The 144179-nt window shown below is 37.8% G+C and overlaps 3 protein-coding genes across 12 annotated transcripts; 2 read left to right on the plus strand and 1 right to left on the minus strand.

Annotated features, from left to right (window-relative positions):
• Positions 1–4581: 4581 nt before the first annotated feature.
• LARP7 (La ribonucleoprotein 7, transcriptional regulator) lies at positions 4582–24103 on the minus strand. Of its 7 annotated transcripts, none has more exons than XM_082728751.1 (14): positions 23873–24100; positions 22471–22590; positions 17529–17729; positions 16991–17091; positions 16806–16889; positions 16525–16689; positions 16337–16430; positions 15901–16257; positions 15669–15813; positions 13884–14032; positions 12932–13050; positions 9602–9761; positions 9284–9375; positions 4582–5182 (listed from the first exon to the last, which is right to left on the minus strand). In XM_082728751.1, the coding sequence occupies exons 3-14, from the start codon at positions 17725–17727 to the stop codon at positions 5102–5104; spliced, it is 1746 nt and encodes a 581-aa protein (XP_082584877.1). In that variant the 5' UTR covers positions 17728–17729; positions 22471–22590; positions 23873–24100; the 3' UTR covers positions 4582–5101. The 7 variants fall into 7 exon arrangements, with proteins under 7 accessions (XP_082584877.1, XP_082584880.1, XP_082584876.1 ...); XM_082728754.1 differs by having other exon boundaries at positions 15901–16254; positions 23873–24059; XM_082728750.1 differs by lacking the exon at positions 22471–22590 and having other exon boundaries at positions 23873–24103.
• On the plus strand, positions 24053–105810 carry ZGRF1 (zinc finger GRF-type containing 1). Of its 4 annotated transcripts, XM_082728744.1 has the most exons (30): positions 24206–24474; positions 27575–27664; positions 30064–30144; positions 36499–36558; positions 38125–38310; positions 38650–40912; positions 47505–47578; positions 51607–51657; positions 55358–55438; positions 57200–57385; positions 59328–59430; positions 59526–59623; positions 61022–61145; positions 64373–65028; positions 65926–66064; positions 66767–66951; positions 68070–68266; positions 70010–70149; positions 75165–75308; positions 77585–77699; positions 78932–79194; positions 81301–81460; positions 86029–86106; positions 86370–86517; positions 90386–90513; positions 93654–93777; positions 103870–104046; positions 104185–104319; positions 105011–105272; positions 105445–105810. In XM_082728744.1, the coding sequence occupies exons 2-30, from the start codon at positions 27644–27646 to the stop codon at positions 105600–105602; spliced, it is 6537 nt and encodes a 2178-aa protein (XP_082584870.1). In that variant the 5' UTR covers positions 24206–24474; positions 27575–27643; the 3' UTR covers positions 105603–105810. The 4 variants fall into 4 exon arrangements, with proteins under 4 accessions (XP_082584871.1, XP_082584872.1, XP_082584873.1 ...); XM_082728745.1 differs by lacking the exon at positions 57200–57385 and having other exon boundaries at positions 24053–24240; XM_082728746.1 differs by lacking the exon at positions 57200–57385 and having other exon boundaries at positions 24075–24240; positions 64373–64425.
• Positions 105811–133072: 27262 nt separating this feature from the next.
• Positions 133073–135663, plus strand: NEUROG2 (neurogenin 2). Its single transcript, XM_082727462.1, has 2 exons — positions 133073–133455; positions 133832–135663. Exon 2 carries the CDS (start codon positions 133833–133835, stop codon positions 134649–134651), a length of 819 nt encoding a protein of 272 aa, XP_082583588.1. The 5' UTR covers positions 133073–133455; position 133832; the 3' UTR covers positions 134652–135663.
• Positions 135664–144179: the final 8516 nt, after the last annotated feature.

Raw genomic sequence — 144179 nt, forward strand, 5'->3', positions numbered from 1 at the left:
AATATATATATATATATATATATATATATATATATATTCTCAGTTGATTCTTTCAGTAACAGTGAGTCAGTGTTAGTTGTTACTGTAAATACCATTGTTGATTTCGGTTGCACTGTGGTTCCACTAAGTCAGTGCTATCCAACTGACTATGTGAACCACACAAGTAATTTCAATTTTTCTATTAGCCACATTAAAGGTAAAATAAAAAAACGCAAGTGAAATTAATTTTAATACTATATTTTAACCCAATAAATAAAAAATATTATTTCAACATGCTATTCAGTATGAAAGCATTATCATTATTTTTCAGTAAGCTCTATGCCTGGGGCATCTGGCTGGCTCAGTGGTAGCACATGAGACTCTTGAGTCTCATGAGTTCAAGCCCCATGTTATGTATAGAGCTTTTTTTTTTTTTTAAATATTTTATTTATTTATTTTGTCAGAAAGAGAAAGGGCGAAAGCACACAAGGAGGCAGAGGTAGGCGGAGGTGGAGAGAGAGGCAGGCTCCCTGCTGAGCAAAGAGCCTGACGGATGCTGGATCCCAGGACCCTGGGATCATGACCTGAGCGGAAGGCAGCGGCTTTTTTTTTTTTTTTTAAAGTAAACTCTACGCCCAATGTGGGGCTTCAGCTCATGACACCAAGATCAAGAGACACATGTTCTACAGACAAAGCCAGCCAAGAGCTCCCAAAACACAACTGGAAAAAAAAAAGATATATTTATTTTAGAGACAGTGTATGCATGCACACATGGCGGGGCAGGGGCTGAGGGAGAGAGTAGAGAGAATCTCAAGCAGGCTGTCTGCTGAGTATGGAGCCCAACGCAGGGTTTGATCTCATGACCCCGATCATGACCTGAGCTGAAATCAAGAGCCAGATGCTCAACCAACTGAGCCACCAAGGTCCCCAAGACACTTTTAAGACCAAGCCCTGGTTAGGCAAGATAAAGCAATTCTAAAACCTTTCAGTAGTTAGAATATAGTTATGATTATAGCTTTAAGCATCGTTACAGAAGTTTTTCCTATAATGGTTGCAAAATCACAGGGTGATAGACAACATTTAGAAATCCCTGTTTTAATTCCTGTCCTCGAAGTACTTCTTTCAATGACAACCTAGTCTGTAAATACAAATCATGTCTCCAGGTTTGAATGATCTCAGACCTGGACTACTGTGGTAATCTACATGAATGTTAGCTTTTTGTTTTGTCACGCATGGTGTGCGGACTGTATGAATGACAAGCTTGATTGTGATATCTTTAAATAAGTCAATAGACACATGGGGAATAAGTAAAAATGATAATGTGGACTCTTTCCTAGTGTAACTCCTTCTTATTTTTTATCCTAATTGCTTGTTATATTTTAAACTTCCCAAGGTATTTAAAAAAATAAATAAATGTGTGATTTATTTTTTAAAGAAAGGTATTACTTGAATTCAGGTTGTATTTGGCTGCAAACAAACTCACTTGTGTTAATTCAAAATTGATTCCTATTAATATGTCAATCTTCTGGGCATCAGAGAATAAGAAATGAAGACAGGACTCATAGGCCCCAGACTGGGAAATAATTTTCTATTAAAAGCAAATTAAAAGATATGGCTCTGTAAAAATATAAATATTTACATAACGACTGTATTATAAACCAAGTTGAAAGGCAAGTGTTTGAATGTTAGAAAATATTCACAAGGATATGTTAACTTAAAAAGTTTGGCAGAGGGTGCCTGGGTGTGTCAGTGGGTTAAGCCACTGCCTTCAGCTCAGGTCATGATCTCAAAGTCCTGGGATCAAGTCCCGTATAGGGCTCTCTGCTCAGCAGGGAGCCTGCTTCCCTCTCTCTCTACCTGCCTCTCTGCCTACTTGTGATCTCTGTCAAATAAATAAAATCTTTAAAAAAAAAAAAAAGTTTGGCGGTAAGTTATTAAGAAAAAATTATCCATCCTATAAAATCTATGAGAAGCAATTTGCTAAGTATATATATATATATATATATATATATATATATATATATATAAAATATATATATTTATATTTAACATGCATGTGAAAATTATTCAGTCTCAGAGTGATCAGGGAAATGAATATGAAGGCAGCAATGAGATACATTTTCACCTCTCAGAACAGCAAAAAAGAAAGACTTAAAAAAAAAAAAAGACAGATTAGAACCTGTATTCTTCTCTTAAGTAAATTCTACACCCAACATGGGACTCCAACTCCCGACCCTGAAGTCACGAGCTGCATGTCCTACTGATTGAATCAGCCTGGCATCCCACATTCTGTATTAATGAGTCTAGGGGCACCTGGCTGGCTCAGGCAGCTGAGTGTCTGCCTTAAGCTCAGGTCATGATCCCAGAGTCCTGGGATTAAGTCCCACATCAGGTAACTTTTTTTTTTTTTTTTTTAAATTTTAATTTTAAGTAGGCTCCATACCCAATGTGGGGCTTGAACTCATATGACTATGAAATTAAGAGTCATATGCTCTATGAACTGAGCCAGCCAGGTGCCTTAAAAAAGATACCTGCCCCAGCAATTCCTATTCCAGAAATCTATCCTACAGATACACTCACACACATTAACAAAGGAGGACATGATATTCACTGCAGCATTGCTCTTAGTAGTAAAAAAGAGGAGACAACTACAAGTTCACAGAAATCATGGTATGTAAACTACAGTCTATCACTACCATAAGATACAAAACATTGGCTGGAATGAATAAAATAAGGAATAAAGGAAGGCAGGCAGGAGGGCCAGGAAGAGAGGAGGTATAGTAGTTAAATGTGTGGTCTTTAGAGTAAGAGAAACTGAGCTTAAATCTCAGACTAGCTATGTATTACAACCTTTGATAAGTGCTTTAGTTTCAACAACTAGTAACAACAGACAATGGCCAACAAGCTAGCGGTACTGATTTAATGCAAGGTGATTAAATAAAATTAAGTTTTGCAGTTAATAAAGCAAAAGAAGTTAAATGCACAAAGACAGGGACCTAAGCAGGCACTTAAAAAAAGAAATGTGAATAGGAGAATCATCAAGTATAGAAAGAAAAGTATTCCTCATGCAAGGGAATCATAACATCCGCCCTTGGGGAACACCTGAAACATACATTCAGTTCAACTCAACTAAGCAGTATCTATTACGCAATTAATATGTGCTATGTGTTAGATAAAAAGGAAATTAACTTACCCAAAAGACCAAAGGTTCACAAAAACCTTGGAAGGTCATTCAAAACTGTGACTTCCATTTCAAGAACTATCCCAGGTCACTTGGGGCTCCTTGTCAAATCATTTACATTGTATCCTAATTACCTTGGCTTGTCTGTCTTTCCCAACTGTATACTCCTCAAGGGCAGAGTACCCTACCTTTTCGTTTTCTCTCTAAAGTCTACAGTGTCAGTGTCTAATATGTAGTAGGGGCTACATAAATATTCCTTTAATTAAATGAATTAAAGAATAAACAAAAATAAACAAACAAATGGAGTATCTCCTTCACCTTTTCTGTTTGTCCTAAGGACTTACCTAACGAAGTATGTAACTTTACTTATTTTTGTTTACTGTCTCTATCTACTGTTCGACTATAATGCCCATGCATGAAAATTTATCTGATCTGCTTCACTAGTATCTCCCAAGTGCTAAACCTGGCCAAAGATAGTTGCTGAATGAGCACTTATATTGTTTTAAAAACTGCCATGGGGAAAATTTCTGAAATTTTGACAACCTTTCCAAAGTCATCTAAAGAGAGTCCTCACTGATCTCAACTTAATCCTTGAAACAGACATCTAACTTCTGATTATTCTGAAACATCTGAAGCATATTTGGTCATAATCCTCATAGTAAGCTTTAGCAACTATTTACAGATCTTTCTTTTCCTCCATTAGACTGTGTCGTTAGATTTCCTTCATGAAGAAAAAAAGGAGTCAGTGGCAACTTGCTAGAATCTTTACTCGTAATAAGCTATTGTCACCCTTACTTTTGAGGCAGCCAATCTTCTCAAATCCTTGGCCCATAGAAATAGTTTCCTGACTTTTTGTCTTCCACAATGCATAGAAAGGGCACCAAAATTAGGCCTACTTCTGGACAAAGCTGATGGAACTACAAACGGTTTATAGCCCAAGGAAATACACACCTTGACTGTCTAGAGTATGTTTTTGATATTCTTTTTGTTTTTTTAAGATTTTATTTATTTATTTGACAGACAGAGATCACAAGTAGGCAGAGAGGCAGGCAGAGAGAGAGAGGGAGGAAGCAGGCTCCCTGCTGAGCAGAGAGCCCCATGCGGGGCTCAATCCCAGCACCCTGAGACCATGACCTGAGCCTAAGGCAGAGGCTTTAACCCACTGAGCCACCCAGGTGCCCCTGTTTTTGATATTCTGATAAGGGATTAAGGTGCCAGTCATGAAAGGCCCCGTAGGTTCAGTTCTAAGAAGGACTTAAATATGCTAGGTCTGAGATTTTTCTGAATAAAATGATAGAGAGTTCCGTTACGCTTAAGGCTGATTCTTAGAAGATTTCTTCCTCGCCGTGTTCACAGTATCTGGTATTTTGGTTAGAGAAAATCAAATGTTTAACTTCATTTATGAGAAACAAACTCAATACTTTTAAAGGTTAACATTTTAATTGGAAACAGTTGATATGGCCCATTCAGTGGAAGCTCAGATAAGGAAAGTACAATAAACAGAATGAAATATCACACATAAGTTTCTGTATAAATCAACATGAAAAAATATTTGAAAAGGAAAAAGCAAACTACAAAATAAGAAGTACAGTGCATCCACTGTCAAATATTTTTTCTAAACTATGTAGTAATATTTTTGCAAATATTATTGTTTTTGTAATATAAAAACAAAATTAATATTAATGTTCAAAACATATTTACTGAATCACTTTGAGGTTGATTTGTATAAATAATTTCAGCAAATAAAATGTTTAATGAAAAACTGTGGTATACAATGTACTTGTCCAAAGAAAAAGTCTTGTAAGTTAAAGAACAAAGGTGTTTCTTCTAATTAACATAGGATTCAGAAAAACACTATTTATTACTACCAAAATAAAATGGATTTACTACGAAAAGTTCAAGTATCCAATGAAATCTCAAGAGGTGATCCAAAACTGTTTCTCAGTCATATTCAGAAAACCTAATATGTTTACTTGCTTGTTGAGTCTTCACAAGTCTAATCTTTTCAGCTTTGGTGATTAACTGTGGAGAAAGAAATTAGAAATTATAAGGTATTGGATACACAAAACAAAAAGATAATTATGAGTAAAAAAAGTTTCACAACTATCAGTTTGAATAAAATTGTTTTAAAAGAGAGAAAGGTAGACAAATGAGATAAATTAAGCTTAGCCCAAATCAATTACAGAGAGAACTGTTTAGGATTGTGGTTTATTAAGTATGATAGATTTTAAATCTTAGAATTACTAAAACATTCCCACTTCCCTTCCACATCACTGAGAATTAAAGCCTCTGCCTTAGGCTCAGGTTATGGTCTCAGGGTACTGGGATTGAGCCCTCCATCAGGCTCTCTGTTCGGCATGAAGCCTGCTTCCTCCTCTCTCTGCCTGCCTCTCTGCCAACTTGTGATCTCTGTCAAATAAATAAATAAATTCTTAAAAACAAACAAACAAAAAATCCCCAAACAAAACAAAACAAACAAACAAAAAACCCCCCAAAACCCAGCCACTCCATGCTGGCAAATTTTAAGCTTTTAGGCCTGGAGGAAAAGAAGGCTCAGAGAAGCCTGTCTAAAGTTTGGTCAGAAAGAGAGTCTTTGGGGCACCTGGCTGGCTGGCTCTGTGGGTTAAAGCCTCTGCCTTTGGCTCAGGTTATGATCCCAGGGTCCTGGGATGGAGCTCCACATCTGGTTGCCTGCTCAGCAGGGAGCCTGCTCCCCATCCGCCCTGCCTCTCTGCCTACTTGTGAACTCTGTCAAATAAATAAAAATCTTTTTAAAAAAGTACTTATTATTATACCCTTACATAAATACTTTAATATTTTATTTTCATTTTTAAAATTTTTAAAGAAGGTTTTATTATTTATTTATTTGAGAGAGCGCGCACGCACACATGCACATGAGAGCATGAGAGAGGGGAGGTTCAGAGGGAGAAGCAGACTCCCTGCTGAGCAGGGAGCCCATGCAGGACTTGCTCAGGGACTCCAGGATCATGACCTGAGCTAAAGGCAGTCCCTTAACCAACTGAGTCACCGAGGCACCCAACAAAAGATTTTACTTTTAAGCAATTTCTCCAATCTTAAAAAAAAATACAGATTCTAGTTAAGTACTCACTAGAGTTTCATTCAAGTGTTTGGTGACTGCGGCCACTGGCAGAGAGTCACTTTAATTTATTTAATTTTTTAGCTGATTAAACTAAGAGCCTATTCATCTGAGAAGTGAGTCAAAATATAAGTTATTTATAACTCTGCTCACAGATATAGTGAATTCTGTCTTTACCTGCTGAATATCTAACCACCAATAATTTGTACAGAAAAGAGCTTGGTGATAAAAACATTTCAAATATGCTTTACAAGATAAAGACAAATGAAAAAGATTCACTCTGTCTCCGGTAGCTGTTATCTAATTTTACTAATGTGCTCAGAGTGATAGGAAAGGCTACAAAGGCTTGGTTTAGCAAGAATGAGTGAGACCCTATCTGGCACATATTTCCTTCATCTTAGTGATCTTTTGTGAGAACCCACATTTGATTTTTACATGAAAAATACCATATGTAAAAACTAACTTCTTCCTTCACCTACTCCTGTTTTTGTCTTTTAATTTTGTATAAACTGATTGGGGCTTAGGAAACTGTCCCCAGTCTCCCCTGCATCATAAGCTGAAAATTAAGAAGCCAAATTTATTACCATTGCTGTTCTTTAATTCTATTTTGTACCAAGTAATGTAACATTACTGTATGCACAGTAATGTAAAGCTGTCATATGAGAAAAGTACTAATGTCATACTTTTGGTTGGCTGCTAAATTTTTTTCTAAATATTTATCTTCCTTTAATAAGGTGCTTACTCCCAGTATTCTTCCTTCTCTTCAAGGCTTCTGCAGTTTCTGCTGCCTGTGCATGGAAAGCTATGCCTTTGAAGTCTCCTGCTTGCTTGTTCTACTTTCCTAAGGTTTGTGTTCATGTCACTTTCAAGAATTTCCCAGACAACCTCACCTGATGGAAAGCTATCTCATGATACCCTTCGATTATTCTACACAGCACCTGTCATCACCTGACCTAAACTGGTCATATGCAAAGTTCATGAAACCAGGCATTTTGCTACTGTTGGCTCTATCTCCAGTTCCTAGAAGAGTGGGCAAAAAAAATGAGCAATCAAAAAATATTAATTAAATGAATTATCAAAAAAGTCAACTGACATACTAATTGCTTCCTCTGAAAAGTCCTGTACAATACACACTTTGTGTAGTACCTTATTTTCAAGTTGTGATAGAAGCCAACTAGCTACTTTCATAGTTTCAACTAGGATCCTGTACTATTTATGAAACAAATCATGCTAAGAAAAAGCTTGGTGGTACAACAGATAAATGAGATCAGAAAACAACTTTCCAAATGAGTAACAGAGCTACACATTATGTTCCAACACAATTTATAAAACTCCCTAGTCAGTGTTTATTTCCTTGCCTTGAATTAAGTTTATGAAGGTCAGATCTCTCAAGGAAACCAAATGACTAATTACTACTTTTAAAAACATATACAACTTAAATGAAACTTCACACCAATTAGAAGGATAACTATTATTTAACAAAGTGATTTCATTTTAGTTGTGAGCTCTGGATCAATGATTTGAACATTTAAATAATTTCAAGCAGGCTTTGAAATTAACACCTCATAGACCTGAAAGAGTCTCTGGGGCTGGGTGTGGGGGGTGTGAGAGAGACAAGGCCTTCCCATCTCTCAGTAAATTCAGTCTGTATTCATGCAAACAGAATTAACAAAGACCATTAGGAAACCTCCCCCCTAATAATCTTATATTCCAGTGAATCCTAGGCAATGCAACGCTGATGAAAAAGGACTAGATTTTTATATACTAAAACAAACAGAATTAGAATCCCAAATCAACAAACCTAAAATACAGGAAGGATGATGGTAAGTGCTAATGATTCATAGAAGAATGCGAAACTTTTCATATTTTTATCTCATCATAGGCATTTTAAAATTTTGGTAATAGTTATTAGTTTTTATGTGTCTTAATTTGTCCTAAGTACTTACAGATGTACTAATCTTTACACATTAATAATTTCTTTTATTTATTTGTTTTTAAAAATATTTTATTTCTTTATTTGTCAGAGAAAGAGCGAGAGAGGTAGAGTGTGTGCACACACGCATTCACAAGCAGGCAGAGGCAGAGAGAGAAGCAGGCTCCCCACTCAGCGAAAAGCCTTATGTAGGACTTGTAGCCTTATGATCCCACTGGGATCATGACCTGAGCTGAAGGCAGCACCTTCACGGACTAAGCCACCCAGGCATTCGCTAATAATTTGTTTTAAAAGAATAAACCTTACAGCTCACAAGCAACAGTAGTATGAAAAATAACTGTCATTTAAAGCAAAATTACTGATAGTTTTGCTTCAAATTATTTAATGTATTTAAATTTGCTTCACTTCTTGAGTATTCTAGAGAAAAATGAATAAAGCTTATCATTGCTATAGCAAACCTTAGGCATAAAGTTTCCCAATATTATCTGTGGAGGATCATAACTTTATAAACTACACTCTTGGGCCTCCTGTGCGGCTCAGTGGGTTAAAGCCTCTGCCTTCAGCTCAGGTCATGATCCGGGTCCTGGTATAGAGCCCCACATCAGGATCTCTGCTCAAAGGGGAGCCTGCTTCCCCCCTCCCTCTCTGACTACCTGTGATCTCTGTCTATCAAATATATATATATGAAATCTTTAATAACCCCCCCCCGCCAAAACCAAACACTCTCAAATACATCGTGTTTTACCATTAAGACAATCTTTAAATAATAATTTACAATTAAACTACAAAACACAGCAGCTAGAAATATTGTTTAAATTAAATTGCCACCACTGTTAGAATAAAGAAAGGAAAACAAGAAGAATCTAAATTATGTACCCTTATGGGTAAAATAACTCTAATTTATGTATTTCAAAGTCCAGAAAAACAAGTATTCTCTCACAATCTAAAATGCAGTAAATATCATATAAATCATTATTGTGTCTAGCAAAACCAAAGTTATTTTAAGGCTACACTTTCAGAGAACATTCAACTGAATGTTGAAGTTAGGTTACCGAAAAATGACAATGACAACAAAAACCGAAAAATGAATTACCTTCTCAGTGCCTCTTTTCTTTTCACGAGGCTGATTAAGTTTTGCCTGCCTATCTACCAAAATCTTCTGCCAATACCTTTGCTCATGGTCACCTTAAAAACAAACAAACACAATTATCACTTATACATATGAAGAAACATATTCAAGTCATTAATCACATTTCAGTAAAAAAAACTGTAGTTGTCTGATTATATTTAATACCACTTTATGCAAATTAGAATATGAAAATTAAACCAATTTTCCAAGAAAACTATGAAAATAGAATACAATCACCCTTCAGTAAGAATTACTTAAAAAGAAGAATCTATGAGTTTTTACCAGAAAGGATCTCAAGGTTCCAGCAGTGTTTCTTTTTAATTTCTGTATATGCGTTTATTACAGCTTGAGCATCCTCAGGAGTTTTAAATCTAGCATGGCACTCTGTATCCCCTTCTAGCAAATCAACATAAACAACTTCTGAGATTGCTTCCAATGTATCCTGCATTAAAATTTAGAAAGACTTTAAATAAATAATAAAATAAAGACTTTAAATAAATAATAAAAATGTTTCACAATAATCCTAAAATTATTCCCATGGTTGTGCCAGAATGTATGTAGTTTATAAGTCAGCCATATACAATTTAAAATGAGTAACTATCCTACATTAAACATTTCTTCTAAAATACATACAAATATTTTCTTTTAATGATTTTTTATTTTTAACGAATCTCTACTCCTCATATGGGGCTTGGACTCAAATTCCTAAGATCAACAGTCGTACACTCCACTGAATGAGCCAGCCAGGCACCGTAAAACACATGGATACTCTTAAAAACTGATCTGAACAAAAGTGGGAACTCTAATCATAACTTTCTTTTAATTAACCACAATCCTAAAATATTAACTAGAATGGGAACACTCCATAAGGACAACATATTTCTAGAGCAGAGTATCAAGTAATTTCTGCCAATCCCCAAACAAAAAAAAAGGTTGCAAATCTTGGTGTAGTTACAATAATGAATAGAATCAAAAACCAAAAAATCCACAATGGATTGGTGGACAAGGTGTTTACACTCATCTGTACAAAATCACTCATGACCTAAAATGTATGAAATAAACATTCAACTTTTTCGAATTCACGAAAAAAAACTTCCCTGGGAACCTACAAAAATCCTAGGTTCCGGAGCAGATCTATGGTAATATAGCTCAAAAGTTCATACTTTCTGATGAAATACCAAACAGGTCTCCTCTGAACTAGTAGTCAGGCAGCAAGGAATAGTTCTATCTATAATGCCTGCTGTGAGGGCAAATTAACAAGATTCCTGCATTTCTAATCATTTTTTCCCCAGCATGTTCTGAGGTGTAAACAATGCAATTATGCAGGAATGTTACATAAGTCTTCATTCATCAACTTCCATTCAGAAAGCTAACGAAATTACTGGAGGTTCCCAGCTTAAATAAAAGTGTTTTACCCATCTGGATTCCTTTCCTATTGACTCAAATTTCAAGCCACAAGGAATTTAGATTACTTTCATATATTGGTTTTTAAAGTCTGAATTACAGAAAAACCGGAGTAATATGTGAAAATATTATTTGATCATAAAATTAGAAAAGTTAGTTAATAATAAAGAATAAGCAGTAAAAACCTACAAAGCCAGGAACTAAGTCTTAACTCATCCCTACTATTAGCATACTGCCCATCAAAATAGGCACATAATAAATGATTGCTAATTTAATGAAAAAATAAGATAACCGAAGAGAAATATACTTGCCAATTCTTCCCATTTCTCTATATACTCTAGTACTCAATTTAAACAGAACACAAGACAAATAACTGGTATCAAGTTGATGAAATCTGAATGTGTTAAATGGTAATAGTAAGTTTTGTAACTGATTTATCAGATAGATTACTATAATTCAAAAGGTATTTATGATATACACATTATAACTTTGGCTAATCTCTGGACTAAAAACCCTTCTTTAAAAGACAAATTAGACTGGTAATCACAAGGGCAAGTCAGACAGCAATAACCACCATGTAACTCAGTTTTTGTTCCAGGAAAATAAAAGCAACTGCTAACCTGTTTTTATGATTTTGATGATAATAAATGAAGAATGTTTGATATACTTACTATTTAGATAATAGAAAAATTTTTGATGAATATAAAGTCTATGACAATTATTCCAAATAGCAAACTTTGCCTAATTTTACTTTTAAATCTTTTGCAACTTAACTAGCCACAGCATCATTTACATCCTCAATTTTTAAGCCTTCTGACCTGAAATTCTATATTGCTACCATACTCTGAAATTCAAGTTGGTAATACCAACTTGGGATTTGCCAAATACCTCATCAATATTGTAAACAGAAACTAAATTTATGTGTTAGTGATAAGGATGTTACAGGATAGAAACAGGATTCCAGATAAAGAGTGTTTACAAGATAATTACAGTGAGCAACCTCATTTATGCAAGTTAAAAACTGTGACTAGTAAGAGTCTATGTAAAATGTAAACATACTACACGATGATGCATGGCAGTGTAACAATTTCAAATATATCTGCTATGCCAAAGGACATTTTACACAGAATTTGTCAATAAGAAAAAAATATTGTGTTGGTACAGAAAGGCTTTCAAAAATAAAATACAAGCTTTGCGCAGTGGCAGTATCATAGCCAATGAGGTTTATCCAAGTCGCGATTATTGCTCATTCAAAAATAAAGTACAGAAGTAAAAAAAGACTGCAGAGCAGTAGATATAATAATTTGTAAATTACATAAAACATTGCATACGTATGCAAAATTTTTGTAGCTTTTCAATATATTTTAACTCTCCTGTAACTGTTTCACATTTTTAAAACAGCCCAGACTGAAAGTAATAACAACATTAAAAAAAATAAAATTAACAAACGTTCTTTTCTCCAGAAAAATTCTGCATTTCTCCCAGGAAAAAATTTCAATTTCCAAGAAGACTAATAGACAAAAAGAGTTTATGTTAAGTTAAAAATAAGCATGTTTATAACTCTTTTATATGAAAATAGTTCTGACTTTTTTTAGATCACAAAATCTTTCAGAACCTACTGAAAGCTAAGAGCTCCAATGAAAACAAACTACAAACTCTCTAGTTTGCTTCAAAAATCAAATAATAGCAGATGATTAAAAGTTAAAATAATTTCAGATGAACTGTAATGTTGAACAAATCTTTAAAAGGTTTGGCAGGAAGTATTTTCTAAAACCCCTTTTCTCTGAAAACAAACAATGTCCCCTAAAGAAATAATATTATGACAGCATCTTACTATTTTTATTCTTAAAAGAATATTAAGAACTTAAAAAGTTATAATGTCTACAGTAAGGATTGCTCATTCAGCTATACAATAATCAACCATTAAGGGCACCAAGAAAAATAAGCACAAAGTGCAGTTCTATAGAAGGATGTTTCAACTTTACTCATTGCAAATCTAATCCATTGAAGAATTTCAATTTCAGACTTCAGATTTTGCTTCAAGTCAAACACAAGAGTTACTGTGGAATCAAATCCTCCAAGTATTATTCCACATAGGAATATATTCTATTTTGATTTGCTTTGTTTTCTATAATGCAAAACATTTTCACAGGGGTACATTTTAAAGAGGAAAGAACAACAACTACCCTTGACACACAAAAGCATTACCCTGACTTGTTTCCTGCCAGGTAGAGGCTCAGTGCTAACGATCTTCACAATCACGCCACTCACAAACTGTGGTCCTGCTGCATTAACCTTTTCCTGAGGACAACCCTCTTCACTGTTTGCTGTTGATTTGAAAAGGAAAGACCAGAAATAAGCCTCTTACACTTAATTTAATACTTAGTATGCCCACTTGAAAACAACAATGATTTCTTAGGCTGATTTAAATAATTTAAATTTACTTAATTTAAATTTAACTGTAAAGTAATTAGGGTAATTGCCATACTGCTTATTGCAGACTACCACGAAATAAAATACCAAAACTTTTATCACTCTAATTGCAAAGTGCTTTTAGAGGAACACTTGTAAAACCTTAAACAAACAAAAAACCCCGCCCCCTTTCCCTTACCTGAATAAAGTACTTTACTTAATAAAGAAATAAAAAGAGAACACATAAAATAATCTATAAACATTATGATTAAAATGTGAAAATTTGTATTTTCAACTTATAAGAATTCAAACTATATCTTAATATATTAGGATAAAATTACAGATGAGAAATTACAATTATTGCTGTTACAAACTAGCCCAATTCATAAACTAGTTACTCATTACTAAATCTGATTAAGAATGCAAATTTAAATCATTAAGAAAGATTTTTAGTCATCTCTACACCCAATGTAGGTCTCAAACACATGATCCTGAGATCAAGAGTGGCATGATCTTGTGGGCCAGCCAGGGGCCCCAAAAAACCAGATTTTATAACAACCACTTCAAATATTCTTATGAAAAGCTTAAACAGCACATTTGGACACAACAAATCAGTAATTGTTCTAATAATTACCACTGCATTTTTAAGTTTTAAAAGATTAAGATTTAGCCTATAATAAATCAGAATTAGTATGTTAGTATATAAATACAATATAATGCTACAAAAACTATCATAGTGCTTGTTTACTTTTTTCATTTTTTATCTCAGATGTAGTAGGTACTCCGTTTATTTCCATTTTTGACTCCAACTTTATCTGGGATATTGTTTTTTTTAAGGAAGCCATGCTGGCCTTTTGCAGTGCTAAATACTCTTTTTTCAAATCCATCCATTCGCTCCTGTAATGAAAAGAATGTACTTTTGAAGTAGTGAACAGAGATGAGCAAATAAAAATATCTAAATATATATTCAGTGTCTTGTAACCACTCCTAACTTTTCCTTCTTTAAAACACATAACATTCAAATTACTTCTTGAGTTCCAAGTGATCCAGGAAATATGAAAAGGGGAGTTTTCCCTGATCCAACATTCAGATTAAATGTTTTAAATTTGGCAATTTTAATTCTTGACTATGCTTCCAATGTTTTTATTTATGAAAATAAAAGCTTTGAATTAATTAAACAACAACAATTTGTCATCTCTGAGGGAATAATGGCTGATTATAATTTAAAGAGTATTTGTTAAACTGGTTCCAATTTGAGAGATAACAATCCTTAGTATTTACTTGAATCAAAAGGAATTTCTAAGAAGAAAAAAACACCCCATGGAAGCATTTTATTTATTTACATACATTTAACATGTAGATGTTTCTTCAAACAGCTAGAGCTCCTCCAGATAGAAACACAATGCCTCTCCAAGGCTCCACAGGAGCACTCATTGTTACTCTAATCTATGCCATCAAACAAGCAGATAGGGGATTTTTTTTTTTTTTTAAAAAGAGGAGGATATCTGGTGGTAATGGTCTTAGCAGTTATTATTGACATCTGTATACTTCAAAAAAAAAAAAAAAAAAAAAAGTATCCAGACCCACCCAGGATCATACATTCCCTGAGAGCTGATACATTAGAATAACAAAAACCTCTTGTAATGATTCTCCGAGATAAAAAGGCAAAAGGAATTCAGCAGTTAAGAATAGTATAAATACAAGTGCCTGAAGTCCTTGCCTTTTAACCTTCAAGAGGATAGTTGCGGCCAGAGTACAAGCCTGGAAAACTAGGAAACACTTTCCTCTCAAAGGTATAGTACTTTACATTTTTTTTTCTCTTGGCTTTCATTCCCTCATTGAATTGGACTCCCTTTAACTTTAACATGGAAATACTTTCTTTTATTTTTAAAATAGTAAGTGCTTCCATGTTTTAGTAGAAGTGAACCCAAATTATGCCTCCGAATGTAATACGGCAAACTGGTTAATTTTATATGAGTCCAAGGGGATTCCCCTCTGCTTTAACATGGGGGTACCTGCTGTGTAAAACAAAAAGTAAGTGCTTCCATGTTTCAGTGGAGGTGTCTCCAAACGGACATAATTTTAAAACCTTACTTTACAGGTTCAGGATTCACATTTTTTTCAAGACCGGGCTCCCCACCACTTAAACGTGGATGTACTTGCTTTGAAACTAAAAAAGTAAGTGCTTCCATGTTTTAGTGATGGTAAGTCTTACTTTTGCATTTTTTGTATTTAGGGAAAACTTCATGGACTTGCCTATCTGTGGGTATATTTAAACTGTTTAAGTCTGTTAAGGAATGCCCTCTACTTTAACATGGAGGCACTTGCTGTGACATGGTAAAAATAAGTGCTTCCATGTTTTAGTGTGGTGGTTCCTTTTTAATCCTCAATTGCGTTGAATCTATAATCTGCAGATCTTGGCTACATGCCATGACTGTTGCTAATATGCAACTCTGTTAAATACAAATTGGAATTGCACTTTAGCAATGGTGATGGAGAGCGTCAATTTTCAACAGAACTGTAATCTCCTTACTTTGAAAGGACTCTTAATGGTATAACCTCTTCTCCCATTTTGTGCCTCTCTTTATGTTTCTTCTTATGCTTCCTTTTTGCTTTTAAAAGGGATCCATCTTTCACATCTCCGGTATCCTTCTCCTCTTCAGTAGAGACTTCCAAGTCTTAAAATAGAAAATAAACATAGACATAAGTAAGTTTAAGAAAACAACTTTTCCTTTTGGTCATTTACACCTTATGGCTTCTGGTACCTTTGTTCTCTTTGGAAGTTTCTGTATCTTTTTTAATGTTGTCTTTCTGATTTGTTTTCTTTACTTTTGGTTTGGGAGTTGGGTATTCTGCTTCAGAGTTACTTCTCTTCCTCTTCCCTGTTCTGACTACAGGTAAGCCGGAAACTTCCTGTCTTTCCTGTCTTTCCCGTTTTTTCTTTTTTTTTGAGGGCGGCTTTTGAGGTTCAGTTGTCTCTACTTCTGATCCCTCAGACGTTGTCCTAGATCTTTTCATTTTACTGTCACTCTCCTTAGTTGTGTCCATATTTGACTCTTTGGTCTGCATATTGTCTTCCTTCTTAATTCGGCCTTTCTTCTTCTTCTTCTTTTTCTTTTCTTCTGTAATAATATTATCATTACTTAATTACTTAATAATATCATTACGTTTACCTAATTATTAATGTTTAAACTTAATTACCTGATCCACTAAGCTCAGGAATAGGCTTATTTTTTACTGTCTTAGGAAATATACCCGGTTTTCTTGGTGCTTCTTCTGGTGGGTTGTTAAGAAACTGAAAAAATCAATACATTAAAGCCTTTTAATTTTGTTACTATTTAAAACAATTGCTAATTTTTTTGCCTTTCTTTTTTAGGTTCTGGACCTACCTCAATAGCTTTTGCTGCTTGTTCTTTTGTTTCAAATTCCACAAAGGCAAATCCCTTTGGATCTCCAGTAGATTTATAATGTGGTATGCTTATATAAACAACATTGCCACATTTCCCAAATACTCTTTCAATCCAGCTGTGATTAACATTTTTGGGAAGTAATTCCTGTTGTAAATTAGAAGCAATATTACATACAAATACTGTCTCGAGGTCAATAAATTTTTTCACTCCTAATAAAAAATGTTTGTCATTTGTGATCTCTAGCTTTGAGCTTTTCTTACCACATACACTGTCCGTTCATCCTCGTCCTTTGGTCTTTCACCCAGTGGCTTTTTTCTCCTTATTCTGGTGCCTTCTAAGTCCAGCTTTGAAATTGAGTATATGAGGTTAATAATAAACTAATTTATTGGTAAATTAAGTTTTAACAATTTTTAACTTACCTCTACAATAGATGAACAATTCTTACCTCTACAACAGATGAACTTTTTAGTGCTCTGGCTATTAACTTTCCATCTGTGGTCAATTTTTTCATTTTGTTGAAAGACACGAGGAGTGATATGTCAACATCTAACAAGTGAATTGTAAATATAAATAAATACTAAACTGGGGGTAAAATGTATTTATGTAGTCAAAACTGCCTTTATGATTAAAAATTTATATTTATATATTTATATTATAATTTAAAAGTTTTTTGAATTGCTCTCCATAAAATGCTTTGTATGAATTAAACTTAGGGATGAATTAAACACCGAGTAACTTCTTAGCCCAGTGTTGGGCTCAAATCTTGACCTAGCAGTGTCAGTTGCTATACCTGAGCTTGCCAAAAGCTCCGTCACAAAAATTTAACTGAGCTTCTTTTCACGTGTACATTTCCACGGTTTTTATGTACTCTACCCCTAAATGATATGTGGTACTACCATACTATGTACTATTTAACTGACATAGTTCATATTTTGTACATTGTCTTACGTTCCACTGTATATAGTGAAGGCAAGTAAACTTACAACCATCTCTGGACTTCTCTATTTGCTCTCGAAGAAATCTATCCTTGTGAAGATTTGCATCTCCAAACCAGAAGTCTACTTGCTTAGCAATATCTGCAAGCACTTGCTTAACTCGTGACCTTTTCTTTTTTTCTACTTCTTTTTTCTTTTCAGTACTTTCTTCCATTGATTTCTCTTGATTTCCACTTTCAGTTTCCATTCCTGTTAATTGAAAAGAAAAAGGCCAATATTTAAATCTCACGTGATAATTCAGGTTGGTATTTAAATTGCCCGAGGGCTCAACGAAGTTGGCTGGCTGAGGACAAAATCTGGGGTAACACAAAATTTTTCAGTGGCCTAGTGGTTTTTAAATTTTGATCAAATTTAGTCTCTTACCTATTTGCTTTTCATTGCCCTTTGTTTTTACTTTTAAAATTTTTAACCTCCTACATAAATCCTAGCTTTACTTTTTAATGCACTTTATCTCTGCAAACTCAAAGGTGTTTTAAATACAGTATTCAGGGGCCCCTGGGTGGCTCAGTCCCTAAGCCCATGAGCAGTGGGAGGGGCGGAGGGAGTAGCTTGCTTCCCACTTAGCAAAAAGCATCAAGACCTAAAAGCCACCTACAAGCTCCAAGGTTTTATTTAAGTAAACTCAAAGTGCGCCTTGCATTTACAACAACCCCAAGATAAGTCCCACGCTCTACTGAGGCAGCCAGGTGCCCTTAACTTCATTTCTGTTAACTAGAAACAATTCAAATGGTAAGCTAGAGGACTGGCTTTTTCTTTTCCATGGAACCTTCCCTTTCCAATGTTTTATTTCCTGGACAGCAATTCCCAAGCCCTTCCTTCCTTAACCTTGCATGCCTCTTTGTTCCCTCAGCTCCAGCGATAATGGTGTTTGGCTTTTCCTAAAATTTGGCTTGCCAATCTTCAACTGAGAGCCTTCTGGATTTGCTGTTTTCACTTACGCCTAAATAACATGGCTTACTCCCCCACTGGCTGACGTCTTATTCAGGTGTCCCCTCCGTGAAGTCTCCTACCATAGTCATATTTAAAACTGCAAATTTCCAGACAAATTTGCCTTCTTTTTTTCCCATTGCACTTATTAGACAGTTTTATTCTTTTTCCTTCCTAGAATTTAGTATTAATGAAATCAGGCTTCTGTTCTGTTTATGATGCATTGCCATTCCAGGGCACAGAAGAGTCGCTCAAAAATTTATTGAATAATTGTGTCATCTTCATTGCATTGCTAGAGCAAAAATAAGCAAATGAGCAAAGCCTTAACATAGGGCATGGGATGGTGCGGGCCTGTCTGAAAAAAACACCTAAACATGGTTTTCCCATACTATATTTCCCAGGCTCCCGTGATATGGTATTCTTGGACACAGGAGAGTTAAGATGTACAGGGAGTTTTTCTCCGACTCTTCTGTTGCACCCCGGTGGGAGCCACTCTTAGGTGGTATGAAGGCCTTGGACCTATGCAACAAGAATGACACTGGAGATAGGTGGGAAACAGGGGCTAAGGCTTTTACATATCAAGGTGACCTAAAATACTTGGGTCCTTATCACACATGCTGTGATAGGTAAGGGGGGGAAAAGTAGATGTAGATTAATTGCGGAGTTTGGTTAAGTGCTGGGTCTGGGACTCCAGATGACATGAAGATGCCGTCCCTATTATCCCTTCTGCCTTTTTTTTTCTTTTTAAACATTTTATTTGTCACATTCATCAAGGAGAGAGAGAGGGTGCGCACACACAAAAGCAGGGAGAATGGGCAGGCAGAGGGAGAAGCAGCCTCTCAGCTGAGCAAGGAGCCTGATAGGGAACTTGATTCCAGGACTCTGGGATCATGACCGGAGCAGAAGGCCCTCCCTGGACCCACTGAACCACCCAGGGGTTCTAATATCAAAGCCTATTTGTATCTGTTCACCCTGTCAGTCAGAATCAGTTACTCCAGCAGCAACCCTGCAGAGATTAACAGAAAATGTTTCAAAGCGACATCCAGTTAAGAGAGTACAAAGCCATTAAGGCATTTTACTTCAAAACTTCAACTAAACATGCAGTGTCACCAAAACCAACCAAAGAGTATTTTGGCACTTTAAAAACAGGCTGCAGTAGATTAACTAAGTGCCAATTTTGAAAATATGCAAGTAAAGACACATTTATTGAGATGCATATAAAATGGAGCTACTCGTCTGAATTAATCACTCAAAAAAACAATTAGGTGTCATTTAGTGCTGCATAACCACATTCCTCACCCCATATTCTCCCTTTAACCCATCCTGTCAGGCTTTCCTTTCTAACATTTCTAGGGAAACTAAAAACAGTGATCTCCACTGACTACTGGACCTCTCAGCAGCAACTGCAGTTAAACTCTCTCCAGTGAAGACATTTTCATTTGGCTTCCAGGAGAGTTCCCCTCCTTCTCAATTTCCTTTTCTGGACCATTCTACTTTGCTCTACCCTTATAAGCTCCCCACAATTGCATTCAGTCCTGGGCTCCCTTCTTAACTCCACAAATATCTTTTCTGAGAGTCTCCGGCTTTAAGCTTCTCAGCTACATGCTGATGTTTCATGAACCTGTATTTCCCAGTGCTGACTTCTCCCATTAGCTCCCCCCATTCCAATACTCAATTGTCCATTTGACATCTCCACTTATTTACCTTAAGTATTTCTTTTATAAGAAAATGACAAAATTGAACCCTCAAATTTAACAAACCTCTTTTTCCCTTGTTGTCCCATCTCAGAACACAACCAATCACAATATTGCTGAGCCCAAAATTCTGAAATCCTTTTCCTCATACGCCACAACAAATCCAGGAGCACTTTTGTTAGCTCTGCCTTTATAAAATCTATTCTGAATAAGAATATTTTTTATTTCTTTTATTACAACCTCTTGGTCCACACTATTATTGTGTCTTGCCTGAACTACTGCAAGAACAGTGTAACTTGTGCTTGTGTCTACTCTTCTTCCATTATCATCAAATCTCCAGAAAGTAGTCAGAATAATCATTAAATATGTAAACCAGGGCATGTCAATCCCTGGGACAAAATCCTTCAAAGATTTCTTATCATACTCAAAATCCAAGTCCTTACTCTGGTCTATTGGGCACTATTCCATCTGGCCTTACAATTCTTCCCAACAGGCTCACTCTAACTATGATATACTATTCCTTAAACATGCTAAGGCCATTCCCATTTCAAGGCCTTCATTCTCGCAGTTCTCTTTACCCTCTCGGCTACATCTGTAGGGATTACTTCTCTGTTCATTCAGGTCTCCATAAATGTCATTTTCTCAAAGAGGCCTTTCTTTCACTCAATCTAAAACATTTCTGCCCTGACAATCTTAACTCTACCCATTCCTGTCACCACTTTGTATCCTACCTGTAATTATAATTTTACTGTCTAACACACTAGAATGCAAAAACCACGAAGGCAAGTACTTTAGCTTGATCCACAACCAAAACATTTGCTAAATAATGTATTTAAAAGGATCTCATACAGCAAAGTGTTATGCATTTCAAGTTTTTTTTTTTTTTGAGATTTTATATCTTCATTTGGGAGAGAGAAAGAGTGCACAAGTAGGGGGGAGGGGCAGAGAGAGAAGCAGATTCCCTGCTGAGCCCTTGGCTCCACTTGGGGTTTGTTCCCAGATGGAGGTTCACGACCTGAGCAGAAGGCTGACCATCTGAGCCACCTAGGCACCCTAGCATTTCAAGTTCTTTCGAAAGACGTAGGTTTATAAATAAAATAAAATGGAAGCTACAAATTATCAATACAGCAAGATCCAGTGCTAACTTTTCCTTTTACAAAAACTCCAAATCATAAAGGACAGACTACCAGCTTTCCAATTCCTTTCCTTGTTAGAACCGCCATCTAAGGAAATAGAGGATGGAACTGCAGAAGTGCAGAAAGTAAAAATTTTCCTGAAATCAGTTTTTTCATCATTCTCATCTCAGAGACTTTCCTTCATAGCCTCAGCTAAGGATTATTTTTGTGACTTGGAAAATTAAGTTCTAAAACTCTTGCCTCGTGTACCTAACATGTTTGCAATTTGTGATTTTAAGAAATATATTCTGTAGATAATCAAATATACCTCCATACATATATAAGAGGAAGATACTGATTAACACAAAGCAACAAGATATAGCACAATTTAACTTTCCAATGCAAAGGCTGTGGGGGGTGGGGAAGTCAGGAAGTTAACTTTTGTTAGTAAAGATTCTCTAAGTCTACTTTCTCACACACTTGATAAAATGTAACATTATTACCATTTTATCATTTATCAATCTGTCACTAAGTCCTACCAATTCAACTTCTGGAATGGCTTTTATCTCCTTCCAGTATTTTCCACAACTGTCACTGTAATATGGGAATAGTTTTTAAACATTTCTAGAGGTCGTTTATCCTTCTCATAAGCTATGTAACTTGTCTAAAACACAGATCTAATTTTATGATTTTAATGTTAAAACTTTCAAGATTAAAAATTCCTCAGCGCCTATTTATAACATAATATGTAAGTCTAAAAAACAGATCAAGGACATCTAACTGGCTTTTAAACAGGGGCCTTATTTATTTTCTAAAGATCTTATTTATTTATTTGACAGAGAGCTCACAAGTAGGAAGAGCAGCAGGCGGTGGGGAGAAGCAGGCTCCCGGGCTCCCCGCTGAGCAGAGAGACCAAAGCCAGCCCTATCCTAGGACCTGAGCCACCCAGGCGCCCCTAAACAGGGGCTTTAAAGAAATAATAAAAGTACTGTGTAAAAATGCCAGTTACTAGTTACTTTACATATAGTTTTAAATCCTCACAATTACAATTAGGTGGTGTCTTCTAACTTTTTTTTTTTTTTTTTTTAACAGAGACTTAAAGATTAAGTGAACTGGACAAAACTAGCTGAGTTAAAAACAAGCTCAGGTAAGCAAATAAACTCTGGTAAGTTTGACTCCCTCATATTTGCCTACCTTTTAGTAGAACCTTTTACAGCCTGTCATGATGCATTCTATGTTCTGACTCAGATATTCTCAACCTAAAGTCCATGGAATTTTGGGTGAGTTTCAAACATTCCTGTGAATTCTGTGAAACTGTTAAAAGATAAATTTTAAACAAAGGCATTTAAATATAAATTGATTTAAAATGAATACATGTCAGATATTTTATTTAAGTAATTAATCATGGAACTAGTTTAAGTGTTGCAAACTAGTTTGGGGAGGGGGCACTTAGCTTGCTCAGTCAGTAGAACATGAGACTCAGTCCCAGGGCAGTGAGTTCAAGACCCAAAATGGGTGTGAGGCCTAGTTAAAATAAATAATTAATAATTTAAAAAATATTCCATTAAAAAACTATCAAGAACACTGAAAGAAATTCGTTAATAGGTGCAAAACTGGCTAGAGCAATAACTGCAAAATTAATTAATTTCAAGACTACTTTCCATTATAATCATTTCCCACAACTTACACAAATGTAAAGTAACTCAAAGACAATGAAAGAGATAAGCTGAAAGAGTGAGCTAGACAAGATATCCAGTATCTCGTGTTTTGGCCGTTTCAAGGTGTTTCACAATTTCCCAACAAAATTACATGTATAATGTCTTGACATGTGTATGCACCTTCCTGGGAAGCTCATCCACAGCCTTCATCATTTTTAGAGGAAATGATGTGTCAAAAACGTTAAGTCATTGTTCTAGTCATGGCTGACTAGAACGGTACCAGAACACCCTTGCCTGTATGCCTTTGCTTTTTTGAAGGTCTTGTCTTACTTGCCTTAAAAACCTCTATTCAATTTTCAAGGCCCACGTGAAGTGGCATCTTACATGGAGCTTTCCACCACGTCTCCCCTAATTTGTCTCCTTATCCATTTTCCCTCAGGCACATTTTTTGGGGCGCTCAGTACACTCCACTTGACACTTAAAATTTGTTAGCTCCCTTCCGTACCTGGATTTTCGATTCTCTGATGACAAAAACTAGAATCCTGAAAAAGAAAATGACTAACTGTAGAACAAGTCCTCACATTCGCTATCTTTTGGCCGCCAAGGCTCAGATCAACGAAGGCAATTTCACCCTGGCCTGCGGCCGACCTGGGCACCCATCCTTTCCCAAAGGGGCCGCCAAAAGCCGGGCGGGCCCCCAATCTCCCATCGCCGGACAATACGCGCCCCCAACCTCTGAAAACTGGAATTACAAGGGCTGCCAAAGGACTTCTGCGCGTGCGCATAGAGAACTAGGCCAAGCAAACTGATGGGTTTGTGGGAGGGGACGAAGTAAAAGGGACGAAAGATGATAAAATGAACTGGGTTAGAAAGGACTCAGAGGAACTGAAACCTCAGTCAACCCTTGGGACACTATCTACGGTCTACCTGAAACTTACTCGGTTCAATTCCCCAAATACGGGGCCGGTGATTCCGTCCTTCACCTTTGTCGCCTCCAGATGCTTATAGTCCTGATTTCCGCGTCATAGGGTGAGCGACACCGTTCTCCGGCACGCCTAGGAAAAGACCAGCACGGAGACTGTGCGTCCGTCGTTTACGTCACAGGCGTGAGCTGGCGCAGAGGGCGGTGCGTCGGATTACCCGGCTGACCAAATAGGCTGGCAGACAGTGAAAAGTTTTGATTGGCGGTTTAAAAACGCCGGTTCTGGTGGGCGGGCTGAGAGGTGGGTCCTGATCTGGTGTGGTCCCCGCTTGATGACGTCACGGACTTTCGCCGGGGAAATTCGAAAGTGGATTTTATGGACAGGTGAAGTCAGTTGTTTCCCCCGGGTGAGGGTGGCTAGGGAAAGGGATTTGAGCGAGAGGTGGCGTCGCAATTTAGGGCAAAAGGTTGAAAGAATCTATTCCGCCAGAAGCGGACCGTTGCTGGTGCTATATGGAACCAGGTTTGGATAGTGGCAGTCACAGCCTGCTTGGAATCTCTGTTAAATTGTGCCCTCGTCTTTACCGCTTTCCCCAGCCTCTGCTTTGCAGTTCCAGCGTAAGTGTAAAGACCAGAGAGGGTTTTGGTTTTTGCATTTAGGACTGACAGAGGATTAAGTCTCTGTGCCTTTTGGTTACATATTATCATGGTAATTATTTCGGCAAATGAAATGTGGGCTTGTCTTATTTTGGATGAATGGCTACTTAACAGGATCTTGGATTGGAGACTCTGGAACTTTTAAATCTATGAACCGTTTAGAGATTCTAAAGGTCCTGCTTGTTCCCAAACAAAAAGACCAAAAACATCTCATAGTTAAAAGGAGGAATGACTCATATATTATTGAGAACACCGAATTTTATATATGAATGTATAAAGCAACGTAAGGACGTATGGGAATATTTATGTTGGGGGGGATATGTGTGCGTGTTTGTGGTTATATAATTACCAGAGCATCTGAGGTCTCCATACTGCCTTAAAAACTTTGTACATTAAACTTTTACATGTTGGAGGTGGGTCAGCAACACTTGATGTGGCTAGATGAAGACGTTCAGAAAATTTTTTTATATTTGCACTTCACTTAAATACGTCATTTGTTAGCTAATGCCGTATTTCCTAGTTGATGTAAAAAAAGGGCGGGGGGCTGTTGACTCTACTTCGAATGTAGGAATTAGGCCTCTTCTAAATATTTAAAAATGAAGTTAGCCTTTTTTTAAAAGCTTGTCTTTGTTTTGTTATAATCTAATTTACCACTTACGAGGGTATTGATCTTCACAGTCCCTTTTAAATTGTAAGTCCTGAAGTATTAACTCTAATTTAGGAAAACAATGGGGAATTTATCTTGCAGTTCCTAAATAGATTATAAGTAAACTTAAATTAGTAAACACTGGATTACTCATCTGTATTTTGTGGTGATAATATTTACTCTTCAGGATTCTGAGAGTGACAAATATGTATATAATATAGTCCAATTTTTGCCTGACATGCTAGGTACTCAATAAATAGTCCTGTCATATTTGTGAGTTGGAGCACCAGAATTTAGACTACTTAGTTTTAAAAATTTCTCATTCATCTTCTTCTTTTTTTTTTAAAAAGAAAACTCTATGCCCTCCATGGAGCTTGAACTCATGGCCTGGAAATCAAGAGTTGCATGCTCTGGCGACTGAGCCAGCCAGGGGCCTCTAGGCTACTTAGTTTGAATTCTGAATCTGCCATTTACTTATTTTGTGTTCTTGAGCAAATTACTTACTATTATGTACCTAAGTTTCCTTTCTTATAAAATAAATGTAAAAAATAGTATCTATACCATAAAATTGTGAGCATTTAAAGCATGTTAAGTGTCCAGCATAAAGTTACATTGAATAAGTGATAACTCTTATTAAAGAGATCTCATATCAATAACTGCCACATGCCAAGCACTGTACACCTTGTAATCTCATACAGATGTAAAATGTCCAACACATTCAGTATTGGGAGCAAGTTGCTCTAAAAGCAGTAGTGAATGATGTATTTTGCTGGACCTCTGTTATTTTCTTGGCATTCATTAGGCATTTAGCAATTCCTTTGGGCTTGAGTAGAGGGATATGGGAGTTTTATCTCTGGAAGGCAGTGCCTCTCTCTGTAGGCCTGTGTCCTGTCCTGTGAACTATGTTATGGGTCAAGTATTCATCTCTCATTTGCCTAATCCTTTATCTCTCCTATCTCAGCAACCAGTGTAATCTTTGTAAAACACAAGTCATTATGTAATCTTATTCTTAAAACTGTACCCTTTGCACTTTTATAGAATAAAGGTTATACAGCTCAGCATAGCATAGAAGTTCCTCTGACTCCGATTATTGCTCATTTTTTTCAGTCTTCTCTCTCACTGTTCACTGTCTTAAATAGACCCCTTAATTGTACTGAGTTCCTTGGTCATGCCTTGCTCTGTCTTTTACAGGCCCTTGTATATATTAATTCTTGTTTGGAAATACATTCCTGGCATCTTCTTTCAGTTATGGTTATTTCAGCTTATAGCTTAAATATTTATGTTCTTCCAGAAACCTTATTTGATGCCGTAGACCCAGTTGGGTGCCCCTCCTGTGCTTATTTCTGACATGTTTTATTGTAATTACTTTTTATCAACCTGCTGTCCTGGAAATTCCTTGGTTAGAAATAGTATTTGTTCATTTTAATACCTCAACCCAACAATGTCTGGCAAATACTAAAGCAAGTACTAAATAAATACATGTAATTTATAAATAATATGTGTGTGGTTTATCTTATATGTATGAAGAGGGAATTGAATCCAGAATTGCAAATAATAGTTTTATTTAATCATCCTAGGTCTTTAGCCCTCTGTTCTCAAACTTGAGCATATATCCCTATCACCTGCAGGCATGTTAAAGCGAAGCACTGGGTCCAACCTCAGACCTTCTGATTTAAAAGTTCAAGGATAAGACCCAGGAACTTGAATTTCTAACTACTTACCAGGTGATGCTGATGCTGTTGGTTCAGGGATCATACCTTTGGAACCACTCCTTTAGAAAAAAAGATTTTTTCTTTGACATCTCTATTTACTTCTTCAATTCACCATCAGTTATTTTAGATTTTCAAATTTGCCCACAGTAACAGTTTTATCCAGTAGCATAGGATAAATACAGTCCTTATTGTAGTGATAGTGAAAAGATTATTCCTTACAGAGGAAATTTGTGTATTAGGTCCTGGATACTGTGATTTCTTGACTTTAAGATATAAAATTTGTGTATTAGGTCCTGGATACTTTGATTTTCTTGACTTTAAGCTATAAAAGGGAACATTAAGAACACAAGGGGGCCATCTTGTGGTGGCCATAGCAATTCAGAAAATGGAAAGCTGAAGCTCTGTATAAGAAACTCAAATGTGGGGGAAGAGGGATCATTTTCTGATCCATGTTGTGGCACTTGGAAAAAAAACTTAGCATACTACTAATTATTTTATACATTTTACTTGGCTGTCTTTTTACTTGGAAAATTCTTTTTCCACTAGGTGGGATCACTCTTTTATTATGTAATTGGTATCAGATGATTTGGTAATCACATAGTCTTAGAACTCTTAGATTTCTGTGTCAAGAGTTTGTGGGAAACAGTTGGATTTGATACTCTTTTCATCGGGGTTGAATATTCTTTGTCTATTTTCATTTTAGGTTGTATAAATAATTGAATAAGCACCATTATTTTTTGGACCTGACTGGTGTATAATTTCAGAAGAAATAATGGAAAACCAGGAATTTATTGTGAGTCTTACAGTTTTCACTATTTCCTTTTTTCTTTTTTTTTTAAGTCCCCTATTTTAAAAATTTTTTAAGATTTTATTTTCAAGTAATCTCTATACCCAGTGTGGCTTGAACTCACAACCCTGAGATTAAGAGTTGCATACTCCACTGACTGAGCCCCCCAGGCAGGCTCCCCACAATTTCCTTTTTTCTTTCTTCCTTCCACATTTCACAGATGTCTTGCTGGGGTTGACAGGTTTAACAAAAAACAAAAACCCCAAAACCTAAAAGCAGGACACTTAGGTAAATTTGAATATCAGAAAAACAGTGAATAATTTTTTTGGTATAAGTATGTATTTCTCAAATATAGCCCTCGATTTTTCTGGCAATTTTATCTCTTGCCTACTACTCACGTTAGTTATATAAAAATTCTTGTAAGCTCTTCGTTGTGATCAGGAAATAATTTCTTCTGAAGAAGTGCCATGCCTCTTCTATCTATATCAGTGATTCCTTTTTTTAGAGATTTTTATTTATTTATTTGACAGACAGAAACCACAAGTAGGCAGAAAGGCAGGTAGAAAGAGGAGGAAGCAGGCTCCCTGCCAAGCAGAGCCCGATGGAATCATGACCTGAGCCGAAGGCAGAGGCTTTAACCCACTAAGCCACCCAGGCACCCCTAGATCAGTGAATCTTGTTTTTGAATGTTACTAATTTTTAAATATTTTTAAAAAAGATTTTATTTATTTATTTGACAGAGATTACAAGTAGGCAGAGAGGCAGGCAGAGAGAGAGGAAGGGAAGCAGGCTCTCTGCTAAGCAGAGAGCCTGATGTGGTGCTCCATCCCAGGACCCTGGGGTCATGACCTGAGCCGAAGGCAGAGGCTTAACCCACTGAGCCACCCAGACGCCCCTAGATCAGTGATTCTTAAACTGTTTGGTCTTAGGATGCTATTAAACCTCTTAACAATTATTGAGGAGGGGCGTCTGGGTAGCTCAGTGCTTCCTCCTCTCTCTGCCTGCTTCTCTGCCTACTTGTGATCTCTGTCAAATAAATAAATAAAATCTTTAAAAAAAAATTATTGAGGGGATGCCTGGGTGGCTCAGTTGGTTGGGCAGCTGCCTTCGGCTCAGGTCATGATCCCAGCGTCCTGGGATTGAGTCCCACATTGGGCTCCTTGCTCGGCAGGGAGCCTGCTTCTCCCTCTGCCTCTGCCTTGCACTCTGCCTGTGGTCGCACGCGCTCTCTCTCTCTAACAAATAAATAAATAAAGTCTTTAAAAAAAAAATTATGGAGGAGCCCAGAGAGTTTCTGATTATGGGGCTTATACCTATTGCTGTCTCTCATATGAGAACTTGTAACAGACATTTTATTTTATTTTATTTTATTTTTTAAAGATTTTATTTATTTATTTGACAGACAGAGATCACAAGTAGGCAGACAGGCAGGCAGAGAGAGAAAAGAGGAAGTAGGCTCCCTGGTGAGCAAAGAGCCCAATGCGGGGCTCGATCATAGGACCCTCGGATCACGACCTGAGCCAAAGGTAGAGGCTTTAACTCACTGAGCCACTCAGGCGCCCCTGTAACAGACATTTTAAAAATATTTATTAATTCGTTAAAAAAAAAAAACCATTACATTTAATATAAATTACTTTTTAAAAATGGAAATAGGTATATTTTCCAAAACAACAACAGAAAAAAACACGTTGAAAAGAGTAGCATTAAAAAAAAAAAAAAAAAAGAAAAGAGTAGCATTGCTATACATTTTTTTTGCAAGTCCTCTTAGCATTTGATTTAATAGACCGCTAGATTCTCAGATCTGCCTCTGCATTTAGTCTGAAAATGAATTTCGCAGCATTATACATACATAACCCTGGGAGACCACTATGCATGTCTGAAGAAATAAGAGTGAAAAGGCAAATAACATCACGGAAGCAGTTTTGATTTCAAGAACCTTGAAAAAGTCTTGGGAACCTCTAAGAATCTCTGGACTACATTTTGAGCATAGATCATGACTTCTGTGTAACCCAACAAATTTTTTCCTTGCCACTGACAACTGAAAAGCTCAAAATGATTTTTGTTGTTCAGTTAACTTTTCAGTTTTCTCTTTAGATTTTACTTCTTTCAACCCTGCCTTGCCTTTTACTACCTAGTTTTTTTAAGATTGATTTTTAAAAAAAAAATTAAAATAACCATAAACTCTATGCCCAGTATGGAGCTTGAACTCAAAACCCTGAGATCCAAGTCACATGCTTTACCAACTGATTGGGGCAGGATCCTTAATGTTTTGTTTTTATCGTTATGGTATCTTTTACTTCAATAAAGGATGTCTAAATATTTTTTATATGTAGGAAGGGTATAAGAATATGCAACATTAAATGCATGTAAGTAGAAACCATTTCTTTTGTCCTTTTGGAAATAAGGTACTGTATACTCATCAAAAGATGAAGAAGTCAAAAGTATGGCAAGATGGAATTCTGAGGATCACTCACTTAGGAAACAAAGTAAGTACAAAGCAGTTGACTGAAAAGCTAGATTCTTGCCTTTTGATTGAATATTAAGAAGACTCTGTAGATGGTAAAATGTTGGCTATGTCCATAAGCTGATATGGTATGAAAACAGAAGTTGTCCAATAATTGCCACATTACAGTGATTAATTTGTTAAAATTAAAATTTGTAAAAGTTCAGTAAATAGTATTTACTTTGTTTTGATTTTTAAAATTTGAAATGGATTTTTTGTAAAGTTTTTAGGTATTTTGAAACATTTTTATCTTTGCAGAAAATAAGAGTTTAATGGTACAAAAAACCTTTTAAAATATATTTCAAACACTGTAATGCTCAGAGTGAGATGGTACATATAGAGTTTGACACACTGTTTTAGGAAAGCTGCCAATTTCCAAAAATTTTGTAGAGTTCTTCTATTTTCACATTTTCTTTGAATCTTACTTTGGTTATGATATGATCCTGTCAGTCTTTTTTTTTTTTTTTTTTTTTAAAGATTTTATTTATTTATTTGAAAGACGGAGATCACAAGTAGGCAGAGAGGCAGGCAGAGAGAGAGAGAGAGGGAAGCAGGCTTCCTGCGGAGCAGGGAGCCCGATGCGGGGCTCGATCCCAGGACCCTGAGATCATGACCCGAGCCAAAGGCAGCAGCCCAAACCACTGAGCCACCCAGGCGCCCCTGATCCTGTCAGTCTTGAGAGAATTATTTACCTGGGTGATCTTTCACTTTACTATATATAGTGATCCTTCTTTATGTGCTTTTTTTCTCATCCCAAGTATCTCCATCTGCCAAATTGTAATTTTCTCTCACTAGTTCTTATGACCTTATGCAACACTCTTGCCTGTTCCATTCGTCATAATAATTCTTTGACTTCTGTGACACCACATTTTCCTGAGGTTGCTTACTGATATCTAAGTATTTTTTGTGGGCTCATTCTCTTCTCCAACTTTGAAGTTTTCTTTAGAACTCAGCCATATATGTACTTACACAGAAATATATAAAGAAATGTAAATCTTTCTTTTTTAATCTTTTCTTTTTAAAGATTTTATTTTTTATTTTTTATTTTTTTTTGAGAGAGAGTGAGAGACAGCACGAGGTTGGGGAGTAGACAGAGGGAGAAGCAGACCCCCAACTGAGCAGGAGCCTGGTCTATCCCAGGACCCTCGGATCATGATCTGAGCCAAACACAAATGCTTAACTCACTGAGCCACTCAGATCCCCAAATCTGTGTGTGTGTGTGCATGAAGAGAAAGGGAAAAAAGAAATTTATTCTAGGGAATTGGGTTATGTGATTGTGGAGGCTAACAAGTGCCAAGATCTGTGGTTGGTAAGATGGAGACCCAACAAAGCCAATTGTGTAGTTTCAGTATAAATGATGGGAGGTTTGAGACCCAGGAAGAGGCAGTGTTTCTGATTGAATCAAAAGGCAGAATACTTATGTCCCAGCTTAGGGACAGTCAGGCAGGAGTTTTCTCTTACTTAGTCTTAGACTGATTGGATAAGGCCCACCCACTTAGGGAGAGCAATCTGCTCCATTTACTTATTATTTTTATTGAGGTATAATTGACATTTAACATAATATTAGTTTCAAGTATACAACATAATGACTTGATATTTGTATACATTGCAGAATGATCCCAGTAGGTGTAGTCACCATCTGTCACCATACATAGTTAACAATATTTTTTTCTTTTATTTTTTGTAATAAGGACTTTTAAGATGTACTCTTAGCAACTTTTAAATATGCAATGCAATGGGGCGCCTGGATGGCTCAGTCAGTTGAACAGCTCCCTTTGGCTTGGGTCATGATCCCAGGGTCCTGGGATTGAGTCCTGCGTTGGGCTCCCTGCTCAGTAGGGAGGCCACTTCTCCATCTTCCTCTGCCTGCTCCTCCCCCTAGTTGTGCATGCTGTCTTTCTGTCAAATAAATAAGTAAAATCTTTAAAAAAATATGCAATACAGTATTATTATGGTCATCAGGCTATATATTGTTTATTTTATAACTAGAGTTTTGTATCTTTTGACTCCCTTCATCTATTTAGCAACGCCCCCAGTGCCACTCTCCCCCAGATTGATTTTTTAAAAAAGCTTAAATTGTCATCTGCCAGACATGCTATAAATGTGTCAACTTAGTCTACATAACTCCACTTTTAGAGTACTATTTTTGTATATATTTTACTGAGGTTGAAACTGAGACACAGAAAGATAAAGTAGTTTGTCCATAGATCTCACAGCTAGAGAGTGGAGGAGTCATAATTAACCCTAGCCTTTTTGGCTCCAGAGCCCATATCCTAACCAGTCTATTATAGTTTCTCTTAATACTAAAGAATTGAAAGAACAACTTTATTAGCCCTACTCCTCAGCAGATACAGATCTCCATATTCTTGTTTATTTATTTATTTATTTATTTATATTTTATTTTATTTTATTTTATTTAGGGATTCCTGGGTGGCTTAGGTCATGATCCTAGTGTCCTGTGATCAAGCCTGGTGTTGGGCTTCTTGCTCATCAGGAAGCCTGCTTCTCCCTTTGCCTCTTTTGCCACTGCCCTTACCCCTGCTCATGCTTGCACTCTCTCTCAGACAAATAAGTAAATAAAAATTTTTAAATAATTAAATCTTATTTAAATTCAATTAATTGACATAGTGTATTATTAGTTTCAGAGGTAGAGTTCAGTGATTCATCAGTTACATATAACACCCAGTGCTCATTACATCACGTGCCCTCCTTAATGCCCATCACCCAGTTACCCCATTCTCCCACCTGCCTCCCCTCCAGCAGCCCTCAGTTTTGTTTCCTATAGTCAGGAGTCTTTTGGGGTGCCTGGGTGGCTTAGTTGGTTAAACATCTGCCTTCAGCTCAGGTCATGATCCCAGAACCCTGGGATCAATCCCCATGTCGGGCTGTCAGCTCAGCAGAAAGTCTGCTTCTCCCTCTCCCTCTGCTGTTCCCCCTGCTTGTGCTCTCATTCTCTCTGTCAAATAAATAAACAAAATCTTTTTTTTTTTTTTAAATATTTTATTTATTTATTTGACCCAGAGAGAGAGAGATCACAAGTAGGCAGAGAGGAGGGTGGGGTCGGGGGGAAGCACACTCCTTGCTGAGCTGAATCCCAGGATCCTGAGATCATGACCTGAGCCGAAGGCAGAGGCTTAACCCACTGAGCCACCCAGGAGCCCCTAAATAAATAAAATCTTCAAAAAAAAAAAAGTCTCTTATAGTTTGCCTCTCTCTCTCTCTCTGATTTCATCTTATTTTATTTTTGCCTCCCTTCCCCTGTAATCCTGTGTTTTGTTTCTTAAATTCCACATGAGTTAAATCATATGATAATTGTCTTTCTCTGATGGACTTACTCCATATTCTGTTCTTACTCCATGTATTTATCTCTGTGAAGTTATCAATAGGAGCAGCTTTTCAATGTAGAAAGGCTACTTATTTGTGAATTAACAATTAAAACAGAAAAAGAAAAACTAGTTTTGCTTTAAGACTTCAAGTTCAGTTTACAAATCCGATTAACTTCAGTTTAACTTTCAGTGGGCTCAGCAGGGAGCCCAATGTGGCACTCAATCCCAAGACCCTGGGATCAGGACCTGAGCTGAAGGCAGACACATAGCCAACTGAACCATCCAGGTTCCCCACTAGATACTTTTTAAAAATTATTTTTTATTATTATTATTTTATTTATATGTTTTTTTGAGAGAGTGAAAGAGAGAGAGCGTTGTGAGCATGAGTGGATCAGAGGGAGAGGGAGAGGGAGTGAGAATCCCAAGCAGGCTGCACACCCAGTGCAGAGCTTGATGCAGGGCCCCATATCATGACCCTGAGATCACGAACCGAGCCAAAAGCAAAGTCAGGTGTTCAACTGACCGAGCCATCTGGTTGCCCCAAGCTAGATACTTTTAATAATCAAAATATCAACAAACATAACATTTTAAATATTTTAAATTTATAAATTTATTTGATTTTTTTTCAAAGATTTTATTTTTAAATAATCTTCATTCACAATATGGGGCTTGAACTGACAAACCTGAGATCAAGAGTCAAATGCTCCTACCAAACTAACCAGTGCTACCCTGACCCCTCCTTTTATTTATTTATTTTTTAAGGTTTTATTTATTTGACAGAGAGACACAGCGAGAGAAGAAGCACAAGGCGGGGGAGTGGGAGAGGGAAAAGCAGGCTTCCCACCAAGCAGGGAGCCTGATGGGGAGCTCAGTCTCAGGACCCTAGGATCATGACCTGAGCCGAAACCAGATGTTTAAAAACTGAGCCATTCAGATGCTCCTGTCCCCTCCTTTTAAAATAATCTCTACATCCAACTTGGAACTCGAACTCACAACTCCAAGATCAAGAGTTGCATGTTGTATTGACTGAGCCAGACAGCTGCCTCTAAGTTTCTTTCTTTAGCATTTTAGTTTCCCTAACAAACAAAACCTCCCAATTAAATCCTTCTAAGATTTTTTTTTTAAAGATTTGTTTATTATATATACATGTATATATATAGAGAATGCATGTACTCGTGCAAATGAGGCAAGGTGCAGGAGAGGGAAAATCTGAGGCAGGCCTTTCCCTGAGTGCAGAGTCCAACTCAGAACATGACCCCAAGACCTTGAGATCATGACCTGAGCCAAAATGAGGAGTTGGATTCCTAGCCAAATGAGGTACCCAGGCACCCCAACATTAAGATTTTGAGTTCTATTTTTAACTTAATGAATTTACAGTGTAATAGGAACATTTAAGTAATTGGCTTCAGACACCTGGAACTCAGGAAGGTTCTGGGCTACTAATACTGATTGGGAGTATGTGGCATTTAGATGATATTTGAAGCTTCTGGAGTACAGAAATAAATGTACGAATCCTTTAACCTGTTAGGGGTTACACACTATTCTAGGGGATACAGAGGAAACAACATGTGAACCCCGATATTTCGACTTCGTAGAAATATCATGGAGGTTACAAACCAGTAAACTAAATGAATATGTTTGTCTAGTGGGTTAGGCAGACAACAAGGAATAGAGTGAGCAAGGATGAAAATGGAGATCAGGGGGATTATGTAGGCCTTATTGGTCATTGTAAGAGCTTTTGTTCTTATTCTTTGGGAGCTGTGGAGACATTGGGAGGATTTGAGCAGAAGAATGATATGGTCTGGTTTGTGTAGATGATATCACTCAAGAATGGAGTATAGAGGGGTGCCTGGGTGGCTCAGTCCATTAAGCATCCAACTCTTGATCCTACCTCACTCAGTTCTCACTCTCAGGTCTGTGAGTTTAAGTTCTGCTTTGGGCTCCACACATAGTGTGAAGCCTACTTAAAAGACAAAAATGGAGAATATAGAATATAAAGAATAGAGGGGAGGGGCGCCTGGGTGGCTCAGTGGGTTAAGCCGCTGCCTTCGGCTCAGGTCATGATCTCAGGGTCCTGGGATCAAGTCCCGCATCGGGCTCTCTGCTCAGCAGGGAGCCTGCTCCTCTCTCTCTCTGCCTGCCTCTCTGCCTCCTTGTGATCTCTGCCTGTCAAATAAATAAATAAAATCTTTAACAAAAAAAAAAAAAAAAAAAAAAAAAAAAAAAAAATAAAGAATAGAGGGGAAAAGATAGAGCCTTTGTAAACACTGATCTTTTAAATAGCTATATTGAGATATAATTCACATGGTTTTCAGTTCACCCCTTTAAAGTATTCAGTTCATTGTTTCTTTGTATATTCACAGAATTTTGGAATCATTACTATAACATAATTTTAGAACATTTGTAACCCCCAAAAGAAATCCTATACCTGGTTATGGTTACTCCTTGGTACCCACCTCCCAGTCCTAAGCAACTACTAGTATACTTACTGTCTCAGTAGATTTGCCTGTTCTGGACTTCTCACATAAATGGAATTGTACAATATGTGGTCTTTCATTAGATGACTTCTTTCATTTAGCGTGTTTTCAAGGTTCATTCGTGTTGAAGCATGCTTCAATACTTTATTCCTTTTATTGCTCAGTAGTGGGATTATGACCTGAGCCAAAGGTAGATGCTTAACCAACTGAGCCATTCAGGCACCCCATTTACTCATCTTGCTTCCTGTTTTGCCCTCTCAGGCATTCCAATTCTGTTTTCTTCCAAGTTCCATTCCAGGAACCTCCTGGTAGAGATTAAGTTCATGAAATTCTGATGCATAACCTTTGCTGTCTTCCACTGACTGAAGAGTTGCTTAGGAAATATTTGAAATAGATGTACTTTCTAATGCAAAACAAAGAGGGTAATTCTTTCATTTTAAGATTTACTTATATAACCGTGTTTGATTTGCTATTGAAGATGTTTAAGAAAAGCAGAATTATATATTTTTTAACATTTATTTTGTTTTGATATAGGCAATTTTATATGATGACAAAGGAGGATGTTTGGAGAGTATATTTCTTAAGTGCCTTGAGGTATTTTAATGTTTCTATCTTATTTTTAAGTTACTTAAATCTCTGTATTTAACTTAAAAAAATCTCTTTACTTCCTTTATGAATATTGTTAAAGAGTATAGTCATGGTATTAATGGTATTAATTATAGCTAGTACTTTAACATTTATTATTAGCCACCTCTGTGGTAAAAACTTTTAGATATTGTTTCATTTAATCTTGAGACAATTCTTGTGAGTTTTTTTTAGATTGGGAGTACAGTACTGAAAGATTCAGTTACTTGCCCATATTCATAGAATTGCAGTGGTAGGGCTGGGATCTGGACCCCAGAAACTGACTCTGTAACCTAATTGTATTACATGGTCTCAATAGGCTGAGAATTATAATGGGTAATCTTTTCAGAAATTATTCCTATATATAATATTTTCTCAAATATTCTGTTTTTCCTTTCGGAGAAAGAAAAGGAACTGAAGGCATATTTTAGTGTAAAGAATAAGGATATTAAAGTTTGGTCATTCTGGGTTCATATCCCACTTTTAGATGCTTCCTAGCTAACCTAGCTTCTCTTGTGTCTAAATTCTGTACTGTAGTACATAGACCATAGGATAGACTTTACTGTGTTGGTCTAAAAATTAGAAATAATTTATGTGAACTTCAGTTTAATATGGTCATTTAAAAGTGTTAGTGTATAATCTTATTGTGTTGATTTTGGCCATGGTGTTAAATTTTTTAAAAAATTTTTTGTGGAATTAATAGTGGTTGTGGTATTTCCGTATTTACCAAAAGAGTCTATAAAAAGCACTATCTTAGTAGATGGTTAATTGGGTCTAACTACCCAATTGTAGTAATTGTTATTATTTCATTTTAAATTATTTCTTTTTTTTTTTTTTTTTTTTTTTATTAAAGATTTTATTTATTTATTTGACAGAGAGAAATCACAAGTAGATGGAGAGGCAGGCAGAGAGAGAGAGAGAGGGAAGCAGGCCCCTGCTGAGCAGAGAGCCCGATGCGGGACTCGATCCCAGGACCCTGAGATCATGACCTGAGCCGAAGGCAGCGGCTTAACCCACTGAGCCACCCAGGCGCCCTCATTTTAAATTATTTCATTAGGAAAGACTAAGCATATTATCTGTGATAATACACAGATTTCGTGTATTACCAACTAGGCTGATAATCTTATTTTTTTTTTAAAGATTTTATTTATTTGAGAGAGAGAGAAAGAGTGAGCAGGAGAGAGACCATGAGCAGTGGGGAGAGGCACAGGGAGGTGCAGACTCCTCACTAAGCAAGGGAGCCTGATGTTGGGCTCCATTCTAGGACCCTGGGATCATGACCTGAGTCAAAGGCAGACACTCAACCGACTGAGCCACCCAGGATACCTGATAGCTCTAATTTTACTATATTATTATCCTTTTTTATGCTTATTGATAGTTAACTAGTCTATAATAATAAATGAAGATTTGAATATTGATTCATATGTTTAATAACTATTATCTTTTGTGCCTTGCTAGTGCTAATGACTTACTAGAACAAATAATGAACAAATAATTAGATGTATGTGATTTTAAATTTATTCTTTTAAAATTTAGGTGAAGCCTGGAGATGACCTAGAAAGTGATCGATACTTAATCACAGTTGAGGAGGTTAAAGTTGCTGGAAACATAGCTGTTAAACAGGATGTCATTAAGGAAGCATCAGAGTTAAATCCAAGGAGATTAATATCCTCTGGCCGGTCCCTTGGATGTCAGCCTGCTGGTCTAAAAAGAAAGTTTACTGTAAGTTTCTCTGTTGAAAATAGTAAATCAGTATATATTTCTAATATTATTTCAAGAAGTAGTGAATTTGAAACTATTGTACTCTATCATTAAAATGGTATTTCATAATAAATGTTTAGGTAGTGAGGAAGTAAATCCTAATTAGAAAACTCTTAATACAAATGAGTATTTACATTTTAATCTTGCAAATTTTATATATTTATTACTTTACCTTGCAAAATAGACACATTCCTTTTTCTTTTCTTTCCCTTCTTTTTTTCCCTTTTTTAAAAAAGCCAGTCCATTTCAAAGTTTCTTTATAGATAACGGAACAGCTAATAATTGTTTTAATATTTTTAGGGTTTTCGAGGACCACGTCAAGTGCCAAAGAAAATGATTATTACAGAAAATGGTGAATCCACAGAGTCACTTGAGGCTAAGAAACCTGGCCCTATTTTTCTTTCTCCCTTCTATAGCGCACCTCCTTTGTTTTCTACTGCTGGCAAGAAAGATATAAATAATATGCCAAGAGACCCTGAGAACAGTGTCACTTACAAAGATAGAGAGACAAATGGCTTACATTTTTCTTCGGTTGTCTCTACTCCATCCTTCAAGAATAACCCAGAAATGAAATGTGAAGAAAATTATTTTTGCTCTCCTGTCTATTCTGTAAATAAGCATTCAGATTCTGGACTGACCAATGAGATCTTAAAAAAAGATGGTTTGACCTCTCACTGTTTAGGAGTTTCACAAAACATCAGAAGCAAAGCACAGATATTAGCTCTTCTGAAGTCCAAATCAACTGGTACATTTGAGGAACTAAATTCTGGGACTACAGAACATCTCCCTCAGATACATCTACAAGGAAGTGTAAACATTCCTATTAAACCAAAGTGCATAGTTGAACAAGAAAAGTGTGCTCAGACGAAAAGCACAGACAGTTCATACCACCAGCATCAATCAGAAAATACCATGAGAAATAAAAGTCGATGGGCCATGTATTTATCCTCCCAGAGCTCACCTGTACATTCTTCTACTGAAGATGGAAATAATATAGAAAGGAAACCAAAGGTCCAGGGAGACAATACAAATTTAGATTTGAAAGACCTTTTGGTACAAGAGAGGATACAGGTCTCTGAAACATGTGCTGAAAAAGGTAAAAAGTATAATGAAGTCAAGCCAGGAGATGATAGTGATCAGTCATTGGATCAGGAAGTAAAATTGGAAATTCCTTCATTCTGTAAAAGCAACAGCTTACCAGTTACTTGTAGCAGTGTGGAGTGTGATGGCTTATTATCAGAATATGACATTAAAAAGAATAATAAGATACCTGTTAGTCAAAATGACAAGATGTGTTTAAAAGGATCAACTCTCGGTAGAGAAAATGCTCAGGAGGTAAAGAAGTATGAACGGCCAATCTCATTCCTGCCAGAATCTGGACATCTGCAAACTGAGTCTTCTATAGCTAACAATTCTAGGATCTCTGATGACTTTACCAATGTGCTTTCTAAAAGTAATACTGATAATGGAAATCATAACAGTATTCCTGAACCTATGAGTAATGTAACACAGCCACTTGTGGAGGTGAGTTTTAATCTGAACAATTTTGAAACCAGCGACACTGAGGAGGAATCACAGGAAGACAACAAAATTTCCCAGGATTCAGAGGGTTGGGTAAAGGAAACTTTGGTTAATGACAGCAGTTCGAGTGTTCAGAAGAGATGTGAAGATACAAGCTGTAAGAAAGTTGGCAGTGAACATTTGTGTCTTTTAACATCTATTGGGGATAAACATACAGAGACATTTCCTATTAAAGAGACTCTGCTGTCAGAGTTTTGTGATAAAGCTTGCGTAGGTGTTGACAGAGAACCTTGGAAAACTGGAAACATTAGAAAAGAAATAGAAGAGTGTAGCGATATATTAAGCAGTTTTGACTCATCTTTAGAGGGGACTGATGATGTATCTCTAGATAATAATGAAAATGCTAATAAATCTATTCAAAAAGTCAGAATTAACTATGATAATGCTTCACTACAGAATAAATCTAAAGATATAAGCTCAAATTTACATATTCCTTGTTTAAACATAGCCACTGATCAGACTCCTAAAAACAGCCCATTCTCAGAACAGGCTGAGCCTCAGCCTTTTATTATGGGAAGTAACTTAGACAAAAATGATGAATGGCTTTTACTGTCAACGTCAAGCAGCGACATCAGTATCCAAGAATTAAATGTTAATCATAATCACTCTGAAGAATGTGTTGCTCTTGATAAATCAAGTACCCAAGTTTCTAATTCTTTGTTTTACCCTCTGGGAAAAAAGCATCCTATTTCCAAAGACATGGAAGCATATATTCCTGAATCTGAAGATTTGCGAAGGATTAGAAGTTTAGACCATGACCATGTTGAAGTAGAAACTGATGGAGAAAGCAAACAATATTGCAATAGTCCTAGAAATCCTTCAGAACTCTCTGGATTAGTAAATAACATTTCCATTTTAAAGTCATTGTCTGAACACAGTACGGCTTTAGAAGGCTTGGAAATATTGAAAAAGAGAAGTATTACCTTTAAACAACAAGGAACTCTGAGCCAGATGACTGATGAACCAGATAACAATCCTGAAGGTTAGATTGGCATGTTCGTTTTGGATTGTTTTCTGAATAGCTCAGAGGTTGTAAAGTATTTGCTTTGGAGGCTACATTAAAGAATTACATAGTAAATTTTTTTTTAATTTTTTTTTTTAGAGAGAAAAAGAGTGTGCCTGGGGAAGAGTGTGAGCAGGGGAAGGGGCAGAGGAAGAAGGAGAGAGAGAATCTTAAGCAGGTTACATGCCCAGCACAGAGCCTGACACAGGGCTTGATCTCATGACCCTGAGATCATGATTTGAACCAAAGACGTTTTGTCTACTGAGCCACCCAGGTGCCTAAGAATTAGATAGTATTTAAATAGGCAATATGTGTACTTGGTAAAATCAATTCTAATAGAGGATAAAATGGTGAAAAGTAAATCACCTTTCTAGTATAGTCCCTCAGTGCACTCCTAAGAATTAGCTAGTTTCCTTCCAGGGTATCCTTCTGGAAATAAGCATATACAGGCACATATAAGCAAGTATGTATGTGAATATCCATTCCTATCATACATTTTTAAAAAAAGATTTTATTTATTTATTTGACAGAGATCACAAGTAGGCAGAGAGGCAGAGGGGAGGAAGGGAGGGGGGAAGCAGGCTCCCTGCTGAGCAGAGAGCCCAATGTGGGGCTCGATCCCAGGACCCTGGATCATGACCTGAGCCGAAGGCAGAGGGTTTAACCCACTGAGCCACCCAGGTGCCCCCAATCAGACATTTGTGAACATGTGTTAGGAGATACTTTTTAAAAAATAATCATTAGTTCATATTGATCTCTCTAATTCCAGTTCTTAAACTCTGGGTTCTTCCTGTCTTCCTCAGTTTCACAATTGTATTTCTTTACTACCACAATGAGAAGGGGCCCTGGTTCCCAACAACATTAGTACATTTACTTCCTCAATTCTATAATACGCATCAAATGGCTTCCAAATTTTTACACTAGTATTACTACTAACAAAAAACCTTTACAAATGTGTAAAGTTCACAAATTCTTTTTCTTTTTTTCTTTTCTTTTCTTTTTTTTTTTTTAAGATTTTATTTAAGAGAGAGTAAGAAAGAGCCTGAATGGTGGGGAGGGGAGAGTGAGAAGCAGACTCCCAACTGAGCATGAAGCCCAGTGTGGGGCCCCATCCCAGGATCCCAAGATCATGACCTGAGCTGAAGGCAGATGCCTAACTGAGGTACCCAGGCACCCCTCTTTTGGTTTGTTTTTGCAATATATCTTACTGAAAATACATAGAGTATTAAGTTAAAAAGTTACTTGGGTGGGACATCTGGGTGGCTCAGTTGGTTGAGCGTCCAACTCTTGGTTTTGGCTCAGATCATGATCTGAGGTGGTGGAATTGAGCCTCACATGCAGTTCTGTGCTCTGTGGAGAGTCTGAGGTTCCTTCTCTGTCCCTCCCCTGCTCGTGTACATACACAGGTGCACTCTCTCTCTCTCTCTCAAATAAATATCTTTAAAAAGTTACTTGGGTTATTCTCTTTAGTGTGGTTATGTTATAATTTGATGTAAATATAGTTAAATTCACTGTTTATATTCAGTATGAGGACTTTTTTGCCTATCTTTGTTGATTTATTTTTATTTCTGATTATGTAAAATATTAATCTAGTTCAGGAAACAAAGCTGTATAAAAACATAAACTCAGACGCCTTCCTTGTGCCTTTCATCCTGTTCTTACCTACCTGCTAGACAGAGCCAATATGTCATACCTGTGTTTCTTTTTGCAAAAAGAAGTGCTCCGTATTTACATTCTTGTTCCCTCCCTATTCAACAAAAGATAGTATACTCTATATATTCTTTAGCATTTTTTCACTTAATATATTCTGAAGTTTGCTTCATATCAGTTCATAAGACACATCCTCATTTTTTGTTTATATCATTTTTTGTGTAATATTTCACTGTGTGTATGAGCCATCATTATGCAACCTGTCTCCAATACTTTGCTATTACAAATGATGTGATATTAATTAGCTCTCCGTGTGTGTGTGTGCATATTGTTTGAGGTGTGTCTTCAGGACAAATTCCTAGCTGCAGGGTTGCCGGGTAAATGTGTGACTTTATTTTACTTCAAAATTTTCTCCATGTCTTATCCCCACCAGTAATGTATGAGAGTGCTTGTTTCTCCACAGTCTTGCCAGTGTGTTGCCAAGCTTTGGAATTTTTGCTAATCTGATAAATGAGAAATGGCATTTCAGTGTTTTTGAATTTGTATTTCTCTTACTACAAGTGAAATTTAACATCTTTTCATATGTTTAAGCAACATTTGTACATCTTTTTTCATGAACTGTCTTACCTTTTTGTCCAGATGTTTAATGGCTGTTGGTATTTTTATTCTCATTGATTTTTAAGAGTTTTTTTTCTTAATATATTGGGGATACTAACCCTTTATTGGTGATGTGTGTTGCAGATACTCTCTTTTATATGTCACTGGTCTTTTGACTTTGCTTATAGTATGTTGCCAATAGCATTTTTAAAAAAAGAAAACCAATATAGAACATATTAGTAAATATCAATATTAGACACATATAAATGTGAGTGAACAGTGTACTTGGAGATTCTCAAAAGTTAAAACTGAATTCTTTTTTTAAAAAATTGAATTCGTATTTAAATATCTCAAGGGATTCCTGAGAAAGATAAGTTTAATGGCAATTGATGGTTTATTTTCCAAAAAATTAAAAAGGAAAAAAATTTTCATGAAAAATAAGTAGGGGCAGACGAAATTATATAATATATAAGGATATAGATTCCTATTATGAATATATAGGAATTATAGAATTTAGTTTTAGGAAATCTTTTTTCTCATCAAGTTGGAAAGAGGATTATGGTTGAGTCTCATGATTTGCAGTAGTTATGTTCTATTGAATCAGCACAAACACAGGGCACTTGGGTGGCTCAGCTGGTTAGGCAACTGCCTTTGGCTTAGGTCATGATTCCAGGGTTCTGGGATCAAACCCCACATTGGGTTCCTTGCTCAGTGGGGAGCCTGATTCTTCTCCTTATGCCTGCTATTGCATCTGCTTGTGCTCCATCTCTCTGTCAAATAAATAAATAAAATATTGAATCAACAGAAACACTGAATTAGTGAAAAATGAGTCATTGTTTTTAGGGGTATTTTCCATCAAACCTCTGGTCAGAGCATTTTTATCAATTGATCAAAATCTTGTTTTTATGAGTGTTTCTATTTAAAGGCATTAATTAATGTTGATCGGTTAACATTGAACTCATGGTGAACTACACAATGAGTGATTCCTGGAAAAAACTTCCCTAAACACACGTTTTCTCCGTAAAGGACATCACAGCCTTCTTGCACTTAGGAACATTAGACAGTATGCTTAGGGAACATTTGAAATAGCAAAGTCACTTAGAAGAAGCCCCAAAGTGTAAAAAATGTATTAAATAGACCACAAAAAGGATATTTGTTCATAGTGTGAGAGCTCAAGGAGGCAGAGTATCACCTTGTTCTACCTCAGCTGGGAATGTATGTCAGGAAACTCATTTTTTGTAGCTCTGGATGTCAAAAAATAACCCCCAAAACACAGGGTACAGATTTCGGGGTTCCAAATAAATTTTAGTAAGTAGGTAGGACCTGTGAGTAATGAGGATTGACTATTTGTTTTCTGATATCATAGATTTCTCTAGAAAGGAGTAAGTTGGTTTTCTTGTGACACTGAGAAGCTTGAATATAACAATTGACTTCATGGAGTAAGAATCAGTTTTACCATCAATTTAGGATATGTGAAAGTGTTACGATTTTTTTCCTGTAGATTGTAGATTTTTTTCCTGTAGATTTCCTGAAGTTTTTGTGGGATGATTGAATATATCTTAGAAATGTTCATTTAGGTGGGTGCCTGGTTGGCTCAGTGGGTTAAAGCCTCTGCCTTCAGCTCAGGTCATGATCCCCCGGTCCTGGGATTGAGCCCCACATTGGGCTCTCTGCTCAGCAGGGAGCCTGCTTCCTCCTCTCTCTTTGCCTGCCTCTCTGCCTGTTTGTGATCTCTGTCAAATAAATAATAAATAAAATATTAAAAAAAAAAGAAATGTTCATTTAGAGTTTTATTCTTGAGTGACTGCAATAAAGGAAAACACATCTATTTTCACCAAGTGCCTTTTTATTTATTTATTTATTTTAGGATTTTATTTATTTGACAGAGACAGTGAGAGAAGGAATACAAGCAGGGGGAGTAGGAGCCGGAGAAGCAGGCCTCCCGCAGAGCAGGGAGCCCCATGTGCTTGGGGCTCAGTCCCAGGGCCCTGGGATCTTGACCTGAGCTAAAGGCAGATGCTTAATGACTGAGCCACCCAGACATCCCCAAATGCCTTTTTATTTTTTTATTTTTATTTATTTATTTATTATTTTTAAAAGATTTTATTTATTTATTTGACAGACAGAGATCACAAGCAGGCAGAGAGGCAGGCAGAGAGAGAGGAAGGGAAGCAGGCTCCCCAATGAGCAGAGAGCCCAATGTGGGACTTGATCCCAGGACACTGGGATCATGACCTGAGCCGAAGGCAGAGGCTTTAACCCACTGTGCCACCCAGCCCCCCCCACAAATGCCTTTTTAAAGCCTGTTTTAGAAATAGCATCAGATTCCAAAATCCAATTACTTTAATTTCATTTAATTCTGAATTTTAACAGGAAAATAATGAAACCAGAAATGACAATGAACTAAAAGTGATGTTTACACTAGATTTAGCTATGATTTTTTTTACAGTAAAGTTTTTTTAATTTAAATAATCTACACCCAACAAGTAGCTTGAACTCATGACCCAGAGATTAAGAGTTGTATGCTCAGGGCACCTGGGTGGCTCAGCCTTTGGGCATCTGCCTTCTGCTCAGGTCTTGGTCCCAGGGTCCTGGGATCCAGCCCCGCATTGGACTCCCTGCTCAGCAGGAAACCTGCTTCTCCCTCTCACAATCCCCTTGCTCATGTTCCCTCTCTCGCTGTGTTTCTCTCTGTCAAATAAATAAATAAAATCTTAAAAAAAAAAAAAAAAGGTGCATGCTCCCCCAAACTGAGCCAGCCAAGTGCTTCTGATTATCTTTTTTACAATTATAATCAATCTTTCTTTCTAATAATCACTTTAAAATTATAGTCTTCTTGGTGACTTTAGGAGAAATTGAAATGATTGAATATGTACCTTTTTCTTTAAGGAAAAAAAATCCTATTTTTAAACAGATACTCAGGTGGTATGGCCTGGCCATTTTCTCCTCTTTTCTATTTTGCAGACTTGCCAACTCTCCTGTTGGCAGGAGACTCTTTTTATATGTGTTAGGACTTTTGTCTGAACATCTTTACCTCTGGCATAGCTAGTAGCTTTTTCGTGTATTCAGATCTCAATTTAGATGTCACTTCGTGTGAGAGAACTTTCCATTCATCCTATCTAACATTATTCTCTGTCATATCAACCTTTGTTATGAAGCCCTTTTGTATCCTAATCTGAATTTATCTTTTTTTTTTTTTTTTTTTTTAATCTTCTGTAGCCTTCCTTTTTTAAGAAACTACTGTTTCCCCAGTGCCTGGCACAATGTACTTAGAAGATAATTGAAGGTTTTTTTCTCAAACCAAAGTCAAATGCATTTAAAATAGACTCAGAAATAGCATTAAGTGCTTTTTTCTCATCTGTGTTTGCACATAGCAGCAGTGTAATGTTCTTGGCTTTATTCTAACAGTTAATATTTCATTTTGAGCATTTTTTAGTACAGTTTATTGGCTATTGAGTTGGTATTTTTCAATTAGTTTGAATAAAGAAAAAAGGAAGCATTCCTACTATTAAAAGGTAACCAAAAAATTTTTTTTGAATTAAAAAAAAATCAACATTTTCATATTTCTTACTTTTTTTTTTTAAAGATTTTTAAAAAGATTTTGTTTATTTGACATAGAGAGAGCACAAGCAGGGGGAGGGGCAGAGGGAGACAGGGAAGCAGGCTCTCTGCTCAGCAGGGAGCCTGATGTGGGGCTCAACCCCAGGACCTGCAGTCATGACCTGAGTCAAAGGCGAATGCTTAACTGCCTGAGCCACGGAGGCAGCCCTTTTTCTTGAATTTTTATCTTGACAATGTTTGACCACACGTATACTACATAGATATACAGAGGGAATAGTCACTAAATCCTGAAATATCCAAAGACCAGATTCAACAATTATCAAGAATACCTCATCTTCAAGTTTAAGTTATATTCCTGCTTTCATTCAGTTTTATAAGTAAGGGTTGTTTTTTTAAAAAGATTTTATTTATTTATTTGCCAGAGACATAGCGAAAGAGGGAACACAGGCAGGAGGACTTGGAAAGGAAAAGCAGGCTTCCTGCAGAGCAGGGAGCCTGATGTGGGGCTCGATCCCAGGACGCTGTGATCATGACCTTGGTCGAAGGCAGATGCCCAATGACTGAGCCACTGTTTTTTTTTTTTTTTAAATTTTATTATTTTTAAGTAACCTCTGTACCCAGTGTAGGGTTCAAACCTACAACCCTGAGATCAGTCACATGCTATACTGACTGAGCCAGCCAGGCTCCCCTAGAAATAAGTTTTTAAAAAGTTTAAAACACTATATATGAGATGAATAAAATAATTTTATTTTATGTGTTATAGTTAGGAAACCATTGACTGCAGGAGTTTTACAAGCTTTACCAAAGTTGCCTCATCTGAACCAGGATTCTCAACAGGTACATTTTTTCCCCTATATTCTTCTATTGTGATATAGAATGTTCTGTACTGTTCTTTATGATGAGACTGCTATTATATATAGGGTCCCAAGATATCTTATCTCATGCCCACCCCCAACTTGTATCTCAGTAATTATTTTCATTATATCCTTGGGGGGAAAAGAGCCTAGCAGTTCCATTTATTAAGTAGTGAGTAGTATTAAGCAATTTAGTAAGTAAGTATTATGTCCTACTAATTTAGTAAGCTTTTTATTTTTACTTTTTCCCGTTTAATTGGTATTGTTGATATATAATGTTGTATTGGTTTAAGGTGTACAAAATAATGATTTAACATATGTATATATTGTGAATATATATGATCACTGTGAGCCTTTTATCTTATCTTATTTTATTTTACTTTTTAAGTAGGCTCTTCACCCAGCTCAGAACCCAGTGTGGGGTTTGAGCTCATGACCCTGAGGTCAAGACCTGAGCTGAGGTCAAGAGCTGAGCTGAGATCAAGTGTTGGTACTTAACTGACTGAGCCACCGAGGGGCAGTCCCTCATTCCGCTTTTTTTTTTTTTTTAAGTGGGCTCCACCCTGCACAGAGCCCAACGTAAGCATTTTACTTTTAAATATACACAATTGCTAATGGAATGTTTGCACTTGTTGGGCATACATTAGAACCTTAGAATAGATTAGTTTTCTTGTTCACATTGATTTTTGCATGGTAATTGATTTTCATCATAGCAGTTTCTAAAAACTCAATTTTACAAAGATAAAATGCCATTGAAAGAGATGGCATAAGATCTGATGTTGAACTGAACTATCTTGAGTTAACAGTTCATTCACTGATCAACAGATGCCAAGTGATAACTGTATTTCCCTTTAAATTTATTTAAATTTAAAAATTTTTATAATTTTTTAAAGATTTTATTTGAGAGACAGAGCTAGAGAGAGCTAGAGAAAGCATGAATGGTGTGGAGGGGCAGAGGATGAGGAAGAAGCATACTCCGTGCTAAGCAGGGAGCCTGAAGCAGGGCATGATGCAAGACCCTGGGATCATGCCCTGAGCTGAAGGCAGACCTGTAACCACCTGAGCCACCAGGCACCCCAATTTTTATAATTTTTAAAAGATTTTATTTATTTATTTGAGAGACAGAGAGAGGGAGGGAGAGAGAGAGAGAGAGAGAGAGAGAAAATGCACACAACCCAGGGGAAGAACAGAGGGGTAAAGAGAGGGAGAGAGAGAATCTTTTAAGCAGACTCTATTGAGTGCAAAGCCCATTGAAGGGCTCAATCTCCCAACCTTGAGATTATGACCTGAGCCAAAACCAAGAGTTGGATGCTCAACCCACTGACCCATCCAGACACCCCGTCCCTTAAATTTAAAACATTTTGTGCAGCCCCTGTTGATTTCACTGTGGTACCCCAAAGTACCTTGTTGAGCAGTTTAAGAACCATGGTAATACTATGAAAATTATGGTACTTATTAGAATACATTGATATGCTAGTCCTCTAAATTAGTGTTTCTTCTTGGGGATGTTTAACGTATTTGGAGGGATATTCATTATATGGCACTGCTCTTTCTAAAAGACGTGTTTGAAACAAAAGAAAGTGAAATGTTTCCTTTGCCCCCATTTTGTATCTTACTGTATTTTCCAACTGTTTTTTTTCCTCCTTTTTTAAATACAGAAAAAATGAAAAAAAATAAAACTCACCCTATCACTGATAGGTAATTATTAATGTTTACAACATTTTAGGCCCATTTTCAAAAATATGGTTAGATTGTTGTGGGTGTAAACAGTTTTCTGTCTTTTCCCCTTAATATTTTATGTTTCTTACCTTATTAAGATACCTCTTAAATATATCTTCTATTTATTTATTTATTTATTTAGTTAATTTTTTACCTGCTTGGTGAGTTAGCTTATTATTGTCTTTATCTGAAAAATCTTCACAGAAAATTATGATTTGGTGTATTAGCTCTTAGCAGGCTGCTCCTGAGCTCTAAGGAAGCTTGCCTTCCTCTGAGCTACCTAGTTTTTCTTCTGGGGCAAGGGACATTTGGGGATGGTTCCACCTCATCTTTTTAAATTAACTTCTTTCTTAGGCTTCTTCTGGACTGGATTATCTCATATAGCAGCATGAGCTTTCTTAACCGTATCTCCATCATGTCTGGAGTTACATTGTTGTTTTTGTATTGAGAGAGCTATTTATTGTAAGCATCTTCATCTTCTTCTATTAGTAATGCATATCATCTGCAATGTTCTGACCCATGATGAGCTTCTGATGTACTTCTGCATTGACTTCCTTGCTTTCTGAATCATAAGTAGGAAATCATTTGGTAATGTGAGAGATAGACAAGCCTCCATTCACAGCTCCCACGAGAACCCCAAAACTTTATTTTCAGGAGTAGTTCTGGCAAACTCTGCATTCAGATAGCAGGTGAAAGTACCAGGTTGACCATCAGTGTTTGTCACCTCCACTTCGGCTTCTGAGATCTTGGCCACGTCAAATCTCTTGAGAAGCCTGTGGGTCAACAGCAGGCCGGTATAATATGCTGTGGTATAATTTGTCAGGCCAACCTTCACACCATACTCTGGAGTTCATGAGCTTGCGCTGCACAACTATCATATCTCCTTCTATGTGGGTGTGAGTAATCTGACAAATGAGATCCCTTTTTGGTTACACAAATTTTCATCCTGTAGTGAGGTGTGTTGTGTTTATTTTTATTTTGAATTACCAAGTGTTTCTGAGCATAGTAATCAGTTTTATCCTCTCGTCATCTTTGAAATTTCACTTGGTATCTCTTAAAGTAAGACTTATTCTTGACAACTTTAACAAATGCCATCCTGCAGAACAGAGACCACGTTAGCCACTTAATCACAGATCAGCTGTTTAATATCTTTTAGAGGTTACTTACCATCCTATCCTATGGATAATCTGTGCTTTGGATAAGCAGTGCCCTATTTTGAAGATTTAAATTATTTCTAGCATTTTGCTAGGATAAATAAAACTTCAGCAAATGTTTTTGCACATAAATTGTTGTTTACATTTTGAGTTATTTCCTTAGATTTGAGTCCCACATGTGGAATTGATGATAACTTGAAAGGCTAAGAACAATTTTTTTTTTCTTTTAAGATTTATTTGTTTGACAGACAGAGATCACAAGTAGGCAGAGAGGTAGGCACAGAGAGAATGGGGAAAAAGGCACCCTGCTGAGCAGAGAGCCTGATGCGGGACTCGATCCCAGGACCCTGAGATCATGACCTGAGCCGAAGGCAGAGGCTTAACCCATTGGGCCATCCAGGTGCTCCTAAGAACAATTTTCTTGATTTATATTGTCAAATCTAAAAATCTTCCTCTTTTATAGTATGAATATTTATTTCACTTCATATTCGCCAGTACTAAGATATTTTCAATGCTGAGACATGTAGGTGGCTTGGTTGCTTGGACATCCAACTCTTGATTTCGGCTTAGGTTGTGATCTTGGGATCGTGGGGTCAAGTCCAGCATTGGGCTCTGCTCTGTGTGAGGGCTGTTTGAGATTCTGTCTCTTTTCCTCTTCCCTTCCCCTCAGTCTTGTACTCTCTCTTCCTCTCTAATAAATAAGTAAATCTTTTTTTAAGATTTTATTTATTCATTTGAGAGAGAGAGAGCATGAGCGGGGGGAGAAGCAGAGGCAGAGGGAATGGGAGAAGCAGACTCCCTGCTGAGCCAGGAGCCCAACTTGGGGCTCCATCCCAGGACTCTGGGATCATGATCCCAGCCAAAGGCAGATGCTTCATCATTTGAGCCACCCAGGTGCCCTGATAAAACTTTAAAAAAAAAAAGATATTTTCAATTCTTGCTAAGTCAGAATAATATTTAATTAATATATAGTTTTTGTTTCTTTGATTATTAGTGATAGTGTTCTTTTGTTTTTTATTTTTATTTTTAAATTTTTATTCTTTTTTTTCTTCTATTTTTTATGTCTAATAGAAATTTATATTTTATTTTATAACTTACTAGTACCTTTTAGTTATTCTGTTTATATTCTTTTCCTAAGATCATAAAAGAAAATGAGGTTGAACCAAGTGAACCACTTCAGTCTTGGCAGGTGAGTTAATCTTTTTTAAAATATAAAGTAGCCAGAATTTATAGTTATATTTATAGATATGGCATATAATTTTATATTGTCAGTTTTTTTTTTAAGATTTTATTTATTGACAGAGATCACAAGTAGGCAGAGAAGCAGGCAGAGAGAGAGGAGGGAAGCAGGCTCCCTGCTGAGCAGAGAGCCCGATGGGGGGCTTGATCCCAGGACCTTGGGATCATGACCTGACCTGAGCCGAAGGCAGAGACTTTAACCCACTGAGCCACCCAGGCGCCCCTGTCAGTTTTCAATATCATTTGTAAACTTATTTAGATGAGCCTGCTGTCTTGTACAAATATCCTGGTGTGGTCAATAGGATTTGGTTAAGTAACAAATCTGTTATCACAAATAAGTTTTTTTCTTTTAAGATTTTGTTTATTTATTTGACAGAGAGAGATCACAAGTAGGCAGAGAGGCAGGCGGTGTCGGGGAGAGGGGAAGCAGGCTCCTGAGCAGGTAGCCTGATTCGGGGCTCTGTCCCAGGACCTGGAGATCATGACCTGAGCTGAAGGGAGAGGCTTAATCCACTGAGCCACCCAGGCACCCCCACAAATAAGTTTGTAAACTTGTAATCATTACTTAATTCAAGAATTATAATTGATAATTATAGCTGTACCTGTAACTCTGTTGCCTTAAAGAAAACAAAACAAATAAAATTCATTTAGGGGTGGCTCAATCTTTTTTTATCCTTATATAATAAAATCAAATGTATAAAATAATAATGAACAACCACATATTTAGCTTAGAAATGATCACATTCTTAATTCTTTTCTTCACTTGAAAAAATAGGATTTAAACCTTTTCAAGGGCAGTTATCACAAAATATAAACTGCAAATAACACTGTCATTCTCCACAATGAGTTGCTATTTATTTTTATTTTTATTTTTTAAAGATGTTATTTATTTATTACAGAGGAAAAGAGTGGGAGCATGAGCAGGGGGAGCAGCAGGAGAAGCAGACTCTCCATTGAGCAGGGAGGCTGACTTGGGGATTGATCCCAGGACTCTGGGATCATGACCTCAGCTGAAGGCAAACACTTAGCCAACTGAGCCACCCCAGCATCCCTATGAGTTGCCATTTAAAATAAATCTCATATATTTTAAAAAATCTGTTGTAATCTCATAGGAATGAAAAAGATCTTATAATATTTTGTAAAAAAATTTTTTTTATTTCAATCTTTTTAGCATTAATATAGGAGTATATTTGCCTTTTTGTAATACCTTTCATACTATAATTTACTGAAGCAACCTCTTCATGTTCATTATTGATAGAAAAACTTTCATCGGGCATCTTAGTGGCTCAGTGGGTTAAGCCTTTGCCTTTGGCTCAGGTCATGATCCCAGGGTTCAGGGATCAAGCCCCGCATCGGGCTCTCTGCTCAGTAGTAAGCCTGCTTCCCCCATCTCTTTGCCTGCCTCTCTGCCTACTTGTGATCTCTCTCTCTGTCAAATAAATAAATAAATAAATAAGTAAATCTTAAAAAAAAAAAAAAAGGAAGAAGAAAAACTTTCAAAATTTAAAGTTAGGGTACTCTTTAAGGATATACTTAATGGCACTGCTATTTTATTTCTGCTAATTTAATTTCTATAATTAGCTAAAATAGCAACAGAAGAGAGGGTGCTATGATAATTGGTTTTTTAAACTCACTATATTTGAAAATTCTAAGTCTAAAATATGAGTTGAATGTTTTGAAGAACTACTTGGTTGACAGATGTGCTAAATATATTGTTATTAATGGAAGGTAACTATTATTTGAAGAAATGCACTACCTCTTGTCTATTGAGGAATTGTTTTCTCTATACTTTTTAAACATAAAAATTATTTCTGTTAAATTCCTTTTCAAAATCTCATTCATAGTAGAAATTATGATTATATAGTTCTTGATGAACTAAAAATGACTAGTTGCTCTTGTCTATATCTTGTGTTTTTATGGTTGCTAGGAAATTGTTTATCTTTTTATCTTATTTTTAATGTAGGCTTCATGCCCAAATTGGGCTAGAACTCACGACCCTGAGATTAAGAGTCACATGCTCAACTGGGGCATCTGGGTGCCAGTCAGTTAAATGGCAGACTCTGGATTTTGGTTTAGGTTGTGATCCCAGGGTACTTGGATTGAACTCTGTGTCGGGCTCCATGCTCAATGGGGAGCCTGCTTAATGATTCTCTCTCTCCTTCTCCTGCCCCTCCCCTCACTTTTGAGCTCTCTCTAAAATAAATAAATCTGAAAAAAAAAGAGAGTCACATGCTCTACTGGCTGAGCCAGCCAGGTGCTCAGATTTCATTCTTCTTCTTTTTTTTTTTTTAAATTTAATTTATTTATTTGAGAAAGAGAGAGAGAGAACACGAGCGGGGTGAGGGATAGAGGGAGAAGCAGACTCCCTGCTGACTAGAGAGCCTGACGTGAGGCTCAATCCCAGGACCCCGGGATCATGACCTGAGCTGAAGGCAGACGCTTAACTAGTTGAGCCACCCAGGTGCCCCTGATTCATTCTTTAAATTGATAACGCTTTTTACAATTTTTCCTCTTTTGGTTTCAAACTAATTTTTGAATTAAATAATCTGTATTAACATTAAGTATTAGGTTAGATGGGTGATTATTAGGTATGCAATAATTTTTTCTAGTGTTAAAATATTCAACTATGGGCTCCTGGGTGGTTCAGTTGGTTAAGTGTCTGCCTTCAGCCAGGGTCATGATCCCAGGGTCCTGCGATCAAGCCCCACATTGGGCTCCCTGCTTGGCAGGGATCCTTCTTCTCCCTCTCCCTCTGCCTGCCACTCTGGCTGCTTGTGCTCTGTCTCTGTGTCAAATAAATAAAATACAATCTTAAAAAAAATCAGCTATAGTTTTAGAATTAGGATTGCTTGGGTGGCTTAGTTGATTAAATGTCTGACTCTTGATTTCGGCTCTGGTCCTGATCTCAGGGCTATGAGACTGAGCCCTGAGGTCGAGGCTTGGTGGGGACTCCGCCCAAGATTTTCTCTCTCCTGAGGCACCTGGGTGGCTCAGTTGGTTAAGTGTTGGCCTTCAGCTCAGGTCACGATCTCAGGTCCCAGGGCACACTTCCTGTTCAGTGGGGTTCTGCCTGTTCCTCTCTCTCTGCCCCTCCCACCACTCATATGCACAAGTGCACTCTCTCTCTCTCTCTCAAATAAATAAAATCTTAAAAATGATTCTCTCTTTCCTTCTGCCCCTTCCTCTTGTGTGCACGTGTGTTCCCTCTCTCTCTCCAAATAAGTAAATTTAGAAAGATTTTATTTATTTGACGGAGAGAGAAAGAGAGGGAGAGAGAGCGTACAAGCAGGGGGAGTAGCAGGCTCCCCAGTGAGCAAAGAGCCGGACATGGGGCTTGTGACCTGAGCCGAAGATAGACGCTTAAATGACTGAGCCACCCAGGCTCCCCTCAAAATAAATAAATTTTAAAAAAATTAGGATTAGAATTTTTTATTGCTGAGTTTTAAAATTACTTAGCATGTACCTTACCTGCTGGAGAACTTGCTTGCCAGAGGTAGCTTGTTATATGTTTGTATGTACAGAAGTAAGATTGAAATGGCAAGTGTACTTTGAAATAGCAAGCTTTAAGTTTTGGGAGTATTTTCCAATAAAACTCATGAGTGGCCTATAAAACTCTACTAGCTAACACACTTACTGATATTTTATTCTAGATCTTTTCCTTGGGAGATGAAGAGACTGCTTTTCTAGATGTTATCCCTAAACAATTAGAGAGAAAAACCTGTGACCCTAAGGTAAAATTTGTGAATAACTTTGATTTTCTAATCCACTGCCTTTTCCTGCTGTTTTTATACCACTCTCAGAGTTTTCATAGGCAGAAAGTTAATGAGCATAGTGAATTAACCTGATTTTAGGAACAAGAAAAACTAATGACTGGTACCCCTTGTTTTACTTGAGCCTTTTCTCTTCACTAGTGAACTAATAATGCGTCATGCATATATATGATGCATACCCTAGAAATTGGAAGATAAATAAGCTGTAAATAATGAATGCTTTGCAGAGAACAAAATGAAGATCTTTATAGCCTTCAACATATAGGCTACTTTACCACTCCTACTTTTGTAAAAGTATATATAACCCAAGTTCTATCTAGTGCCATCTACTCCATATCAAAAATTTGTAGACAAAGTAGCATATAAATACTTGGACTTTATAAATACTGATTTTATTCCTAATACCCAACAGACCTTTAAAGGAGATCTACATAGAAGCATAGAGAATAAGGTGTCTGTTATTTGTGGAGAATGTGTATTCTCCATCAAACAAATTAGAAATATACAGAGTCTCAATAGGTGAGACTTTTTTAGTTGAACTGTGTATGTTTTTAAATTTAGAATATTTTCAACAAAAGTTCTTTATAAAGGATATTTAGATTTGATTTTCCTTTCAAATGTGTGATTTAGAATCTTCATTTTTAAATAAGTGAATATTCAGATTATTTACTATCATAATTTTGTTAATTTATCAGTTAGAAATAAATTCTATTAGCAATCTTAATTTTTTCTTAAAGATTTTATTTATTTATTTGACAGAGAGATCACAAGTAGGCAGAGAAACAGTGAGATGTAGGCTCCCCATGGACTAGAGAGCCTGATGTGGGGCTTGATCCCAGGACCCTGGGATCATGACCCGAGCTGAAGGCAGAGACTCAACCCACTGAGCCACCCAGGTGCTCCAAGCAATTTTAATTTTCCACTTTCTGGGTAGATTTGTCACCCAGTGAGGAATAAAAATCCTAGAACCCCTTAAGGGGGCAGTAGAGAAAGCTATTTGAAGACTGAGAGCAGATCATCAGGTCTCTGAGGACATGACAATACCTCTCTGAAGTACACGCCTGTATTGGCATCATATTCTTAGGACTTTGTTCTCAAAGCAATAGGATCAGATCTTCTGGGAGCCCACCATCCCTCTTCTGGGAAGCCTGATAGTTTACAAAATGCCTGAACAAAGGAAAATGCTTTCTATATTTCTTTACTTACTTCCTATTACATGTTTATTGACGGCTTCCGATATGCCAAGCATGGTGTTAAATGCACATGGTACCCTGATGAAAGCAACATGTTTCTCCCCTCAAGAAGTTTATAGTACAGTTAGGATATAGATGAAAAGAAACTTCATTATAGTATAATGTGGTAAGTTTATAATGGAAAGTTGTATAATGTACATGGCACGCATAGAGAAAGGACCAACTGTATTTTGTGGTTTAATTACTCCATTATAACTATAGCTTTTGTGCTCCTTATAAAAAATTCATATTTATTAATGTTGAACTTGAATTCAATTAAATCAATAACCAAATTGTGTTTTATAATTAGCATGTGTTAGGATAATAGGAGTTTTTCTGGTTTTCAGTATTATTCACCAAATAATTATTTACATTAATATTTAATAAGAAAGCTAAATTGTGATTTATTTCCTGTGTATATATATATACATTGTGACTATATATCAATATGTACTTATTGCAATACTCATTTTTAATAATTTATTTGTAGCCTGTTGAGTTTCAAGGGCACCAAGTGAAAGGATCAGCTACTAGTGCTCTGATGGTCAGAGGACACAGCTCACAGCTAGAATGCGGTCAGTTTCCAGATAGTATTGAGTATGAAAACTACAGAACAGACACTTGTTTATTGACACCAAAATTGACTAGTGCTTGTATGCAGATTGATTTCTTGCAGGTAAAAATATTTTTTATAGTTGCACCTTGCCAAATCATTGTCTTTATATCAATACTAAATTTTATGAAGAAATATTTAAATCTTTGAACAAATAAAAATTATCCTTACCCCCACTCTGTAAAGTATGACACTATTCACCTCTCAATTGCTACCAAATAGAGTTCATAAGAGAATGATACGCATATATTCAAAACAGTGTCTGGTCAAGAGATTAACATTTTTTTTTTCCCAAAGATTTTATCTATTTATTTGACAGAGAGAGAGCACAGCAGGCAGAGTGGCAGGCAGAGAGAGACAGGAAAGCAGGCTACCTACCCATCAAGCAGAGAGTCCAATGCGGGGCTCGATCCCAGGACCCTGAGACTATGTCCAAGCTGAAGGCAGAGGCTTAACCCACTGAGCCACCCAGGCGCCCCTATAAGATATATTTTAAGGCAAAATGACCAAGCCTACCTAAGTGTGGCAGATTGCACATAATAGTCTCTAAACCTCAAAAAATATTCTGTATTTCATCAAATTCCCAGGTACTATCACTGATTAAAAGAAGCATCATTATGGGGTACCTGGGTGGCTCAGTCAGTCAAGCATCTGGCTTCAGCTCAGATCATAATCCCAGGATCCTGGGATCAAATCCCTCATCTGTCTCCCTGCTCAGCGGGGAGCCTTCTTCTCCCTCTGCCTCTGCTGCTCCCCCTACTTGTGCTCTCTCACTCTCTCTGTGTCAAATAAATAAATAAATAAATAATTAAAAAGAAAAGATTTTACTTATTTATTTGACAAAGAATACAAGTAGACAGAGAGGCAGGCAGAGGGAGAGGGAGAAGCAGACTCCCCACGGGGCAGGGAACCCGATGGGGGGCTTGATCCCAGGCCCGTGGGATCATAACCTGAGCTGAAGGCAGCCACTTAACCACCTGAGCCACCCAGGTACCCCAATAAATAAAATCTTAAAAATCTTAAAAAAAAATTAAAAATCTTTAAAAAAATGAAAAAATAAGAGCAGCATTATATACTACTAATAAAGAAGAGCAGTTAACATTATACTGTGCTTCATCACTTTGACTTTTTTATTAAAAACTTTTTTATTGTGGTGGGGTGCCTGGGTGGCTCAGTTGGTTAAGCATCTGACTCTTGATCTCAGCTCAGGTCTTGCTCTCAGGGTTGTGAGTTTGAGCTTCATGTTGGGCTGTGCGCTTGGTGTGGGGCCTACTTAAAAACAAAAAAACTTTTACTATGGTTAAAAAAATCATAAAATTTATAATCTTACCTATTTTTATGTGTACAGTTAAGTAATCTGAAATGTATTTACAATGTCGTGAAGCAGATCTCTAGAACTTTTTCCCTTCCACTTAGATTTTTGATGTTTTGCTTGTTGTAAGAAGTCTTGGATTTATTTGGGTGTAGATATTTTAATGATATATCACACCGCTTTGCCTCCTTGCCCTCTCTGAATGCAATACTCTTTTGTTCAGTGGCAAATGATAATGTTATCCTTTTGAAGATGTTTAAATGGCAAAATTACATAACAAGTAATGTTAATGCAAACTCATGCTTAAGTGATTATTGTATGAACAGTATGACTAACTTGCATATGGTTTCACTTGCATAGCAATGCCAGCAGTGTTATGACTATTGCCAGTGCTATAGGGATGTAACAAGGTCATCACTGTTAGGGTGCATCCTTTATCTCAGTGATGTTAAGATATAAGAAATGTGAATGTAAGCATTGATGATATATAATGTATTCTGCTTTCCCTGAATTGACTTCATAACGTACTGCTTCTGTTCTTCTGTGTCTCACATTATAACCACAAATTATATGTGTGTGTGTGTGTGTGAGTGTGAGCGCACATATAGGGAGGTAGATAAAGATATAGATATGTACACACACACACTTTATCTTTTTACTAAATAAACTGATGAATGGATCTCTGTTTTCTAGTTCCCAGATGAAGAAAACTTTCCAAAAGGAGGTATTGGCTTTCATATTGAAGATAATTTTCAAGTGAGAGCTGAGTCTAATAAGAACTCAATTGAAAATGACTGTAAGTAAATTCTAAGTAAAATATAACATTAAAAATTTATTTGACATTGAACAGACTGTTACATAAAAATCCATGCTTTTTTTTCTTCTCCACAGTTATTTTAGATTTCTCTCCTAAAAATTCAGAACGTTCATATCATTATTTGGATTATAATTTTAAATCAGCAGAGAAGACTTCATGGGAAGGAAATAAGGTATAATGTAAGGAGAATTTAATGGTTGAGAGTAAAAAACCTTGGTAATCTTGGGAAGCCTGGGTGACTTAGTCACTGAAGTGGCTGACTCTTGATTTCGACTCAGGTCATGATCTCAGGGTCCGGGAATTGGGCCGAGTCAGATGCCACACTTGGCTTGGCAGGGAGTCTGCTATAGAGATTCTCTCTCCTCTCCTACCACCTCTCTTCCTGCTCATGCATACTCACTCTCTCTCTCTCAAATAAATAAACAAATCTTTAGGGGCGCCTGGGTGGCTCAGTGGGTTAAGCTGCTGCCTTCGGCTCGGGTCATAATCTCAGGGTCCTGGGATCGAGTCCCACATCGGGCTCTCTGCTCGGCAGGGTGACTGCTTCCTCCTCTCTCTCTGCCTGCCTCTCTGCCTACTTGTGATCTCTCTCTGTCAAATGAATAAATAAAATCTAAAAAAAAAAAATTAAAAAATAAATAAATAAAAAAATAAACAAATCTTTAAAAACAAATCTTGGTAATCTTAGAAGAAATGAATCCCGCAAAAACTAAAAAGATAAAAATCTTAGGAATTTTTTTAAGCATGATCAAGAAAGTTTACCAAAAATCAACATTATTTTAGTGTTAAAACATCAGTATAGTTTGTTAGAATAAATAAGAAGGGAGAGCATGCACATGCCATGCAGATATCTGGAGCATTCCAGGTACAAGGAATAGCAAGTGTAGAGGTTTTGAGGCAGGGGAATGCTGGCCAATTTATAGAATAACAAGGAGATAGCCCTGGAATGAATGAATGAATGAATGAATGAAGGGGAGAGTGGTAGGAAGTTAGATCAAAGTGGAAGTAAGGGGCTGATCTTACAGGGGTGCTGCACAGGACATTTTCAGAACCTTCTTGTACTTTGAGAGAGTTTGGGAACCATTAGAGTTTTAATGAGAGGAAATGAGAATCTGACCCATTTCAAATAAATCCAATAGTTTTTATTATTTATTTATTTAAAAGATTTTATTTATTTATTTGACAGAGAGAGAGAGAGAGCAGAAACAGGGTGAGGGCCAAATGGAGAAGCAGGCTACCTGGGGAGCCTAATGTGGGACTTGATCCCAGGACCGTGGGATCGTGACCTGAGCCCAAGGTAGACACTTAACTGACTGAGCCTCCCACTGACTGAACAACATAAATCCAATAGTTTTTAATGTTCTATATTTTACTTTTTATGATTATTATTGACTTTAATGAGTTTATTCTATCCTGCCCCTTTGGGAAGAATCTTTGTCCTGCTATAACTCTACATAATGTGCTTGAAAGCATTATTTTTATAATGTAGATTACTAGAATTCATTCAAACTATAGGGAAAAAAGTGTAATAACATTTTGGTCAGTAGTCTTGTTTTTTCTTTCTGAATAGGCGATATCACCAGAACAAAAGATCTCTACATTAAACCCTGTTTCTACTTTTACTTTGAACTCAAGAAATGAAGACTTTGTGCTGGAATTCTCTGAGGAGTCCCTGAAAGAAAGAACTTTACCTGGTGACCTTTACTTCCTCAGCTTAGTTACTATCAAAGTGCTCTAATCCCTCTCTGTGTAAAATGAAGTTTTTTATTTGTTCAATTGTTACTAAACTAATAGTATCTTAGGACCAAATTCTATGTCGTATCCCTCAAGCCTTCCCTTTTTCTATTCCAGATGGCTCTTACTTCCAAATACGGTATTTCCTTCTAACTTGCAGGTAGCTTCTTTCTTCTGTCATTTTCTCATTATGGACCTCTGAAATTGTCTTCTGTCATTACGGTTCTTCTCACAGCTCTAACTCCAGAGCCAGGCCCCTCTATTGCCCATTCCCCTTCCAGGGGAACAGTTCATTGTCAATGTCTCATCTACACCATTGGTTGATTTTGTTCTAACCTCTTTCTTTCCTCTGATTTGCTTAGGGGTCTCTTCAGCTGCTGCTTCCTCAGTTGCATTTTCAAGTCTCTATTTTTTAAAGTCTTACCTATGAGTAAATTCCTACTTTGTGATAAGTAGATTCTTTCCCTTAACTTTTCTTTTTCTCTCTCTTTTCTTATAATTTCACCAGCGGATCTGCACCTGATTCCAAAGCTGTGCTGGGTAAGGGGTGAAGTTGTAGGTTATTTTTTTGGTCATGAGTGGATGATACAAAAAAAAAAAACTTTGTAATGTGAATGAGTAGTTATGATGGAAAAGGTTTAGGTGGGTATGGTTAGTAGAGAAAACAAGGTAAGGAAGAGTCAGTATGGGAGGAGTGGGTATCCAAACAGGTGAGGTGACAATGAAATAATAGATAATTTTCATAGTTAAGCCATGGGTCTTTCTTTATTTTTTAAAATTTTTATTTTTTGATTTTTTTATTCAAGTATAAACATGTAGTATTTAATTAGCTTCAGGTGTAGAATACAATGATGCAACAATTTTATACATTTCTCAATGCCTATTGAGATAAGTGTGCTCTTAATCTCCTTTATCTATTTCACTCCTTTCCCCACCCACCTCCCCTCTGTATGTCTCTGTGTGTGTGTGTATGTGTACCGCATCTTCTTTATCCATTCATCTGTGGATGGACGCTGTTTCCATATCTTGGCTATTGAAATTAATGCAGTAGACATGGGGATGTGTATATCTTTTCAAATTAGTGTTTTCATTTTCTTTGGGTAAATATCCAGTAGTGGAATTACTGTATTACATGGTAATTCTATTTTTAATTTTTTGAGGAACCTCCATACTGTTTTCCATTGTGGCTGCACCAACTTGCATTCTCACCAACAGTGCATTGGGTTCTTTTTCTCCACATTTTTGCCAACACTTGTTATTTCTTGTCTTTTCTTATTTTGGCCATTCTGACAGATGTAAAGTAATATCTCATTGTGGTTTTAATTTGTACTTCCCTGATGATGAGTGATGTTGAACATTTTTTCATGTGTCTGTTGGTCATCAGTATGTCTTTGGAAACATGTCTATTCAGGGATGTCTAGATGGCTGTCAATAAAGCAGTGGACTCTTGACTTTGCCTCAGGTGATAATCTCAAGGTCCTGATATCAAGGTGAATCAGGCTCCATGCTCAGCAGGGAGTCTGCTTAAGGATTCTATCTTCTCCCACTGTGCCCCTCCCCAGCTCGTGCTTGTACACATGCTCGTGCACACTCTCTTTCTCTCTCTAAGATAAATACATTTAAAAGAAAAAAAGAAAAGTTATATTCAGATCCTTTGCCCACTTTAATGGAGTTACTTGTGGTTTTTTGGTGTTGTGTTGTAGAAGTTCTTTATATCTTTCGGATATTTACCCCTTGTCTGATAATAGCATTTGCAAATATCTTCTTCCATTCTATAGATTGCCTTTTTCTTTTGTTGATGATTTCCTCTGCTGTCCAAAAGCTTTTTATTATAGTGTTGTCCCAGTAGTTTTTAATTTTGTTTTTGTTTCTCTTACCAGAAGAGACATATGTAGAAACATATTTCTTGGCAAATGTCAAAGAAATTACTACCTATGTTGACTTCTTTAGGAGTTTTACGATTTTAGGTCTCACACATATGTCTTTTAATCCATTTTGAGTTAATTTTTTTTAATGGTGTAAGAAAGTGATCCAGCTTTATTCTTTTACATGTAGCTGTCTGGTTTTCCCAGCACCAGCTGTTGAAGAGATTTTCCCCATTGTATATTCTTGCCTCCTTTGTTGTAGATTAATTGACCATGTAAGCGTGGAATTATTTCCAAACTATTATTTGGCTTTCATTGATCTGTATGTCTATTTTATGCCAATCTTTTACTCTTTAATGAAGTTTTAACTTTTCTGTCAATGTTGCTGATTGGCTTCTTAGAATTATAATCTAACATTATAGAAGAATATCATTGGCTCACCTATTGCTGTACTACCTTTCCAAGTGATCACTATAGTTTATTTCCAATAAATGATAAGTCTGTCAGGAAGGCACATTATCATAAAATAGGAAACCATAGGATTGTCAGATAAAAACTTTAAGCTTATATATTTCCTATGTAGTATTATTCATTCACTTATTTATTCTATAAATATTTATCATTGCTTTTTACATTTTCAGGAGTATGTCTATTACTAACACTGCTCACCGAAGGAATTCCAAAATTCAGCCAAAATCTGCCATTACATGAGTTTACCAGAGTTGAACTCTTATCACATACCAACAGATCAGAATAAAGCTAAATATCTTTGTAACCCTGAAAGTGAACATATTAATTCATGAGTGTAGTAAATAAAAAGGAGGCTATAGTCGTATGGTCCGATAAATAAACCATGAACTTCAGTTTCTGGAGTAGGAATGTAAAGTTGAGAACAAACAATTAGTTCTGGGTTTTTGTCCTGACTCTGCCAATCAGTAGTCATGTTACCTCTAGGTCTTGGTAGTCTCATCTATAAAATGAGTACAATAAATCCCTTCTTGGCTATAAAGTACTCTGAAAACTTAAGTGCTATGTAAATATAATCTAGTGACTGGTGGTGGAAGGGAAGCCTTAGCTAAGGGGGAAAAGAAAAAAGAGAAGAATTGCAAGTTCATCAACCTTAAGAAAGTTTGAGTCTCTTAACTTTGAAATCTAAAATCATTAAAATATTTATATTATGAAAGTGGAAATAAAATTAAGGATTTTTTTTCAAGGCAAGTTGGTACTTTTTCTTTTTTATACAGATAGCTACTGGTTTTTAGGGCCTAGGTGGTGACTGTAATACATTTTTTATTTAATCAACTTTTTTTTTTTCCCTCCAGTTATCAAAAAATCTAGTTCTCTGGAGAATAAGAACTTTCAAAAGCTTCCATTAGTAAGTAGAACCCGAGTTCCGCTTATTACCTTGCCACCTGCTGAAAGGTCACCTGATTTAGATTCTTGTTCATATGTGATCAACTGTGATAGGCAAGAATCTTCTGGTCCCCCCCCCATATTCAACTTGTGTGAAGAATCAGGAGTTCGTTCTTTTAGCTTTGCACTTGAGGACCAAAGTGAAACTTCCTTCTTTAAAGAATCTAGAGAAGTGACTCCAGGGGACATTTTACTTCTCAATAATATATCTACTCAAAGCAAGTGGCTGAAATATCAGAACATACCCCAGTGCAACTTGACTACTCCAAACGGAGTCGATATGAAAGTAACAGATGGCTTCTCTCCTGAGATTATTCCTGGGACGCATTTTAGTGACACAGGTGAAAGACAGAATGATACTGTGAATGAAATCTCTTTAGACTCTATGCATTTGCAAATGTTAAAAAGCATGCTCCATCAGCAGCAGCAGGATTTTAGCAGTCAAGATTTGGTTTCTAGAAAGAAAGCACTCTGTTTGAATATAAAGCAGACTTCCAAGATTGAAAATATTCAAAACATTTTAGGAGAGTCTGCCTGCTACATCTACAGTGTAACAGATTTACAGGTGAGAAAGTGTACCGATGTATCTTGGTGCATTTTTTCCAATAGTTATTGTCTGAATTTTATTTTATTTTATTTTTTTTTTTTTAAAGATTATTTATTTGACAGACAGAGATCACAAGTAGGCAGAGAGAGGAGGGAAGCAGATTCCCTGCTGAGCAGAGAGACCCTGGGATCATGACCTGAGGCAAAGGCAGAGGCTTTAACTCGCTGAGCCACCCAGGTGCCCCTGTGGTCTGAATTTTATCAAAAGAATTACCAAAATCATATCAAGCAATGATTTTACTCCTGGAGCTGATGGCTTTTTGTTTTTTCCTTTTTTGAGTTTTCCAGAACTCTAGGTATAATTATGTCTTCTTTGACTTAAAATCTTTCCTGGTAGTTGTGAACATTAAGTGAACTTAAATATTTGAAACTGTCTGGTGCAGTATCTGGCACATAATAATAACTAGTTAATAAATTATAGCTTCAACTATTTCCACTTCGATTACTGTTCTTACTGTGATTGTTCTGATTTTTCACTATGAGTTCAGTTTTGCCAATCAGACCATAGTTAATGTAAAGTTAGATCTTATTATGTATTGATTTTGCACAATTACTGTAGTTGTAACCGGAAATTGAAACATACAGTGTTGTTCTTATTAGCAAAGTTTTTCCTAGCAAAAACTAAAAACTTATTAAGGGACAGAAACATTTATTCTTATTTATATGATTAAAATTGCCATGCATAGCCATTCTTGCTATATTCCCTGTCTCATTTAGAATTAACAAATGATTTTCAAGAATTCTGAAAATTAAAAGAAAAATGTGTTTGTTATACATCTCTACAGAAAATAACTTTCTTATTAATAAACACTATTTTTCCGGAGTTGTTATAATAACTTGAATTATTCAATTTCAGGAGATAAATGGCTCTGAGCTATGCTTCCCAAGTGGACAGAAAATAAAATCTGCTTATCTTCCCCAAAGGCAAATTCAAATACCAGCTGTTTTTCAGTCTCCTGCTCATTATAAGCAGATTTTTACATCTTGTCTCATAGGTATGACTGTTATTTTTCTATTTTATTATGATTGATCACTGCTTAATATAAAGGTAGTATAGCTATAGAAAGCATAATATTTTATACTGTGAATTTTTATATTAAATTCTCTACTTGAGATTTGTTATTTTCCATATGTTTCCTCCAGTTTTCAACAGTAACTTATATGCTAGTTTAAGGTCAAATTGAGTTTCATTAAGAGGGAAATGACGGTATTATCTTTTTCAAGTTATAATTTTTCATGTTTTTTGAACTAGAGGTGTTACAAGTGATTTTGTTAAGAAATTTTAAACATGATGTATGATAAGTTTTTTTTTTTTTCATTTTTAAGATTTTGTTTATTTATTTGACAGTGAGAGAGGAAGCACAAGTAGGGGGAGTGGGAAAAAGAGAAGCAGGTTTCTCGCTGAGCAGGGAGTCTGATGTGGGGCTTTATCCCAGGGTCCTCAGATCATGATCTGAGCCGAAGCCATACCTTTAACTGACTGAGCCATCCAGACACCCCAGCATGATTAGTTTCGATAGTTCTTTTGATTGTACAAGGACAAAACTTACCTTTGAAAAAATGGATATTAGCATTAGATTATAGATTACTCTGTTAAAAGGCTTTTTTGAATTTAGCTAACAGTGGACATGACACAAACAATTATTTTATATTTTATTTTCATTTGTACTTTTTTCTTTTTTTTTTTTTTTTGGTAGAACATCTAAATATATTGCTGTTTGGCTTGGCACAGAGGTTACACAAAGCTCTTTCAACAGTTGACATATCATTTTACACATCATTAAAGGGAGAGAAACTGAAAAATGTAGAAAGTAATGTGCCATTCTGCCATCATCATCAACCTGCAAAACTTGTAATGGTTAAAAAGGATGGTCCAAATAAGGTATTGTTGCCTCTTCTTGCTTATTGCCCCACCAAATACTTGTAAAAAGTTTAGGTACCTACTGCTTTATGACAAGATTAAAGAGCAAGTCTTGATTAGGAGCCACTTGAGGTATTAGTAACATACAGTAAATTCCCAGGAAATTTTTATTGAAAGATTATCTGTGTTCTAGGATGTAAAAGTGTGAGTTAAGATCATCCTTCACATTGCTTACTACATAGTGGTGGATGGAGAAAGAAATATAAAAGGAAATTTTGTATAATAGTGTAATTGATACAGTAGGAGGCATATGCCCAAATTACAGTTATAGCACTGAGAAAGGAATATGTCTCAACCTGAGATCTTCGAGAATGCAGAGATGAGCCTGAAAGAAGTGAAAGTTTAAGTAGTTTATTATGGGATCCCCAGTGCAAGTAACTGATAAGGGCTTAGGAATATAAAAGCATAGTGATTTTATTTGCATTGCTGATAATGTATTATAGTCGGAGAAATCAAGCTAATGTTTATGTATTGCATATATATATTTAGATGTAAATTCAGTTGTCAAAAGCAAGAACTCATAAATATAACTACAGAATAAAATATTATAGAACCATCAAAAGTCTTTTTTTCTTTTTAAGATAATTTGATGACGTTGTTGTCATGTGTCCAGTTGTGTATAAAGGTTAAGTTATGGGTAGAAAATACATCACTATCCATCATTATCTGAATTTTATTATTTTAAAAAACAGTATACTGTGTATATTTTTGTGTGCATATGCACACACTTATGTGAGTGACAAAAAAGGCCAAAAAGAGATGCTCAAGATATTTCTTGTAGTTCTTTCTGGTTTTCTATAGTGAACATTTTAAATTGGGAAAACAATAAATTTTGTTTTTCAAATAAGCTTATATTCTCAGAATAATGTAATTTTTTGATGAGGAGAAAATAAATGGAAAAGTAGGTGGTTTTAAATTTTAGTGTGTTTAAATTGATATTAATAAGAAGATTAACTTGTATAATAATTTATTAAAGTACATTAATGCCAAACGTCTTATATAAGTCTTGACAAATACAGTACAAAAACAGTAAAATATAAAATGTTTTTTCCTAAATTATAATATCTTTTTCCTCTTAGGGCCGTCTCTTTTATACCTGTGATGGACCCAAAGCTGAGCAATGTAAATTTTTCAAGTGGCTTGAAGAAGTGACCCCAGGATATTTAACACAAGAAGACTCTCTACCTACCGTGGTTTTAAGTGATATAAAGAGTATTGGCCTATACTTAAGAAGTCAAAAGATACCTCTCTTTGAGGAATGCCAACTTTTGGTGAGGTACGTTTCTTGGTACCAAATAATGCCTGTAATTATATCAGAAGATAATAACCTCACATGATTGTCATCAGTTTTTTGTTGTTGTTGTTGTTGTTGTTGTTGTTGTTGTTTAAAGACTTATTTATTTATTTTAGAGAGAGAGTGAGACAGACAGCAAGTTGGGGGTATGGGAGAGGGAGAGGGAATCTCAAGCAGACTCCCTGCTGAGCGCAGAGTCCAATGTGGGGCTTATTCCCACAACCCTGAGATCAGGACCTGAGCTGAAATCAAGAGTTGGACGCTTAACCACTGAGCCACTGAGGGGCCCTTATTGTCATCTGTTTTAAAAGAGATTGAGATAGGAAAAATATTTAAAAGTATCTAAAGCCTCAGTTTTTCTAACTGTAAAATGGGAATAATTTTCTAAAGCTATTTTTGGCCCCCTCTAAACATCAAGCAGTGTCAGCAATATGAAGGTGACTGACAGGCATGCTATTTTTCCAAGCATTTTTGTATACGGACACAATCCTAAGGGAAACCCTGCTTAAAAAACCACAAGAATAATTTTTATCAGAGCTGGATAATAGTGGTCATTCACAAGGCTGAACTAGGTAGTTTTGTAGGATAATAGAATGCTACGTTTTGGAAAAATGTCTTATAAAAGTAGCTATAATGAACATTTGCATGGTAATTTAATAACATCTCTGGGGGGGTTGTACATGCTGAGCCCTCTTCTAAGTACTTTGCATATGTTATTTCATTTAATCATCACAATAACTTAGAAAATATGGAAATAAAGGGGATAATATATTATAGTTATCAAAACTGAGGTACTCTATCTTTTATATCCTTCATGGATACTTTTCCTATCTCAGTCTCTTTTAAAACTGTTGATAATTCCGTGATGGTTGCTGTTATCTTTCTTTGACACAATATTTTTTAATTTCGTGTACATGTATGAAAGTATATAAACATATACTCACCCTGGTTCTTTCCTTTTAATGTTGTATTTTAAAGATGAAAAGAAGGGGCACCTGGGTGGCTCTGTCGTTAAGCATCTGACTTCGGCTAAGGTCATGATCCCAGGGTCCTGGGATCAAGCCCCTGCTCAGTGGGGAGCCTGTTTTTCCCTCTCCTGCTCCCCCTAGCTTGTATTCCCTCTCATTGCCTCTCTCTCTCTGTCCAATAAATAAATAAAATCTTAAAAAAAAAGTTAAAGATGAAAAGAAAAAGATCTGTAACTTTAAACTCCCACTTGTAAACTAAGTCCTAGGATTATAATGTACAGTATGGTAACTATATTACATACATAATACATAAATATGTATTACATATTTAAAAGTTGCTGAAAGAGTAGATCTTAAAAGTGCTCATCTTGGGCACCTGGGTGACTCAATCAGTTAAGCATCCAGCTCTTGATTTTGGCTCAGGTCCTGATCTCAGGGTTATGAGATCGAGCCCCACATTTGGCTCTGTGCTCAGCGGGGAGTCTGCTTGAGAGTCCCTCTCCCTCTGCCCCTTTTCATTGTCAAATACATAAATAAATCTTTTTTAAAAAGTGCTCATCACAAGAACAATTTGTAAATCTGTGTGGTGATGGATGTTAACTAGTCTTATTGTGGTGATTGTTTCACAATATATGCATATATCGAAACATTTTATTGTATACCTGAAACGACTATAATGTTATATGACAATTATATCTCAGTAAAAAATTTGTCCCTTAATACTTAAATTCACTTTTACTTTTTACTCATTTTTCAGAAAAGGATTTGATTTTCAAAGAAAACAGTATGGCAAACTAAAGAAGTTTACTACTGTAAATCCTGAATTTTATAGTGAACCTAAAAGCAAACTTTATCTTAAGCTGAGTCGGAAGGAAAATTCTTCAACTTATAGCAAAAGTAAGTTGATTGATCATGTTGGTGACTATGTCTAGCCTTGCATCTCCGTTACATAACAGCTCTGTAAATTCTTTCTATTAAAGAGGTTTTATAAAATACTGCTTAATAGTAGCATGTATTGTGAATTATTATATAATAGATTGGACCATTTCCAAAAAGCATTTTTAAAAATTTTAGTTTTTTAAAAAAACCTTACTAAAGACTCCCCAAATCTATTTAATTTTGTTTAAAAATTATACTAGCTTCTTGGCATTATATAAGTATATATTCCTTCTGAATGAAGGAATGTTGATTGCATTCTAGCAGAAACTTCATGTTGCTTACCAATAACAAAACTATTTAAGATAGGCTACTTTGAATAGCACTAATTTAAACCCATAAATTTTAGGTTAATATGGATTTATTTCCCATCCTTGAACATAACTACCTTTTAAAAAATGACTACAAACTTGTCCAAGGTAATTTAATTACATTTATTTCATGTTTCCCTTTTAGCATTTTCTGGATTTTTCTCTTATTAATATATATCATCAAAAACTGTTTTGAATGTAGGTCTTTGTATGGTAAGCCTGCTAAGCCTTGAATACTTGAGAATATTTTTATTACACATTCATATTTGAATGATAGTTTTGCTACATTTAGAATTCTAGGTTATAAGTTCTTTTCATTTAATATTTAGACCTATGGAAGCAGCAATTTTATATGTTAACCAAGTATATTAATACTGTTCTTACTATACATTAATAATGTTCTTGCTGTTGAAAATCTGATGCCATTATGATTCTTACTCCTTTATATGTTATTTGCTCTTTTTGGTTGGAAGCTTTAGAATTTTAATTTTCTCTCTGACTTTTATAGTCTTATATTCCCCTATAATGTGTCTACATATGAATTTTTCCATTTTCTCCTCTTGGGCACACTGTTGGCCTTTTAAATATAAAGTCTTCTATCTCTAAACTCGTCCAGTATATGCATTAAATATGTATAGATTTTTGTATGTCAGTCATCTCTCCATAGGGTGTGTGTGTGTGTGTGTTTGTTTTAAATACTGAAGTCAGGGCATCTGGGTGGCTCAGTCGGTTAAGTGTCCGCTTTCAGCTCAGGTCATGATCCTAGGGTCCTGGGATGGAGCCCCATGTGGGGCTCCCTGCTCAGTGGGGAACCTGCTTCTTCCTCTTGCCCTTGCTTGTGCTCTCTCTGCCCTCTCTCTCTCTTTCAAATGAAAAAATAAAAATCTTAAAAAAAATACTAAAGTCTTTTATCTTTTCTATTTTTTAAATTCTGGGAAATTGATTTCCATTATTTCTTCATATAATTATCACTTTATTTTTATTTCTTTTCTAGAACTTTTATTATTCCAATATTAGCATCTCTGACTCTCTAAACATTTCTTTTATATTGTTTGGGCTTTTGTCCTTTCTTCTTTCTGGGAAATATACTCAATATGGTCTTCTAAATTGCTTTGTTATTCCTCAAAAGTATCTATTCTGCTATTTATCCCATCAGTTATAACTTTATTTTAACTACCATGTTTTTCAGCCTAATATTTTTGTTTGTTTCTTTCTCATTATTTTCTTGGTCATAGTTTGCATTGTTACTATCATCTCTTATCTCTTATAAAAAAAAATCTTTTTTCAGGATAAATTTAAATTCTTTGTCCATCTGTTCTGGTATTTCCTTTTCTCTAGGTCTCTGTAATCCAGTATGGTTTTTTTGAAGTCTTTGTTCTCCTTAAATGTCTCATTATTTTGGCCTTTAAACTAATTTTCCCCTGGTGTATCAGCTGCTCTTTCTGGCATTGCCTATGGGTGAAGGCTGACCCCAGTATGGTCAGCTTCAATGAGGTTAGGGAGTTGGGTTTAGTCCCAGATCTGCCATTTACTGTCCTTGTATCTGTGGATAATATATTTAACTTTTTCGGGCCTCATTCTTCCTTCATCAATAAAATGGTGATAATAACATCTATTTGATATTTAAAATTTCTTTTGACCCAGAATATAATATGTATTACTGTGTGGGGTTTTTGTTATTGTTGTTTTTAAGATTTTATTTTTTAAGTCCTCTCAACACCCAATGTGGGGTTCAAACATACAACCCTAAGATCAAGAGTCACATGCTCCACCAAACCAGCCAAGTGCCCCTGGCTTATTTTTATTTTATTCAAAAAAAAAAAAAAAAAAAAAATCCCCTAGGTACATGACCTGCCAATAGATTCTGGTCTATTTACCTATCCCTGGTGGCAGTAGTTAGTGGGTATGCTGCCCTGTTTCTCTATCTTAAAGTCCTTCTGGCAGTTTTGCTTTTTTTTTTTTTTTAAATTTTATTTTTATTTTTTATAAACATATATTTTTATCCCCAGGGGTACAGGTCTGTGAATCACCAGGCTTACATACTTCACAGCACTCACCATAGCACATACCCTCCCCAATGTCCATAACCCCACCACCCTTCTCCCAACCCCCCTCCCCCCAGCTGGCAGTCTTGTTTTAGCCAAAGACTAAATTAGCCTCAGAACAAATGCTGGAGTCAACTGCTCTAAGAGTGACAGGATTATGCCATCATCCATTAATTAATGTCCCAGCTGACCTTCAAGACTCACAATTCCTCTTTGTCCCCTTGGTGGTGAGGTTGGGGTTATCCTGAGAATCGGCTGGGAAAATTCTTCCTCTTTCCCCAATCCCAGAATTCCTTTCTGTCACCTATAAGGAATCAGGAGTTTCCTGGCTTTGTAAGATTTTTTATCATCATCCTTTCTCATTCTCTTTGTGGCTTCTATAAGAATCTCAGGGCTCTGAAGTAGACATGCCATTCCCACTGGCTCTTTTCTAACATTGTATTGGATTTGTATTTCAAATTTTTCCTGTCATTTCAGTGGGATATGGAGAGAAAGGAAAGGCCAACAATTTTTTTTTTTTTTTTTTTTTTTGGTCAACTATCTTGAATTGGAGATCTTTTTAAGTTATGGTGATGGTTGGATTAAATAAATATTAGCTAATAAGGAATAAATTATTTCTATGTTACCTCAGTTGGCCATTTTTTTGTTTTGTTTTTTGAGAGAGAGAGAACAAGGGAAGGGCAGAGGGAGAGGAAGTGCTAGAATTTTAAGGAGGCTCCAGGCCCAGTGAAGAGCCCCAGGTGAGGCTCCATCTCACTACCCTGAGATCATGGCCTGAGCTGAAATCCAGAGTCAGATGCTTAACAGCCTGAGCCACCCAGGTGCCTGGCAAATATTTTTTTAAAAATTAGATATATAATACTACATATTATATATCTAATTTATATATTTTTCTAAAGCATAAACATTTTCTAAAACAATAGTTCTGTGGGGATATTGATAAAAGTCAATGTAAAGAAAATGGATTCTGTGGCTAAATAAATTTGGAAAATGCTGCATTAAGCAAATAACCTTAACTAAGATTTTTCAGAACCTAAAATATGCTGATATGCATTGGACTTTCCAAGATGGGAATGTAGCCCAATCAATCATCTTTTCTGATGCGGTTGAGACTTGTGACTTGTCAGTTAATTTTCTTTTTTTTTTTTTTTTTTTTAAAGTCTTATTTATTTATTTGACAGAGATCACAAGTAGGCAGAGAGGCAGGCAGAGAGAGAGGAGGAAGCAGGCTCCCCGCTGAGCAGAGAGCCCAATGTGGGGCTCGATCCCAGGACTCTGAGATCACGACCTGAGCCAAGGCAGAGGCTTAACTCACTGAGCCACCCAGGCGCCCCTGTCAGTTAATTTTCAAAGTTGGTTTAAGTTAGGGATTATAATAAATAATGCACATGAACATTAAACATTGAAACTTAAAATATTTGAATATATTTTTATTTAATGATCTTTTCATGAAGAACTAAGGCTTTTGTTTAGATTGGGTGTTTTGATTGGTGATCTTTTTTTATCTTGTATAAATCATACCCACAAATACACCACCCATAAAGAATTACCATTCAGAATTCTTTTTGTTTTTTTTTAAAGATTTTATTTGTTTATTTGACAGAGAGAGATCACAAGTAGTCAGAGAGGCAGGCAGAGAGAGAGAGAGGAGGAAGCAGGCTCCCTGCTGAGCAGAGAGCCTGATGCGGGCCTCGATCCCAGGACCCCGGGATCATGACCTGAGCTGAAGGCAGAGGCTTAACCCACTGAGCCACCCAGGCGCCCCCCATTCAGAATTCTTAAACATGAAGCAAGAACTTGTGAAGAAATCTAAGTGGAGAGTGATTCAAATTTTTTCAATTTCTTTTCTAAGCTTTTACATTTGTCTCAATATATTTGAGTCAAGAGCAGTTTTTCTTGTGTATTTTGTGACTTTTTAAAGTAAATCCTTAAGTCTTTCTGAATTATTTAATTTTCTTAAAGCAACAATTATTTTTCTTCATATTCGTAATGATTCAAATAATACCTGATTAAGTTATAATATTATAACTAATCCAACTGGTATAAATAAATTTTAGAAAAAATAAAATTGACTCTTTGTAAGTATCAGCTCAACTGGTGGTAGAAATGATGTACAGGTATCGTGGGAAATAGCCTACTAGGGGTACTCAATATGCTGTGGAGATGGCGTGTTATACAGAAAGAAGAACATTAATTAATCTAGAGCATCTGTTAAGTGGAAGCTGTCCAGAGAACTTGTCTTCTGTCCACAGATTGCCAACTTTATTTGAGCATGAAAACCATTACATGGCAGAGCATCTTTTTAGACTCATGTTCTTTCTTGGGAAAGTCTGATATAGCTATAAAGTTGTTTTAATAAGAAAGATGAGTTAGATGTTATGTTACTTTATTTACATTGTTTTTTAATATAATCATAAAATAACTTAAAAAAACATAAAAGTAATTGCATTAAAACATGAAAATATAATGTCACTTATTCAGGTTTTAGTTTGGGTAGACTCTGGTAGATAATAGCCAATTTTGTTTTTTGAGAAATAATATGACCAAGCATGTAAGAAATCCAAAGTACTTTTGAATTGAGTGTAGTTCTGAGTTCTTTAAAAAATGTTTATCTTTACAGATGATCTTTGGGTGGTATCAAAAACCCTGGACTTTGAATTGGATACTTTTATTGCATGTAGTGCTTTCTTTGGGCCATCATCTATCAATGAAGTGGAGCTTCTACCTTTGAAAGGTTATTTCCCTTCTAACTGGCCCACTAATGGTAAGTGTTATCATGCCCATATTAATTTATATTAAAAGAAGAGTGATAGACATAAGACACATTGTAAGCAAGGGTGCTAACTTTGTGTGGGATTATTTGATTAAGGCGAACAAAAAGCCAGCCACCTCGGGGCACCTGGTGGCTCAGTTGGGTAAGTGTCTGACTTTTGATTTCAGCTCAGGCCATGTTCTCAGAGTTGTCAGCATGGGGTTCTGCACTGGGCTTGGAGCCTGCTTAAGATTTTCTCTCTGCCTCTCCCTTTGTTCCTCCCCCAGCCCTCTCCCCAGCTCATGCACACTCTCTCCAAAAAAGGAAAAAGTATCCCTTTCTATTTCCTACTATTGTATGCAGTGTGTTCCTGAAAATAGGTGTGAAAGTTGAATATATATTTTTGCAGTTCAAGTGTCACAGAGCTAACAATATAATAAAATTTTGAACCCTCACTTAAGTATTTTGTTGAAAAAAAATTTTTTTTAAGATTAATCCATTTATTATTTGAGAGAGAGAGAGAGGTGTGGGGGGCATTGGAAAAGGGAGAGAGAATCTCAAGCAGACTCCACACTGAGCACGGAGTCCAGTGCAGAGCTTGATCTCATGACCGGGAGACCAAGACCCTCAGCTGAAATCAAGAGTTGGATACTTAACTGACTGTGCCACCCAAGCGCCCCTTAAGTTGATTTTTATATAACTAATTTTTAAAAATATAAACATTAAAAAAAAATAAGAATTTTCTCAAATAATTTTTCATATCAAGTTCTGATTCTCTTGGTTTTTTAATTCTTTTGGCTTATTTTTCTAATAGGGTACATTTAGTAAACACATCATTTATTTTTACATTGAGAAGGTCTTTCAGATTTTGTAGGGATTTTCCTAGCAGTGGAACAGGAAGGTATGATTTTTGAGAAATTTTTAATAAGATAGTGGGCTACTAGCCTCATTATTATTATTATTATTTTCATAAAGGAAGTTTTAGTGGGCTGAATCCCTGTCCAGTTCAAAGAATCTGTAGATTTCTCTGCAGAGATCAGATATATCCTGATCTCTGGAATAATTCCTGATGGTTCAATTTGGTCTATAATTAGAGACACAACATTTAATGATTCATTTCAAGTATTTTTTAAAAAGTTTTTTAGGAAAGATTTTATTTGTGAGATTTATTTATTTATGAGAGAGCACAAGCAGTGGGAGTGGCATGCAGAGGGAGAAGCAGGTTCCCCGCTGAGCAAGGAGCCCAATTTGGGACTACATGGGGCTTAGTCCCAGGACCCTGGGATCATGACCTGAGCTCAAGGCAGATGCTTAATCAACTGAGCCACCCAGCCGTCCCTATTTCAAGTATTTTTTTTTTTTAAAGATTTTATTTATGTGACAGACAGAGAACACAAGTAGGCAGAGAGAGAGAGAGGAAGGGAAGCAGGTTTCCTGCTGAGCAGACAGCCTGATGTGGGGCTTGATCCCAGGACCTGAGACCATGACCTTAGACCATGACCTGAGCTGAAGGCAGAGGCTTAACCCATTGAGCCACCCAGGCACCCCCCATTTTAAGTATTTTGTATACATTTTTAACTTTTGATTTTTTTCAAGAAAAAGCTAGTCAACTAGCTTGAGTCCAGTAAAAGTCTAATTGTGTAAATATTTGTTACTTAATTTGTCACTTTCATATGCATATTTTCATATTTGTTGCAGTTGTTCCCCCGTATCAGCCTTCTGACTTTCTGTATTTTCCTATAAAATAGTTGAAGAAATGAAAGAAAATGTTCAGAAATTACACAAATCCTACTATACAGCACAAGATGGTATGCTAGTTAGTTGGAACTGTTGAGCAGTGTTACCATGCACTAACTCAGAACAGTTGTTCTTGCTCATTAGCTAATGTATAGAAGGCTAAATTTGATTTAACTTACGCAATTTATGAATACCCATATAAAATGTATGTATAAGCAGTGTTATAATTTATTGGATGAAAGGACCTCCACAGGTACTTAAGGGTTTATTTTATGTCATGTGATTAATTCAGTAGCTGAGCTCTGAGTTAAATGAACATTTGGGGAGAGGGGAGGGCAGAGGAAGAGGGAGAGAGCGAATCCTAAGCAAGCTTCACTCTCAGCACAGAGCCTGACACAGGGATCGAGCCTAGAATGTTGAGATCACAACCAGAGCTGAAATCAAGAGTCAGATGCGTAACCAATTGAGCCACCCAACTGAACGTTTTGATAGTTTTTTTATGACCCATTTTTTAAAATATTAAATGTTTATTTTCTGCATTCTTTCTACAGTGGTGGTCCATGCATTGTTGGTTTGTAATGCTAGCACAGAGCTGACCACTTTGAAAAACATTCAGGACAACTTTAATCCAGCTACTCTACCTCTAACACAGTATTTGTTAACAATGTAAGTCATTATTTTACCTTTGGGTCATTGGTATTCCAAAGTGTGACTAAACGTGAATATGAAAATGCAGTCAAAGTCCAGTACATAAATTTTTGCCAGTACTATTTTTATTATCTTTCAGAGACCATGAGATTACTGCTTGTCAATAGTTAAAAATAACTCATAAAATAAAAACTAATAAAAATTTTTTCTGTTTGTCAAGGAATAATATATTAAGGATATTTTGAATGTTGATTTTTTTATGCATTTGTATTTTTATGCCACAAATTATTAATTATCTGAAAGAATCCTTTTATAGTTTGAATTCAGTAATGTATATCAATACTAACTTTATTCTTGACATAACATATAACTTCTAATTTTTCAAGAACCATTCCCCCTTTTTAAGATATTGGAAGTGATAGTCTATTAAATTCACTAAAATGGGAGATAAAGTCTAGTTTCTAATTTGGAATTTTATGATCTCTCTTGTGGTGTTTCATTTTTCTCACCATAATGAAGTTCTATGTAAATAATTAAAATCTTTCTGTTCCATTATGTTATTAACTTTTTTCCTTTTTTAACATTTTTTGTTTATTTATTTGACAGAGAGAGACAGTGAGAAAGGGAACACAAGCAGGGGAAGTAGGAGAGGGTGAAGCTGGCTTTCTGTTTAGCAGGGAGCCCGACGTGGGGCTCAATCCCAGGACACCGGAATCATGACCTGAGCCACAGGCAGACACTTAATGACTGATCCACCCAAGCATCCTATCTTCATTATTTAATCCTTGAAATGAATTCATTCTTTATAGAAATAGAAATAAAACCGATTTATTTATTGTAGTATTACCTAAAATAGAGGCCATATTAATTATCTAAGTCAGCCTTATATAGTGGAACATTGGGTTTAAAATCAGTACACCACTTATTATCTGTGTGCGTTTTGGGGAAAAAAATTAATATTTCTCTATCTCTATTTGGGGTGGTTACTTCCTAATGTTGTTTTTAAGATTATGTCCAATAATATGTAAAATGCTTAGCATAGTGCCTGCACATATTTGGTCATCAACAAATGTTAGTTCTCTTCTCTTTCCCCCGCTTCAGATTGGGACATATATCCATTTGTACCTTTAAGAAAAGGTTCTTTGTGATGCATATGCAGTGAAGGTTAAGCTATGAATAGGTTTATTTATTTCAAAAACCCCTTATTTTCCTTTTTAATCTTTTTCTCTTTTTTGCTGCCTTTTTACTAGGTCTTCATCAACTACAGTTAGCAACAAGAGAGTCAATAAGAGAAATTTTATCCCACCAGCCTTCTCAAACGTCAGCACAAAATTTGAACTTCTCAGCCTAGAAGCAACATTGAGGTTAGCTAGTGAATTAATTCAGGCACACAATTTAAATAAGGATCAAGCTACAGCTTTAATTCAGATAGCTCAAATGATGGCATCCCATGAAAATGTTGAAGAAGTGAAGGAACTGCAAATCCATACCCTCCCTATCACGATTATACATGGTAAGAAGCAAGAAAGATAATAGGTCTAGTAAATATACTGTTATATAAGCTTTTGTAACTTAGTCTTTTTTGTAATTTCCTAGTCAGACAAGATTCCAGAAAAACTCTACATAGATTATTGTGAATCTGAACCTACTTTAGTAAACTATTAGATGAGAGTAGAAGTGACCACCCTGAAAGGGAGAATAGGCAGCATATCTAATGAATGAGTAGCATTATATATTCATTATTTATAGCATCCAGATGTGATCTAGGTATCCATGTGTTGTACTATCAGAGTGAACTTCAACTCTGAGCAGCAAAGCCTTTTCTTAATTCCTAGTCAGCTTACTCTTTCATCCTCCCCCAGCAGCTATTCCAAACCTTCATTCTTTTTTTTTTTAAAGATTTTATTTATTTATTTGACATTTTATTTATTTATTATTTTTTAAAAGATTTTATTTATTTATTTTACAGAGGTCACAAGTAGGCAGAGAGACAGGCAGAGAGAGAGGAGGGAAGCAGGCTCCCCACTGAGCAGCGAGCCCGATATGAGGCTTGATCCCAGGACCCTGGGATCATGACCTGAGCTGAAGGCAGAGGCTTTAACCCACTGAGCCACCCAGGCGCCCCCCAAACCTTCATTCTTATATGAAGAATATAAGGGGCATCCTCCTTGCCCTTGCCCCCACTCTCTTCTGAAACTGATCTTTCCTCTAAAACAGGAAACAGAGCTTATAACAGAAACTCCTGTCAATATCCTGCTCTTCTTCTCCAGTTTACCTAAGTTTGAATCTATTTTTAACCTCGTTTGGTTCTGTCCCAGTAAGGGAGCTTTACTTTCCTTCTCTTAGAACTAATCATTCTATCCAGATTCTGTCACCCCTTTAGCTCATTTCCTCTCACAGACCTCCACTGAGCAGTTTTGTGCTCCTTTGAGGATTTGCATCACACAGCCCTGTTGACCAAGCTAGATATCTGGGAGTCATCCTTGATTACTCTTTCTCCCTAGATGAAGTGCCTCTCTTAATCCTCCTCCTACTCTTTGTTTATCTTCCCTCATCATATCAGTTACTGAGATGTTTCCCTTCTAGTGTCTACCTTTCTTTCATACCAGTTTTCTTCTCTCCAGATGACTTGCATCCCCTTAAGCCCAGCCTTCATCATACCTTCATATATACTGGTAAGAGAGTGGGCTCTTGAGCTAGAATCTGGATTTATATCCTGGCTGTTTTATTTATTAGCTGTATGATCTTGGGTAGGTTACTTATCTTTTTAATTTCCTGCCTTGTAACATGGAGTTGATAATAGCATCTGTATCTTTAGATTGGAAGATTAAATGACTTAACTGATTAGTAAAGGGCTTAGGCACTCAGGAAAGGGAGGCATTCAGGGAAGTTAGCATGTATTAAAGTATTGTAACAATATTGTAGCAATTATTGTCATATAGTTTTCTAATTGATCTACCTTTAGTTTTACCTTTTGTAATTATTTTCACTCAAGTAGTTTTTACAAAATACAATCTGCCCAAGTCACTTCTGTTGCTTGAAATCCTCCAGGGACTGTCCCTGGCCTACAAGACAAAATGAACTTTTTAGCCATACCACGCAGAACCCTTGTGATTTATCCTCCTGCCTATCTTGTCAGCCTCATCTCTTGCCTATTTGCAATAGCCTGTATAGAAATAGGTAGCATCTACATACTTTGTCATGCTTTTGCCTAGAGTGGCCTTTCTTTAAGCAGTCTAGATATCTTATGCTGAAAGACTTAGTTCTGTACTTCTTATTTTTAGGAAACATTCCCATCTCCACCAAAGCAGAAAGAAATGTTTTTTTATACATACCATAAATTTTTAAATGGCAAAAGAAGAAATGTTCTTTTTTACTTACCCTACTTTATCATTGTTCCTTTACTTTGTCTAGGGTCTCATTAAACATGGAGGTCTTTGGTTATCTATCTACTTATCCCCTCTGCTAAGCACATAGTGGTAACTCAATGAATGTTTTTTGAACAAATTAATTTAAACAAAGGAAAGAGGAAGGCAGATGGATGAAATGTTTCTTGTGCTTTCAGAAATTTATTTATAGTATTGCCTTTATTTTTTTCTCCTTCCTTCAAAATAATTAGGTGTTTTTGGAGCAGGAAAGAGTTATTTGCTGGCAGTGGTGATTTTGTTTCTTGTACAGCTGTTTGAAAAGAGTGAAGTTCCTACAGGTGGAAATGCAAGACCATGGAAACTTCTCATTTCTTCTTCCACTAATGTAGCTGTGGACAGAGTACTTCTTGGGTACGTATGACTAGTATATTTAAATAGCTAATTGGGGATGCCTGGGTGGCTCAGTGGGTTAAGGCCTCTGTCTTCAGCAGAGATCCCAGGGTCCTGGGATTGAGCCCCGAATCGGGCTCTCTGCTCACTGGGGAGCCTGCTTCCTTCTCTCTCTCTCTGCCTGCCTCTCTGCCTTCCTGTGATCTCTGTCAAATGAATAAATAAAATCTTTAAGAAAATAAATAGTTAATATTTTATTATTTTATTCTATTTTAAATTTTTAAAAGTTTTATTTATTTAAGTAACTCTGCCTCTAGCGTGGGGCTTGAACTCAGGACGCCAAGATCCAGTCACATGCTTCTCCGACTGAGCCAACCAGGAGGCCCTAAGTAGTTAATATTTTAGGTTATTGTTGAGAGAGACAATCCATCTTGGGCCCTGAGTGTCCATGCATATTTTTGCTGGGCATGTCAAAAATTCAAGGCCTTACTCTCTGACTGAGAGAGCATCAATGAAAGAGTAATAAACTAACTTACTAGGTTATAAATATGATAAAATCAAATACCAAACCTGACCATGTTGGCACAAGGACAGGATACTCACTAAAAATTAAGCTTGGTCATGTAGGGCTAAAGGGTATATTGTTGAGGGAGGCAATCTGCCCTAGGACCCTGAGCATTCCTCCTGGGATGTTAAGGATGCAAAGCCCTGACCACGATTACCCAAGACATTTCTCAGTGTTATGTTTGCAGCAAGCAGCCTTGATTGACAAGGTAGTGTCTCCCTCCAAGACAAAGAGCAGATTTGCTTACTGATTGTTATAAGAAGAGTGGCTCTCCGAGTTCAGTGTTTCTTTTCTGCAGCTCAACACAATGCATGTGCAAGAATCTATCTGGACCTTCTGTGTCTTTCCACTGGACTTGGGGACCAAGGGATACCAGTGCATATTTGTGGTTGCTTATGCTGTTACCAGTGCCATGAATAAAAGTCATTTGTTCCTGACTCAAGAACCTTGGAAGTGGGCTAAAATTGCTGAACCAACTTAGAGGTCGTCCTTAAATACCCGTCTTTATGAACCTATAATTGTGAAATAGCTCATCAGTTTAGTCAAATTAATTTTTTATTTTAGTAATAGGGATCTAAGGAAGGCAATCATAATCTGTCTTGCAGGTATAAAATTTTTGTCATTGTGTAAAATTTTATTGAAAATGCAAAGACAGGAGTACTGTGTGGCTCAGTCAATTAAGCAGTTAAGTATCTGATTCTTAATTTTGGCTAAGGTCATGATCTCAGGGTCATGAGATCAAGCCCTGTCTTGGGCCCTGCCCTAAATGTAGAATCTGCTTGTTCTTCTCCCTCCTTCTGCCCCTCTCCCTAGTCATGCATCCTCTGTCTCACTTTCTCTCTCTCTCTAAAATAAATATAATACTTAAAAAAATTTTTTTAAATGCAAAGAAAATATTACTTATTTTACCAATATCTCAATAACATATTGACATAATTTTGACATAAATGACAAAGTTTGATTAGAAGAAAGAACTCATTTTAAAATGTGTAGGCTTTTTAAAAATTAACTTTTATAATTACATAAGTGAATGCTTAAGGTGGAAAATATGCAGACTATACAGATAATATATTTCTTTACAGATTTTTAAGGTATACACAAATACTCATTTATTTTCCATACTTAGCATTCAACATAATGTAGTATTTTGTGTCCTGTTTTTTTTACATAAAGATAAAGTATTGGGGCGCCTGGGTAGCCCAGTTTGTTAAATGTCTGTCCCTTGGTTTCAGCTCAGTGTTGTGGGATCCAACCCCACATGGGACTTTGTGCTCAGTGCAGAGTCTGCTTCAGATTTTTTCTCCCTCTCCCTCTGTCCATCCTCTGCTCTCACACGCTCTTGCTCACTCTCTAAAATGAATAAATAAAATCTTTTTAAAAAGATTATTTATGTTATTGCATCTTTTTAGAAAAAACAATTTTTCTCAACTTTGTCATATGCAATGCAATGATATGCTTACACTTTAATTAAGCAATTTTTAAAAGTTTTATTTAAGTAATCTCTACATCTAACATGGGGCTTGAACTCAGGACCCCGAGATCAAGAGTCCCACATTTCTCCAACTAAGCCAGCCAGGAACTCCTAATCAAGCAATTTTTGATCAGTAAACTTTTTTTTAGAGTTTTGCCATTTTAAATAATATCGCAGTAAAGATCCTTAAATATTAATCTGTCTTCATTTCTGATTCTTTCCTTAAAGAAAAGTCTCAGGCCTAGAATAAAAGATGTAAACTTTATTTTTTTAAAGATTTATTGATTTATTTGAGAGAGTGCGAGAGAGCACACACATTTTGCATACAGGGGGGTGAGGGAGCTGCAGAGAAAGAGGGAGAGAATGAATTTTAAGCAGGCTCCACACTGAGCAAGGATTGAGGAGCCTGATGTGGGGCTCAATCCCATGACCCTGATATCATAACCTGAGCTGAAATCAACAGTCAGCACTTAACTGAGTCACCCAAGTGCCCCTAATTTTTTTTTTCTTTTTTTTAATTTCACAATCCTGAGATCAAGAATTGCTTGCTTACTGACTGAGCCAGCCAGGCACCATAAGATGTAAATATTTTCTAAGCTTCCTAATTTATTTTTCAAAATTGTCCTTCAGAAAGGATCTGCCAGTATACAGTCTTCTAAGTAATCTGAAACAGACTGAATACATTTCTTTTCTTTCTTTTTTTTTTTTTTTTTTTTAAGATTTTATTTATTTATTTGAGAGAGAGAGAGCATGAGAGTAGAGAGGTCAGCAGGAGAAGCAGACTCCCTGCCGAGCAGGGAGCCTGATGTGGAACTCAATCCTGGGACTCCAGGATCATGACCTGAGACGAAGGCAGTTGCTCAACCAACTGAGCCACTCAGGCGCCCTGAATACATTTCTTGATTCAAGAAAATGAGGAGTTACTTGGGGGCTTTAGACTGCTCAGCTTGAGATGAAAATTTAACTGTAGTCTGTTAGAAAAGTTAGAAAAATCATAAAGTTAGAATGAAGAAGGAAGGTAAGTACTGAATTTAGGAGAAATTCTCCAATGTTTAAGCCTCTGATAAGGACCTGAGAAATATGGATCTATAATTAGGATATACACCTCAACTGCATATAGGCTAGACTCACACATTAAAATAACATTTAGCAATACATTTGGACAATGTACTCTGACAGTAATGGACAGGATGGGACAAAGAGTTTCTTGAGAAGAAATAAAATGTACTTTTTTTTTTTTTTAAGATTTTATGTATTTTAGAGAGAAAGAGAATGTGTGAGGTAGGGGGAGGAGCAGAGAGAGAGGGACAGACAGATTTCAGCTAAGTGCAGAGCCCGAGGTAAGGCTCATCTCATAACCTTGAGATCACCTGAGCCCAAAGCAAGAGGATGCTTAACTGACAGAGTGAACGAGGTGCCCTCAAAAAACATACTTTTTACCCTATTTTAGTGGTATGATGAGGATACTGCATACTCTGTTATCACAGAATTAACATAAAATTGCATTGAAAAAATGTAATCTGTGTTTTGAGACTGACTGTCAAGATGAGGACTATGAAATATGCAGAAGTTGCAGTTTATCCATGTATTGACATTAAACAAACTGCTTCCAAATTATTTAGGAAAACTATGTGTGGAAAGCTATAGTTTATTTAGCTTTCTAGCACTTTAAATTCCCATTTGAGGTGACAGAAGATGTTGTAGAGAACTGGATATTCATTGAGATCCCTACTCTGTTTCTAGCCTAGAGCCAGAGCTCTAAGATAAATGAGACGGAAAGGTGAGAGTGGCTTCTTCACAAAGCCCTAATTGGGGATGATGTATGTAGAAGAATGATCATAGCTTTCGAAGGTAGACAGACTTGCCTAGGCTGAATCATGGCTGACTCTACTTATTAGCTCTGTGGCCTCAGCAAAGTACCTCATCTTTGGAGTCCTCATCTATAGAATGAGTACTATCATGCAGAGCTGTAATGAGTATTAAATGAGATAATGTATGTAAAAGTAGGGCACGCATTCTTAATAAATGCTAAGTATATGGTAGCTATTTTCCATATTATTATGTCAGAGACAGTTTTATTTGTGATAAATACTAACATCAGTATTTTATTTATTTTATTTTTTTTTAAATTTTATTTACTTATTTGACAGACAGAGATCACAAGTAGGCAGAGAGGCAGACAGAGAGAGAGGAAGGGAAGCAGGCTTCCCGCCGAACAGGGAGCTCAATGTGGGGCTCGATCCCAGGACCCTGAGATCATGACCTGAGCCAAAGGCAGAGGCTTAACCCACTGAGCCACCCAGGCGCCCCAACATCAGTATTTTAGAAACATTTAATGAACCTTCAGTATAATTTAAAAATTCTTTATAAAATGCATTATATTAAAAAGCTTTTAGCTACATTGCATTTTCTCATTTAGGCATATCAGGTTGAATTCTATAACTATAAAATACACTGTTACACAAAAATAATTTTAATAATAAAAATATTAGGTGAAACTTTGCTTTATAAATTCTTCTAAATAGAATCTATTTGATCTTGTTTTCTTTTAAGGCTTCTCAGTCTTGGCTTTGAAAAGTTTGTCAGAGTTGGGAGTGTCAGGAAGATTGCTAAGCCAGTTTTACCTTATAGGTAAGAACACTGATTTTCAAAAGTCAGAGTGCTCAAAGAAGTATAATAATTTTATATAATTTTAAGTTTGGTTTTTGAAAAAGAGTGGAGAAAGCTTTATCTTTTTGTTGTTGTTGTTAACTTAGAAAATCTCTATTTTATTTTTTTCTAATGTTGTGAAAATGGGATAAAGAGGGATATTCCTAACCCCTGAAACAAATAATACATTATATGTTAATTTAAAAAAAAGAGAGGGGTATTCTTTTATGTAATTCTTTTTTTAGTTTGCATGCTGGCTCAGAAAGTGAAAATGAACAACTGAAAGAACTACATGCACTAATGAAAGAAGACTTGACTCCTCTGGAAAGGGTCTATGTCAGAAAAAGTATTGAACAGCATAAACTGGGGACCAATAAAACCCTGCTGAAGCAGGTAAGTTTGTTTCTTAATTTGTATATACTACTCAGAATTCTTTTATTCCTGTTAATGAAGAATATTTCATTTAAATAAAACCGCGATAGCTTAGAGTCAAATAAAAAGTATGTGTATGTCTATCCAGTGCATGTTTTATCTTATTGAAAAACATTCTTCAAATTTGTGAACAGATCCAACCATGAATGAGTTATCCTTTCTCCTTTTCTGTATTTGTATATCTTTTTATAAGCTCAAAGAGGAAAGAGAAGAAATGGGAATAGATTTCCTGGCAAGTTAAACGAAATTTGGGGTTTTTCTAGGTGAAATGGGGAAGGAAAAGAAGGTCTGACCCTGTGCAAAATTTGTCTTTAATGCCTTCCTAGAAAGCCAAGCCTTTCAGGGTTTGTCTATATCTGAGAATCTAGGAGGTTCATATACTTTCTTCTAAGTTTTAGAAGCCAAGACTGGACACACAGGATCTCAAGCTGTAACAAGTAGCCACAGCCCTTTATCACCTTTTGATGTGGGCAGCTTTATTCAGCTGGTAGCTGAGAGAAAGAAGTCAGTCAGTAGCCTCCTCCAGTGAAAGGAGAACATGAGGAAAAGAAAGAGAAAGGGAAGAAAAGAGGGTTGTTGACTTCTTGGACCATGTAGACATTGGTTACTTTATGTAAGAGATTCAGAAAAATCAGCATAGTTGGGTCCCCATATTGTGTAGCTATTTCAGTAGTAATGCTGCTTAACAAACAAAATCTCAATACTTTAAGATAACAAAATTATGACTCTAAAGGTCAGTTGGCAAGGCCCAGCTTGAGGCTTTGGTTCAGATCTCTTATTCTGAGAACAACTGCCGATGGTATGATGGTCTTCTTCTGACAGATGGCAGAAGTTCAAGAAGGAAGCCTAGATCACACAAATACATTTAAAACTTTTGTTGATGTCATGTCTGCTAATATTCCATTTGCTGCAACAAGTCATATGGCCAAGTCTAACATTTAGTGGGACAGGGAAATATACTCCCCCTATCTCTCTCTCTCTGTAAAGTCACATGGTAAAGGGTATGGATATGTAATACTCTCACAGGGAGGGAGGGAGAAATTGCAAATAATAACCAATTTACAAGTTTTGGTTATAGAAGTCCTCAGAAGACTTCAGACTAGCTTTCTGATATTTTGAGTTATAGAGTTAACTATTTCCTTTTCCCCAGCTAAATCCAGAAGGGTTTATTTTGACTGGGTTCAACCCATGCAAATTAGTCATTTATGTAAATTATCATTTTACTCGCTTATCCAGCATAATATTGATATGTAAGAATAATCGTTAATGATTTCTTTGATAATTTTCTGTGTGAAAGCCCAGATAGCATAGTATATTGCTCATTGGTATTATCTGTTTACAAATGAAAACTCTTTTATTTATTTATTTTTAAAGATTTATGTATTTTACTTTTTTTTTTTTTTAAAGATTTTATTTATTTATTTGACAGACAGAGTTCACAAGTAGGCAGAGAAGCAGGCAGAGAGGGAGAGGCAGAGAGTAGAGAGCCAAGGCGGGGCTCGATCCCAGGACCCTAAGATCATGACCTGAGCCATAGGCAGAGGCTTTTTTTTTTTTTTTAAGATTTTATTTATTTATTTGACAGATCACAAATAGGCAGAGAGAGAGAGAGAAGGAAGCAGGCTTCCCGCTCAGCAGAGAGCCCGATGCGGGGCTCGATCCTAGGACCCCGGGATCCTGACCTGAACCAAAGGCAGAGGCTTTAACCCACTGAGCCACCCAGGTGCCCCAAGAGTTATGTATTTTAAAGAGAGAGTGCATACATGTCTGCATGCACATGCATGTGAGGGGAGGGGCAGAGGGAGAGAGTCTTTAAGCAGACTCCCTGCAGAGTTTGGAGCTTGATACAGGGCTCGATCTCATGACTCATGAGATCATGACCTGAGCTGAAACCAAGAGTCAGATGTACAACTGACTGAGCCACCCAGGTGCCCCAGTGAAAACTCTTTTAAAGGAAACATTTTTTAAAAAGTTTTGTCTAACAGGGACACCTGGGTGGCTTAGTGCATTAAAGCCTCTGCCTTCAGCTCAGGTCATGATCCCAGGGTCCTGGGATTGAACTGCGCATCAGCCTCTCTGCTCAGCAGGGAGCCTGCTCCCCCCCCCATCTGCCTACCTTTGTGCCTACTTGTGATTTCTGTCTGTCAAATAAATAAATAATATCTTAAAAAAAAAATTTTGTCTAGCAAATTTTCAACCTCCAATTAGGCATTCAGAGCTAGTACATTTCTAAAGTGACGTGTCTTTACAATAAAATTAAATTTTAAAAATGCTTCATAGTTTAATTGCTATTTTCTAGATCAGTAATAAGATTTCTTCTGTGATTAGAATCTTAGCAATATAACAAATTAAAGATACAAATCATATAATATTTTAAAGAAACCTTAGTTCTTTAGGTTTTTGTACTAGATATTTCTTTAAAAAAAAATGCTTCCTGGTTCACAACTTTCAGGTTCTTAGTCTAAGGTTGTCTTTATCAGGTATAGTTTCCAGAAATTAAATAATGAATGATATTTGAAAGTGATAACATGAGCAGTGTATACTGCTACAGTGGTGTCTTCTGCTGGATCATATTAAAAGAGCTGACTATTTAAAAAGTATGGAGTTTCTAACATAAATGTGGCTTCATGATTTTGTTCTTGTTTTTAACAAAACGAAAATAACTGACAGGGCTATTATATGTGATAAATGTTATTATTAATGTATATAATATTTCTTGTTTTATGGGATCTATGGAGGTAGTATTTAATTTGTAAAGCATATTTTTGTCAGTCACGTTTGTTGACAAAAAATATGGTCCATTTTTGTGGACTGCCCTTGCTACTAAGAAGTGGAATTATAGAGGCGCCTGGGTGGCTCAGTCCTTAAGTGTCTGCCTTCCGCTCAGGTCATGATCCCAGGATCCTGGGATCGATCCCTGTGTCGTCCGGCTCCCTGCTCAATGGGAAGCCTGCTTCTCCCTTTTCCCACTCCCCCTGCTTATGTTCCCTCTCTCACTATCTTTCTCCCTGTCAAATAAATAAATAAAATCTTAAAAAAAAAAAAAAAGAAATGGAATTATTCTCCAGATTGTTAAGAGGGAAAAAAATTATATATGCATATGTGTATGAATGAGAGAGTGTGTGTGTGTGTGTGTGTGTATAGCTATTAGACTACAGGGGCAATTGACCACATCTAATCAGAAAATTCAGTGATTTTCCTTTTGTTTATATTTAGTTTCAGAGATTAAATGTTAGCTTTTTTTAATGAGGCTTTTTGCCTGAGAATAATGGTATTCTGCTATAATATTTGAGAATTATAAGGTTCAAATATGCTTATAGACCACAAGTACACTTTAGTTTACTGTTGTTTAGAAATAGTTAGACATTTTTGCTTTCTAAAATAAGTCAAAATCCTAACATGCTTGAAGGTAAAGCAAAGTACAGTTCATTAGCGTGTTCAGTGCTCTTTGTGGAGAACTTTGGCCTGTGTTGATAATAGTAATGGATGATGTGTTTATCCAGCTTCATCTAGAAGGATGACATTTGTATGTCATCCTTAATATTTTTAAAATCCTTGATAATATAATACCTTCCTAGTAAATATCAAAGTGTGCCTTTTATTTGTTCTTGTTAAGGGACTTGTGGCTTAAGTAGCCTTTGTTCTGTGATTTCCATTTCCTATGTGGAAATAATAAAAATGTGGAGGTAAAGTGACTTGTGATTCTTGATTGCCAGTAATTAAATTAGGACAGCTCATTTCTGATTTTAACTTTATAAGTTCTTTGGTAAATTCATTATCTTATTTTCTCGAAAAGTTGTTAATTAATAATATTCTTGTTGTAATAAAGGTACGAGTAGTTGGAATTACCTGTGCAGCCTGCCCATTCCCATGCATGAATGATCTTAAATTTCCTGTAGTTGTGCTGGATGAGTGTAGTCAAATAACTGAACCGGCCTCTCTCCTTCCTATTGCAAGGTAACCTAAACATTTCTGAAAAACACAGATTTCACAATTATTTCAAATAATTTCTCACTTCAAACTCTTACTAAACTTGTGTGAAAATTCTTAGTAATTTAGGTACTAAACTCATTTAAAAGAATGCAGAAGATAATTTGGGGGGATTTGGTTAATGTGTCAAGATTTTGTTAGATCACAGTTGAGACATTTGGATCATGTAATTCTTTTTTTGAAGTTTTAACTTTAACTCCAGTTAGTTAACATACAGTGTAATATTAGTTTCAGGTGTAAAATATAGTGATTCAGCACTTCCATGTAACATCCTGTGCTCATCGCAAGTGCCTCCTTAATCCCCACCACCTGTTTAGCCCTTTCCCCCCAGCCCACCCAAAACCGGCCTCCCCTCTGGTAACCACTGGTTTGTGCTCTATAATGAAAAGTCTGTTTCTTGATTTGTCTCTTTCTTATTTTTTCCCTTTGTTTGTTTTATTTCTTCAATTCCACATATGAATGAAATCATATGGTATTCCTCTTTCTCTGATTGACTTACTTTTCTTAGCATTGTACCCTCTAGTCCATCTATATTGTTGCAAATGGCAAGATTGCATTTTTTTTTTATGGCTGAATGATATTTTATTGTATATGTAGATACCACTTATTTATCCATTCATCAGTTGATGGACATTTGGGCAGCTTCCATATCTTGGCTATTATAAATAATGCTGCTATAAACATAAGGGTGTATTATCCCTTTGAATTAGTGTTTTTGTATTCTTTGAGCAAATACCCAGTAGTGCAATTGCTAGATCATAGGGTAGTTCTGCTTTTAATTTTTTGAGGAACCTCCACAGTTTTCCATTGGCTGTACTAGTTTGCATTCCCACCCACAGTGCAAGAAGGTTCTTCTTTCTCCACATTGTCACCAGTCCCACTGTTTCTTACATTGATTTTAACCATTCTAACAGGTATGAGGTGGTATCTCATTATAGTTTTGATTTGTATCTCCCTGGTGATAGATCACATAATTTTTTTTTTGAAGATTTATTTATTTGAGGGGTGGGGTGCCTGGGTGGCTCAGTCGTTAAGCATATGCCTTGGGCTCAGGTCCTGGGATGGAGCCCTGCATGGGACTCCCTGCTCAGTGGGAAGCCTGCTTCTCCCTCTCCCACTCACCCTGCTTGTGTTCCTGTGCTCGTTGCGTCTCTCTCTGTCAAACAAACAAATAAATAAAATCAATCTTAAAAAAAAGAGAAAGAGAGAACATAGTGGGGCTAGGGGAAAGAGAGGAAGAGAGCAGATTCTCCATTAAGCACAGAGCCTGACACAGGGCTTGATCTCAGGACCCCAGGATGAGGCCTGAGCCGAAATCAAGAGTGAGACACTTTTCCAACTGAGTTACCCAGGTACCCCAGATTACATAATTTTCAAAGCCTTGATAGCTCTCGTGCTAGGATTCTACTAGGACTTTACAGATTTCCCAGCTAGATTAAAGGTTCCATTTTAGTCCTACTTTGAGAACCTAAGCTATTGAAGAATGTTCTTCAGTAACTATTTGTTAAAATTCCAGTGTTTAGGTTCTGAAAATTATATTATGAAAGGATATAAAGTATATAAAGAAAAATAAGTTAAAAATTCGTGTACTAAAATTTAGAAGACTATGACATCTTCTAAGCTGTATCAGCTAATTGAAACATTATGCTTTTAAAACATTTCTAATTGAGGGATCCTAAAGGTGATAGAGAAAGTGCTAAACTTGGACCCAGTAGACCTGAGTTCTAGTCCTTGCTCTATCCCTGGTTAATGAGGGAGCAGGGTACCAATTAGTATGTTTTCCCTGGGACTTGGAGGTCCTTAATTGTAGGAATTTTAGTTTAAACTGGGACAGTCCTGGGCAAACCAGGGTGAGTTGGTCACCCTACTCAGGAGCGAGGAATGGAGGAACAGTAAGGAGTTGCATGGAGGATAGAGGAGTAATACTTTGGAGCACCTACTGTACATTAAACACATTATATACTTCACTAAGTCCTTACAACAGTTTTGCAAGGTATTAATACATCCAGTTACCAGTCAGAATACTGAAGCTTGGAGAAGTTGAATAACTTATGTCCATAGAATATAATAGAGCTGAGATTTGGATATAGACTCTTCTATGAAAACCAGACATTTTCCCATGATATCCTACCTCTATTTAGAAAGACATTTAGCCCCAGGAGCCCAATTTACTTCATCTCTAAAACAAGAGTTTAAGCCAAATGACTTTTAAGAAAGCCTCTGAGTTTACAGAATTTAAAAGTCATTGTTTCTCAAAATGTGTTCTGCAAAATGCTAATTCCAAGCAGAGGCAGACAGACATTTAACGAGTTTTTTTCTTTTAAGATTTATTTATTTATTTATTTGTCAGACAGGGGTCACAAGTAGGCAGAGGCAGGCAGAGAGAGAGAGAGGAGGAAGCAGGCTTCCCGCTGAGTAGAGAGCCCGATATGGGGCTCCATCCCAGAACCCTGGGATCATGACCTGAGCCGAAGGCAGAGGCTTAAACCCATTGAGCCACCCAGGTGCCCCATTTATAAAGGGGGTTTTATGTGGAAAAAAGTTGTAAAGGATTTTTAACTCAATAACTTCAAATCCTTTTAATACATTTATTAGCATTATCAAGCCTTGTTGGTTACCAGAACTTTTTTTTTTTTTTAAGATTTTTTTATTTTTGAGTAATCTCTATACCCAGTATGGGGCTCGAACTCAAAACCCCGAGATCAAGAGTCACATATTCTACTGACTGAGCAAGCTAGGTACCCCAGTTCTTAGAACTCTTTGTGATATTCCAGTTCTTTGAAATACATGTTAGGAAATTGTGCAATAAGGGGCATGTAGGCGGCATAGTTGGTTAAGCCTCTGACTCTTGGTTTGGGCCTAAAGTCATTATCTCAGGGTCATGAGTTGGAGCCCCATTGAGCCTCACTGGGCTCTGGGCTCAGTGAGGAGTCTGCTTAAGTTTCTCCCACTCTCCTCCTCCGCCTCTGCTCCCCCATCCCTGCCCTTTCTCTCTCTCTCCCTCAGATGAATTAATCTTAAAAAAAAAAATAAAATAGTGCAATAAGTGATATCAATGCATCCTTTTTTGTTGTTGCTTAGATTAACTTTTGGAATTCTGTTTTTAGGTTTGAGTGTGAAAAGCTGATTCTTGTTGGAGATCCCAAACAGCTTCCTCCTACTATTCAGGGTTCTGATGCAGCTCATGAAAAAGGATTGGAACAAACTCTTTTTGATCGGCTTTGCTTAATGGTACTACTGCTGAATTCATACAAAATTATAATTTATTGATTATACACTGTGTAGATTGATAGATAATGAAAATATTAGAACTACCCCCATGCCTTAAAATAATTTTAACTGTAATTGTTTAGAAAGTACCCCTCTTAAAGATAAGTAAAACCCTGTAATTTGAATGGCCTTTTATAAAATTAATCTTTTCCCCATGTACTTTAGTAGTGGGTAGTAAATGCATTGCTTTTGCTCTAAAATTTAAAAAACTCTATGATGTCTCTATCGTCCCTGTCCCCTATTGTAGAGCTGTTGCAGAGTGCTGCTTCACATTTAGAAGAATTTTAAAAATTAATTATTAATATATTTTTAAATTGAGGTAACATTCACATAACATAAAATTAACCATTTTAAACTAAATAAGCCAGTGACATCATTTATTTATTTATTTATTTATTTATTTATAAAGATTTTATTTATTTATTTGACAGAGAGAAATTACAAGTACACTGAGAGGCAGGCAGAGAGAGAGAGAAGGAAGCAGGCTCCCTGCTGAGCAGAGAGCCCGATGCGGGACTCGATCCCAGGACCCTGAGATCATGACCTGAGCCGAAGGCAGCGGCTTAACCCACTGAGCCACCCAGGCGCCCGAGTCAGTGACATTTAGTACATTCACAATACTGTGTAATGACCTCTCTCTAGTTTCAACATATTTTTATCACCCCAAGATAAAGTCCCATACTCCTTGAACAGTTCCTGTCCATTTCCTCCTTCTTCCAGCCCTGGCAACCACCAGTCCATTTTTAGTCTACATAGATTTATCTCTTCAGGGGATTTTATATCATACAGTCTTACAACTTTCGTATCATACAATTTGGAATTTATACAATATGTGACCTTTTGTGCCTGGCTTCTGTCACTTAGCAGTGTTGTTGAGGTTCATCCACACTGTAGCATATGTCTGTACTATATTACATTTTTAAAAAGTACATTCATAACGTAGTGCAGCCATTGCCCTGCTCATTTCTAGAACTTTTTCATTATCCCAACAGAAACTTTGTACCCATTATTTAATATGCTTCTTTCCTGAGCTGATAACCTCTATTCTACTTTCTTTCTCTATGAATTTGCCTACTCTGGGTGTTTTATATAAGTAGAATCATACAATATTTATCCATTTGTGTTTGGCTTATGTACTTAGCATAATACTTTCAAGGTTCATCCATGTAGTGGTATGTGTCAGAATTTCATTCTTTGTAAAGGCCAAATAACATTCCATTGTGTGTAATACCATATCTTATTTATTCACTCATCTATGGACGGATACGTGGGTTGTTTCTGTCTTTCAGCTACTGTGAATAATGGTGTTATAAACATTGGTATATAAATACCTATTCAAGTCTTTGCTTTCAGTTCTTTTGATTATGTACCCAGAAGTGTTACTACTGGGTCATACAATAATTTTATGTTTTTTTAAAATACATTTTCTTTTTTATTTTTAAGTTTATATTCAAATCCAGTTAGTTAAAATACACATGTACTGTATAGTAATTCCCCACTTCCATACAACACCAAGTACTTCTCACAAGTGCCCTCCTTACTCCCCACCACCTATTTAACGCATCCCACTATCCACCTCCCCTCTAATAGCCATCAGTTTGTTCTCTGTAGTTGAGTCTATTTCTTGGTTTGCCTCTCTTTCTTTCCCCTTTGCTTGTTTTGTTACTTAAATTCCATAGATGAGTGAAATCAAATGGTATTTGTCTTTCTCTGACTTATTTTGCTTAGCATTATACTCTCTAGCTCCATCCCTGTCATTGTAAATGGGAAGATTCCATTCTTTTCTGTGTGTGTGTGACTGAGTAATAATATTCCATTGTGTGTGTGTGTGTGTGTGTGTGTGTGTATCTGTATACCTATATATATCTATATATATCTATATCACATTTTCTTTTTCCATTCATCAGTCAGTCGACACTTGTGCTATTTCCATAGTTTGGTTATTGTAGATAATGCTGCTGTAAACATCAGGGTGCATGTATGCCTTTGAATTCGTGTTTTTATATTTTTATATTTTGCATTTGTATTTTATTTGTATTTTGTATTTGTATTTTATTGTATTACATTTGTATTTTGTATTGTATTGAAGTGCAAATACCCTGGATTACATAGTAGTTCTATTTTTAACTTTTTGAGGAATGTCCATACAGTTTTTCAGGGTGGCTGCATTGGTTTGCATTCCCAGTGTAAGAAGTTTCTCCATTCTCCACATCCTCGATAATTTTGTGTTTAACTTTTTGAGGAACTGTCAAACTGTTTTCCATATCAGCTATACCATTTACATTCCCTACAGGAATTTCTCAACAAATGTTCCAGTTTCTCCACATCTTCACCAATATTTGTTTTTTTTGTTTGTTTTATATTTTTGGGGCTTTTTAAATAATAGCTCTCCTAATAGATGTGAAGAAGCTCTCTCATTGTGGTTTCCCTAATGAATAAGGACATTAAGCATTTTTGCATGTGCTTATCTTTGGAAAAATGTTTATTGAAATATTTTGCTCAATTTTTAATTGGGATGTTTGGTTTTTTGATGTTGAGTTGTGTATGTTCTTTATATTTTCTGGATATTAAACCCTTATTTGCAAATGCTTTCTTCCATTCTTAGGTAGTCTTTGTTTTCCTGACAATATTTTTCATTTTTTATTTATTTATTTATTTATTTTTTTTGAGAGAGAACTTGTATGAGCAAGTCAATTGAGGGGTAGGCAGAGGGACAGAGAATCTTAAGTAGGCTCCAGGCCACTGTGGAGTTTGACATGGGGTGCAATCTCATGACCCTAAGATCATAACCTGACCCAAAATCAAGAGGTGGGTGCTTAACCAACTGAGCCATCCAAGTGCCCCTTGACAGTATCCTTAGATGCACAAAGTTTGTAATTTTGATGAAGTCCAATTTGTCTATTTTTTCCTTATGTCACTTATGATCTTGGTGTCATAGCCATGAAATTGTTGCCCAGTCCAGTGTCATACTGACTTCCCCCAGTGTTTTCTTCTAAGAATGTTACAGTTTTGGCTCTTACATGTAATTCTTTGATCCCTTTTGAGTTAATTTTTGTAGATGGTATATAAGGTACAGATCAACTTTTTTCTTTTCCTTGCAGATATCCTGTTTTCCCAGCACCATTTGTTGAAAAAACAGTCCTTTCCCCATTGAATGGTTTTGGCACCCTTGTTAAAAATCAGTTGACTTTGTGTGGGTTTATTTCTAAATCCTCCATTCTATTTGATTGGTGCATATGATTTAATTACTTTTTTATGGCTGAATAATGTTTCATTGTATGTATATACCATAATTTTTGTACCTATTCATTATTACTATTGTTTTGGGGGCGCCTGGGTGGCTCAGCGGGTTAAAGCCTCTGCCTTCAGCTCCGGTCATGATCCCAGGGTTCTGGGATCAAGCCCCGCATCAGGCTCTCTGCTCAGCGGGAGCCTGCTTCCTCCTCTCTCTCTCTCTCTGCCTACTTGTGATCTCTGTCTGTCAAATAAATAAATAAATAAACCTTAAAAAAAAAAGATATTTATTACTATTGTTTTGATGTAATAATCTAAATCGAGCTATTTTAAAAGCAGAAGATTAAAATATTACCCAAAAGAGTTATAGAAAATCTGTTGTCAAAAGAAAAATGTTATCATTGTTGCTAGTTTATTATAAATTAATTTTCATTGTTGCTAGCTTATTCTTTTTCAAAGATTTTATTTATTTATTTGAGAGAGTGAGAGAGAGAGAGTGTGCACAAGGTGGGGGAGGGTCAGGGGAAGAGGGAGAAGCAGACCCCCTGATGTGGGACACTATCCCAGAACCCCAGGATCATGACCTGAGCTGGAGGCAGACACTTCAACAACTGAGCCTCCCAGGCACTCCTATTCTTGCTAGTTTAAATTGCATTTAGGGGGTTATTTTGCTGTTTGAACTTCCAATAATCTGTACTTTCTTAGCAGAGGAGAAAAACTGAAATGAAACTAGAAATAATTAAATATCAAATAAATATTTCTTTACCCATAAGAGAGAGTTTTTCTAAAAGATCCTTTAACAGATTTTATACAGATGGATTAATTTCTTTGCTCTAGACGATAGAGATACTAGTGCTCTCATGCTTTACCCCCCTTTTTTTATCCCTTCCCATGTTCCTATCTTTGTTAGTTATTACATCATTATTCTTTTTGTTTTACAATCATAATTTGTACAGTTATTTAGAATCAGCTTTATATTTAAAAAATTCAGTACCTTTTCATTCATCTGGGTGCCTTGGACTGCATCATCATTTTTTTTTTTCCATAATGGCTCATAGATGCCTACTTTCCTGAGTTCTTTTTGTTTCAAATGTCTATTTCCTTTAAATGTAAATGGCACCTTGGCTTATTGAATTGTTGCTATTACTGTGAATTTTGGGGCCAAACTGATTATTTTCCCCTTGTAATGATTTATATTTTCTACTTGGATGCAAGAACTATTTTTATAACCTTAAAGTTGATAAACTTACTACAGTATATCTTAGTGTGGAGCTTTCTGTAACTAATCACTCTGTAATATAAGGTATCTCAAAGTGGAAATTCTTTTCGTTCTTTGTTTCAGGAAAGGTTTTTGTTCCACCTGTTGAATTCTCTGTCAGTAGCTTGTCTGTGCAGCCTGCTATAACAAAATACCATATACTGGGTCTTAACCAACAGATTTATTTCTCACAATTCTGGAGTTTGGGAAGGCCAAGGTCAAGGTACCTTCATTTGGTTCCTGATAAGAGCTCTGTTCTTGGCTGTATCCTCACATGGTGGAAAGAAAGAAAACTCTGGCCTCTTCCTCTTATAAGGAGACTAATCTTATCATGAGGACCTCATCCTTATGCTCATCTAAACCTAATTACCTTCCAAAGGCCCCACCTCCAAATTCCATAACTTTGGGGTTCAACGCTGCAACATAGGAATTGGGGTGGGGAACACATTCAGTCTAAAACAGAGGTTCCCCAGTTATTCTGATATTGGGTATCTTTATCTGTCTTCCATTTATGTTTCCTTAATTTCTTTTTTTTTTCCTTCAGATTTTATTTATTTATTTGACAGAGAGAGACCCAGCAAGAGAGGGAACCCGTTCTTTAATGTTACCATTTAGAAATCAGTTTTTTTCTTTATGATTGAAATTTCCCTTTTAATCTTATCTTTTCATCATCTCACCTTTGAGATTTTGTTTCACTCAATTATATTCTGATTATATTCTAAAGCTTTTATACTTGAGGAAAATTTTCTTCTGTTGGTTGTATTTTGTCTAGGCTGGGCTCTATACATATTGTTTGCATTGTCTTCCTTTATTTTGTTAATTTTCGAGGAGAAGCCATCATATGTTTGCATAGTTGCCATTCCTACTTGATTTCTTGATGTTCATCTTTAAGTAGCTCTCTCAGATTTGTATTCTCTACTTTTGTAGTATCCTGAAAATATGGTGGTAGGGAAGTGGAGTAGGAATGAGACTGGAATAGAACTAAATAAGAATGTGTAATGTCTTTTTTAGCTTACATGTGCTCTCTCAATTCTAAGGTTTTGTTAAATATCCTGTCCCAGTATTCACTCCACATGGTTGGAGGTATTGTCCTTTCCCAGAGGAGGACTATTCTTGGATTTCACGTGTCCTCTCAGTTTGATGTTTAGTCCTCAGAGCCTTCACTTCCGCTAAAAACTGCCCATTTCACTTTCTCTGTTTCATTATTATTCTTAGAAGCCATTTCTATTTTATAACTTCTAGAGGAGTTAGGAATCTTACTACACAGATGGTTCCTGACTTACAATGTTTTGACCTACCAATTTCAACTTTATGATGGTGTGAAAGTGATAAATTTAGTAGAGACTATACTTTGAATCTTTTTTTTTAAAAGATTTTATTTATTTATTTGACAGACAGAGATCACAAGTAGGCAGAGAGGCAGGCAGAGAGAGAGAGAGAGAGAGGGAAGCAGGCTTCCTGCGGAGCAGAGAGCCCGATGCGGGGCTCGATCCCAGGACCCTGAGATCATGACCTGAGCCGAAGGCAGCAGCCCAAACCACTGAGCCATCCAGGCGCCCCTATACTTTGAATCTTGAATTTTGATCTTTACCCAGGCTAGCATATGTGTCAAGATCCTTTCTCATGTTGCTGGGCCTCAGCTCCCAATCAGGATCATAAAAATAAACAACTGATACATGTAAGAACCATTCTGCACCCATACAACCATTCTGTTTTTCACTTTCAGTACAGTATTAAATTACAAGAAATACCCGACACTTCTTTATAAATCAGGCTTTGTGATAGGTGATTTAGCCCAACTGTATGCTAATGTAAGTATTCTAAGCATGTTTAAGGTAGGCTAGGCTAAGCTATGATGTTCCACAGGGTAGATGTATTAAACGCATCTTGACTTATGATATTTTCAACTTATGATGGGTTTATCAGGGTTACTGCATCATAAGTCAAGGAAGATCTGTATTGCATTTCTCCCTTCCACTGAAATTTTGTTTCTTTCTTGGTGACAGGAACCTTTTAACGTTTATGACATTGGGATGGCTATAAACGTTTGTTGCCTGGCTACTGTATTTTTTCTTTGCTATTGTTTTTAGTTATTTTGTTATTTTAGTGTTTTTGTTGTCCCTTTAGATATCAGAGAATGGATTCTGCAAGGCAGTTTTTGAAACTTTCTTCAGAAGTTTCCCCATACACTGAGTTTCAAGTTGATTTAAGTTTTGAGTTGAGTTGTACTTAATTTGTGAATACTCAAGCTTTCAATGGTCTTGAGCTTTTAATTGTAACTGAATTAAATTGCATAACTTTCTACCGCTTCCATAATGTCAGTGTCCAGATTCTTTTGAATCAGACCTTTCCAGTGGCTTCTTAATAATCTTAATTAAAAAATTATTTAGATTCTTTTTTTTTTTAAGATTTTATTTATTTATTTGACAGAGATCACAAGTAAGCTGAGAAGCGGGCAGAGAGAGAGAGAGGAGGAAGCAGGCTCCCTGCTGAGCAGAGAGCCTGATGCGGGGCTCAATCCCAGGACCCTGGGATCATGACCTGAGCTGAAGGCAGAGGCTTTAACCCACTGAGCCACCCAGGCACCCCCCAAAATTATTTAGATTCTTAAAACATTTTTGAATAGGTAACATTAACACATGATTTGGGATTTGAATTTAAGAGGAACCAGAAAGTACAGTGAAGACTTCTACTCCTGTCCTCCAGCCACTCAGTTTCTCTCCCACAAAGCAACTGTCACCTTTGCTTGTACCCTTCTAGTCATAATTTATGTCAGTATAAGCAAATACATAAAGTATTTTCCCTCTGTTTTAACAAATGCTAGCATAGTATGCATGCTGTTATGCTCTTTGCTCTTTCGCTTATTTGTTGTCGATGACTTTTAAAATATGAAGTAGATTTTTAGAGGGGATTTTAAAAGGGTAAATAAAGGACTTAAAAGTGATTTATTTACAGAATAAAATGGAATAGAATTTACAAAATGGAATATATAAAACAGTTAAGGTGAATTAACTTGATCCATATAGATAGTGCTCATAAACGTAGTGGATATTGAGAGAAGCAAGGTGCAAAGTGTTACATAGTGTAGAACATAATTTATGTGAATTTCAAAAGCATAACAAATAATATGTATTAATCATAGGTATATGCCTATGTAGTAAACATATAGAACTTCCATGGGAATGCCATAAGATATTGATTCAGAAAAAAGATAGATACCACATATTAATGTATACATAATGTTAGTTTGAAGCTATTTCTGGAGAAGCTGGTAGAGGAAATGAGGTGGGAGCTTTAGCTATATATGTCACATTTTATGTCTTAACAAAAGAGAGATCTGAGGCAACAAGGACTAAATACTTATGTCACATCTGTGTAGTACATACATGAGTATTATATTGCTTTGCTTTTCTGTGTATTTGAACTACCTCAGAATTAATTAAAAGAAATAAAAATAATATCTACTAATCATGATAAAAAGTATAGAAACTACAGAAAACTAAAGGGTTAAAAACAACAACAACAACAAAACGGTAATAACCTCACTGCCCCCAAGAGAAAATCCTTTGTAATATTTTAGTAGTGTTCCTTCCAGCCTTTATCTTTGGGGTATATGCTTATATCAGATAAATGTATATATATAAACTATAAAAATACATATATTTGATATGTGCAAACACACATTGGAATATCATGCAGCCATAAAAAGGGAAATCCTGCCATTTATAACAACATGGATGTACCTTGAGAACATTATGGTAAGTGAAATAAATCTGAGAGAGACCAGTAATATATATCATTTATTTGTAGAATCTAAAAAAGCTGGGGCACCTGGGTGGCTCAGTGGGTTAAAGCCTCTGCCTTCGGCTCAGGTCATGATCCCAGGGTCCTGGGATCGAGCCCCACATCTGGCTCTCTGCTCTGCGGAGAGCCTGCTTCCTCCTCTCTCTCTGCCTGCCTCTCTGCCTACTTGTGATCTCTGTCAGATAAATAAATAAAAATCTTTAAAAAAACATAAAAATAAAAAAGCTGACCTTGTACAAACAGAGTAGAATGATGGTTACCAGGAACTGGAAGGTAGAGAGGTAGGAAACAGGTCATGTTGGTCAAAGGGTACAAATTTCTAGTTATAGGTTATGAATAAGTTCCAGGGATCTAATTAACAGCATGTTGATTATAGTTAATAATACTATATTACATACTTGAAAGTTGCCAAGAGAATATATGTTAAATATTCTCACCATAAAAAAAGAAATGGTATCTATGTGCTGTGATGGAGCTGTTAGCTAACACTGTGGTGGTAATCAGTTTGTGATATATGTGTATCAAGTCAGCTCCTGGTACACCTTCAACTTACCCAATGTTATATGTCAATTATATCACAATAAAGCTGGAAAAAAATATTTTCTAACATAGTTGAGACCATACTATATAGTTTCTATCCTAACTTTTTTAAACTTTGCATTATAATAAATCATTTCCCTGTGTTTCTAACTAGCTTTGTAATCATCACTGTTGTCATAAATATGTTTAATCACCAAATAGGTAATGTGGATATACCATAATTTAGTCATTTCTCTAACGTTGTTTCTAGTTCTAAAGCATGGTCCTTTGAGCATTTTTTTTTAAAGTAGGCTTCATGACCACCCTCAAGCTTGAAATCACAACCCCAAGATTAAGAGTAGCATGCTACACCCATGTGCCCACTGATTCGGACTCATCCACAAATTTAGGCCCTAAATAGTACTGAGGATTGGATTTTTACTTACTATTTTTCTCCCATAAAACATACCTTCTTGGGTGCCTGTATGGCTCAGTCAGTTAAGGATTTGCCTTCCACTCAGGTCATGATCCCAGGGTCCTGAGATCAAGCCCCACATCAGGTTCCCAACTCTGCTTCTCCCTCTGCCTCTGCCTCCCTCTCTCTTTCTCACTCTCTCTCTGTCTCTCATGAATAAATAAAATCTTAAAAAAAAAAACTTGTCTATGTGACCATTAATCCTACCTTTTACTATGTGTTTTTATTACTGGAGTACCTTGTATTATTTAAAATGTTCAAACAGTGTTATGGAACATTTTGCAAAGAGAGAGTATGCTCCAGAGACCCCTAAAGTACATGAAATGTGTATTTTATGATACATTAACAAAATTGAAAACTTATTTAAAGATTCAAAATGAAAGATGGCTTGTACCCAAGGAGGAAAATTCATAAATGAGTTATCAACAACACTTTCTAATTTTTTTTGAAGATTCTCTTTTAATTTAGTGTCCGCCCTACTCTGCATAGATTATAAAAGCATAATGTTAGGTGCCATACTATTAGGTAATGATTTGAAGATTTGACATGTTTTATATTTTATAATTTTGTGGTATAATAATAGTTTGCCGTGAAAATATCTTTAGTAATTAAGAAAACTGTATTTGTAGTCTGTTTTATCATGGTTGTAATTCACTTGCTAAGAGCACAATATGGTGATACTTTTCAATTTTAAAATATTATTTTTTTCCTTAAGGAAAAAAAATGCTTCAATTTTCTGTTTTTCTGCATTTAAATTTCTTAGGGGCATAAGCCAATTCTGTTGAGAACCCAATACCGTTGTCACCCTGTGATCAGTGCTATCTCTAATGATCTGTTTTATGAAGGAAACCTCATGAATGGCATTTCAGAAGCAGAGAGGAGCCCTTTATTGGAATGGCTCCCAACCCTGTGTTTCTATAACGTTAAAGGACTGGAACAGGTAAATGACATTAATGTTAATGAGAGTCAACATGGTTTAGTTTCCTGCTTTAATTTTATTGTTGTTGTTTATATGGTTTTCTTGGTCTTTCCATAGGCTTTCTGGGAAATATAATTTAGGATCTGTTTCTTATTCCAGATTGAAAGAGATAACAGCTTTCATAATGTGGCAGAAGCTGCTTTTACACTCAAACTGATTCAATCACTGATTGCAAGTGGAATAGTGGGCTCTATGATTGGGGTGATAACATTATACAAATCCCAGATGTACAAGGTTTGTATTACATATTATGATACTTAAATATTATAATTTTATGTTATAATATTTGATATTACATTTGTAGTGGTTTGTTTTGGTTAAAAACAATTTTGGGACTGTAGTTAACATATTAAAAAAATTCTGATTTTTATCTGGTCTGGCTTTTTTTCTGTATAATTAAATGTAAATCTAACAAGGCTTAATTAAATTCAGTTTACAGCTGTTGGGGCAAAAATGCAAATAAACAAATTAGAGGGAAGAAAATACAGTGTATGCTTTGTGTTTTGGGACAGATGGGATTCAATCTTTGTTTTCCAAAATGTTCTTTCATTATCATTTCATTTTATTAATCAAAGATAGATACCAGATATTAATGTACGCATAAGCTAATTACTTCTAACTAGTTTTTGCTTTTTTAAAAAAATATTTTTCATCTGTTTCATTATTTATCAACTCTGAATTAGCATATCCAGATGAATTCCCCAGCAACAGATAAATCAACACTTTTGATTTTGTTGCCTAACTTATATTGTCCTCTCGTTATTTATGTATCATTTTAGAAACTACTAAATCTTTGTGAGTCATAAAAAAGAAAATGAAAATTATCCACTACCAGTTAAATAAAAAGGGCTGCTGTCAATAGGTTCAGGTCTTAAGTTCTTCATAGTCCCTGCCCTGAATGATCTCTTTCTTCTTTCCTCCATAGCTTTGTCATTTACTCAGTGCTACGGACTTTGACCATCCTGATATTAAAGCTGTGCAGGTATCCACAGTAGATGCTTTTCAGGGAGCTGAAAAGGAGATCATTATTCTGTCCTGTGTAAGGACAAGACAAGTAGGATTTATTGATTCCGAAAAAAGAATGAATGTTGCATTGACCAGAGGAAGGAGGCATTTATTGATCGTGGGAAATTTAGCCTGTTTACGGAAAAATCGACTCTGGGGACGTGTTATCCAACACTGTGAAGGTAAAATAAAAATATGTTTAATTCAAGCATTTTGATTGAAATTGACTTTTGAGTTAGCACTTAGAGTGGTTCAGATAGGAAAGCTCTGGATTTGCCACTGTAGGAGATAACTAAAAGAATAGGGGACCACTATGAAATACTGTTGTCTCATGTTTTGTATCATCTTTTTAAGGAAGGGAAGATGGATTACAACATGCAAGCCAGTATGAATCACAGCTGAACCATCTTCTTAAAGATTATTTTGAAAAACAAGCAGAAGAAAAACAGAAGAAAAAGAATGAAAAAGATAAATCTAAAGATAAATCTCATTCACAAAAAGACATGGTATAGATAATTTGTATTTATATGAATTCCAAATTCATTTTACACTATATAGTTTTTATATTTTTTAATTATCCTAAAACCTTGTTATCAAAAACTATTTAAAGTATTTAAATAACATTAAATAACCACATGTAAAAAAAATACATATATTTAGATAGGCAGATGTTGAAGGTAATATAAAATCTTACTAATAAAAAGACATTTCTTTCTAAAATTATGGCTTCTGTCTGCTAAAGGAATAGATTTTATAGAGGACATAGAAAAGGCTTCCTGGGGAATACCAGTATTACTTCAAAAATAAGTAAATATCTCAACACCTGATATTAGCCAAAAGGCCAAGAAGCGATTAAAAAAATAAATATCTCAAAAACTCATCTATTAGAACATGGCTACACACTTATATCAAAACACTCCTATGGACATTGGGGAGGGATGTGCTTTGGTGAGTGCTGTGAAGTGTGTAAACCTGGTGATTCACAGACCTGTACCCCTGGGGATAAAAATATATGTTTATAAAAAATAAAAAAATAAAAAAAGGGGGGGAAAAAAAAGAATCAGAAATGAACACTTTTATGGGTGAAATCAAATAAACTGTTTTTTAATTAAAAAAAAAAACACTCCTTTCTGAACCATAGATCTATCAGAATTTTTTTTTAAAGATTTTATTTATTTATTTGACAAAGAGAGAGAGATCACAAGTAGGCAGAGCAGCAGGCAGAAAGGGGGAAGCAGGCTCCCCGCTGAGCAAAGAGCCCGACATGGGGCTCAATTCTAGGACCCTGGGATCATGACCTGGGCCGAAGGCAGAGGCTTAACCCACTGAGCCATCCAGGCGCCCCCAGAATATTTTTTTAAATTTATTTTTCTTAATTTTTTTACTGTTTTTAAAAATATACAATGTATTGTTTTTTTCAGGTGTACAGGTCTGTGATTCATCAGTCTTATATAATACCCATTCCCCTCCAGCAACCCTGTTTGTTTCCTATGATTAAGAGTCTCTTATGTTTTATCTCCTTCTCTGGTTTCATCTTGTTTCATTTTTTTCTCTCTTCCCCTATGATCCTCTGCCTTGTTTCTTAAATTCTACATGTCAGTGAGATCATATGATAATTGTCTTTCTCTGACTGACTTATTTTGCTTAGTATAATACCCTCCAGTTCCATCCACATCATTGCAAATGGCAAGATTTTATTTTATTTTATTTTAAAGATTTTATTTATTCATTTGAGAGAGAGAGCACAGCAGGGTAAGAGGCAGAGGGAGAGGGAGAAGCAGACTCTCTCTGAGTAGGGAGCCCAATGAAGAACTTGATCCTGGGACCCTGGGATTATAACCTGAGCCCAAGGCAGATACCTAACCATCTGAGGCACCCAGGCATCCCAAGATTTTTTTAAAATTTTTTGACAGCTACATAATATTCCATTGTGTATCTATACCACATCTTCTTTATCCATTTATCTGTTGATGGACATCTGGGCTCTTTCCATAGTTTGGATATTGTAGACACTGCTGCTATAATCATTGGGAGACAGGTGCCCCTTTGGTCACTACATTTCTATCTTTGGGATAAATACCCAGTAGTACAATTGCTGGGTCATATTTTCAACTTTTTAAGGAACCTCTGTTTTCCAGAGAGGCTGCACCAGCTTGCATTCCCACAAAGAGTGTAGGAGGGTTCCTCTTTCTTCACAACCTCACCAACATCTGTTGTTTCCTGACTTGTTAATTTTAGCCATTCTGGACTGGTATAAGGTGGTATCTCTGTGGTTTTGTTTGTATTTCTCTGATGCTTAGTGATGTTGAGCACTTTTTCATGTGTCTGTTAGCCATGTGGATGTCTTCTTTGGAGAAATGTCTGTTCATGTTTTCTGCCCATTTCTTGACTGGATTATTTGTTCTTTGGGTGTTGAGTTTGATAAGTTCTTTATAGATTTTGGATACTAGCCCTTTATCTAATATGATATTTGCAAATATCTTCTCTCATTCTGTCGGTTGTCTTTTGGTTTTGTTGACTCTTTCCTTTGCTGTACAAAAGCTGCTGCCTGTGTTCTCCTCTAGGATTTTGATGGATTCCTGTCTCACATTGAGGTCTTTCATCCATTTTGAGTCTATATTTCGTGTATGGTATAAGAAAATGATCCAGTTTCATTCTTCTGCATATGGCTGTCCAATTTTCCCAATACCATTTGTTGAAGAGACTGTCTTTTTTCCATGGAATATTCTTTCCTGCTTTGTTGAAGATTAATTGACCATAGAGCGAGGGTCTATTTCTGGGCTGTCTATTCTGTTCCTTTGATCTATGTGTCTGTTTTTGTGCCATATCATACTGTCTTGATGATTAAAGCTTTGTAATGGAGCTTGAAGTCTAGAATTGTGATGACACAAGTTTTGGTTTTCTTTTTGAACATTCTTTTGGCTATTCAGGGCTTTTTCTGGTTCCATACAAATTTTAGGATTATTTGTTCCAGTTCTGTGGAAAAAAGCTGATGATATTTTGATAGGAATTGCATTGGATGTGTAGATTGCTCTAGATTGCATAGACATTTTCACATTATTTGTTCTTCCAATTCATGAGCATGGAATGTTTTTCCATTTCTTTGTGTGTTCCTCAGTTTATTTTGTGAGTACTCTTTAGTTTTCTGAGTATAGATTCTTTACCTCTTTGGTTAGATTTATTTTTAGGTATTTTATGATTTTTGGTGCAATTGTAAATGGGATTGACTCCTTAATTTCTTTCTTCTGTCTTGTTGGTGTATAGAAATGCAATGATTTCTGTGCATTGATTTTATATCCTGCCATTTACTGAATTCCTGTATGAGTTCTAGCAGTTTTGGGGTAGGGGCTTTTGAATTTTTCACATGGAATATCATATCATCTGCAAAGCGTGAGAGTTTGACTTTTTTTGCTAATTTGGATGCCTTTTATTTCTTTTTGTTGTCTGATTGCTAAAGCTAGGACTTCCAGTACTATGTTGAATAGCAGTGGTGACATCCCTGTCATGTTCCTGACGTTAGGGGAAAACCTCTCAGTTTTTCCCCATAGAGAATGATAATTGCTGTGGGTTTTTCATAGATGGCTTTTACGATATTAAGGTATGTACCCTCTATCCCTGCACTGTGAAGAGTTTTAATCAAGAAAGGCTGCTGTACTTTGTCAAATGCTTTTTCTGTATCTATTGAGAGGAACATGCGGTTCTTGTCCTTCCATCAGAATCTTTTAAAAATAAATATTTATGATGCCCTGTTATTTTGTAAGTAAATATATATTCACAGTAAAACTTTTTAGAAGTACAAAAAGAAGAAGACAAACACTAGAAATTCACTCCTGAAGTTAGCAGTGCCCGGTACCAGGCCATGGCCAATACCCAGCACCGTACCTGGTATAGCAGGTGCTCAATAAGTATCTGTTGGATGAGTGAACAAATGAAAGAGAGAATACTTTTGACTCATGCCCTTCTAGTCTCTTTCCTGTGCATTTATTTACATGGTAGCTATTGGCATATAGACTGTAATGGATAGATTATATAATGGATTTTAATTTTTAAAAAATTTGAAGTATTTTTTTAATACACATATATAGAAAAGTGCATAAATTACAAGTATACAGTTAATTGAATTTTCACAAAGTGAATACATCTTTGTAACCAGCACTTGGGTCATAGAACATAATCAACATCAAGGAAGCCCCTTTGTGTACCCTTACTGCTACTACACTGTCATCCTCAGGATATCCGAACTTATGAAAACATAGAAAATTGTAATGTGTGTTATCATGTGCAGACTTTTCAACTTTATAGAAATGGAATCACATTATGCTTTTATACCTGATTTATTAAATATTCTCATGAGATGCCTTCCCATGTTTGAATATTGATAGTTTTAAATATTCTCATTCCTTTTGATATTCCATTCTAAAAATAATTATAGTTCTACAGTTCACTTATCTTTTTTTTAAAATATATTATTTATTTATTTGATAGACAGAGATCACAAGTAGGCAGAGAAGCAGGCAGAGAGAGAAGCGGGGAAACAGGCTCCCTGCTGAGCAGAGAGCCCGATGCAGGGCTCAATCCCAGGACACTGAGATCATGACCTGAGCTGAAGGCAGAGGCTTAACCACTGAGCCACCCAGGCACCCCACTTATCTTTTTTTTTAAGTTTTTTTTTTTTTTTAATTTTTATGAGAGAAAGAGAGAGAGGAAAGGGGGAGAGAGCTCATCAGCCAGGGAAGGAAGTGGCAGAGGGAATAGCAGGTTCCCCACTGAGCAGGGAGCCAGCTGCAGGACTTGATCCCAGGACCCCTGAATCATGATTTGAGCTGAAGGCAGATGCTTAACTGCCTGAGCCACACAGGTGTCCTAAAGGGCACTTATCTATACTACTCCCCCCCCCCCAGTTTTATTGAGAAATAATTGACATACATCACTGTGTAAGTTTAAGACATAGCTTGTTGCTTTGATTTACATATATTGTGAAATGAATTGCCACAGGTTCAATTAGTGTCCATGTTCTCATATAGATACAATAAAAAGAAAGGAAAAAAAGAAAAACATTTTCCTTGTGATGAGAACTGTTAAGATTTATTATCTTAGCAACTTTCCTGTATATCTTATAGCAGTGTTAGCTAAAGTCATCATGTTGTACATTATACTTATTTATGATATCACTGGAACTCTGTACCTTTTAATCACCTTCCTTCACTTCCTCCTCCCTCTACCCTCCACTTCTAGTAATCACAAGTCCAATCTCTTTTTCTAGGAGATTGGTTTTTTGATATTTAATATGCCATGAATAGGAGTGCCTGGGTGGCTCAGCTGGTTAAGGATCTGCCTTCAGCTCAGGTCATGATCCCAGGGTCCTGGAATCAAGCCTTATGATGGGCTCCCTGCTCAGCAGGGAGTCTGCTTCTCCCTCTCCCTCTGGCCCTCCCCCTGCCCAAGCCCTCACTCTATCTCTCAGATTAAAAAAAAAAAAACAAAAAAAACTTTAAAAAAATGTGCAACATTTAAGTGAGCTTATAAAGTATTTGTCTTTCTCTGACTTATTTTACTTAGCATTATGCCTTCAGGGTCCATCCATGTTGTCATGAATGATAGGGTTTCTCATTTTTTATGGCTGAATCCATTCTGAATTCATTTTTGTAAGTCATGTAAGATATGTTTCCAGTTTTCTTCTTTTATAAGTGAACATCCAGTTATTCCAGCACCATTTATTGAAGAGATTGTCTCTCCCTTATCGATATTCTTTGCTCCCTTGTCAGTTATTTTCTGTATATGCTAGGGTTTATTTCTGGGCTCTTGATTCTGTTCCATTGGTCTAATTATCTGTTTTTATGCCAGTACCATACTGTTTTGATGACTACAACTTTATAGTATAGCTTGAAATTAGGAAGTGTCATGCTTCTTGCTTGGCTCTTTCTCAGGAATTCTTTGGCTATTTGGGGTCTTTTGTAGTTCCATATTAGTTGTAGGAGTGTTTTTTCTACTTTGATTAAAAAAAAAATACCATTGGAATCTTGATAGGGATTGCATTGGATCTATGGATGGCTTTAAGTAAGTTTTGACATTTTGACAGTATTAATTTTTCCAACCTATGAACGCCTTTCCATTTATTTGTTCTTTGATTTCTTTGATTAGTGTCTTGTACTTTTCAGAGTAGAGATCTTTTACCTCCTTAGTTAATTTTGTTCCTAAGTCTTTCATTGTTTTTGATGCTATAATAAGTGAAATAAATTTCTTTGTTTCCTTTTCCAGGAAATTTAGTATTAGTGTATAGAAACACTACTGATTTTTGTATGTTAATTTTGTATTCTGCAGCTTTACTGAATTTATTGATTAGATTGAAGGGGTTTTATTTTGAGTCTTTAGAATTTCTGTATATCATGTATATTTTATGATATACATGATTAATATGCAATTTCATGTATATCATGTTGTTACATGCAACACAGACAGATTTGCTTCTTTCTTTCCAACTCCAATATCTTTTCTTGCCTGACTCTGTTAGCTGGACTTCAGTACCATGTTGAATAGGAGTGATAATAGGAGACACCCTTGTCTTTTTCGTGATCTTAGAGGAAAAGCTTTCTACTTTCATCTTAGAGTATGACATTAGCTGTGGGCTTGTCATATATAGCCTTTCTTATGTTGAAATATGTTCCTCTATGCCTAATTTGTTACGAGTTTATTGTGAATGGATATTGAATTTTGCCATATGCTTTTTCTACATTTATTGAGATTATCATATGATTCTTTTCTTTCATTCTATTATTGTAGTGTATCACATTGGTTTGTATATATTGAATCCTCTTTGCATTATAAGAATAAATCCCACTTGATCATGGTAAATGATCCATTTAGTGTGCATTTAAATTAGGAAAACAATGCATGAATAAAACAAGAAGTTCAACAAATAAATAGGCACTCTCTGAAACAAAAACAAAGCAGAAGTCTAGGGTTAAAAAATAGAACTGAAGAATTTAGTAGAGAGTTTCAAAAGTAGACTTAGCCAAGCCAAAGAAAGAATTTGTGATATAGAGGACACTGAAAGGCATATTGAAAATTATCCATTCAGAGGAGCAGAAACTAAAAAAGAATGAAAAAGAGTGAAGAAAGCCTATGGGAATTATGAGACACAATGAAAAGAAAAAATAATCGCATTATGGGAATTCCAGAAGGAGAAGAGAAAGAGAAAAGGACAGAAACTACATTTAAAGCAATCAGAGACCCTGAGGAGAGAAATGGACATTCAGATCCATGAGACACAAAGGATCCCAAATAGGTTGAACCCAAATGAGCTACACTGAGACACATTGTAATTAAGTTGTCAAACATCAAAGACAATTTTAAATGCAGCAAGAGAAAAGAGAGATTGATATTTAATATGCCATGAATAGGAGTGCCTGGGTGGCTCAGCTGGTTAAGGATCTGCATTTATTTACATGGTAGCTATTGGTATATAGACTGTAATGGATAGATTATATAATGGATTTTAATTTTTAAAAAATTTGAAGTATTTTTTAATACACATATATAGAAAAGTGCATAAATTACAAGTATACAGTTAATTGAATTTTCACAAAGTGAATACATCTTTGTAACCAGCACTTGGGTCATAGAACATAATCAACATCAAGGAAGCCCCTTTGTTCCCATACCAGGGAACATCTGGTATAAGACTTTTGACAAATTTCTGAATAGGAACTTTACTGGCCATGAGAAAATGAGATGACATGTTCAAAATATGTAAAGAAAAGACCTGGCAATCAAGAATTTTATACCCAACAAAGTCTTTCAGAAACAAAAGGGTAAAGGGATGCCTAGGAGGCTCAATCACTTAAGCATCCAACTCATGATCTTGGTTCATGTCATGATCTCAGGTCATGGGATCGAGCCCCATATTGGGCTCCATGCTCAGCATAGAGTCTGCTTTGGGTTCTCTCTCTCCCTCTTTCTTTACCCCTTCTGCTCCTCTGCTCTCTCTCTCAAATAGATAAATAAATCATTAAAAAAAAAAAAAAAGGAAATGAAGGAATAGTTTCCTGAACAAACAAAAGCTCAGAGGCTTTATTAGCACCAGACCTGTTACAAGAAATCCTAAAGGGAGTTCTTTGAGCAAAAATAAAAGAATGCTAATTAACACCATAATAACAGGTAATATAAATCTCACCAATAATGGTGAATATATAGTTATAGTTAGATTCTACAATTTAGTAATAATGGTGCATAATTCACTTAACAATCCTCATTTAGAAGTTTAAAAAATTACAGGTAGTCTTTATTTATTGGATGGTTATTGCTATTTTTTTGTCAAACCTCTTGTTTTTTTAATGCATTGTTTTCCTAATTCTGTTTAGTTGTCTGTGTTTTCTTGTAGTTCACTGAACTTTCTTAAGAAGATTATTTGAATTCTTTGACAATTTATACACTTCCATTTCTTTAGGGTTAATTATTGAAACTTTATTAATTTTCTTTTTTTTTGGAACTTTATTAATTTTCTTTAGTGCTGTCATATTTACCTGATTTTTCAAGATTTTTTTTTCATGATCCTTGATTCCTTATGTTGGCACCTGTATATTTAGTAATCAGGGTCCTCTTTTAGTCTTTACAGATCTGCTTTGGCAGAAATAATTCTTCACCAGTCAGCTCTGTTTGGATTTCTTAATATTATCCTTGAGCAAGTGGGGCATACTCTTGTCTACTTTTGGGTGAAGTAAGTGTTTGAGCACTGAGGATTTGGTGGGGCTTGTGCCACTGGCTGAGAACAATTGAATAAAATGGCTGGCTTGGCTCCCTACCTAAGTAAGACTGTAGGATGGTCTCTGCAGTTGCCTGGATTTTCAGGTTAGGCTTACTACATGTTTGAGACTCAGTGTTACAGCGCTGTGAGTTAGCTTCCTCGCTCTAGCAGGGCAACAGGACAGGATCCAGGTCCTCTACTGCTCATTGTTTAGCGACCCAAATCAGGCCAGTCTGCACACTGAATTCCCTGGTTAGGTGAGGCCACTGTTTTTTCTCTGCAGATGGGGGGAAGCCTGGGCTGTGCTTTCTGTTCCAGTTCTAGAGTAAGTAGTGATGTTGAATGGACTATATAGTTTCCTATATTTTAGGTTCTTTGGTCAGATGGGCTGAAGGCTGTACTTAGCAATGGATGTGGCTATGAATTAGATGCCCACATGCTGTGGGAGAAGCAGCTTTAAAGCTGTTTGTTGTCTTAAACCAACCTACATTCAAAGTTCCCTGACTGAACAGGCCACTGGCTTTGCTTGTCAAACTGTTGGCTCTGCTACATACCTCTTGGTTTGAGTGTTGCTGGGCCACACAGTTACCACGAGTTTCCAGGAGTCGTCACCAACCCTGCTAGTGAGATGGGGTCGAAACACACAGTTCACAGGGATGAGGCTTTCTTGAAGCTCCTTTGTCTGGGTGGGAAGGGGAGGGGCTTCTTCAGGTTACTCTGAATTTCCTGAGCAGGTTCTCTCTTTGAGAGGTGCCAGGAGTAACCTTCAGTATTGGCTATGAAATAATCCCTCTCCTTATGTGTAGTGTGAGGACACTTCACTCCCAGTACTGGCTTTGTTCTGGGAGCAGCTCTGCCCGCCCACTTCTTTGCTCTATGGCTGTTGGACCATACAGATTCTAGGAGTTGTTGCCACTGCTTCTGGTAAGATGGGGCCAGAAGACATTCCACCAGTGGGCTGTGATTCAGCTCCTTGGCCAGCGCTTGGGGGGAAGCCCAGCTTTAGGGCTGGCAGAACTCATGTGAAGGGCAACTCATGTGATGTGGCTCAGTTGGTTAAGCAACTGCCTTCAGCTCAGGACTTGATCCCAGGATCCTGGGATGGAGCCCCATGTTGGGCTCTCTGCTCTTTGGGAAGCCTGCTTCTCCCTCTCTCACTCCTCCCCCTGCTTGTGTTCCCTCTTTTGTTGTGTCTCTTTCTCTGTCAAATAAATAAATAAATAAAATCTTGAAGGAGAAGGGCAAGGGGAAAGGGAAGGGGAAGGAGAACTTGTGTGAGGAACCAAATCAGGCAATCTGTAAACTGCAGATTTCCCTGGTCAGAGTGTGGTCTGATCTTGGTTCTACAAATGAGCAAAACTCCTGGTTGGGATGACGACTTGGCCCTGTAGTTATGAACTCAGTTTGCCTGTGCTGGTTGTTGTAAGCCCCTCTCCCCTTTGTCAGATTCCCAGTGGCTGGGCCCTGCAAATTCCCCTGCAATCCCCATGGTGTGAGATCAAAGCAGAGACTCCCTTAAAATGACCCACAATACTGGGGATGATGGGTTGTCCCACGGGTCTCTTTTCCTCCCTGGATGCTTCAGAGGCTCAGGGAAGACCTCTTCATGTGGTACAAGGCATGCTTTCAGCCTCACCTTTATGTTCTAGGACTCTTAGTGGTGTCTTATTCTTCAACAGTTGTTCTTTTTGTGAGGGGGGGCAAAGTCAGGACCAATCTCTATCACCAACTTGTTGATGTCACCCCTAAGAATTTTTGTATTATGAAAAGAATACATTCTCTTTGTAGAAAGTTTGGAAAATACAAAGAATATACAATAGAAAACTAAAAACACCTAGGGATCCGCTACCCAGAGATCACAATCTTTGCTAACATGTATATAATGTTAGGATGTTACCCATATAGTTAGGATGTTAACACACTTGTTGTATGATTTTGACATTAACAAAATACCGTTTATTTATTCTCTGTGGAAAAATGGCAAGGGCTTGATTATAATTAACAGCAATGAAGTGTTTGTTTTTGCCAACTCAAAAAATATGTCAGTGACCCAAGTCACTAAATACTCATTTTAAAGATGAAGAAAATTGCTTACTTGAATTATTTTACAATAAAAAATGACCAACCCACTTCTATGAACTATTCTTTTATGTTTGGGAGGAAAAAGAGCCAGCGAACAAATAAAATGTTTTATAACTCGCCCAGTCTTGTCCCAAATGTGGTATTGATTGTGACAGCAATTGCACTTTTAAGCATTCATCCAAACTCTGAAGAAATGAGATTGCTGATTTCTCTTTGAAGATCTCTGAAGGTCTACATTGCTACTAGAGGATCCAGTTTGCTACTTAATGCAAGAAAGTGATTATCATCAAAAAAATTTAAGAGCTGAGCTAGTGATTCTAAAAATTCTTATTTTCAAAAGTTGATTTAGAAAGAATAGTTCATATTCTGCTCTGCTGCTGACCCCTGTCCTTAGAAATATACATTTTAGTATTTGAGTCACTTGTGAAAAAGCACAAGTTAAAATCTGAGATTATGAAGTCCAGCTTAAAACTTCATAGTAAAATGTAACTTTTATTAAGTTTTTTTAATATTTGAACAAAATGAATGTTTGGTTTGGCAATGCCAATGCAAACCCCAAATGCTGCATGCTCTTGACTGTGGTTTAATTTAAAGGCAGCTGTGAAATAGCTTTATACTAATTTGATTTTTTTATATTAAATAAGAATGAAATGGAAATTGGTGATTTACTCGACAGATATTGGACCTTGACAACTAAATAATTATTCTAAAAACATTAGCTCAATGTTGATTTGAAATGCCTGCTTTGTAATTAGTCATGAGTGAAATGTATGTTTAGCTCAAGTTGTGTCTTTGGTTTATATTAGCATGATTTGATTATAAAGTTAAGGAAATATACAATCCAAATATCTCTGCAAGCCTCTGAGTTCTTTTCATCCTGAAATAATATTTAGGTTGATATCTTTTAACTCTTCTGTTAGTCTCTTAATTATTGACTTTTATTCATATTCTTCTTTCTAAACAGGCAAATCTGGTCCTGATACTAGAGTAAATGAGTGTGTGTGTGTGTGTGTGTGTGTGTGTGTGTGTGTGAAAAATCAGGAAGTGGTCAACTTTCAGGTTGAAGAGCCAGTAAAGAAAAGACTTCCTAAGTGAGAGTCTTAGGTCACCTCTTTTGAAACAAAAATTTTGAGTACATTTATTTTATTGGCTGAATTATGGATTTGTGGCTTTGGGGAATAGAAAGAATTTTTTGGTCCAGTTGAAGTCAGTGTACTCACTGAGCATCTGTGGCTGGTCCTATATTCAATGGAGAGCATTCTGGTTCAATATTCTGGAACGCATATGTGCAACTTGTTTCATTTGACAGCCCAAGCATGGAATAGAGATGAAGTAGTTATACACACCACTCTGCTTCTATGTGGGACAAGCTAAAATTCTCCCTGATAGAGAAATTTGACAGAATTCTTGAGGTAAGAAAATCAGCCGCTTTTGACCCTTCTTTTGGAGGGTATGCTTCTAAATAAACCAAGAACTATCATGGCCATAATGATGTTGGGAGCTCAGATACACGATTTCCTACATTTTCAGGTTCCTTATCCCTAGAGTCAGTATCAGGCTTTGGGGTGTGAGGTAGAGGCCAGATCTTTGAAGACCAGGTAAGGCACTGAGAAATAGAAGAGGGCTGGTTGTGCATGGAGCGGGTAACCAGTAGGGAAGACACATGGTTGACAAATTCTGCAGCATGAAAAGATACCAGATCTTTCATCATAGATGAGTTATGGGTGTGTTTGTGTGGACACATGTGTATACCAGAAGACATCTCCAAGTGTCTGTGACTCTTTTTAGGTATCACAGGCCCTACCAGTGTTTTGAATGGATAGAGATGTCCTTCCAGACCCCATGGAAATATCGCATGAGTACAAAATCAGAGCATCAGGCAAAGTGTAATGAACAGCATTTGAGAGTAACAGCTGAATCTAGACATTATTGTAAAAGACTTGCTTTCATGTGCCAAGCATACTGCCTAAGCAAGCTGACTGAATATAAGGGAGTAAGAACAGAGTAAAGAACATATTACAAAGGAACTACATTCATAACTGTAGTGTCAGTGGCTCTTCAGAACCATAGTTTGCGTTTCTAATTAGGGACCAGCACCAGAACAATAGGTGCTCAGTGTTTAACCATTTAGTAATCGAAAATCTGGAATGTCCAGGCGATGTATTTTCCTTTCTTGTTTTTAAACATTTTCTTCTATGTTTTTAAGCAAATCAAACAGAGCCTATTTATCTTACCATCTAATATTTGTTTATATATATATAATATATATATATGTGCCTAATTTATATACTTGAAGCATACATACTTCACTTTGTATTCTGTTTTTATTCATTATGTTTTCCTTTTCCTTCTTTCTTTTGTTACTTTTAAAATATATTTTTGAATAGGTAATGACATGCACATGACTCAATATTCAAGAGGAACAAAAGGGAGTAGAGTGAAAAGTTTGCCACCTCCTTGTATCCCCCAGCTACCCAGTTTCCTTCCACAGAGTCATTCAGTATTATAAGGTTCTTATATTTCTTTCCAGAAATATTTTATTAACATAAAAGTAAATAAATACCAATGGTGTTACCCTTTTACACAATAGTCTACTATACACACTTTCTTGTACCTTGCCTTTTTCACTGAACGATATTACCTTAGAGTTCATTCCATATTGTCTATACTTTTAAAAATTGCTCAGAATTTATCATCACCCTAAATGACTCCAATCTCCAACTGGCCACAGCCTCTCCTTCACTTCCCCAATATGTACTTCCTGGCTTCATCATGATTTCTCACCTCCTATTTCCTTACTGGTCTGCCAATCTATTGGTCTCTTTTGATCTTTTCCTGTCTGCCCAGACAACATCGTGTTTAATTACATTCAACTGCCTTGGTGCATTGACTCTTTGCTGCAGTTTTTTTTCTACCTGATAAAACTCTAACCATGGATTGATTACTCCAAACATCCTTTTCCATATCTCACACCTGGGCTGCTGGGTGCTCTACAGAAAATTACACTAATGTGCAGCTGGGTGCCAGAACACATTTATGATAACTGATCTCACAGATCCCATGTGCCCAGAAGTTCATGTCCCTAATCAGCTCTTCAACTCATTGTCTCCAGTCATTCTTCCACCAGAATGATTTCTCTAACATACAACAATCCCATGAAGTCAATCCGTCCCCACCCATATTACCACTGATCTACTCTGTCTCTATAGATTAGTTTTGCCTGCTTAAAACTTCATAGAAATCAACTCATACAGAAGCTACTCTTTCAACTCTTTTTACTCAACATGTTTTTGGGGTATATACATGTTATTATGTATATCAGCATTCCTTTTAATTCTGAGTGATATTCTATGAACATACAGTATTTGCTGTTTTAAACCTGTTCACCAGTCCTTCACATGTGAGATAATTTCACCTTCTGTATTTTCTGTTTTTTGTTTTTTTTCTGAAACTTGCCGGTTAGATGACGGACTCTTGGACTGATCCTCTAAGTATTTTATCCTTAATGTTGTCTATATCTTTGACTTTGCCCCCTGCCCCACATTCAAGGAGATTCCTTAGAATTTATCTTTTGTTGTTTTAGTTATTTTTTTAATTTTTAAAAATACATTTATTTATCTCTATCCCCAAGTTAGGCTGAAGCCTATGACCCCAAGATCAAGAACCACATACTTTTCTGATGAAGCCAGTCGAGTGCCCCTCTTTTGTTGTTTTAAATGACTTTTTTAGAGCAGTTAGGTTTACAACAAAATTGAAAAGGAGGTGTAGATATTTCCCAGATACCTTCCTCACATTGTCAACATCACTTGCCAGAATGGTACCTTTTTTTTTTTTTTTTTAAACCAAGGATGAACCTACATGGACATGTCATAATCACCCAAATTTATAGTTTACAATAGGGTTTATTCTTGGTGTTGTACTTCTAATTCTATGGGTTTGGACAAATAATATAATGACATATACTCATTATCATACAGAATATTTTTACTGCCCTAAAAATCCTCTGTGCTCTGCTTATTCATCTCCCCAACCCTAGCAACCACTGATCTTTGATCTTTTTTATAGTTTTGCCTTTTTCAAAATGTGTAGGGTTAGAGCTATATAATTATGTACTCTTCATTTTGGCTTCTTTCTCTTAATAATATACATTTGAAATTCCTTCATGTCTTTTCAGGCTTGATAGCTCATTTCTTTTTAGCACCGAATAATATTCCATTGTTTGGATGCACCACAAGTCATTTACCTATTTACCTACTGAAGGACATCTTGGTTACTTCCAAGTTTTGGTAATTATGAATAAAGCTGCTATAAACAGTGTGTTCAGTTTTTTGTTTGGACATGTTTTCAACTCCTTTGGATAAATACTCAGCAGTGTGATTGCTGGATTATATAGTAAGAGCATATTTAGTTGTTGTTGTTGTTAAGATTTTATTTATTTGAGAGCAAGAACATGAGAAAGCACAAGCAGGGGGAGCAGGAGGGGCAAAGAGAGAGGCAGATACAGATTCCCCACTGAGCAAGGAGCCTAAGGTGGGGCTCAATCCCAGGACTCTGAGATCATGACCTGAGCGGAAGACAGATGCTTAGCCGACTGAGCCACCCAGGCTCCCCCATATTTAGTTTTATAAGAAACTACCAAACTGTCTTCCAAAGTGGCTATACTAGTTTGCATTCCCATCAGCAATGAATGAGAGTTCCTGTTGCTCCATATTCTCACCAGAATTTGGTGGTGTCGGTGTTCTGGATTTGGGCCACTTTGTAGATGTGTAGTGATATCTCATTGTTGTTTTAATTCACATTACACTGGTGACATATGGTGTGGAGCATCTTCTATGAGTTCTGGCAGATTGTATCTTTCAAGGAATTGGCCCATTTATAAGAGATCTGTGATGTTTTCGCTTTCATGTCTGATATTAGTAGTTTGTGTCCCCCCCCCCCTTTTTTTCTTAGTCTGCATAGAAGCTTATCCATTTTATTGATCTTTTCAAAGAGTCATCTTTTGGTTTAATTTATTTACCCTACTGACTTTCTCTTTGGAATTTCATTGATTTCTGTTCTAATTCTTCTCATATTTTTTCTGCTTGCTTTGGATTTAATTCTTTTTCTAGTTTCCTAGGGTGAAAAGTTAAGTTATTGATTTTAGCTCTTTCTTATCTAATATGTGCATTCAGTGCTATAAATTTCCTTAAAGCACTGTTTTTGCTGCATCCCACGAATTTTAATAAGTTATGTTTTCATTTTCATTTAGTTCAAAATATTTCTCTTGAGATTTCTTCTCTGACCCATATGTTATATAGAAGTGTGTTGTTTAGGGGTACCTGGGTGGCTTAGTTGGTTGAGCATCCAACTCTTGATTGTGGCTGGGGTCATGATCTCAGGATCATGAGATTGAGTCCCAAGTCAGGCTTCATGCTCAGCCACAGTCTGCCTGAGATTCTCACTCTCCCTCTCTCTGTGTCCCTCATGTATACACATGTGCATGCTTTCTCTCTCTCTCTCTCAAATAAGATCTGAAAAAAAAAAAAAAGTGTTGTTTATTCTCCATATATTTTGGGATTCTTCTCTTATCTTTCTATTTCTGGTTTAATGCCATTGTGGTCTAAAAACAAACATTGTATGATTTTGTACTTCTAAATGTTTTATGCTATGGTGTTTTATGGTCCAGAATCTGCTCTAGCTTGATGAACTTTTCATGTGAGACAAATGTATATTCTATTGCTGAATAAAGTAGTCTAGAGTTGTTGATTATATCCAATTTATCGATGGTGTTGAATTCAACTATGTTCTTACTGATTTTCTGCCTGCTGAATCTGTCTATTCCTGAGGGAGGAGGGTATTGAAGTCTCTAATTATAATAGTAGTTTCATCTATTTCTCCTTAGACTTCTATCAGTTTTTGCTTTCCTTAAGTTGATGCTCTGTTGTTAGTGTATACACATTAAGGATCATTATGTCTTTTGGAGAACTGACCCCTTTATCATTATATAATGCTCTCCTTTATCCCTGATAACTTTCATTACTTTTAAGTCTGTTTTGTCTGAACTTAATATAGCTGCTCCCACTTTCTTTTGATTAGTATTAGTATGGTACATTTTTCTCCTTTCACTTACTTTTAATCTATATTTATCTATATTCAAAGTGGTTTTCCAGTAAACAATATACAGTTGTGTTGTGTTTTTAGATCCACTCTTACAAACCCTGTTTTTTAATTAGTGCATTTAGTTAGACCACTGACATTCAAAATGTGATTGTTGATATAGTTGAATTAATATCTAACATATATATTATTGTCATTGCCCTTTATCTTTATTCCTATTTTTGTCTTCTTGTCTTTTTATACCTGTTTTTTATTTTAGTTGAACATTTTATATGACTCCATTTTTTCCTCCTTATTATATCAGGTATTCTTTTTGTTGTTATTTTTTGTTTTTTGGTTTTTTTTTTTACTTGTTCTAGTAATTGCCCTAGAGTTTGCAATAGATATTTACAACCAATCCAAATCCATTTTCAAATAACACTATACCAACCCTAAGGTAGTACAAGTACCTTATAATAATAAAATAATCCTAATTCTTTTCTCCCTGCCTTATATCTTTGCTTTTATTCATTTCACTTATATATAAGCAGACATAAGCATATATATACACATAAGTATACATAACTGAATACATTGTTGTTATTATTAGCTTGAACAAATTGTTATCTGTTAGCTCAATTAAAAATAAGAACAATAAAGGATTTCATTTTACCTTCATTTATTCCTTAGTTGATGCTTATCTACTTTATGTAGATCTGAGTTTCTAAACTGTATTATTTTCCTTCTCTCTAAAGAATTTCTTTTAACATTTCTGATCAGGCAGGCCTAATGGCAAAAAATCCTCCAATTTTTGTTTTTCTGAGAAAGTCTTTTTTTTCCGCCTTCACTTTTAAAGGATAACTTCTCAGGGAACAGGATTTTAGGCGGGTGGGGCTTTTTGTGTGTCCACTTTTTTTTTTTTTTTCCTTTTGAGAGAGAGAGAGAAAGAGAGAGCAAGTGAGCAGGGGAAGGATGGGGCAGAGGGAAAGAGAGAATCTTAAGCCTGCTTCACACCCAGCATGGAGCTCGATGCTGGGCTCAGTCTCACAACCCTGAGATGACGACCTGAGCAGAAATCAGGAGTTGGGAGCTCAACTGACTGAGCTACTCAGACACCCCAATTATCTCAACAGTTTAAATATTTCACTCCACCCTCTTCTTGTTTACATGGTTTCTGACAAGTCAGCTGTAATTCCTGTCTTTGTTCTTCTACCGGTAAGGTGTGCCCCACCCCACCTCCTTTTAGGATTTTTAAAAATCTTTAATTTTCTGTAATTTGAAAATGATAGGCCTATGTGGTTTTTTGGGGGGAGGGTGGAGTATTTATCCTGCTTGGTATTCTCTGAGGTTTCTGGATCTGTGGCTGGTGTCTGGTATCAATTCGGGGGGAAATTTCGGTCATTATTGTTTCAAATAGTTCTTTTGTTCATTTCTCAAGGAAAGGGTGTAGGTTTGGAGTCCTCAAGTGTGAATACACAGTGTGACAGATCTACTCTGTGCCTGGGATCCTGACTTTTAATTAATATGTGCCTTTGGGTAATAATTTCCTTGTTTGTGAAAATGGTCACAACAATAATGTCCTCCTTGGGATTTGTGTGAGCACTAAATGAAATAATATATTTCAAGTTGTTACCTGGTACAATGCCTAGCTCATTGTAAGTCTACCACCCCTCTACAAGAAGTATTTTCTAATTTCTCAGTTTTCATCAAGTATCAGCCAGAAAACACTGTCTCTTTTTTTGGCTATTCACTGCAACATAAAAATATGGGATAAGATGAAATGGAGAAAAAACTGCAAAAGAAATAATTCCATTAGAAGATAATTTTGTCAAGATCACTGATATATTTTTTTAAAGATTTTATTTATTTATTTGAGAGAGATTTATTGAGAGTGACCACAAGCAGGCAGAGAGGCAGGCAGAGAGAAAGGAGGAAGCAGGCTCCCTGCTGAGCAGAGAGCCGGATGTGGGGCTCGACCCAAGGACTCGGAGTTCATGACCTGAGCTGAAGGCAGCAGCTTAACCCGCTGAGCCACCCAGGTGCCCCAAGATCACTGATATTGATCTGACACAGCCTTGGCACAGCTACAAACTATGTACTATGTAATCAATACTGACTGACAAAAAGAAAGAGGAGGAAAAGTGACTAATAGCCCTCATCTCTGTGAATGCTATGTTAACTTAAATTTTGACTTGGTTCTCTACAATGATTAAATTTACTCTGTGTTCTCTAGTTAGATTTCTTTCTCCATAAATTTCCAATTACCAAATTGTGATTGAAATCACTAGGTATTCTTTCTTGGCCAAATGCTTAGAACCAAGAAATGTATTACTGACTTATTAGACTGTATGCATTTTATTTAATATGTTTTATGTATTATTTTAATTTTATTTTTTTAGAGGGGGAGTGAAGGGCAGAGGGAGAGGGAGAGAATCTTATGCACGCCTACACCCAGCATGGAGTCCAACATGGGGCTTAATCCCACACCCTGCGTCATGACCTGAGCTGAAATAAAGAGTCAGAGGCTTAACCGATGAGCCACCCACATACCCCAAAAGTCTGTATATCTTATTTGATTTCATTTTATTTTATGAGAAGAAGAAAAATCATTTTGAGCTATTGGAATAAGAGGGAAGGAAAAAGCTGTTATTTTAACAAGACATTACTTCTTAATTAGCTTATTTTGAACAAAAGAATTGTTTCCAAGCATCGCTGTGGGGGAAGGTAAGCACTGTTGATGCCTATTTCATGATACTGGGGCCAAAGGAATATTCATTCAGAGAAGAAATCAAACACTATGTGATTCTTTGGGAGCGGCTAGCAATTTATCCCAATGACCAATGCAGTTAGCCCTAAAACATTCCCTTAAGCCTTCCAATGACTCATTTCCTGAGAAAGTGTTGATCTCAAATTCAGTATAGCTACAAAAGGCAAAGGAGGTCTCCAGAAGGCCAGTGGTTTGTAAATAATAATTTCTGATTATAAATGTCCCCAAATTTACCTGGAAAACACAAAGAAGGAAATACTACCCAATGGCGCAAAAAAACTGCACTATAAATATTTTTCTCTCCAGGATGTATGTGTTTGTATTTCCCTGCAATTATCCAGATATACATGTTGTCTACAAATTGGAATTAATACTAAGCATTACATCATGATTTTAAAGATTAAATATCTGTCCAAAATATTATAAATTCTGCATGACATTTCATTATTGTGACAATAATATAACTTATTAATCAGACTCTATTATTGGTAAATATGGGCAAGCTTATAAGATTCACAGGTGAAGTGTAAAAGTATAAGTCCTTAAGTTATCATTGACACTTGGAAATGCACAATTTGCCTGACAAAGTTAAGGGCAAGTAAATTATAGTGGAAAAGAAAAAAAAATGGGGAGCAGAAATAGGAATTTGGGCACCTGAATACAGAGAATGAGGCTTAAGGCAACTGGCCCCATGTACCTCATAGCCCCTTCTCCCCTCATGCGTGATAGCTGGGTAAAATGTGTATGGAATATCAATTTGGAAGAGAAAAACATACCAGGGGAATGACAAGCAATCTGAGAAGGAATCTGGCAAGTGGCTCTGTGTGTGTGAGGAGAAACATTGATCTACACACATTACATAATATACAGACACAGCATATGCCTGGTAAGTGCGTATGAAGTACTTTTAACAGTCTGGAACCCAAGCCTTTCCCTTAGTCTATTGCATCTTGGCATCACTTCTAGCTGTTGAATAGAGAAATCCTCAAAAGTCTTGGGGCCTAGGCCCCCTTATTCTCAAACTTGGCTGCTATCAATTGCTGGGGGTGGGGGGAGTGTCTTGTTTGTTTATTTCGACTCCGAGGCCCACACCACTGACGATTTTGAGTCTCATGGTTCGAAGCAGCCGTACCAAGCGTTTGTAACACGAGTCCAGATGGAAGAATCTAGAGGGTAAACCACGAGGAACTGCGAAGTGATACCCAGCCCAAAGTCGTGTTTGCCCCCGGCGGACCAGGGGCCCCGTCGTAGTCCCCCGTGGTCCCGCCAGGGGGCGCCAGGACCCCGTCGCGCACCCAGCTCTCCGGGACCAGCCTCGCGACCTGCAAACTCTAGGTGTGACAGGATGGGAGCATGACCCCCGGGGGCGCGGCCGGCGGTAGGGGGCGCCTTCCTCAAACCCATCGGCGTTCGGGTTCCCTCGGATATCACCCTCGAGTGAGATCTTGTTTTGTGTTTTGTTTTAAAAGCCTCCTCCGTCCCGGTACTGCTTGGAGGCGTAAATGAGAGACGGTGGGAGGGGTGGGAGGGGGAAATGGAGAAAAAAGGCGCTGGGGGACTGAATGCCTTCTTTAAATTACTGCTGACACCTCGGTTCCAGGCCCCTAAAATCTCAATCAACAATCCATTAGAACTCAACAGGAGTAAAACGAAATCCTCGTTTAAGTGTATTTATCCGATCTCCTTTCTCTCTTTCAAATGCAAAATCCATTTCAGCATATGCCCCCTTCTTTCTCCGGCCTTTCTCTCAAGACTGGCAGCCCATACCACTCTTGTAAATATGAAAGATGCTAATCATATGACATATCACGTCTCCGTCGGAGCCGGAATAAAGCCTTCAGATTTGGGATCATTGCCTCCAGACAACAGCTTCATCAGCCGGAAAGTTGGTTTTTTTCTCCTTTCCTTCAACTCTCAATCCCTTCTTTGTTTGGAGGAAAATGCAGCCGACTCGAGCCACCCAGGCCATATGGTTCACTCTGTATTTTCTTAGTTGAATTCTGTATTGTTTCTGTGACTTGCGAAGTTTTTTTGGAAGTGCGTATAAAGACATAGAAGAGCTACTTGTGCAGGGAGCGCTGCCCGGGCGCGCCGCGGCCGCCCCCTCCCGGCCTGGAGACCCGGCCGTCGCCGCTCGGCGCAGCGCGGTGTCAGCGGTGGCATTATCACACTGACGTGACCAACCACCGAGCCGGCCGCAGCTGTCTGGTTCGCTCGCCGGGCGTACCCCGCGTCTCGCACGGCGCCTGGCACACAGTAGGCGCTCGAGAACTATTTGGGGGAATGAAAGCATGAATAACATCAGCTACAAGGCTCGACCCGGGAGGTGCTGGGTTCTTAAAATATACCATGGGTCTCTGCAAAACAAACAAAACGTAGCCTCGCTCTCTCCTGACACTATTACCCTGTCTTACTGTCTACATAACACAAGGTCTCCTGACTTAAGTATTTTTTTTTTTCTTTTTTACCTGCTAATTTGAATGCAAACTTTACGGTGTAGGAATCGCGTCTTGGGCGTCGCATTGTTCCCAGAGGTTGATACAGTGCTTGGCACACATTGGGTGCTCGTTAAGTATATTTTGAACGTAGGAGGGAGGGATGATTGCATGAGTGGCTTAAAGTGGGAAGCTGATACCCTATTCCCCAAAGATACGATTAAAGAAACTCCTAAAGATGCAAATCTATTTACCGCAATCTCCCCCTTTTCATCTATATCAGTCACAATAAAGAATACGTTTCTGTCCAGAAGAGAATTCGGTGTTGGAGGGGTTTTGTTTTTTCTTTAGCGGGGAAAGGAGAGGGGGAAAAATCAGCTTTCAGATCTTTATCCATTGCTCTGAATAAGTTTTGTGTTTTCCAGGTTTGGTACTGTCCGTGCTGGGGAGCAGGCTGCCAAATTTCCTTTCTCTCAGTCTAACTCCTTATACAAACCCCAAAGGGCCCTTTCACCAAATCATTAAATTCTACAGAGGTGGTCAAGCTCGCACTGCTTTTCATGAAACGGAGAAAGAAAAGGGTCCTTGAAGTTTAGAAGATGCCCAAGGAAAACTCCTTGAATGACATCAAAAGAATGAGTTTCCATAGCTGTTGAAGCACGAGGGCCGTGTATCCGCACAAAGGGGGACCGGGGCACCGGGACGGGCCCAACGCTCTGTCCCAGGACAATTGGGTCACTGAAATAGGGAATTAATTACCATTGGAGAGTGGGCAGCCCATTCACCACTGGCTGAGTTTTATTAAACGCCAATATAAATAACAAAACAACTCTTGTGGCTGCACTATTCCTACACGCCAAAGGAAGGATTATGCTGGGGATTAACATCTTAAAGTCTATGAGACTTTCTGACTCAAGGCTCGGAGCTGGTAATCGTGTTTGTCTCCTGGTTCAGCGATTAGTGCTCTCTTTCTTGCACTTTCCCCTGGATAGCCAATGTCCCTTTTTGCAGGCACAGAGAGCTAGGGTGGGGGAGTCTTCTTTCACTAGTGGGCCCCCAAGGCCCCCATTCACGCGCCGGCTGTTCTTTTCCCCTTACCTGAGGAAAACAATCAGAAAGCTGGCGGGGATTGGCAAAATCTTCTAACAGTGATTTCTTTCCTTCTGGGAAAGAAGATGGGCACTTGGGTCGCATCAGGGATGAAGAGAAGCCTGCAGGGCGCTGCCTTTCCAGAGCCGGCAGAGAGAGGGTAGGGCCGGGGCGGAAGAAGGGGAGCCTCACTGCACTTGCTGGGCAGATTTCGTCACCACCAAGACGGCCTTGTGCGTCAAGATCGGTTTCCTGAATATTTGGTTTGAGACACCAAAGCACTTTGTGCGGGCTTGGGGCAAGGATCTCGGCAGCGGGGCTCCGGGGCAGGGGCACGGTGTTCCTCGCCTGGCATCCGGTGTCGTGGATGTCTCGGCGGTACGCGCGCACGGAAGGGGGAAGGGCTGGCGCGGTGAAGCTCGCAACTCTCCCGGACTAGGCTGACGCGGAATCCTCCCCGGACGCGATCCGCGGGGGAAACCAGGGCAGACCGAGAATTCCGTGCAGGGGTCCACGATGAAGGTGGGGCGTGAGTTTACACAGCTATTTCTGCGGGCTTCCCTGGCTCCCCGGAAGAGGACCGCCAAAAAATCCCAGCCCATCCTAGCTCCCAGCGCTTGTCAGCACAAATAACGAACTCTGGCATTGCAAGGAGTCCTCGGCGGGGAAAGCTAATCTCTCCCAGTCCGGCTCCCCCGGCTCCGGAAACTGCGTTGGTAGCCCCCCAGGGAAAAACTAAGGATGTTCAGGATTGGCTAACTTGTACTCGCCATCTTTCCGCCTTTCTGAGAGCTCACTCGGAGGGTCGGGACTCAGGGTACAAACCCCTCTTGGCAGGCATGTCATCCTGTCCTTTAAGCAGAGAGTAGACGCACCCTCTCCTTACAAGCAGGGTGATTTACTGGGAACTGGGGGCAGGCCCATTGCGCAGGCAAACTTTCCCTCTTGCATTCTCTGGTAACAGCGCCCCCCCCCCCCCCGCCCCGCCGCGGCCTCGCCACCCCCCTCACCCCCATTCACCTGCCGCAGCAAGAGTTTGGGGAGGAGACCAATTGTCCTCTTTGCCCACTTGGGAGGTCGAAGTGTGGATGGGATGTAGCCTATGGCCCCACAGCAACACCTACCCTAAACTTTAGGGCTTTTGGGTCGCCTTAAAGTTCAAGCTTCTTAGAAGCAACAAAGACTTTCTAAAGATCTCCACCCTTTCACCCCTCCCCTTACTTCACTTTTCTCTGGCTACACGCATTCGACCCCCTTTCTTTCGAAGGCTTAGGGATGAGTTTAAATCATTGTGCTCCCATTTCTTGATAACTGCCTGCTTTGAGCTTTTGTTCTCTTAAAGTAGGATTGCACACTGAAAGAGGGCTGAAGATGAACAGTTTGACCCTTCAGGACAGTTCACGCAGTGGACAGGAGCGGCCCTCGGTCACCAACCTCACTGATGCTATTCACGCTCTCCCCTCCCCCTTCGCATAACATTTCAGCCTCGTTTCATCTGGACAATCTTTTAGACCACACAAGTGCCTCTTGAATTTATTTAAGTTAAAAGAGTGCTAGAAGAGTCCAACTAAGGATGTTCCGCGTTGGTAACGTCCTCGCAAATCTGAGTACAAATGGAAATTTCTTTCTTTCAGCAAAACCCAACAAAATGTTGAACAAATAGAATTCTGCAACTGTGTGTGAACAGCCGGCTTCTGAATTTCACTAGCGTTGTTAGACTGTTCTTGGGGCTGTTTCTTTTCTTTTTAAAAATAATATTCTTCATAGTGAGAAATCTTTCCAGAAGTGTTCTATTACTGAATGCTTCTCTCAAAAGCTATAATACAAATATACAACCAAAATTCTTAGAATTCCAAGATGATCTAAAGGGTAATTTTTTGGAAACTCTTGTAGTTTGCACAGTAAAGAAGCCCTTATTTCAAAGATAAAATTCTGTAATGCCCATGATATCTTTATATTTACATGGATTAGAGGTTGATTGATGTCAGTGTTTGAACATGTGTACAACCTTAAGTTGCTTGGCACAATTTTCCCTTTCGAAGGAAATTTCTGTAATCATAAATGTGAAATCTATCCTAACAATATTTTATTTTTCTAAATATCTGCATAGGACACACTTAAATATGCATTATCAACTTCTCGTAGACAGTATAGGAAGTTTGGATTTTGACAATAGAAAGCATGTACCCTTTTGGTGCATCATAAAAACATAAAATCGTGGGAGAACATAAAAACTGGGGGGTCATACACCCAAATGCTGTTAACAATCAACTAAAGAAATCCATTGTGTTTCACTCACACTAAGCACTAGACCCAGCTTGATCTCAGTGTCTGTTCAGTTATACAAGACTGATCAGTCTTTCCTTTAAGCCTCTTCTTAACTGGTTTCTGATTCTGTTTTTCCCCCTAATATCTTTTCATCAGATCAAACCAGCACTTCTAACCAAACTAAAATATTAAAACAACTGTCCAAGGAGGTACCTTTCTACTGATACTAAAATAAACCTTTCTTTGTTTTCTGTTACATTGGCATCCACTGCAGTCTGGAAGGCTTTCTTTTAGGGGGACTGTGAAGAGTATCTACATGTTTGTTTGGGATCAGCGAGCATCACCTGGGAAATAATGCTAAGGTGTAAATGCAACCACGTTAGGCACTTCTGGTAATTTTTACTACGAACACATCTTCTGCTTGATCCAACTCTTTCATGAAGTTCTGATTCTGCAGGGTCATGATTTAGAACCAGAGACCCAAAGAAGTGCCAGAGAGGCAAATACTGTATGTTGGAGACTGAACGTGTCTCTCCCTTCTTGATAATTTTTTACACTTCTCACAAATGAAATCAAGCTCCTCGGAAAACATGGAGGAGGTAACCTGGAGGAAATAATGCTTTTAAATTTAGGGAACTTGTTTTTCAAAAGGAGGGAGAGGCAAAACACAAATATGAGTGAGGAAAGTGAAAATCGTGGCAGTTTTAAAATCATTTTGAGACAGAAGGAAGTCTGGAGTTTGTAGAGCTGAGCTGGGCAAAAGTCTCTTTCGTAGGATTCTAATTTTCATTTTCTTTACTTTGTGCTTTCCAATCCTGGTTACCCCTGCAGAAAATATCAAACAAATTAAAACCATGCCAAAACACGGACAACCATTTTCATCATGCCCTTTTCTCAAATAAACTTGTTTCCAATTCCTACAGACCGAATGAGACAGAGACCCGCAGACGATTATCTTTTTGTCTCGCCACTTTTCAACGCCCAACATTCCAAATGCTCCTTGCTTAAACTTAATTTGCAAAAGGGATCTTAATGGAGTCCTCTCCCATCGACCAGAGTCCAGATCCATCGCCACTACTCAAGCATAGTCTACTGCCCGGCCCAGCACACACTTCTGAGGACTCTGCTCGGTCTCTAAGAAAAGTCCGCTGCGTCGACAGGAGGGTGGGCGTGAGCGCAGGGAGGAGGAGAGAGGGAGGGCTGACAAGCAATGTAGAACAAGTTTCTTTCGAAGCCCAGTCACCGTCAGTTCTATTTTCCCGTTGAAAAGCCGGGAGTATGGGAAGGACGGGCCCCCTGTCCCTACAACGCCCCCAAGCGCGGAGCAGAGGTCACGGAAATGTCAGCGCGGCCCAGGCGCCCGAGGGAGCGGCAGGTCGGCCGCTCCTCCCACTCCGCTCGCTGCCACCATCGCGGGGAGTCACCTGGTTGTCTGGCCCTGCGGTAAACAGGGGTTAACCCCCCCAAAACAAAACAAAACAAACAAAACCTCTGTCAGTTCCCGGAGACCCAGTTTGTCACAGGTAAAATGAGGAGAGTCCTTTCAGCTCTAACACGTGAGCGCTTTTATTCTCACGTCCTCTTAAAGCCCATCAACCGCTCCCACACTCGATCTCTCTCCTTCTACGAGACGCCCTCGATGAACCCGCCACCGTCCTCTTCCTTCACCCTCGCACTCTAGTCTCTCTGGAACCTACGTGCCCACCACGTGCCCACAACTCGCCATCCCTACTGCATATTCCCCCCTTAACAAAATGACTGCGTTTTTAAAACCATTTCCTATTTGATACAGTTCCTAAGGGGCTTTGCCAAGAGGCACCCGGCAGCACCAGAAGGTAGCTGCTTTCCCCGGCATTCTGACCCCCATTAACTAATTCCTCGGATCCCGAGGTCCGGGAGCTGAAAGGCCGGGCGGCGCCGGGTACTGCGCGAGAGCGCGCGCCGGGGCGGGGGTGGGGGGTGGGGGGTGCGGTCGCAAGGACGGGGGCGGGGGCGGTAGCCTGGGTCTCCCCAACGGCCCCCGGCGCCCCGGCCCCTAATGAGCGGCTGAAAGGGAGCGGGCTCCGGTGCGCGTGGCTCGCAGGCCTCCCGGAGTCCGGGGCGCAGTGATTGGCCAGCTGCGCCTCGCGACCTCCATTCATTAATAAATTAGCGGCACGCTCCAGCCGAGCGCGAGCCACCAATCACAATGGGCAGCGGCGGCGACAACAGCCGCAGCTTGAGCTGAAGCCGCCACCGCGGCTTCAGCCGCTCCGACCGCAGCCTCGAGCTCCAACAGGAGCTTTAGAACCATTTTATGCTGATTAGATAAAGGGGGGAAAGAGGCGGGGGCGATGGGAGGAGGAGGATGGATGGCAGGGCCGGGGAGGGGGGGAAGTGGGTGAAGAAAGAGAAAGAAATGAATGATGATAATGCAATGAAAAGAATAAGCCGGGGGAGGGAAAAGCGGGGGAGACGGGGGGGGGGTCGCCACAAGGGGAGGAGGAGGCGGCGGCCCGGGGTTGGGGGGGGAGCTGGGGGCCCTGGGGGCAGATCTGATTGTTTTCTTGGTGGTATATAAGGGGTTTTAAGGAGAGTCGTGTGCCAGACACGCAGCCACTGAACCACAAGCAGCTTCGCTTTAACTGGAGTGCCCGGGAGTCGCGTGCCAGGAGCCGCACGGCCGAGGACTGACTGACAGACAGACACGCACCACCACCACAACACACGAGACCCAGGCGGATCGCCGCGGCCGCCGGGGCTCTTGGCAAGCTCGTCCGTCGGACCGGTCCCCCGCGGAGCCGCACCGGAGCCGCCGTTTTCAAGCGAGGAGGAGGACGCAGCGCTGCGCTCCCGGCGGCGCGGAGAATCGCTTCAGCACACACCAAAGTACTAGCGACCCTGAACTCATTTAGGGAGCGAACTACGTAAGTATCCTCCCTGTGGCTTCCAGCTTGCCCGGGTGTTTCCGGCACCCGGTTTCACCACGTCCGAATGCCCTTTGCTCGCGTAGAATATGTCCCGGGGGTCGCTGTCCCTTTCCGGACTTCTACACATCCCTGAGGTCGGCCCGCCGAGTGCGGGGGGGGGGGCGGTTGGCTGGCGGCGGGATCACAACGAGGGGCTCTCAAGAGTTTGGAGAGCACTGGCGGGGTTTCCTCCCTAACTACGTTCTTCCTTGGCGCGGTTCCGAACCAGTTCTCGCGGGTGCGCGCAGTACTTCCCACTGACATAGAGAACGTGCCTCGGCCTCTGTATTTACAGCTCGTTTGGTTCTTTCTCCCTCCCCGCTCTCTTCGGTAGAATGTTTGTCAAATCCGAGACCTTGGAGTTGAAGGAGGAAGAGGACGTGCTGGTGCTGCTCGGCTCGGCCTCCCCCGCCTCTGCTGCCCTCACCCCGTTGTCGTCCAGCGCCGACGAGGAGGAAGAGGAGGAGCTGGGCGCGTCGGGCGGGGCGCGCCGGCCGCGCGGAGCGGAGGTCGGGTCGGGTGGGCTGGGCGGCTCTCCGGCCGGAGCCGAGGGCTGCGGGCCCGCGCGGCTGCTGGGTCTGGTTCATGAGTGCAAGCGGCGCCCCTCCAGGGCGCGAGCCGTTTCCCGCGGCGCCAAGACGGCCGAGACGGTGCAGCGCATCAAGAAGACCCGTAGACTGAAGGCCAACAACCGTGAGCGCAACCGCATGCACAACCTCAATGCCGCGCTGGACGCGCTGCGCGAGGTCCTCCCCACGTTTCCCGAGGATGCTAAGCTCACCAAGATCGAGACCCTGCGCTTCGCCCACAATTACATCTGGGCGCTCACCGAGACCCTGCGCCTGGCAGACCACTGCGGGGGCGGCGGCGGAGGCCTGCCGGGGGCGCTCTTTTCCGAGACTGTGTTGCTGAGCCCGGGAGGCGCTAGCGCCTCCCTGAGCAGCAGCGGAGACAGCCCGTCGCCTGCCTCCACCTGGAGCTGCACCAACAGCCCAGCGCCGTCCTCTTCGGCGTCCTCCAACTCCACCTCGCCCTACAGCTGCACTTTATCTCCTGCCAGCCCGGCGGGTTCTGACATGGACTATTGGCAGCCCGCACCTCCCGAAAAGCACCGCTACGCACCTCACCTCCCCATAGTCAGGGACTGTATCTAGAACTACCCTCCTTGCTACCCGCGCCAGGCCTTAGTAGGTTCCCGTTCTTGTCCCTGTCCCTCCTCCCCCCCCCCCCTCTCCTGTCCCTACTTCTATATGCCCTGGAAACCATCTCACTTTACGGGGCAGATGTAGGCATTCTGAGTCCTGGGTTGTTTGCTGCATTCCTTGGCTAAGGGTTTCCTTCCTTCAGATGGTCTCTAATTTATTGACGGTGTGATGGAGCTCATTGTCAAAGAGGATGGTAGAATGGGGGGGGGGCGTTTCTACGGCTAGAAAGATGCTGGAAAGCGACGAAGGTGGCATGTCTAAAGAGTTTGCGGAGTGGACTGACGCTCCTCCCCCTCTCTAACACCAGAGGGACTCGGAGCGGTTCGTGTGAATCTCCCAGGGGGAATGCAACTGGTTCCTCTGATCTCTTCACCTTTGCTTCTACATAGAGATGTTAATGTCGAGTAGAAACAAATGTATCTTAGCATCTGAATGATTTTACCGGTAATAATATTATCCACAGATTTGCAATGGCTGGCATCTGCTTTATTCCCATAGCTGTCTGCGGGCTGTGGGAATTTCACCTGTCAAACCAAACTTACCCTCTCTGATGTGCACTTTGTTCTGTTTCCCAGATTCGTCACAATGCCTATTGTCACGTTCTTCTCTTTCCTTTTTCTTCTCCATTTTGCCATCTGTCTCTTATGATTTATAAGGGGAAAAAAAGTTGTTTTGTTAGAGGGCCAGGTTAGAAGTCATTGTATAATTTGTAGGCTTTGTAATGATTGAATGCAAGCGTGGAAATTTAGGCTGAACTCTCTATCAAAAGGAAAAATGTGGAGGAAGAGGGAAAAATCGGGAGGGAGGATTGTTTCATGCATTATTTATCTCGACCTTTTAGGGGAGAAGGAACTCCCCCATTCTTTCAAGAGATTAAAAATAAATCAACAGACTGAAAACCTGAGCAGACACGGAGCATTATCAGGATCAGCCACACACGTGTTCCCTTCTATTTATTATAAAGAAAAATTTGATGGGAAAAGTATGTATTTTTTGTATATTTTACAGAGTTTATTCTAGTATGTATTTACACCTTGAACAAAAATTGTTCTTGTGATTAAACTATAAATAAAATATATAATTTTCATAATTTTTGTGTGCTGTATTCTAACTTTTCCCTTCTTTTGTGGTTTTTAGAAGAATGTGTTGTGTTTTTCTGAAATTGAAATTCTCCTTGTAGCAGATTGAGATAGAGTAGTTGTATTTTTCATCAGTGTTTGTGTGTAGAATTTCACTGACATATAAAATCTAAGAGATCACAAGAAGCTGAGTCATATTTGAGACACTAATACTGACATCAGAGTTAACTACATACAAACAAAACTTGATTTTTAAGAGTGAACAAGATCAGTTAAAAAGAGGGATAGAGTTAGAAGATAATTAAATCATGATAAGTTCCAAAGTTCAGAAACTTTGATGTAAAAAAAAAATAGTGGAGCTGAAGTTTCTTGTTAGAATGTGTAGAAATGTGTTCTTACACTTTGAGTTTCAATTATCACCTGTAAATTGTAGGGACTGGACAGTGATTTCCAAGGTCCCTTCCAACTCTAACATCCATGATGTATTTATCATTCATTATTGGAAGCTGATTTTGTATTAGCCATTTTAACAAACTTGTTGGTTTTAAATGCAAACTCCTGGAGAAAATATATTCAGAGTGAGCTGGGATAAAATTGTGTCTGTGGGAAATAGCTAAGCTTTCCATTTTTGTTAAAATAATCACATAGTCAAAACTTCTTCAGAGGGAAAGCAAAAATGGTTTCCTAATTTCCCAAACACATAGCTCTACAACTTGTACTTTCCAAAGCAGAAATGAATAGCACCGTGGGTCAAAGATGACCAAGTGAAGGTTGATCACATCCTAGGGTTAAGCCCCTTCCTTGGTGGAGGGTGTCCACTGGAGGACACAAGCTTTAAAAAAAAAAAAAATCAGCTTAGCAAAGAAATGTTGGTTGCTCATGCCTCCCTGCAGCCCCCCCCCCACCCCCACACCGCCATGAACTTCATATTTGCTTCTGGTTTGGGCTAAATCTTCCACTCCTCTGCATTAAGCAATGATAATTTCTCCTGAGATAACTATCTGAAACCACTCCTCCTCTTTATCCAAGTACAAAATTTTAAGTGTTAAATATATGAATAACCATTTTTTTTTAAATCAAAGGAAGAACCAAGCCAAGGGTTTGCTTTGTCTTGATTTTATAGCTGGATATAAAAGAGACTTGTTGGAAAACTCTTCTAATTTAAAGATCTTATTATTCCTAGCCTCACTTCATGATGTGATATGAGAAGGCAATGCTATATCTTTTATATTCACATTTATGTTTCTAATATTTAAAAAGCTAAGCCAGGAAGTAAGACAATTTTAGTAGGGTAGTTTTAAAACATGAGTTTTAATACCAAATAATTGTTCTAGTGATGATGCTTATGACGATATATGGTGCTTCTTTTGGAAATTTGCCAAAGAAACATGTCATGACACAGGTCCGTAGAGACAAACCCTCAGGGGGCAGTTAGGCTCCCAAGACTATGGAAAACCTCAATTGGTGGGGTGATCCCGTAAACGGGTGACCCTAATTGTTTAGTTGGAGAGGCATGGATGGCGAGACAGTCCAGTAACCGCAGCTTTGAGTAAGCGCAGTACAGCGAACAACTGAGCCCTCTATTTAGCTGAATCGAGCAGCCACCCGTACACAGGACCCGAGACACGTTTAGCAGGAGCTTGTGGGTCCCCACACACATCCACAGCATGTCATACACGGAGGGAATTCCGTCTACCATTTGTAACCTATACTCAGGCTCTCCCTTCCTCCTGTAGAGCAGACCTTATTTTACACTAAATCGGTGCAATGATTTTCGACGGCGCCCAATCTCTTTTCGCGGTTACGGATGATCTTTCTGCCTCATTTCTCGCTGGATGTCGCGCAGCAGCTTCCACAGCCCGTGGGCGGAGGCCCAGCCGTCCTTTCCCCTCCTCTGTAAGAATGAGAATTACAGGGTTGAGGCCGCTGCTTCTGCAGTGGGGATTAGAGTCGCTCTTGTATTTTTTCCATTTCCTGTCCACGTTGTGACCACGACAGCAGCCATTCCCTCTCTGGTTGCTCTCTGGTGGCGAACGTTTCAAACAAGGCCAAGGAGACGTTCTTCCAATGACAGCCCCACACCGCCAGAGTTGCTAGATCTTTCCAGTGCCTGCGAGTGCGCTGCGCGTGTTTACCTAAGGGCTGAGAGGTGCGACGGTCTGTCCTGTCCTCTTTGGAAACTTCGCTTCGACGCCGTCAGGGTTCCCGCACTGGTTGATTTATTTGTTCTGAACTGCCCCAGGCCTTGTTACCGGACTAATTTTTCCTTCACCAGATTTTAAATAAATCCAGCTGAGGGCCAACAAGGAGGAAAAAAAGCAGCAGAGAGACGGTCTGTTAACTGCTGGGCCCACCGCGGGACCCTGGCCCAGGCTCAGCGGAGGCGGTAGTGGGGAGCAGGGTTGAGGAGCCCGAAGTCCGGCTGCACCTGAGCAGGGGTCGGGTGGGCGCCCTCCCGGGCCGAGCCTTGCAGGCCGGGCTGAGGCGAGGGCAGCAGGCGGCCTTGTCCCGCAGAAAGCGAGGGTCCAGTCGGTCCTTCCCTGAGTTTAGCCCGATTACGCATGAAGGACATCTGGGCCCGAGGCTCGCTGTAGCTGCGCACACCAGCGGGTCCAGGGGGCAGTGGCTCCTGGCTGAGGCAGGCCAGACCTGCCGGAGAGGCTGGGAGCTGTGAGCCCCCCACCCGCCTCGCCCTCCGCTTGCAGTTCGCCTGGTGCACCCCCTGCATTGCACAGCCTTGGGCAGGTTGTGACTTCTGGGCACCGACACCTGGAACCCGTTAAAAGCGCCTCCTCCTCGTGCTCGGCCTTCCCCCGCCCCTCGCACCCCCTCGGCACTAGGGCTCCCAGGCGAGCTTTGAATGTATTAATTAAATAAAGCAGGCAGCCCTTGAATCGAACCGATGCAGGGCGCTCCCGGGAGCGTGAAAGTCCTGGCCTCCGAATCTGCAAAAGAAAATGTGTGAAAAGAGAATTAGTGAAATTAGGTTAGACCAATAAAACGTGAGGGCTCCGGCACTCCCCCTTCCCGCTCCCCCAGCCTGGGGCTAGAAGGGCTATCTGGTCTGATCTATTGTTTCCCTCCCTGGCAGGGGGTTCATTGTGTGATAAATAATTCCCCTTCCATTTTATTCCTTAAAAAAGGGGGGTATTTGCATAATCACTGCTTTGATGTGGCCAGAATTCGGAGGCTTGGTCTCCCCGAGTCTACTATTGGTAGCGAAGCAACAAAGCTCGATCCAGATCTTTCACTTCGCTAACAGTGTGTGGGGCAAATTGTCGGAACCGCAGCGTTAAGCTCTTTTTTTAAAGGATCCATTTTAATGATGAAACCTAAGGAATGTCAAAAAATGGGGAGTGAAAACCGAGGGTTCTCACACCCCCCCCCCTACTTCTCCCTGTCCTTTAGGGTTCATTGTTCTCGGCAGTTTTTCCTCAAAGCCTTTGGGGGTGTGTGTTGGGGGGATGCACCTTCCTTAGGGCCGCCCCCACGTGGCACGCAGTGGGCACCCGCAAGGTCCGCCCGGGTAGGGAGGAGCGAGGACTGCAGGAGGGGTTCTCTTGCACTCCCCCACCCCACTTCCACGGTTTTCTTTTTTCAGTTTGGTTTATCCAGCTTGGATGAGCTCCTCTTACGGAGGACGCTGAAGTGAGTTTGCTCTTTAGTCCCCGAATCGAATCCGAGGGGGTCTCCTGGGAACGAAACTTGGGGGAAGTTTCAGATGGTCCCCGATGGGAGAGAGGAGCAAAGAAATTCAGTCGTCCGGAAAGCAGAACGGGAAAGCCGGTGCGGCCGAAGCTATTATTTCCCTGCAAGGTGGCGTGAGTTGGGAGGATGGAGTGGGAAAGGGTCCTGATGGTGTGTGCACTACAACAAACTACAACTCCCCCCACCACCCCTCCCCTTGGTGCCAGGGCTGGAGGAGGAGGGAGGGCGATGGGAGTGCTCCTGTCTGCCTTCGCTCTCACCCGCCTTCTCCAGCAGCTCAAAGCGCAAAGAGGGGAAAGTCAACTTGGATTATTGACTAGGAACACCCGGTGAAAGGCCCGGGCTCCCTGTGCTCCAGCCTGGGTAGGTCTCACCTGCGGGAGAGACGCTCAACCTCCTGGGATCTGAGCGCTGGAATCTAGCAGGGGTGGGGGTGGGGAATGCAGGCGGGAAAGTGGGATCTGCAGAGCTTTCCTCTCCCTCTTTAGCCCCCGCCTCTCACCGAGCTGACTCCGCCATTTTTCAGGTGTTCTACAAGCTTTTGGACGCAGAGCTTCATCGGTGGTTAGCTCATCATAAATTCTCTTTTTACTTATTTTTCCCTTTTAGTTTTCAAGACTGTAACTGTGTAAGCATTAGGATTTCATGTCAAGATTCTCACGAAACAAAAATCGTATTACTTAAGAAAGAAAAGGACTTAGGATCTAAGTAAGGTTCCTGCCCAAAGAAGCATACTTTTAACTTTGATTGGACTTTGGGGAAAGTGCTTTAGATTCACGTTAGATGGTACCGTCTGTAGATAGAGGTGTACATTGAATTCCAGGGATGTAGGAAATCAAGATACAAAACGTTAAATTTATTTCAAGGACCCATCTCCGAGGGAGGCCGTTTGGACTGTAACCCGGGTTTCAAAAATTCAGAAACGAGTGTATTTCTTCTCTGATCACGTTGAATACAGAGCAGGCAGGGTCACCAACATCTTTCTTCATCTCTCCTTTCTTTCTGATGATTCCATCATCAACTTCTCTCCTTTCTCTTCACTCCAGTGCCTGGAGGCATACCTGGAGATGTTCAACCCTGGAGTAAAGAATCAAAACTTTCACCTATTTTATTTGATCTAGAAACAATGAAGTGAAAGTGCTGGAGTCCATGTAAAATGGAAACTGGAACCTTCAACAGAAGCAGAGAGGACTCAGGCTGGTTTCCATGGCAGCAGCTTGCAATAAAGCCTAATTCCTTGTGACAAAGAGGTCATCTTCCTTTTCAAACGTGTTTATGATCCCTTTGTGCATTGTATTTTGGCATAAAAGCTTCTCCCCATGGTCAGGGCTCTGCGGGCAGTTCTATGACTCTCAAGGGGGTTTATTGCCTCCTTGGTCTAAGAAAAGCAGAAAGAAACCCAACTAGTGCCAGTGTGACAAAAGAGTAACCCCACAGGCTTGCTGTTGCTTTCTCTCTGTAATACATAAATCTTGGTATGCACTGAATAATTAAAAATGAGGGATTCTGGGTATAACTTGAATTTGATTTTGTGTTTTTCAACCTTTTGTATCTACTGAAACACCACATCCAAACAAATACAAGGAAACTCATCGAGTGTGAGGATATGGTTCATTTTTTTCTTGACTTGCTTTCCAGATAATTTCAGAAAAGAAATCAAATGCTGCTAAAACCTTGAACATACCTTTGAAACTATGTGGAGGAAAGTCTAGCCATAACTTTAGATAAGTATGGTATTAATGCATTCATTCTTCTTTTCATATCACAGTGCCTAGAACATGATCAAAGAAATTTTTAAAAAATCAAACAAATTTTATTTTCTTTAACTCTCAAACTGCCATGCAGGAACTTGGAAATAGACAAGGAGGAAGACATGATTTTGCTGGTGGAGCAGTAAAACATCCTGATGCCCTGAGTTCATACCTAGTGTTTCTCTTGAGTTGGAAGAAAATGAGTCACCATGTCCAATGCAGTGGATATGTGCACAGGCAAGCCTTTACTTGAGCTCTTGTTGGCATTTGCAAAAGAAATTCCTATCCTTTTCAGGGGAACTGAAGAGTCCATCCAACAATGTCTTAAGTTTGGGAAGTTCAGAAAGAGTTCAGTAAAAAATGAGGTGGTTTTTGTTTTTGCTTTTTGTGTGTGTGTGTGATCAAATAATTTTAAAAAGGCTTCATTCAGTTCTACTTGAGTAAAACTGTTCTAGAAATGTAGACTATTCTGCTCTCCTATACTGGGGAGAGATTTCTAGACTTCCCAGAGCTTTTTCAAAGTCAAAGTCTTCTGAACAATAGCAGATGAAACTGACCTGATGCAGGCCTAGCCAGTGGTTCCCTCCACACCTTCACATTGCTCTGAATGTCTTGGACACTCACGTCTTCCGTAACACGTGTAAGATGATAATGATGATAAGACATTACAAAACAGGCTGGAGCAAACCTCTAGGGTGGAACCTGCTGGGTATAGCTCTCTAGGTAATTGCTGCTTCTGTATCTTTCTACCTAAAAGAGACCAGAATTCAATTTTCTTCAAGGGCTCCCTTTTTCTACCCCTGCAAATTAAGTGATATTATAAGACCCCTTGTAGGGGACTAGAAGGAAATTGTTCATAAATATTAGGCTTCTCAACTTTTTGGTATTCACAATACTGTTTTGAATTTTAGATTTTTTTCTTTTTTCTTTTTTTTTTTTTTTTTTTAGATTTTATTTACTTACTTGTCAGAGAGAGAGAGAGCACAGGCAGAGGGAGAAGCAGGCTCCCTGCCTAGCAAGGATCCTGATGCGGGATTGGATCCCAGGACACTGGGATCACGACCCAAGCTGAAGGCAGCCGCTTAACCGACTGAGCCACCCAGGCATCCTAGATTTTTTTTTTTTTTTAATTTTAGAAATTTCGGTAGTATGTTTGAAGGGATTAGGAGTCTCAAAGCAACATTAAACAAGGCAGCTAAGGATTATTCCACAGAGCATCCTCACTGCTTCTCACAGAAACTATAACATTCCCAGCTGCACCCTTCAACATTGTATCATTGTTTGAGGAGAATTATTTTTGTCCTGACAGTGCCTCTGGCATACACTGGCCACTATTCCTGCCTGTTCTAGGAAACACAGTTTCAGTGGTACTATCTTCACACTACTCTGCAACTCTTATTTAAAGCCTGTTATTTCATTTCCTTTCATCTGACAAAACACTGATGTCAGACATCGTGGAGGATGTGCCTACTCTCCACCAGTAACTGATGTCCAAGCCCTACTGTTAACTGATGCTCTAGCCCTACTGGGCATGCTCAGGCCTTTTACGGCTGGCTGTACCCTCACATCCCCCCCCCCCCCCCATCTTCCTCTTCTTTTGAGATGGTGAGGACAAAATATTAAAGCTGGTTCAGCTTTGAGTGACCATATAAAGAACAGTGGTCCTCAAGAGTCACCTGAAGTCACAGTGGGTATTGAGTGAGGGAGGAAAACTTGTGAGTTAAAAGCCACTAGGAGAGGCTTCTGGGTGGCTCAGTTTGGCATCTGACTCTTGACTTCAGCTCAGAGCTCTGATGGAGCACCATCGTGGTCTCCATGCTGGGCAGGGAGCCTGCTTCAGGAGCTCTCCCTCCCTCTGCTTCTCCCTCCCCCTGCACACCTGCTCTCTCTCTCTCAAATAAATATACATTAAAAATAAATAAATAGATAGATAGATAAGTAAATAAATGCCACCAGGACTTGGTGGTTATTATTGTATTGTAACAGCCCACTCTGATTAAAATGGGTGTATGTTTATTTGAGACCTGTATAATTTATTTGTAGCAAGAAAAATGCTTTTAGCTAACTAAAATTTGGTGGCTTATCTCTGAAAAATTTGAAGATTTTTTTTTCTTATTTTAAAGGTTTTTTTAAGAAAGGATTTTATTTATTTATTTGACAGGGAGAGACATAGTGAAAGAGGGAACACAAGCAGGGGGAAGTGGGAGAGGGAGAAGCAGGCTTCCCGCTGAGCAGAGAGCCTGATGCAGGGCTTGATCCCAGGATCCTGGGATCATGACATGAGCCAAGGCACCTGCTTAACAACAGAGTCACACAGGCACCACTATTTTAAAGATTTTATTTATTTATTTGAGAGAGAGAGAGAGCACAATCGGGGGAGCTGCGGAGGGAGAGGGAGCAGCAGACTCCCCACCAAGCAAGGACCTGATTAGGCCCAGGACCCTGAGATTAGGACTTGAGCTGAAAGCAGACGCTTAACCTGCTAAGCCACCCAGGCACCCTGAAGATTTTCTTATAAAAGCCATTTTAATTTTAATTTTGGGTCATGCAGAAAAGTTTTCATTTCTTGAACTCTGCAGCTTAAAAGTGGTTTTTAAAATCACCTTAACCATTTTGTAAGTGTACAGTCTAATAGTTTCATGTATATTCACATGGTTGTGCAAGTACCCTCCAGAACTTCTCATTTTGCAAAACTGAAACTCTGTTGCCAATAAACAACAACTTCCCATTTTCCTTACTCTGACAACCACTTATTCTTTCTCTTTCCATGAATCTGACTACTCGACATACCTATGTAATAAAAGCTATTTTCATTTTTGAAGCATGTATTGTCCCCGACCCCACTTTTCTCTATCTCATTTTAATAAACTTTAATTTTCTTTTTCCACATTCCTGATGTAAAAGTGAACATTGTATAAAGTTCTATCATTTACCACACC

This window comes from Mustela nivalis, assembly GCF_964662115.1.
Source record: "Mustela nivalis genome assembly, chromosome: 4".
In the NCBI taxonomy this organism is placed as follows: domain Eukaryota; kingdom Metazoa; phylum Chordata; class Mammalia; order Carnivora; family Mustelidae; genus Mustela; species Mustela nivalis.

Coding starts and splice junctions, on each gene's coding strand:
- LARP7 (XM_082728750.1), bottom strand. CDS start 17,727: ATGGAAACTGAAAGTGGAAATCAAGAGAAATCAATGGAAGAAAGTACT. Junction 17,092..17,528: donor AGAGAAGTCCAGAGATGGTT/GTAAGTTTACTT, acceptor TTCACTTGTTAG/ATGTTGACATATCACTCCTC. Junction 13,051..13,883: donor TGAGATAAAAAATGAAAAAA/GTAAACAAGCAC, acceptor TCAAATCAACAG/CAAACAGTGAAGAGGGTTGT.
- NEUROG2 (XM_082727462.1), top strand. CDS start 133,833: ATGTTTGTCAAATCCGAGACCTTGGAGTTGAAGGAGGAAGAGGACGTG.
- ZGRF1 (XM_082728744.1), top strand. CDS start 27,644: ATGGAAAACCAGGAATTTATT. Junction 75,309..77,584: donor TTCTAACTGGCCCACTAATG/GTAAGTGTTATC, acceptor TTCTTTCTACAG/TGGTGGTCCATGCATTGTTG. Junction 93,778..103,869: donor TTGATCGGCTTTGCTTAATG/GTACTACTGCTG, acceptor TAAATTTCTTAG/GGGCATAAGCCAATTCTGTT.